At 41.7% G+C, this 144179-nt stretch overlaps 5 protein-coding genes across 6 annotated transcripts; 2 read left to right on the top strand and 3 right to left on the bottom strand.

The window, feature by feature from the left end:
* Positions 1 to 10121: 10121 nt before the first annotated feature.
* Positions 10122 to 41963, top strand: LOC115157054 (junctophilin-1-like). The gene is made up of 6 exons (XM_029704940.1): positions 10122 to 10784; positions 26726 to 27488; positions 39005 to 39123; positions 40448 to 41136; positions 41321 to 41417; positions 41635 to 41963. The coding sequence occupies exons 1-5, from the start codon at positions 10406 to 10408 to the stop codon at positions 41399 to 41401; spliced, it is 2031 nt and encodes a 676-aa protein (XP_029560800.1). The 5' UTR covers positions 10122 to 10405; the 3' UTR covers positions 41402 to 41417; positions 41635 to 41963.
* An 8592-nt stretch (positions 41964 to 50555) lies between these two features.
* On the bottom strand, positions 50556 to 53166 carry LOC115157053 (transmembrane protein 70, mitochondrial). Its single transcript, XM_029704939.1, has 3 exons — positions 52884 to 53166; positions 51354 to 51462; positions 50556 to 51236 (listed from the first exon to the last, which is right to left on the bottom strand). Exons 1-3 carry the CDS (start codon positions 53064 to 53066, stop codon positions 50788 to 50790), a joined length of 741 nt encoding a protein of 246 aa, XP_029560799.1. The 5' UTR covers positions 53067 to 53166; the 3' UTR covers positions 50556 to 50787.
* A 6937-nt stretch (positions 53167 to 60103) lies between these two features.
* On the bottom strand, positions 60104 to 87034 carry LOC115157052 (potassium voltage-gated channel subfamily B member 2). 2 transcript variants are annotated; one of them, XM_029704937.1, is made up of 4 exons: positions 86984 to 87034; positions 86709 to 86826; positions 84934 to 85643; positions 60104 to 64254 (listed from the first exon to the last, which is right to left on the bottom strand). In XM_029704937.1, exons 3-4 carry the CDS (start codon positions 85510 to 85512, stop codon positions 62371 to 62373), a joined length of 2463 nt encoding a protein of 820 aa, XP_029560797.1. In that variant the 5' UTR covers positions 85513 to 85643; positions 86709 to 86826; positions 86984 to 87034; the 3' UTR covers positions 60104 to 62370. The 2 variants fall into 2 exon arrangements, with proteins under 2 accessions (XP_029560797.1, XP_029560796.1); XM_029704936.1 differs by having other exon boundaries at positions 86691 to 87021.
* A 14665-nt stretch (positions 87035 to 101699) lies between these two features.
* LOC115157049 (transient receptor potential cation channel subfamily A member 1-like) lies at positions 101700 to 127136 on the top strand. Its single transcript, XM_029704934.1, has 28 exons — positions 101700 to 101836; positions 102040 to 102230; positions 104684 to 104834; positions 105008 to 105183; positions 110905 to 111012; positions 111167 to 111275; positions 111386 to 111531; positions 112029 to 112165; positions 112265 to 112313; positions 112402 to 112501; positions 112592 to 112692; positions 113110 to 113279; positions 113690 to 113854; positions 114611 to 114725; positions 115729 to 115895; positions 116046 to 116136; positions 116255 to 116314; positions 116444 to 116542; positions 118983 to 119053; positions 121586 to 121754; positions 121863 to 121952; positions 122225 to 122394; positions 122545 to 122674; positions 125549 to 125740; positions 125840 to 125908; positions 126027 to 126131; positions 126473 to 126582; positions 126788 to 127136. The coding sequence occupies exons 2-28, from the start codon at positions 102156 to 102158 to the stop codon at positions 126978 to 126980; spliced, it is 3318 nt and encodes a 1105-aa protein (XP_029560794.1). The 5' UTR covers positions 101700 to 101836; positions 102040 to 102155; the 3' UTR covers positions 126981 to 127136.
* Positions 126236 to 135734, bottom strand: LOC115157051 (dnaJ homolog subfamily B member 6). Its single transcript, XM_029704935.1, has 10 exons — positions 135573 to 135734; positions 134558 to 134646; positions 134279 to 134388; positions 133785 to 133850; positions 133514 to 133624; positions 132423 to 132566; positions 130797 to 131016; positions 130520 to 130590; positions 127808 to 127990; positions 126236 to 127450 (listed from the first exon to the last, which is right to left on the bottom strand). The coding sequence occupies exons 2-10, from the start codon at positions 134620 to 134622 to the stop codon at positions 127380 to 127382; spliced, it is 1041 nt and encodes a 346-aa protein (XP_029560795.1). The 5' UTR covers positions 134623 to 134646; positions 135573 to 135734; the 3' UTR covers positions 126236 to 127379.
* Between the last annotated feature and the right edge of the window lie 8445 nt (positions 135735 to 144179).

The raw sequence follows: 144179 nt of genomic DNA, 5'->3' as shown, positions 1-144179 counted from the left end.
TTGATTAGAGTTGAAAAATAAATGCTGCGCTCATGGAATGGTATGCATTGAGCACTACTGAAAAGTGCTATTTACATGGGAAAAATGCCATATGCTGCATTTGCTATTTGCCTATTGTTTCCCTTTTTGTTGGTGACACTTTGATATCTTGATAATATGCAGCTGTTTAAAGGGCAAATCCACAGATAAATCAAATTGTATTTGTCCCATGAGAATACAACAGGTGTAGACCTTACAGTGAAATGCTTACTTACAAGCTCTTAACCAACAATGCAGTTAAGAAAATCTTTATTTTTAAATATAACAAATAATTAAGGAGCAACAATAAAATAACAGTAGCGAGGCTAATATACAGGGGGTTCCGGTAGAGTCTTTGTGCGGGGGAACCGGTTAGTCAAGGTAATTGAGGTAATACGTATATGTAGGTAGAGGTAAAGTGACTATGCATGGATAATAAACAGAGAGTAGCAGTGGCATAAAAATGGGGGGTGGGGTGGGGACAATGCAAATAGTCCGGGTAGACATTTGATTAACTGTTCAAGAGTCTTATGGCTTGGCGGTAGAAGCTGTTAAGCCTTTTTGACCTAGACTTGGCGCTCCGGTACCGCTTGCCATGCGGTAGCAGAGAGAACAGTCTATGACTAGGGTGGCTGGAGTCCTTGGCAATGTTTTGGGCCTTCCTCTGACACCGCCTGGTATAGAGGTCTTGGATGGCAGGAAGCTTGGCCCCAGTGTTGTACTGGGCCATACACACTACCCTCTGTAGTGCCTTGCGGTCAGAGGCAGAGCAGTTGCCATACCAGGCGGTGATGCAACCAGTCAGGATGCTCTCGATGGTGAAGTTGTAGAACTTTTTGAGGATCTGAGGACCATGTCAAATCTTTTCAGTCTCCTGAGGGGGAAGGCGTTGTCGTGTCCTCTTCACGACTGTCTTGGTGTGCTTGGACCATGTTAGTTTGTTGGTGATGTGGACACCTGTCACGATTTCCACCGAAGTCGGCTCCTCTCCTTGTTCGGGCAGCGTTCGGCGGTCGACGCCACCGGCTTTCTAGCCATCGCCGCTCCATTTTTCATTGTTCCATTTGTTTTGTCTTGTTCCCTGCACACCTGGTTTACATTCCCATCACACTGCATGTATTTATTCCCCATGTCTTTGTGTGAAATTGGTTTTTGTTACGTGTTTCGTGTGTACACGCCAGGCTGGGTTTTTCGCCGTTGTTCCCGTGGGTTTTCGGCGAAGGATGTTTATTGTAAAACATTTGACAATTTTTGTGACTGTTTCGCGCCTTGCACTTTTACCTTTGGGCTGGAGGAACAAGGAACTTGAAGCTCTCAACCTGCTCCACTACAACCCTGTCGATGAGAATGGGGGCGTGCTCGGTCCTCCTTTTTCTGTAGTCCACAATCATCTCCTTTGTCTTGATCACGTTGTGGGAGAGGTTGTTATCCTGGCACCACTCTGCCAGGTCTCTGATCTCCTCCCTATAGGCTGTCTCATTGTTGTCAGTTATCAGGCCTACCACTGTTGTGTCGTCTGCAAACTTAATGATGGTGTTGGAGTCGTACTTGGCCATGCAGTCATGGGTGAACAGGGAGTACAGGAGGGGACTGAGCATACACCCGAGGGGCCCCTGTACTAAGGATCAGCGTGGCAGATGTGTTGTTACCTACCCTTACCACCTGAGGGCGGCCCATCAGGAAGTCCAGGATCCAGTTGCAGAGGGGGGTATTTAGCCCCAGGGTCCTTAGCTTAGTGATGAGCTTTGAGGGCACTATGGTGTTGGACGCTGAGCTGTAGTCAATGAATAGCACTATCACGTAGGTGTTCCTTGTGTCCAGGTGAGAAAGGGCAGTGTGGAGTGCAACAGAGATAGCACCATCTGTGGATCTGTTTGGGCAGTAAGCAAATTGGAGTGGGTCTAGGGTTTCTGGGAGGGCACTATGGTGTTGGACCATTCACCCAGAGGCGGCGCTCCTAATGGCCGGAGACTTTAATGCAGGGAAACAAATCAGTTCTACCAAATTTCTAGCAACATGTTAAATGTGCAACCAGAGGGAAAAAAATTCTAGATCACCTGTACTCCACACACAGAGATGCGTACAAAGCTCTCCCTTGCCCTCCATTTGGTAAATCCGATCACAACTCTATCCTCCTGATTCCTGCTTACAAGCAAAAATTTAAGTAGGAAGCACCAGTGATTCGGTCTATAAAAAAGTGGTCAGATGAAGCAGATTCTAAACTACAGGACTGTTTTGCTATCACAGACTGGATCATGTTCCGGGATTCTTCCGATGGCATTGAGGAGTACACCACATCAGTCACTGGCTTTATCAATAAGTGCATAGAGGACGTCTCCCCACAGTGACTGTACGTACATACCCCAACCAGAAGCCATGGATTACAGGCAACATTCACACTGAGATAAAGGGTAGAGCTGCCGCTTTCAAGGTGCGGGACTCTAACCCGGAAGATTACAAGAAATCCTGCTATTCCCTGCGACGAACCATCAAACAGGCAAAGCGTCAATACAGGGCTAAAATTGATCATACTACACCGGCTCCAATGCTCGTCTTATGTGGCAGGGCTTGCAAACTATTACAGACTACAAAGGGAAGCACAGCCGCGAGCTGCCCAGTGACACGAGCCTAGCAGACGAGTTAAATTACTTCTATGCTCGCTTCGAGGCAAGCAACACTGGGGGATGCATGAGCGCATCAGCTGTTCCAGACGACTGTGTGATCACACTCTCCATAGCCGATGTGAGTGAGAGCATTAAACAGGTCAACATACACAAGGCTGCGGGGTCAGACGGATTACCAGGACGTGTGCTCTGGGCATGTGCTGACCAACTTGCAGGTGTCTTCACTGACATTTTCAACATGTCCCTGATTGAGTCTGTAATACCAACATGTTTCAAGCAGACCACCATAGTCCCTGTGCCCATGAACACAAAGGCAACCTGCCTAAATGACTACAGACTCGTAGCACTCACGTCCGTAGCCATGAAGTGCTTTGAAAGGTTGGTAATGGCTAACATCAACACCATTATCCCAGAAACCCTAGACCCACTCCAATTTGCATACCGCCCCAACAGATCCACAGATGATGCAATCTCTATTGCACTCCACACTGCCCTTTCCCACCTGGACAAAAGGAACACTTATGTGAGAATGCTATTCATTGACTACAGCTCAGCCCTCAACACCATAGTACCCTCAAAGCTCATCACTAATCTAAGGATCCTGGAACTAAACACCTCCCTCTGCAACTGGATCCTGGACTTCCTGACGGGCCGCCCCCATGTGGTGAGGGTAGGTAGCAACACATCTGCCACGCTGATCCTCAACACTGGAGCTCCCCAGGGGTGCGTGCTCAGTCCCCTCCTGTACTCCCTGTTCACCCACGATTGCATGGCCAGGCACGACTCCAACACCATTATTAAGTTTGCAGACGAGAAAACAGTGGTAGGCTTGATCACCAACAACGACGAGACAGCCTATAGGGAGGAGGTCAGAGACCTGGCCAGGTGGTGCCAGAATAACAACCTATCCCTCAATGTAACCCCTCTTTTTATGCTGCTGCTACTCTCTGTTTATCATATATGCATAGTCACTTTAACTATACATTCATGTACATACCACCTCAATTGGGCCAACCAACCAGTGCTCCCGCACATTGGCTAACCGGGTTATCTGCATTGTGTCCCGCCACCCACCACCCACCAACCCCTCTTTTATGCTACTGCTACTCTCTGTTCATCATATATACATAGTCACTTTAACCATATCTACATGTACATACTACCTTAAATCAGCCTGACTAACCGGTGTCTGTATGTAGCCTCACTACTTTTATAGCCTCGCTACTGTATATAGCCTGTCTTTTTACTGTTGTTTTATTTCTTTACTTACCTATTGTTCACCTAATACCTTTTTTGCACTATTGGTTAGAGCCTGTAAGTAAGCATTTCACTGTAAGGTCTACACCTGTTGTATTCAGCGCACGTGACAAATAAACTTTGATTTGATTTGAATGCATTTGAATTAACAGGTGTGCCTGGTTAAAAGTTAATTTGTGGAATTTCTTTACTTCTTAATGCGTTTCAGCCAATCAGTTGTGTTGTGACAAGGTAGGGGGGTATACAGAAGATTGCCCTATTTGGTAAAAGACCAAGTCCATATTATGGCAAGAACAGCTCAAATAAGCAAAGAGAAACGACAGTCCATCATAACTTTAAGACACGAAGGTCAGTCAATACGGGAAATTTCAATAACTTTTAAAGTTTCTTCAAGTGCAGTCGCAAAAACCATCAAGCGCTATGATGAAACTGGCTCTCATGAGGACCGCCACAGGAATGGAAGACCCAGAGTTACCTCTGCAGAGGATAAGTTCATTAGAGTTACCAGCCTCAGAAATTGCAGCCCAAATAAATGCTTCAGAGTTCAAGTAACAGACACATCTCAACATCAACTGTTCAGAGGAGACTGCATGAATCAGGCCTTCATGGTCGAATTGCTGCAAATAAACCACTACTAAAGGACACCAATAATAAGAAGAGACTTGCTTGGACCAAGAAACACAAGCAATCAACATTAGACCAGTGGAAATCTGTTCTTTGGACTGTAGAGTCCAAATTTGAGATTTTTGGTTCCAACCGCCGTGTCTTTGTGAGACGCAGAATAGGTGAATGGTTGATCTCCGCCTGTGTGGTTCCCACCATGAAGCATGGAGGAGGAGGTGTGATGGTGTGAGGGTGCTTTGCTGGTGACACCGTCGGTTGTTTATTTAGAATTCAAGGCACAGTTAAGCAGCATGGCTACCACAGCATTCTGCAGCAATACGCCATCCCATCTGGTTTGCGCTTAGTGGGACTATCATTTGTTTTCCAACAGGACAATGACCCAACACACCTCCAGGCTGTGTAAGGGCTATTGGACCAAGGAGAGTGATGCATCAGATGACCTGACCTCCACAATCACCTGACCTCAACATAATTGAGATGGTTTGGGATCAGTTAGACCACAGAGTGAAGGAAAAGCAGTCAACAAGTGCTCAGCATATGTAGGAACTGTTGGAAAAGCATTCCAGGTGAAGCTGATTGAGAGAATGCCAAAAGTGTGCAAAGCTGTCATCAAGGCAAAGGATGGCTACTTTGAAGAAACTAAAATATAAAATATATTTTGATTTGTTTAACACTTTTTTGGTTACTACATGAGTCCATATGTGTTATTTCATAGTTTTGATGTCTTCACTATTTTTCTACAATGTTGAAAATAGTACAAATAAATAAAAACCCTTGAATGAGTAGGTGTGTCCTAACTTTTGACTGGTACTGTATATATAGAATTTATACATCCAAAAATGAATGTAGCAACTACTGGTTGCCCCTTTAAGTCTATCAAAAGTGTACAAGTTTGAGCATGTGTCCATTAGGCCTATGGATTGTTTTTTATCAGCATGAATTAGATTGAGCAATAAAATCCCCACTTTTATTCCATAGGCTGGGATCCGCACTATGCAGATGCTGAAAGATTGCATTTTTCACTGGCTGTCCATTGGTTTTAAAAACTGATTGATAGTCAGCTTAAACTTCTTGAATTCAACCATTATTGGGTTCAAACATTTAGATTTGTGAACAGCCATCCACAACAACCACAATCTGTAAGGCTCAAATAGCTAAATGGGAGAGCAGCAGTGTGATTCACATCAATGCGCTATGTAGATATCAATAATAAGTGGTATTCGTATCGTTGTAGACTACACCACTTCTGACATCCTTATCTCCAAGCGTGTATTTAAGTTGGATAATGTTTGGATGCCGACAGCAGTTGCATCATTGGAAGACATAGCTTGGACTGTAGCCTACAAAAGCCTATTCCTGCTCTTTTCCCGCGATCCATTAAAACCCATTTGGTGTGTCATCATAGTGGTCTCTGACTTGGGGTCAGACTCGCTCAGGTGGAACAAACTTAAAGTTTTTTCAATACTGATTTGAATGTCATTGAGAAAACCGGAGTGTCAAATTTGTCGCAAACATCCTTTCTGAATTTCAAAGTAATCCTCGAAGTAATCATCTAGTTTTTCAAAAGTGTGACGAGTGCACTGAGAGTTGGGAAGCAAGTTCAGGGAGTGAGTGTTTTAATAAATATAAGAAACAATGAGGAAAGAACCAAGGGGAGTGACAGATATAGGGAAGATAATCAAGGAGGTGATGGAGTCCAGGTGAGTGTCATGAGGCGCATGTGCGCGAGACGATGGTGACAGGTGTGCGGGATAATCAGCAGCCTGATGACCTAGAGGCCGGAGAGGGAGTATCTGTCACGTCCTGACCCTAGTAAGATGTCATTTTCTATAGTAGAGTAGGGCAGGGCGTGACAGGGGGTGTTTTGGGTTGTTCTATGTTTTCTATTTCTATGTTTAAGTTCTAGTTTTTCTATTTCTATGTTGGGATTTTTTGGGGTTGATCTTTACTTGGAGACAGCTGATCCTCATTGCCTCTGATTAGAGATCATATTTAAGTAGGGGTTTTTCCCTCTTCCTGTTTGTGGGTTATTATCTTTTGAGTAGTGTGTTGTCCGCTCTGCGTCACGGTTTGTTGTTTTTGTGGTTTTAAGTGTATTGCCTTCAGTTTACGTTTAATAAATTATGTGGAACTACGAACATGCTGCATTTTGGTCCGATCCTTCGAACAGCTGTGACAGTATCATGACAAAAAGTATCTGTAATCTGATTTCAATGTTTTTTCTGGTAACATAACAGATTACAGTTACCGTTTTTGTAATCCCTTACATGTACTCCCCAACCCTGCCTAGCTGTATCTATCCATGTAACTTTGAGTCGCGTTCATACAATCAGTTGTTTAAAACCTTGAATCGTAGTGTTTATAAATATGTTCATAACAATCACCAAGGAGTTGAGGCTACAAATCTGTCGTTGTGCTCAAATGTTTAAATCTCATGCCATATATCATTGCTCAAGATCTTGGAAGAACATGACTAGTACTGTGTCTCAGAGGAGAGAAATAATTTTATCACCATATATAGAGATATGTAAAAATAGTAGTCCTCTGCACTGCAGGTGTTTCACATAGTTATGCAGTATATTTGTTCAGTTGTGTTTTGTTAGTAAAAGTAACTTCAGTAGTTCTTACCAACTGGGCACACACTGGTTGACTCAATGTTGTTTCCACGTCATTTCAATTAAATAATGTTGAACCACCGTGGAATAAATGTTGAATCGACGTCTGTGCCCAGTGGGTACTGATTTAAGGCCTGCATTGGGCAAAAAATGTAGTATGCTATCTTGTTAGGCCAATACATCTTTATAGAAAATAGTACTTATGCCATTGCTTCAGCTGACAAGGGTTAATAACAACAGGTAAATGAGTTACCAAAGTCTTCTAATACAATCCAAATATACTTAACCTACTGAAAGTTACAGCAACTAATAGGCCATTGCTGTTGTACTGTATGCTGAAAAAGGCATGAGATTAGATGAAGTACACCGAGTTCAGCTTTAACAATAACAGCCTGAACAATAACATCTGACATAATAGCAAGAACTTACGTTCCCCCTGCTGAAATCATTGTTTCTATAAATGTTAATGATGTAATTCACCCATGTTTACACAAGCTGATACACCAGGGGCGATAAGAAACAAATGTCAGAGTTACCCCTGCAACTCTCGACTGTACATAAATATGAATACAGAGACTATTATTGACTTCTTTGCCATGTTAACTTATTATGATATAGTATTTTCCTATCAAATTCAGTACAGGTCCACAAAAGACCACAGAGTGACTGCAAATGGTATTAGTTTCCTCACAACATTAAAGCTGCCATATATTGCCCTATATACAAGCTATTATCACATAAACTACTACACACACAGTGCATATACATTTCAAAGAATAATGAACCAATTTTCCCTGTAAGGATATGTGTTCCTTCGCACCATGTTTTCCCTGTTATCTAGAAACCAAATCCTGTTGCTGGTGGGAACTCAGGCTCCCGTTGTGGACTGTTAGGTAACTCATGCAATATAGGGCTTTAAAGTCAGTGGCAGACTTTTATACGAGGGGTTATATGTAATAACAATGAATCACCAAAGAGAAACAGAGTGAGACTTATTACCTGCTCAGTCTGTCTTTACATTCAATCACATGCAAACCTATGTCATTTATGGTAATAATAACAGTGTGAAATGTTGACCTGGTATCAGCTGAAACTAATCTATATGATGAGTGTCAGATAACATATTGTATAGGTCACACTTTATGCTGATATAAGGAGTTCATTTGTATAGTTTCTCTGACCATTAATCCAACCCTGATTGAGGTAATAATAATAACATGGTTCTGAAGCGAATTGCTTGCCAAGCTCATATCAGTTACACTTAGTTTGTAATTTTGTCATAATTGCTTAGCTGGTGTTATTGTTGGCCAGCATATCTTCACCTACTGATGTAGACAGCTATACTCTGTAGTATTACAGTCTGTAGGGATCTGTAGACCCTACAAAGAAGCATGGATTCAGTTCTAGGGATGTAACTAAAGCCAATACCTTCACTGAAAAAGGTGAAGAGGGACTGTTTTGCCAAAATGGACACCACAGTAAATGCTTTGATAATGAAATCCATTTGTATGTATATTATTTGACATGGTACTGTACATCATGCCAAAGAGTCTACTTCATGATTTATTCCACAGATTCATATTCGATCAACATACTATTGTTGTAACATGTGCAAACATTTTCCTTTTACACTTTAGTCATTTAGCAGATGCTCTTATCCAGAGTGACTTACAGTAGTGAGTGCATACATTTTTCATACTTGTCCCCTGTGGGAATCAAACCCACAACTCTGGCATTGCAAGCGCCATGCTCTTCCAATTGAGCCACACTGATTGTATAAATAAAGCTTGGGTCACATTTATTGTAGACAGTGGCATGGGGAAAAAATGGGACATGGTTGACATGCAAAGCGATATTAAATGTAAGGGTTAGGGTTAACCTGTCAATGGGATGCTGGTAAGAAAAGTCCCCTTAGTTTCTCCCCAGTGGCATAAGTAAGATCCAAAAAGGCAATTGGGGATGAGGCATTATATTGAAGATCTACTGTTTGCAATGCAGATTAACAATGTGCACACTGACACCCAGTGGTGAGACCTGCCTGTTGCCATGTCCTTCCTATATAGGCTACAAACTCCAAACTCCCAACACTTTTAGAGCCAACATGATCAAAAAGTATAGCAAGTTTTGTAACCTATTCATTGTTTATTTGAGATTTTCAAAAATAATGACTTCTTCTGACCAAAAAACATTAGTCAAACACCCATCAATGTCCTGATTCATGTACAACGCTGCAGGATTAGCAGTGCTCAGTAGATGTCACTGTTGCCTTATAATCAGTCAGTAAATTAGTTTTATCATAATTTGATCACTGTTGTCAAAGAGAATTTGTAGAGAAATGCAAATTGTAGTTTATTCAAAACAGCTTCTAAATGTCAGACTTGACTTGCCCTAACTAAAAATGTATTAACTACTACAAAAATGTTCATTAATTATAATCCACATAATAATTCACATTTACTGTTCCCTTCTGTGAGAAGCAGGGTCAAATTAAGATGTAGCTACTAATTTATGTTTGCTACCACCACCACTGGCCAGTTCAACATCTTTTATCTGACTGTTGAGATTCATATAATCATCTTGTCATTTATCAACAGTCAATTAACACTGATTTCACACGTAAACTGAATTCTTAGGGGGTCTATAACCACAGAACTAGAATGAGGGATTCTACTTCTATGGGTACCTAATGACACCAATACTAGAAGCAATAAGGAAATATCAAGTAGGGTTAGTCTATAGTTTTCATCGATGTAACTTCGAAACCTTTTTGAATGTCATAAAGTCATGACATTTTCAGGTCATTATCTCCCAAATCTAACAGCTACATTTTCAGAAAGGCTCAATTCAAATCAGGGGTGATTTTGAGTATTTTTACAATGAATTATAATTAATCAATCAATGAATGGATGAACAGGTTGATCTCGAATGGATGATCTATAACTACAGATCAACTCTCCCTCTCAGAGAGAGAGAGAGAGAGAGAGAGAGAGAGAGAATCATAAAATAAACCAGGAGCTATTCTGGCAGCGGTTGTGGAGCTCTCTCTCTCTCTCTCTCCCTCCCACGTACCGCTTTAGCCGACAACAAATTCACACAGTAACAATCATTCATCTCTGCTTGGAACAACAACACCTCAGTGCGACCACAGAAACCACCGGACTCTCACTTCAGCGCTCCTACTTTTCTTTGAAAATCCGCGGTGGACTCGCAAGCGACAGCACAATATTGGGCAGCTACCGCGACTCGTTCTTCTCCCTCATCATCTGAATGACGGGCGGACGGTTCGACTTTGACGATGGTGGCACATACTGCGGTGGCTGGGAGGATGGGAAAGCCCATGGACATGGCGTCTGTACCGGGCCCAAGGGCCAAGGCGAATACTCCGGGTCCTGGAACAATGGTTTCGAGGTAGTGGGGGTTTACACCTGGCCCAGTGGAAACGTGTATCAGGGCTACTGGGCACAGGGGAAACGACACGGACTCGGTGTGGAATCGAAGGGAAGATGGATTTATCGTGGCGAATGGACTCATGGATTGAAAGGTAGATACGGGGTCCGGCAAAGTCTCCACACGCCTGCCAGATACGATGGGACGTGGAGTAATGGTCTGCAAGATGGATATGGAGTTGAAACGTATGGTGATGGAGGTAAGACTGCCAGTAACAGTTTGTGGTTAGTAGATGTAATGTCGTTTGAAAGAGCAGTCTCGCTTTTTACAGTGTAGCAGGTAAAATGTTGTTGAGCAATTCAGTTGTATCAAAGTTTGACAAGAGTGCCACACCACTGAGCTCTACTGATATAAACTGGACTGGTCACTCAGCACTGAGCTCTACTGATATAAACTGGACTGGTCACTCACCACTGAGCTCTACTGATATAAACTGGACTGGTCACTCAGCACTGAGCTCTACTGATATAAACTGGACTGGTCACTCAGCACTGAGCTCTACTGATATAAACTGTACTGGTCACTCAGCACTGAGCTCTACTGATATAAACTGGACTGGTCACTCAGCACCGAGCTCTACTGATATAAACTGGACTGGTCACTCAGCACTGAGCTCTACTGATATAAACTGGACTGGTCACTCAGCACCGAGCTCTACTGATATAAACTGGACTGGTCACTCAGCACTGAGCTCTACTGATATAAACTGGACTGGTCACTCAGCACTGAGCTCTACTGATATAAACTGGACTGGTCACTCAGCACTGAGCTCTACTGATATAAACTGGACTGGTCACTCAGCACTGAGCTCTACTGATATAAACTGGACTGGTCACTCAGCACTGAGCTCTACTGATATAAACTGGACTGGTCACTCAGCACTGAGCTCTACTGATATAAACTGGACTGGTCACTCAGCACCGAGCTCTACTGATATAAACTGGACTGGTCACTCAGCACTGAGCTCTACTAATATAAACTGGACTGGTCACTCACCACTGAGCTCTACTGATATAAACTGGACTGGTCACTCAGCTCTACTGATATAAACTGGACTGGTCACTCAGCACTGAGCTCTACTGATATAAACTGGACTGGTCACTCACCACTGAGCTCTACTGATATAAACTGGACTGGTCACTTAGCTCTACTGATATAAACTGGACTGGTCACTCAGCACTGAGCTCTACTGATATAAACTGGACTGGTCACTTAGCTCTACTGATATAAACTGGACTGGTCACTCACCACTGAGCTCTACTGATATAAACTGGACTGGTGACTTAGCTCTACTGATATAAACTGGACTGGTCACTCACCACTGAGCTCTCCCATAGCGGTCATCCCTAAAAATAGAAACATCACTCAGCCACACTTGAAAATCAAAGTGCTTTTTAACCAGCACATACCTATTGTATTGATCTTTGTTCATTTGTTGCAATATGGTAATTGAGTGTACAGTAGTTTCAATAGAAAGTCGTTTTAGAGTATATAAAAAAAAAGATTCAAGGATTGTGTTTGAGACAGAAGTGGTGATGAGGTCGTAATGTCAGGGCACACAACCAGTCATACACACACAGTTGCATATAACTTGTAGGTTATATCTATTCCAGAGAGAAAAATCTACGTTTTGGTGACTCAGCATTGATTGATAGGGTTTTATATATTGATTAATACAGGGGAAAGCAAGAATGGATTGTAGGAAATTCAATAGATCAGTAATAAACACACCACCATATCTTACTTCACATGAAGTGTGATAATCAATAGATTCTGTGGCATAATAAACACATATCATAATCATTAGATTTGCCAAAGATAATGTGGACATTGATTGCAGTCTGAGGGCTGGATTTGCAGAAGATAAAGTGAACATTTGTTTCAGTCTGAGGGCAAGAGCCAACAAAATCTGAGCAAACTTCATTAGCCGGTTCCCCCTGGGCAAGCTTGGCTTCTAGTGCTTTCTTTTGTGCTTGGGGTCTAGTACTCTCATGTCACTCACTGGTTCAATTTGTAAAGAGAAAAATTCACAGTTCCTGACAGTCTGAAGCAGCAAGAGCTACCTGCAGGGGCATCATTTCAGCTAAACCTTACTACATTTCTACACAATTTAAAAACTTTAAAATGCAATTTGGAGAACAGCAAAAACAACAAAACTTGTCTTCAGCCATTATCACCTGGTTGTTGTAGCTTCATTCATCTCAGTCAATGGGGGACTTAACATTCTACAAATACATCTTATACAAGAATTAGCTGCTACGCACTAGCTCAGCACCAGGATTAAAACTCTAGTTTAGTTTCATGTCAAGTCAAACAACAGTTGCCCAGCCAAAGCCATCTACTATAGCTATCTTTGCCTCTGCACCAGTGGCGGTCGGTGCCTTTTAAGATGAGGGAGGACACTTTTTTTCTTCATGAGCATGGCCTTATTTCTATTAGAGAATTCCATTCACCCAGTTCATTGTAACAGTGATAGGTTTAGGCTACTACGATACTAGAATTGTCCCTATACCCATTATGAGGTTGCTACAGCCTAGCCTATGAATTATTTATTTTTTTCTTCTAAGGGGTGGATCAGCTTAATATTGCGGAACGATTGTTGCTTCCATCAATGTAATTGTCTGCATAATTTCCAATCCCCCATATATTTTTTTAATAAATATATCCATATACATACACATATGCATACATATACACATATATACATACACATACCTATATAGATATACATACTTTTTTAAGAATATACCTTTATTATTCCCGCAAACCCTACCACCCTTCCCCCAATTGGAGTAAACTAATAAACAATAACACTTAGGCTTCTACCTTCAGTTTAAATATCTTATACACATTTTACAGACACAATCTATTTTACAATAGTTATATTTTGTTTGTTTTTAGTCCTTCCTCTATTTCTGATGTCCATCCAGTTTGATTTCTATTTGTAACTGTGCTATTTCACAAAATTTCTGAACCTATATACATTTTACAGACCCCGTATGTTTTACATTGGTTATCTTGTTGTTAGTCCCACCCTTCAGCTCCATTCAACCCCTCCCATCTATCTCTCAACATCATCCATTTTGGATTTCTATTTGCCATATATTTTTTAACTGTGCTGTGATGCTTCACAAAAGTACTGAACATTTCTATTCTCATAGCTTCGACAGATTGTAAATTAGAAATAAACATTTTTGCTAAAATAATTATATTATTGATTGATTATGGCTTTTCAAATCACCCAGTATTGCTATCTGCAGCATTAGTTCTAGGCAAATGTTGCAATTCTTCAGCTGTTTCTGGACCTGTGATCAAAAATGAGCTACATATGGACAATACCAAAATAAATGATCTAATGACTCTGCCTCCTCACAGCAAAATCTGCAGAGCTGGGAAGATTGTATCCCCCATATATATAACATTCTATTGGTTGCAAGAATTTTGTATAATCATTTAAATTGAAAAATTCGAAGTTTTGAATCCGGGGTTGTTTTGCGTATCAATTCATAAACCATGTGCCATGGAATGGGTACATCGAAAATCTCTTCCCAACTATTTTGCAATTCATATGGCACAGCTGTCAGTTTTTGGTCCTTAAATGAAATTGTTACATGTTTTTATTTATCACACTTTTCTTTAACCATTTATGTTCTTTAATACAGGGCCGACATACAAGTTCCTTACTTTTTTCCCCTTCTACTTGCCTCTTCCATTTTTGTGGTAATGCTGCAATTAAGCCACAGATTTCTAATCCCTTAATATTATTGGTTGCAATTTGGGTAGACCAGACATTTCCATATGTCTGTGTTAGCTGCATGTGTGACATAACTCTACCAGTCCTATTTATGATATCATTCACTAAAATGATACATTTTTTTAAAAATTCTTCAAAAAATAAGTATTTTTTGTCAATCAGTATATTTGCGTTTAACCATAACATTTGTTGTATTATTTGTTCTGTCTTTTCAGGTGGATTACACTGAAATTGCAACCAACTTTCTAAGGCTTGTTTAAAAAATAACGATATTTTGGAGATTATTTCCTTTTCAAACAACCGAAAGTGAGCAGGTGTAATCTGAATAAAGGGGAAAAGGCCATTCTTGAACATAGGATGAGACATTCCTACCAATTTACTAGAGAACCAGTTTCGATTTAAGTATAACTTTTGTATGACTGATGCCTTTAGTGAGAGGTCTAATGCTTTAATATTTAATCATTTCTGCCCTCCGAATTCATATTCGTTATATAAATAGGCCCTTTTAATTTTGTCTGGCTTGCTGTTCCAAATAGAATTGAATATTTTTTGTTCATATCATTTAAAAAGCAGGTCACTAGGTGTAGGCAAAACCATAAACAAATAGGTAAACTGTGATATGACTAAAGAGTTAATCAGGGTGATTTTTCCACAAATAGACAGGTATTTTCCTTTCCATGGTAGCAAGATCTTATCTATTTTTGCTAAATTTCTATAAAAATGTATTGGCGTGAGATCATTTCTTTCTTTTGGGATTTGTATACCGAGTATGTCCACATCTCCATCAGACCATTTAATTGGTAAACTACACGGTAATGTAAAATGTGCATTTTTTTGTGATCCAATATGTAATATAGTACACTTATCATAATTTGGTTTTAATCCAGAGAGGATAGCAAAAGTATCTAGATCCTCTATGAGGCCGTGGAGAGATTCTAATTGTGGTTTTAAAAGAAAACATGAATCATCAGCGTACAATGACACCTTAGTTTTTAAGCCATGGATTTCTAATCCCTTAATATTATTGTTCGATCTAATTTTAACAGCTAACATTTCGATGGCAATAATAAATAGATATGCCGATAATAGACAACCTTGTTTTTCTCCTCTAGATAGTTTTAAACTTTCAGAGATGTAGCCATTATTTACTATTTTACACCTAGGATTACTATACATAACTTTAACCCATTTTATAAGAGATTCCCCAAAATCGAAATATTCTAGGCATTTATATATAAACTCCAGTCGTACTTTATCAAAAGCCTTTTCAAAATCAGCTATGAAAACCAGGCCTGGTGTCCCCGATAGTTCATAGTATTATATTGTTTCCAGTACTTGTCTTATATTATCTACAATTTATCATCCATGTAAAAAAAACTCTCTGATTAGGATGAATAATATCTGACAATACTTTTTTAATTCTATGCACCAAGCATTTTGCTAGTATTTTTGCATCACAACACTGAAGTATAAGAGGTCTCCAATTTTTTAAATGGACTGGATCTTTATATATACCACTTGGGTCCTGTTTCAGTAATAATGATATCAGACCTTCTTGTTGCGTGTCTGATAATCTACCATTTATATAGGAGTGGTTAAAACATGCTAATTAAGGTCCTCTGTGTATATCAGAAAAAGTTTTGTATACTTCCACTGGTATGCCATCCAGCCCTGGAGTTTTCCAAGCCTTTAAGGCCCCAATTGCATCAAGAAGTTCCTCCTCTGAAATTTGGCCTTCACATGAGTCTTTCTGTACAGATGTTAATTTGCCATTATTATTATGAAAAAAATCTATACAATTAGTTTCAGTTAGCGGAGATGGAGGAGACTGAAACGAAAACATATTCTTAAAGTACTTTACTTCCTCTTTCAAAATATCATTCGGTGAGTCATGCGTGACTCCATCATTTGTAACAAGTTTCATAGCCTATGAATTAAAGTTTACAACTTACTGTCGGTGCACACAGTTCGAGAGAAAAATTTGAGATGACAGACAGTGACACATTCAATACCACCTTGCACACTCTTGCCTGCAACTAGCTGATCTTGGGTGTAATCATTAGTCCAACAGTTTCTATTGGACAAATTCAGGAATGTTTATCCCCGTTTCGTTTGCTTCTGTTTAAGAAATGTTTTCAACAGAATCGGCGGAATGAATACACCCCTGATCACTCGTAAACACAGTTCACTTTCACAGCAGCCACATTGTATTCCTTCTCGCATCTATGCGCTCTCCTCCTCTCACCTTTTCCCTTCGCTTGTGGACTTCAATGCACAACACATCAGTTATATGTGACCAGGTAAAAAAAACTTTCCAAGCCAAACCATATCACAACTGCTACATCGTTGCTAAAATAACGTCATAGTCAACATAGCCGTCTATTTACCACCACAGACGGATGTTGGCACTAAGACCGCACTCAACCAACTCTATAAGGCCATAAGCAAACAAGAAAATGCCCATCCAGAAGCGGCGGTCCTTGTGGCCGGGGACTTTAATGCAGTCAAACTTAAATCCGTTTTACCTAATTTCTACCAGCATGTCATATCTGCAACCAGAGGGGAAAAAAACGATAGACCACCTTTACTCCACACACAGAGATGCATACAAAGCTCTCCCCCGCCCTCCATTTGGCAAATATGACCATAATTCTATCCTCCTGATTCCTGCTTACAAGCAAAAACTTGTAAAAGCAGGAAGTACCAGTGACTCGCTCAATACAGAAGTGGTCAGATGAAGGGGATGCTACGCTACAGGACTGTTTTGCTAGCACAGACTGGAATATGTTCCGGGATTCATCCAATGGCATTGAGGAGTATACCACCTCAGTCATCGGCTTCATCAATAAGTGCATCAACGACATCATCCCCACATTGACCGTACGTACATATCCCAACCAGAAGCCATGGATTACAGGCAACATCCGCATGGAGCTAAAGGTTAGAGCTGCCACTTTCAAGGAGTGGGACTCTAATCCAGACGCTTATAAGAAATCCTGCTATGCCCTCAGACAAACCATCAAACAAGCAAAGAGTCAATACAGGATTAAGATTGAATCCTACTACACCGGCTCTGATGCTCGTCGGATGTGGCAGGGCTTGAAAACTATTACAGACTACAAAGGGAAACCCAGATGCGAGCTGCCCAGTAACGCGAGCCTACCAGATGAGCTAAATGCCTTTTATGCTTGCTTAGAGGCAAGCAACACTGAAGCATGCACTAGAGCACTAGTTGTTCTGGACGACTGTGTGATAACGTTCTCGGTAGCCGATGTGAGCAAGACCTTTAAACAGGTCAACATTCACAAAGCCGCGGAGCCAGACGGATTACCAGGACCAGGACGTGTACTCAAAGCATGTGCGGACCAACTAGCAAGTGTCTACACTGACATGTTCAACTTCTCTCTGACCAAGTCTGTAATACTTACATGTTTCAAGCAGACCACCATAGTCCCTGTGCCCAAGGAAGCAAAGGTTACCTGCCTAAATGATTACCGCCCTGTAGCACTCACGTCGGTAGCCATGAAGTGCTTTGAAAGGCTGGTCATGGCTCACATCAAAAGCATCTTCCCAGATACCCTAGACCCACTCCAATTCGCATACTGCCCCAACAGATCCACAGATGATGCAATCTCAATCGTACTCCACACTGCCCTTTCCCACCTGGACAAAAGGAACACCTATGTCAGAATACTGTTCATTGACTACAGCTCAGCGTTCAACACCATAGTGCCAACGAAGCTCATCACTAAGCTATGGACCCTGGGACAAAACACCTCCCTCTGCAACTGGATCCTGGACTTCCTGACGGGCCATCCCCAGGTAGTAAGGGTAGGCAACAACACGTCTGCCACACTGATCCTCAACGCTGGGGCCCCTCAGGTGTGTGTACTTAGTCCCCTCCTGTACTCCCTGTTCACCCACGTCTGCGTGGCCAAACACGACTCCAACATCATCATTAAGTTTGCTGACGACACAACAGTGGTAGTCCTGATCACCGACAACGATGAGACAGCCTATAGGGAGGAGGTCAGAGACCTGGCAGTGTCGTGCCAGGACAACAACCTCTCCTTCAATGTGAGCAAGACAAAGGAGCTGATCGTGGACTACAGGAAAAGGCGGCCTGTACAGGCCCCCATTAACATCGATGGGGTTGTAGTGGAGCGGGTCGAGAGTTTCAAGGTCCAAACACACCAAGACAGTCATGAAGAGGACACGACAACACCTTGTCCCCTTCAGGAGACATGGCATGGGTCTCCAGATCCTCAAAAAGTTATACAGCTGCACTATTGAGAGCATCCTGACCGGTTGCATCACTGCCTGGTATGGCAACTCCTCGGCATCTGACCGTAAGGCGCTACAGAGGGTAGTGCGTACAGCCCAGTACATCACTGAGGCCAAGCTTCCTGCCATCCAGGACCTATATAATAGGTGGTAGCAGAGGAAAGCCAAAACATTTGGCAGAGACTCCAGTCACCCAAGTCATAAACTGTTCTCTCTGCTACCGCACGGCAAGCGGTACCGGAGCGCCAAGTCTAGGACCAAAAGGTTCCATACCAACTTCTACCCCCAAGCCATAAAACTGCTGAACAATTAATAAAACGGCCACCCGGACTATTTACATTGACACACCCCCCTCCATTTGTTTTGTACACTGCTGCTACTCGCTGTTTATTATCTATGCAGTCACTTCATCCCTACCTACATGTACAAATTACCTCGACCAACCTGTACCCCTGCACATTGACTCGGTACCGGTACGCCCTGTATATAGCCTCGTTATTGTTATTTTATTGTGTTACTCTTTATTATGTTTTACTTTAGTTTATTTGGTAAATATTTTCTTAACTCTTCTTGAACTGCACTGTTGGTTCAGGGCTTCTAAGTAAGCATTTCACGGTAAGGTCTACACTTGTTGTATTCGGCGCATGTGACAAATAAAGTTCGATTTTATTTGATTTAACGCATTAGTAAACCCGCTACAATCAAATCAAATCAAATCAAATTGATTTATATAGCCCTTCGTACATCAGCTGAAATCTCAAAGTGCTGTACAGAAACCCAGCCTAAAACCCCAAACAGCAAGCAATGCATGTGAAAGAAGCACGGTGGCTAGGAAAAACTCCCTAGGAAAAACTCCCTAGAAAGGCCAAAAACCTAGGAAGAAACCTAGAGAGGAACCAGGCTATGAGGGGTGGCCAGTCCTCTTCTGGCTGTGCCGGGTGGATATTATAACAGAACATGGTCAAGATGTCAAAATGTTCATAAATGACCAGCATGGTCAAATAATAATAATCATAGTAGTTGTCGAGGGTGCAACAAGCACGTCCGGTGAACAGGTCAGGGTTCCATAGCCGCAGGCAGAACAGTTGAAACTGGAGCAGCAGCATGGCCAGGTGGACTGGGGACAGCAAGGAGTCATCATGCCAGGTAGTCCTGAGGCATGGTCCTAGGGCTCAGGTCCTCCGAGAGAAAGAAAGAAAGAGAGAAAGAGAGAATTAGAGAGAGCATATTTAAATTCACACAGGACACCGGATAAGACAAGAGAAATACTCCAGATGTAACAGACTGACCCTAGCCCCCCGACACATAAACTACTGCAGCATAAATACTGGAGGCTGAGACAGGAGGGATCAGAAGACACTGTGGCCCCATCCGATGATACCCCCGGACAGGGCCAAACAGGCAGGATATAACCCCACCCACTTTGCCAAAGCACAGCCCCCACACCACTAGAGGGATGTCTACAACCACCAATTTACCGTCCGAAGACAAGGCCGAGTATAGCCCACAAAAATCTCCGCCATGGCACAACCCAAGGGGGGGGGGGCGCCAACCCAGACAGGAAGACCACGTCAGTGACTCAACCCACTCAAGTGACGCACCCCTCCCATGGACGGCATGGAAGACCACCAGTAAGCCAGTGACTCAGCCCCTGTAATAGGGTTAGAGGCAGAGAATCCCAGTGGAAAGAGGGGAACCGGCAAGGCAGAGACAGCAAGGGCGGTTCGTTGCTCCAGCCTTTCCATTCACCTTCACACTCCTGGGCCAGACTATACTTAATCATAGGACCTACTGAAGAGATAAGTCTTCAGTAAAGACTTAAAGGTTGAGACTGAGTCTGCGTCTCTCACATGGGTAGGCAGACCATTCCATAAAAATGGAGCTCTATAGGAGAAAGCCCTACCTCCAGCCGTTTGCTTAGAAATTCTAGGGACAATTAGGAGGCCTGCGTCTTGTGACCGTAGCGTACGTGTAGGTATGTACGGCAGGACCAAATCGGAAAGATAGGTAGGAGCAAGCCCATGTAATGCTTTGTAGGTTAGCAGTAAAACCTTGAAATCAGCCCTTGCCTTAACAGGAAGCCAGTGTAGGGAGGCTAGCACTGGAGTAATATGATAACATTTTTTGGTTCTAGTCAGGATTCTAGCAGCCGTATTTAGCACTAACTGAAGTTTGTTTAGTGCTTTATCCGGGTAGCCGGAAAGTAGAGCATTGCAGTAGTCCAGCCTAGAAGTTAAAAAAGCATGGATTAATTTTTCTGCGTCATTTTTGGACAGAAAGTTTCTGATTTTTGCAATGTTACGTAGATGGAAAAAAGCTGTCCTTGAAACAGTCTTGATATGTTCTTCAAAAGAGAGATCAGGGTCCAGAGTAACGCCGAGGTCCTTCACAGTTTTATTTGAGACGACTGTACAACCATCCAGATTAATTGTCAGATTCAACAGAAGATCTCTTTGTTTCTTGGGACCTAGAACAAGCATCTCTGTTTTGTCCAAGTTTAAAAGTAGAAAGTTTGCAGCTATCCACTTCCTTATGTCTGAAACACAGGCTTCTAGCGAGGGAAATTTTGGGGCTTCACCATGTTTCATTGAAATGTACAGCTGTGTGTCGTCCGCATAGCAGTGAAATTTAACATTATGTTTTCGAATGACATCCCCAAGAGGTAAAATGTATAGTGAAAACAATAGTGGTCCTAAAACGGAACCTTGAGGAACACCGAAATTTACAATTGATTTGTCAGAGGACAAACCATTCACAGAGACAAACTGATATCTTTCCGACAGATAAGATCTAAACCAGGCCAGAACTTGTCCATGTAGACCAATTTGGGTTTCCAATCTCTCCAAAAGAATGTGGTGATCGATGGTATCAAAAGCAGCACTAAGATCTAGGAGCACGAGGACAGATGCAGAGCCTCGGTCTGACGTCATTAAAAGGTCATTTACCACCTTCACAAGTGCAGTCTCAGTGCTATGATGGTGTCTAAAACCAGACTGAAGCGTTTCGTATACATTGTTTGTCTTCAGGAAGGCAGTGAGTTGCTGTGCAACAGCTTTTTCTAACATTTTTGAGAGGAATGGAAGATTCGATATAGGCCGATAGTTTTTTAAATAATTTCTGGGTCAAGATTCGGCTTTTTCAAGAGAGGCTTTATTACTGCCACTTTTAGTGAGCTTGGTACACATCTGGTGGATAGAGAGCCGTTTATTATGTTCAACATAGGAGGGCCAAGCACAGGAAGCAGCTCTTTCAGTAGTTTAGTTGGAATAGGGTCCAGTATGCAGCTTGAGGGTTTGGAGGCCATGATTATTTTCATCATTGTGTCAAGAGATATAGTACTAAAACACTTTAGTATCTCCCTTGATCCTAGGTCCTGGCAGAGTTGTGCAGACTCAGGACAATGGAGCTTTGGAGGAATACCCAGATTTAAAGAGGAGTCCGTAATTTGCTTTCTAATGATCATGATCTTTTCCTCAAAGAAGTTCATAAATGTATTACTGCTGAAGTGAAAGCCATCCTCCATTTGCGAATGCTGCTTTTTAGTTAGCTTTGCGACAGTATCAAAAAGAAATTTCGGATTGTTCTTATTTTCCTCAATTAAGTTGGAAAAATAGGATGATTGAGCAGCAGTGAGGGCTCTTCGATACTGCACGGTACTGTCTTTCCAAGCTAGTCGGAAGACTTCCAGTTTGGTGTGGCTCCATTTCCGTTCCAATTTTCGAAGCTTGCTTCAGAGCTCGTGTATTTTCTGTATACCAGGGAGCTAGTTTCTTATGACAGATGTTTTTAATTTTTAGGGGTGCAACTGCATCTAGGGTATTGCGCAAGGTTAAATTGAGTTCCTCGGTTAGGTGGTTAACTGATTTTTGTCCTCTGACGTCCTTGGGTAGGCAGAGGGAGTCTGGAAGGGCATCAAGGAATCTTTGGGTTGTCTGAGAATTTATAGCACGACTTTTAATGCTCCTTGGTTGGGGTCTGAGCAAATTATTTGTTGCAATTGCAAACGCAATAAAATGGTGGTCCGATAATCCAGGATAATGAGGAAAAACATTAAGATCCACAACATTTATTCCATTGGACAAAACTAGGTCCAGAGTATGACTGTGGCAGTGAGTAGGTCCAGAGACATGTTGGACAAAACCCACTGAGTCGATGATGGCTCCGAAAGCCTTTTGGAGTGGGTCTGTGGACTTTTCCATGTGAATGTTAAAGTCAACAAAAATTAGAATATTATCTGCTATGACTACAAGATCCGATAGGAATTCAAGATCCGATAGGAATTTTTTTTTTGTAAATTGAAATTTGCTATCGTAAATGTTAGCAACACCTCCGCCTTTGCCGGATGCACGGGGGGTATGGTCACTAGTGTAACCAGGGGGTGAGGCCTCATTTAACACAGTAAATTCATCAGGCTTAAGCCATGTTTCAGTCAGGCCAATCACATCAAGATTATGATCAGTGATTAGTTCATTGACTATAACTGCCTTGGAAGTGAGGGATCTAACATTAAGTAACCCAATTTTGAGATGTGAAGTATCACAATCTCTTTCAATAATGGCAGGAATGGAGGAGGTCTTTATACTAGTAAGATTACTGAAGCGAACACCGCCATTTTTAATTTTGCCCAACCTAGATCGAGGCACAGACACGGTCTCAATGGGGAAAGCTGAGCTGACTACGCTGACTGTGCTAGTGGCAGACTCCACTAAGCTGGCAGGCTGGCTAACAGCCTGCTGCCTGGCCTGCACCCTATTTCATTGTGGAGCTAGAGGAGTTAGAGCCCTGTCTATGTTCGTAGATAAGATGAGAGCACCCCTCAGGCTAGGATGGAGTCCGTCACTCCTCAACAGGCCAGGCTTGGTCCTGTTTGTGGGTGAGTCCCAGAAAGAGGGCCAATTATCTACAAATTCTATCTTTTGGGAGGGGCAGAACACAGTTTTCAACCAGCGATTGAGTTGTGAGACTCTGCTGTAGACCTCATCACTCTCCCCAATCATGCAGTAACGTTACAGTGTACAGTCAGTAAGCACTTTAGCACTTACACTGGCGGGCCCCAGTGGCAATAAATGTATCAAACCAAAAGCTTACCTTGACATGGAGGAGTTCCAGTGTTGTGTTGGATAGTCATAGCCAGCTAGCTAACATAGCATCCCTCTGTTTGAGCAGGGTGTTTGAGTAAGCTAAACTAATAAGTGATACTGAAAGTGAAATGACGAAATCTCTCTCTCTCTTGCCTCTACTTCATCTTGGAAGAAATGAATTTGTTAAAAACTGTTCCAACTATTTTCTTTCTCTCTGAGTCAAATCAAATTGTATTTGTCACATACACGTGTTTAGCAGATGTTATTGCGGGTGTCACCACATTTTATGCACTGTAGTCTAGCTAGCTGTAGCTTATGCTTTCAGTACTATATTCATTCTCTGATCCTTTGATTGGGTGGACAACATGTCAGTTCATGCTGCAAGCGCTCTGATAGATTGTTGGACGTCCTCCGGAAGTTGTCATAATTACTGTGTAAGTCTATGGAAGGGGGTGAGAACCATGAGACTCCTAGGTTTTGTATTTTTAGTCAATGTACCCAGAGGAGGATGGAATCTAGCTGTCCTCCAGCTACACCATGGTGCTAGCCTACGGAGTGCTGTTGAGGCTACCAAAGACCATTGTAAAACAGTGTGTTTTAATCAATTAAAAAGGATCATTTTTTTAATGTTTTACCATTTTTATGAAATTCATTGAGGAGGTTGGGCCTCCATCTCTTCTGCTCTGCACTGTTTTAAGAAAAAGTTGCGCTGTTCACTGCAGCTGCATTGATGCGCTTTCCATAAAGATAGCCAGCCTTCCCTCCAGCTCCCAGGCGTATGCATGGTCCTAAAGTCAGCTCGCTAATACTGCTAAACTGCATTAGCCTTTTAATCGGGATTGGAATGATTTTATTAGCCTATTTTAAATGGTTGGTGTTGAGCTAGAGTATGACTGCCATACCCAATTGACGCCCCTGGGTACCTGAGTCAGCATATGATCAGTCAGCTTAGGAATCTGTGGGACAGTGGGAGTGTCACTCAACGAAATATAAACACTAGTCACTGACAAAAAGTGTCGTAATCTATCCTCCTAATGTGTTCAGACTGATTCATTTCACATAGCAAGACAGATGGAGTTAAGTTTAGCATGACCAACAAACTTCCCAATGTCTCAAGTTACTTCCATCTTTTAAAATAGTACATTATTCTCTGTGGAAGCTATGATGGACAGAGTGGCATATCGCCTTGAGTGCACACCAGAATGCAGTATGCATTTAGTCGCTGAAACGGTGGGAAGGCTTGAGATATCACAATTATGGTGGAAAGTCTATTTTGCACTTCCACCTTCAAACAAATATCTGAATGCCAAGAAAACAGTTGGAGTGTCAACTGAGGTTGTGAGGATGTCAAGTCAGTTAGTGTTATGGTGGTGGGTTCAACGTTACTGTTAGTGTGACAGCGTTGTTTTACTTCCACCTGAGCCATGTTTGAAATGAGTGACTTCTGCCGAACTGCAGTTCTTCCAATGCATCCTGTGTGCAGGAGGCATAAGGAATGCCAAATCAACCCCTAGATCCCTATGCATTTGTGGAGATTGCAGAGGATTTGACAGGTGTAAGCAATATGCTAATAGCTCAAACTTGCCCTCTGATAGGCTAGGTGGAAGTTTCACTACATCGCTTCAATACCAACAAAATGGTATTAGATCTCCACAAGTACATAGGGCATAGGGCCTAGTGGTTGATTTGGGATTGGGGTGTAGAATAAGTAGCCTACACTTCCCAGTCCCTCCTGACCTCCATGCCACGACCTGTTGCAGACAGGTTGTTACCATGGGTGGGAGCTCATCTTACAAAATATTTTAAGGCTAACATATCTGGACAACTGCACTTGTTGTAACCTCAATAGGCCCCATCTAATCATGGATAAGGGCACTACATAGTAATGGCTTCATTCTTGCCACCTTTCCATAACCTAAACATACAGTGCAACACACCAGTGGTACATAACTTAAATGATGTACCAGTGGTGTCCTATGCTTGTCTAGTATGTCTACTGCCATAAAGGCCATGTCTAGACTTGACAGTTCATGCAGCTTTAGTATTCAGATCATGGAATTCCAAATGTGTCATGCATCTATCTACACCACAGTGTGTCTGGATTCCCTTTTCCTGCTCTATATTCAAATGCCAGTATGCATTCTACAAACGGTGGAATAGGCAAAATATGATAATAACACATCAACAACCTCTGTAGCTAGCTAGCAAGCTAGCAAGCAATGCTAAAGGGATTGCAAATGGGTTAGCATAACTCTAGCCAAACTATTTTTTTCTTCCAAATATTAGCTCGCTGGCTAGATGGTAGACCACTCTGGTAGGCCTACATTATGATCAAATAACCACAGTAGCCTACTTTGCCACTGTTAAAACTGTAACTTAAAGCAGGTACAGCCTCAGTGTTCACTGTAAACACCCGCACCGGAAGTTGGACAAATTTTCACAACATTCAAAAAGTTTGCGCTCAGCAGACATTAAATTTGGTCAGTGCCGAAGAAAATTAGAGGGAAAATTGGTCTGGACCCATCTTTTCAATGCGATCTTCGTATTTTGATAGCAGAAATCGCATGTAAATGTCAAGTGTAGACACGACTAAAGACTGCCTGGCTTGGCATAACGCCAAGAGTATATTAATAGCAAATGATGAAGTGATAGTAAATCATGATACCAACAAAGACTGAAATATGAATCTCATCATGGACATGGTATCTTGTATGTGGTTTGGAAACATACAGCTCTGACTGACAGGAGAATCACAGTACCTGGGTAAAATTAGGTATTGGATGTGATTTTAATCCGTTCAATGGAAAGTTCCCAGTGTAACAGGGATATTATGGACATGTAGATATGTTTTCCACTTCAATTCCTTGAATTGACATTGGGCCAGTGTAAATAGATTTTCTAATCAACTCTAATATTAAAATGTTGTACGCCAAGTGATTATTCTGTGATCATGACAAAAATGTAGTTCATGATTTTCTTAATGTTTGTATTCATTCTTGACATTTTTTGTTCTCCTAACAGGTACATACCAGGGACAATGGATAGGAGGAATGCGACATGGATACGGTGTGAGACAAAGTGTGCCTTACGGGATGGCTACGGTTATTCGTTCGCCCCTCCGAACCTCGCTGGCCTCGCTCCGCAGCGAACAGAGCAATGGCACCGTCCTCCATGCCAACCTCGACCTGTCAGACAGCCCTGCCGGCATCAGAGGAGGCTTTGTTCTCAACTTCCACAGTGAAGGCGAAGGTGAGAAGAAAAAGGGCCTGTTTCGTAGAGGGTCCCTGTTCGGAAGCCTCAGAAACCTCCGAAAGTCAGACTCCAGGTCGTCCATATCGAGCAAACGCAGCTCTGCCCCCAGTGATGCCGCCAGCTCCATCAGCCGAATCAGCTCCAGTGATGCCAACTCCACCATCAGCTTTGGAGATGGAGTTGATGAGTACATGCCCCTGGAGGACAATGTAGATGCCACCACCACAGAGTCCTACATGGGGGAGTGGAAGAATGACAAGCGGAACGGCTTTGGTGTCAGCGAGCGCACCAACGGGATGAAGTATGAGGGTGAGTGGATGAACAACAAACGCCACGGCTACGGATGCACAATGTTCCCAGACGGCATCAAAGAAGAGGGGAAGTATAAAAACAATGTGTTGGCGCGAGGCATCAAGAAGCAGCTCATTCCTCTCAAAAACACCAAAACTAAACAGAAAGTGGATCGGGCTGTGGAAGGAGCCATACGGGCAGCAGCTATTGCCAGAACAAAAGTAGAAATAGCCACTTCAAGGTAATCACTTTCTCAATGTGTATGGTTGCATCTGAATTGACACCCTATTTCCTATACTACCCTACCAAGCAAAAAAACAGTAAATGCTCATTTGGTCGAAAATTAGTTAGTCATTTTTGCTACATTAAATACATGCTTAAACATGTGGAAAAGTATCCTGCCTCTATTGTATTGTGTTTTGGATTAAATGGGGGTAATGTTAGCAGTAACTGCATAAAGTTACTGTGAAACCAAGGTAAATAGAAGCCATTTTTCTCAGTTCCACGCTATGAGCAGTTACTGCCTTTTTGCTTGGTAGGGCAGTATACAGTGGACAACTTTTGACTAGAGCCTTATTGGCCCTGGTCGAAAGTAGTGCACTATATGGGGAAGGTTATCTTGGATTCTTGGGACATACTTACCCTAAACATAACCCTTCCCTAACCTTAATCCTTACCTTAACCGTTTTAAATGTCAACTTCAATGGGATGACGTCAGAGTTGGGACATCCCAAGGATCCCTTTAAGACTTTTCCATATGGGGAATAGGGTGCCATTTTGGACACAGCCAATGTTGTGGTGTTGTTGGTGGTAAATAATCCTACTGCTGCATGGGTTTCCAGGTTAGGACTGCTGATTGGGTGAAGTTGAATGCCTGACAGGTTGGGATTCTCAATGAGGGGTCAGGTTTTTATTGGTGTCACCTCATCCTACCTCTCCCATCTCTCTCCAACATTCTCCAACTCTTTCTCTCACTCACTCTCTCTCTCTCTCTCTCTCTCTCTCTCTCACACACACACACACACACAGTAACCTAATTGTGTTTAGACTGATTAATTTCACATAGCAAGACAGATGGAGTTGTGTTTGGCTTGACCAACAAACTTCCAGATCAGATCTGCTGATTGGGTTCAATTTAACCCGATCAGCCAAATAATACACAAAATAATACAATCGGTCAGGAGCCCGTTAAATGGCCGCCATTCCCTCCAGCGCCATTGTTTGCCCAATTACGCGCTGGTGGGGATATTTAAGACAACCCGAAAGCTGGTCTTTGCGATAACGTGGCTGGTTATGGCATAGATTATGACAAAGGAAGCGCAGCCTATCCAGCTGTGAGGCACAGTGCCCATATGCACACAGAACAAGAGATATGTGATTTTTGTGCCTGGAAACCACGTATTTAGAAACATTAAAAAAAAGTTTTTTCCCCCCATTTCGTTTTATTTGATTAAAAACCAAGCATAGCCTATCCTAGTTGTTTTGTCATCCCCAATGCATTCGCCAAGTTGTCAAGACTATCGATAAATGGTTTGGCTTATGAGACCAGTGAAAATAATTTTAATCACAAAAGCTGTATAAAAAGTTTGGCAGCAGCAAAACAGTAAGCAACAAACCCCTTTTTATCCATGTAGACTATTACATTTTTTTGAATGTATGTAAAAAATAAAAAAATCCATGTAGGCTATATGCCTATCATGGAACGAGAGATGAGATAATCTGTTGACACACTTATTTAGAAACATTGAAATTATTTTCCTGTAACAATTCCTTGTTTTCCATTTCGTTTGATAAAAAAACGAAGCCCTTAGTAGGAAACCCTTACGCTACTATAACAAAAGCTTGTTCAACACCAATGCGTCTGGTATCTTTCTTATCTTGGCCATGCGTTAGCCAAGTAGCCTATCTATGAAAGGTTACTAAATGCTCTACTCTTGAGGCTTTTGACGATATGCTTTTGCATTATTCACATAGGCCTACCTGCAGTGCATACTCCATTCGGCTTGTAGTCATCCCCATTTCTAAAGACACGCTCCTCCAAACATAAGAACATACATTTTGTCAGTCCTATAACACCATATAAACAGTAGGCCTAGGCTCGATCTTGCTTATTGAGAATGTGCCTCACACATACAATTGAATTTACGGGAGCCTAGTATTTTTTTATTTGAGAAGTGCGATGTGTAAAGGCCCATACTGGTTGGAGCCAATTACAACAATGTTGACTGTTAACTAGGGCTGACCCCAATTAGTTGACTGGTCGATTGTTTGGTCGTTAGGCTGTTGGTTGACCTTGAGTGTTTTCGTTGAGCACTAACAAATATATATATACAATAATCAGGTCACTTACACATATATGCTCCTATCTCAGTGAACTAATTGATTGCGGAGGCCTAGACTAAAGTCAAATTTATCCTTGATTCGAAAATGTGGTCGAAGGCTTTGCATGAAGGCATGCAGAGGCCAAATAGAGCTCTGTACCGCATCTCCATGCTGCCTCCCAAATGTCGTCACAATGCAGAGGGCTCTGAATAGCTCCGCATTGATATGATTGGTTGACGGTAGGTGGGGGCGCTACATCCTGTATAAACATAAACTCACTTCCTTGACAACAGCGCTGCACGTTCTGCGAAGCGCAAGAAGTATGAATGCCCTGACTTCTGCTGAGGCCATTCTTGCCCTGACTTCTGCTATTCTTGCCCTGACTTCTGCTGAGGCCATTCTTGCCCTGACTTCTGCTGAGGCCATTCTTGCTCTGACTTCTGCTGAGGCCATTCTTGCCCTGACTTCTGCTGAGGCCATTCTTGCCCTGACTTCTGCTGAGGCCATTCTTGCCCTGACGTCTGCTGAGGCCATTCTTGCTCTGACGTCTGCTGAGGCCATTCTTGCCCTGACTTCTGCTGAGGCCATTCTTGCCCTGACTTCTGCTGAGGCCATTCTTGCCCTGACTTCTGCTGAGGCCATTCTTGCCCTGACTTCTGCTGAGGCCATTCTTGCCCTGACTTCTGCTGAGGCCATTCTTGCCCTGACTTCTGCTGAGGCCATTCTTGCCCTGACTTCTGCTGAGGCCATTCTTGCCCTGACGTCTGCTGAGGCCATTCTTGCCCTGACGTCTGCTGAGGCCATTCTTGCCCTGACTTCTGCTGAGGCCATTCTTGCCCTGACGTCTGCTGAGGCCATTCTTGCCCTGACTTCTGCTGAGGCCAAATCACCGTAAATGTTGCATGGCCAATGCAGACGTCGGATTGACCATTCGCCCAGATGCAAAATGCACTTCTCTCTCCAGAATGCACTCTTTCCTGCCAATTTGTGCACATTCATTGTTTCATAACTTCATTGTGTGAATTGTTTGCGTTTGATTGTTACTGTATATCAATTTTCCATTACATATATCACCAGTAGTACATTTACCGTTAATTCCTATCATTTTTAATCTACAATGTTTGTTACTTTGGTTACGGTCATTTATTTTAATACATTCAATATTATTATTCCAATCTTCCTGTTCTCATTGTCGGAGTGGGCACATTGTTTGCAGAGTGCACAAACTATGCTACACTTGTGAGAAACAAGTTTTGGTTTATTTAATTCCATTTACGAGTTCTATCAATTTAGTCATTGTCTTTTGCTTGGAGCTCTCCTGTCAATGTTGAGTAAGGACGCGCACGCATAGAAGTAGGCCTATAGGCTGCCTGGCCTGCACGCAAATAGAGGCATATAAATGTGCCCATTTGGAGATCTGATAGTATTTCTGATTGGCTTAACGCACCACCACTAATGAGCTGTGGAGCTTCTCAAAGTAATGTTTTCTTCACCTCAAATAGCATGCAAACAAAGTCTGTTTTTACATCCATTGAGAATTACAAAAGTTCATCAATGTATTTAAAAATCTTTCCAGCTCTCTCCCTTTCGATAACCACTCAGCATGAACGTTAAAAATGTCAAGCTCTGATCCAGTGGAAATAGAATAGGCTTCTTATCAGTGCTTGACTTGGACTAAAATAGGTTCTGGGACTCATTTTGGGTGCTGGTACTGTTTATATTTATTTAGGTGCAGGAGCTCCACAATACTTTTGAGCTAATATTCTATAAGAGGGAAAGGCCGAATTGGAGTTGATGACAACGCAAAAATCGTCAATAACCTACAGAACTTGAGGAAAACCACATGCCGTATTTAGCCATGGAACACCTTGAGTGGCCAAGCCCTAAACCTACAACTTGTTTATTCATCAAAACCCAGCCCCTTAGAGCTACCGCTAACTTTCGCGCTCATTATAATGGCTGTGAACATAGCAAAAATATTTCTGACACCCACCCGGACCTTTAGCACTACTGCCAGCGCTTACATTTACCATTGCATTAGGTTTGTTAAAATAGAGCCCATGGTCTAAGTCGTCATGACGTGCCGTGGACTTGGAATTATTCCAAATTAAATTAAAGTTGAATTAGAAATAAAGACTCACTTAGAGATAAAACAATCACATGGTTAGTAGCCTATGTTGTCTATCATTTGGACAACGCTACATTAAACACCAACATTGATTAACTGCTTTATTGTCCTTTTATAGCATGGTGGTTGTTAAACACTAGTTTCTGAAGGGCATTCTAGAGCCTGCATTATTTTTCCTATAACGCACGGTATAATTGCATGGTATAATTCAATGGCTACAAAGTGCATTCTTACATGTTCTATTTTTGAGCTGCTTTTGAAAGCAAAGGTCGAATTAAAAACATTGGCATTGTTGAATTCGATTTTCATAATAGCAAGCTAGGATGATGGTTTGGTTAGCTAAGCTAGCAAGTCTGGTTGGTTACCAAGGCAACTACTGTAGCTATCTAGCTGGATAGTAAACTTAATTGCTACTTCAGTGGATGTTGTCACATTTATACTGGCAAATGAATACATTTCTAGAGGCAAATATGTTAATTCATAGCCATGGTATAAAAGGGATAGTCAACTCAGGGCTCCATGCATTCTCTGGAAAATAATGCAACTTCGTGGAAGGTCAATTACACTCCACTAATGTGTGGTGGAACACACCTTCCACATTGTGCATTATTTTCCAGAGAACACATAGCCCCTCGTTGATTATCCCTCACTGAATGCAATGCACAGAGATTAAATGATATACTACCATGTAAAACACCCACCCATATCTGTTTAAAGTATCACAATAGAGACTTTATTGCCATATCATGCCCACCCATCCCCCTTTCCTCATAATCTTCTTCTCTGATGAGAACCACTCATTAGCATGTTCTTTATCCTGATTTTCTGGCATCTGTATGAATTTTAATGAGGGCTCTCATATGTCACCACCACAACAACTCCTCCCGTCATGAAATATAAATGTGTCAGAGGCAGAATGTCTAAAATGAAGGTTTTGGTCTTTGAAGACTTGTGTGTCTGAGTTGATAAGCGTGGTAAGAGCTTTGGAAAGTGCAGAGTGGGTTCGGTTTGCGTCGCTTTCCCCATCATCTGGGTGGAAGCCCAGGGGAGCAAAGAAGGGAGGGAGTAGAGAGAGAGATGGAGAGAGAGAGGGGGGAGAGATGAAGGAGGGCAAGCCGTTCCAAGACCAGACCGGACGGTGTGTACTAACTGTGCCCTGCTCACATGTGAGGCCAGCAGCCACTAGTGTGTCAGTCAGCACTGAGCTCTGACTAAATAAGGCAAGGCAGGACTTGGCTTATCAACAGTTTACAGGAATACAGCAGCAGCTGAGCTGATACATTAGCCCATCTCTGTCCCACCATCGACTATCATCTGGTGGATTACTCAGTCTATCTGGTTGGGACTAGGTGTTGGAGTTTATCACTCACCTTTCCTCAGAACTCTCCTTAGACTTGCTAACAAGCTTCCAGTAAAGTTTCTTAAACTTGTTTTAAGTCGCCTTTTTTCAATTTGCCCTCGCTCGCTATATTTTCTCCCCAAGCCACGTGATGTAGTATAGCCTATGCTCACAGGCTTCAAAGCTTTAAAGAAGCCCACATTAAATCGCATCATGACTCCATGATGATAATGATATGAGTATGGGATAGTGGGGTAAGTTAAGCCTATTTTAACATTCAGGGGGGAAATTGCTTTGGACTTTTCCCATGTGGTTTCTTCCTTCACAGACTATGAAATGATGACAGCTTCCTAAATATTTGGTCAAATTATACATTTTGTGTATGATTTCCTAGAAACAAGGGTCGGCTCAATTCACCCCACTCTCCCTTACAACTTGTTGTACTCCTCATTGTAACTATGTAAGTATCGGTACAATTCTCTCTATAACAGAGTTCTACCATGATTCATTCAACAGCACAACGACTCTATATGCATATGAAGTTCTCATTATTCACAATGATTCACTGTCTGCGAGACTGTCAGCTGTTTACAGGTAGCAAAGCCAATTGCACATAATAAAGACTCCTCAATGCACACTAAGGTTCTGTAGTCATGTGCCCCCTAAAGTTGGTGAAATGCACTTTCATAGTCAGTACTTGAAAAAGAGAAGGTCCACAATCTTGAAGGTTGAAAAAGCAAATGTTTCGTCTTTGTGAGCTTCATCGGTGTCAAACATGTCTGAAGTAAAACTTTAATTTATATCCACCTTAATTCAAAAAGTGAACACCTCAAAGATGCTGAAAGGATACATTCAGTTCAAGAGACACAGTGTGAGTCCTCCTGCGCTCTGTATTCAGAGGCCCTGAAGGACACTTATACAAACAGATGTAAAACCAACTACCTCTTATTGAGCTGTTTATAAAGAAACACCATTGAACTAACCTTGAAGGTCTTGTATCACTGTACCATTGAAATAAATCATGATAAATATAAAGAAGTCTTTTATGGTATTCCGTATGTCATCACATGAGAATGGTTTGTTTTGAAAAACAATTTTACTTGAAAGAAAGTGAATGCAACACATACACTACATGACCAAAAGTATGTAGACACCTGCTCTCGAACATCTTATTCCAAAATCATGGGCATTAATATGGAGTTGGTCCCCCCTTGCTGCAATAACAGCCTCCACACTTCTGGGAAGGCTTTCCACTAGTTGTTGGAACATTGCTGTGGGGACTTGCTTCCATTCAGCCACAAGAGCATTAGTGAGGTCGGACACTAATGTTGGGCGATTAGGCCTGGCTCGCAGTCGGCGTTCAAATTAATCCTAAAGGTGTTCGATGGGGTTGAGGTCAGGGCTCTGTGCAGGCCAGTCAAATTCTTCCACACCGATCTCGACAAACCATTTCTGTATGGACCAAAGCTTTGTGCACAGGGGCATTGTCATGCTGAAACAGGAAAGGGCCTTCCGCAAACTGTTGCAATAAAATGGAAGCATAGAATCGTCTAGAATGTCATTGTATGGTGCAGCGTTAAGATTTCCTTTCACTGGAACTAAGAGGCCTGAACAATGAAAAACAGCCCCAGACCATTATTCCTCCTCCACCAAACTTTACAGTTGGCACTATGCATTCGGGCAGGTAGCATTCTCCTGGCATCCGCCAAACCCAGATTCATCTGTCAGACGGTGAAGCGTGATTCATCACTCCAGAGAGCACGTTTCCACTGCTCCAGAGTCCAATGGCGGTGAGCTTTACACCACTCCAGCCGACACTTGGCATTGTGCATGGTGATCTTAGGCTTGTGTGCGGCTGCTCAGCCATGGAAACCCATTTCATGAAGCTCCCGACGAACAGTTCTTGTGCTGACGTTGCTTCCAGAGGCAGTTTGGAACTCGGTAGTGAGTGTTGCAAACGAGGACGGACGATATTTACGCGCTATGCACTTCAGCACTCTGCGGTCCCATTCTGTGAGCTTGTGAGGCCTACCACTTCACGGCCGAGCCGTTGTTGCTCCTAGACGTTTCCACTTCACAAAAACAGCACTTGCAGTTCACCGGGACAGCTCTAGAGGGCAGAAATTTGACAAACTGACTTGGCATCCTATGACTGTGCCACATTGAAAGTCACTTAGCTTTTCAGTACGGGCTACTCTACTGCCAATGTTTGTCTAAGGAGAATGCATGGCTGTGTGCTCAATTTTATACACATGTCAGCAATGGTTATGGCTGAAATAGCCGAATCCCCTAATTTGAAGGGATGGTCACATACTTTTGTATATATAGTGTATACAGTGCATTCGGAAAGTATTCAACCCCCATTACTTTTTCAACATTTTGTTATGTTACAGTCTTATTCTAAAATGGATTAAATTGTTTGTATTCCCTCATCAATCTACACACAATACCCAAATTGACAAAGCAAAAACAGGTTTTTAGAAATTGTAGTAAATGTATTAAAAATAAAAAACTTAAATATGACATTTGCATAATTATTCAGACCTTTTAGTCAGTACAGTCGTGGCCAAAAGTTTTGAGAATTACACAAATATTAATTTTCAAAGTCTGCTGCCTCAGTTTGTATAATGGCAATTTGCATATACACCAGAATGTTATGAAGTGTGATCAGATGAATTGCAATTAATTGCAAAGTCCCTCTTTGCCATGCAAATGAACTGAATCCCCAAAAAACATTTCATCTGCATTTCAGCCCTGCCACAAAAGGACCAGCTGACATCATGTCAGTGATTCTCTCGTTAACACAGGTGTGAGTGTTGACGAGGACACGGCTGGAGATCACTCTGTCATGCTGATTGAGTTCGAATAACAGACTGGAAGCTTCAAAAGGAGGATGGTGCTTGGAATCATTGTTCTTCCTCTGTCAACCATGGTTACCCTCAAGGAAACACGTGCAGTCATCATTGCTTTGCACAAAAAGGGCTTCGCTGGCAAAGATATTGCTGCCAGTAAGATTGCAAGAACTTCAAGGAGAGCGGTTCAATTGTTGTGAAGAAGGCTTCAGGGCACCCAAGAAAGTCCAGCAAACGCCAGGGCCATCTCCTAAAGTTGATTCAGCTGCGGGATCGGGGCACCACCAGTACAGAGCTTGCTCAGGAATGGCAGCAGGCAGGTGTGAGTGCATCTGCACGCACAATGAGGCGAATACTTTTGGAGGATGGCCTGGTGTCAAAAAGGGCAGCAAAGAAGCCACTTCTCTCCAGGAAAAACATCAGGGAGAGACTGATATTCTGCAAAAGGTACAGGGATTGGACTGCTGAGGACTGAGGTAAAGTCATTTTCTCTGATGAATCCCCTTTCCGATTGATTGGGGCATCCGGAAAAAAGCTTGTCCGGAGAAGACAAGGTGAGCGCTACCATCAGTCCTGTGTCATGCCAACAGTAAAGCATCCTGAGACCATTCATGTGTGGGGTTGCTTCTCAGCCAAGGGCGTGGGCTCACTCACAATTTTGCCAAAGAACACAGCCATGAATAAAGAATGGTACCAACACATCCTCCGAGAGCAACTTCTCCCAACCACCCAGGAACCGTTTGGTGACGAACAATGCCTTTTCCAGCATGATGGAGCACCTTGCCATAAGGCAAAAGTGATAACTAAGTGGCTCGGGGAACAAAACATCGATATTTTGGGTCCATGGCCAGGGAACTCCCCAGACCTTAATCCCATTGAGAACTTGTGGTCAATCCTCAAGAGGCGGGTAGAAAAACAAAACCATACAAATTCTGAAAAACTCCAAGCATTGATTAAGCAAGAATGGGCTGCCATCAGTCAGGATGTGGCCCAGAAGTTAATTGACAGCATGCCAGGGCGGATTGCAGAGGTCTTGAAAAAGAAGGGTCAACACTGCAAATAATGACTCTTTGCATTAACTTCATGTAATTGTCAATAAAAGCCTTTGACACTTATGAAATGCTTGTAATTATACTTCAGTTTTCCATAGTAACATCTGACAAAAATATCTAAAGACACTGAGGCAGCAGACTTTGTGAAAATGTATATTTGTGTCATTCTCAAAACTTTGGCAGCGATTACAGCCTAGAGCCTTTTGGGTATGACGCTACAAGCTTGGCACACCTGTATTTGGGGAGTTTCTCCTATTCGTCTCTGCAGGCCCTCTCAAGCTCTGTCATATTGGATGTGGAGTGTTGCTGCACAGATATTTTCAGATCTATCCAGAGATGTTTGATCGGGTTCAAGTCCGGGCTCTGGCTGGGCCACTGAAGGACATTCAGAGTCTTGTCCCGAAGCCACTCCTGCATTGTCTTGGCTGTGTGCTTAGGGTCATTGTCCTGTTGGAAGGTGAACCTTTGCCCCAGTCTGAGTTCCTGAGCACTCTGGAGCAGGTTTTCATCAAGGATCTCTCTGTACTTTGCTCTGTTCATCTTTCCCTCGATCCTGACTAGTCTCCCAGTCCCTGCCACTGAAAAACATCCCCACAGCATGATGCTGCCACCACCATGCTTCACCGTAGGGATGCTTGGCATTCACGCCAAAGATAACCTTGTTTCTCATGCTTTGAGAGTCCTTTAGGTGCCTTTTGGCAAACTCCAATTGGGCTGTCATGTGCCTTTTACTGAGAAATGGCTTCTGTCTGGCCACTCTACCATAAAGGCATGATTGGTTTGAGTGCTGCAGAGACGGTTGTCCTTCTGGAAGGTTCTCCCATCTCCACAGAGAAACTCTAGAGCTCTGTCAGTGACCATTGGGTTCTGGGTCACCTCCCTGACCAAGGCCCTTCTCCCGCTATTTCTCAGTTTGGCCGGACGGCCAGTTCTAGGAAGAGTCTTGGTGGTTCTAAACTTCTTCCATTTAAGAATGATGGAGGCCACTGTGTTCTTGTGGACCTTCAATGCTGCAGATTTTTTTTGGTGCCCTTCCGCAGGTCTGTGCGTTGACACAATCCTGTCTCGGAACTCTACGGACAATTCCTTCAACCTCATGGCTTGGTCTTTGCTCAGACATGCATCGTCAACTGTGGGACCTTATATAGACAGGTGTGTGCCTTTCCAAATCATGTCCAATCAATTGAATTTATCACAGGTGGACTCCAATAAAGTTGAAGAAACATCAAGGATGATCAATGGAACAAGATGCACCTGAGCTAATTTTTGAGTCTCATAGCAAAGGGTCTGAATACTTTTATAAATAAGGTATCTGTTTTACATTTTTAATAGATTTGCAAAAAAATCGAGAAACCTGTTTTCGCTTTGTCATAATGAGATGTTGTAGATTGAAGATTAAAAAAAACAATTTTAGAATTAGGCTGTAATGTAACAAAATGTGGAAGTCACTGGGTCTTAATACTTTCCGAATGCACTGTATCGAAGTTGGAAAAAAAAGTTTAATCAGAAATGACAAAAATAATGGTTTTGATGAATGACAATGCTTTCTATAGAATATCACACAACGGATATGGCATGTCAAACTATTTAGTGTTTTCAATATTCGTTTTAATGCTAAGAGTGTGAGGCTGTATGATAATTAAATTATACAAGTGAATGGTTATCCGACTACTTCTAATATGATTTAATGTTGGAAAAAGCTGCTGCTCCAACAGCATTTATTGGGAACACTGGAGGATCACTGAGCTCTCCACCCTATAAGCCACTTAAGACAGTGTCTGTCTGGATGGCCCAGAGGCATGCAGTGCTTCTTCACCCTCTTAGACCTGGCTTCAAGTAGTATTTGAAATGTTTGTTATAGTTTAGCTGTGTCTGATTGGGCTTGTCTGGAGCAATGAACCCAATAGAATAGTCCCATAAATACAAACCCTGCAGATCTTACACTCTCAAACAACATGCTCAAACAAACACTTATAGTATGTAAAAGTAAACAAATACTATTTCAACCTTGGTATGTACCCTTCCCAGTCTAACCAGCTCTTATTCTGCTTTGCATTCATCCAGAACAGCTCACGCCAGGACTAAAGGTGACGCTGCTGACCAGGCTGGTCAGTCAGCCAGTCAGGACTCTGACATCGCCAGGGCAGTGGCTAGGGATCTGTCCCCCAACTTCCATCAGCCAGGTAACCCAACATACTGTACCCAACTAGGCCCCAGCATCTATCTATCTCACAGCCCCTTGTTATAATCCCCTTTGTCCAATTTCCTTTGTGTCTGGGTTGTGGGTTTCTCTTTATCTTCTGTCTGGGGCAGATGTATATGCAAATTTTAAAATGCTAATCTATTTAGGGAGGAACATATAATTAGTATAATTTACCTTGGGGTCTTTTTTATCCTCAGAAAAAAAATGTCATTTTTGGGGGGGACACCAAGTGTCACAGATTTATGAGTACAATATTTTGTATTAGAGTGAACATGGTTCTGTGGCATTGATGTATGTATACGTACATACTGTACAGCATATTCTTCTACTAAGGAATATCTTTTTTTCGGCAAGATAATTATTTAAATATATAGATCGGTACTTTTGTCAGCCTGCTTAGTTTTATGAGAGGGTGGTTCTTCAGTGTTCGTGTTACATTCTAATGCATGTTCAGCTCCTGTATGCATGAAGGTCAGTGGGCTTATATCATTATGCTTTTTGAGCATTCCTCTTTTTACCACATGGTCTTGCTCAGGTCTGGCCCATATAGCCTTGCTAAATCTGTGACACTTGACCTGACATCAGGATAGTGTAGATCACTGACTCCTAACAACCAGGTTCAATAGCCAGCCTGCTTGTGATCTGTAATCTATTTCATTTGAATGATTCCTTAACTTTTTCTTAATGCCCCATACATGTCTTAATTATTTACCGTTGTGCTTTGATGAGCTTTTTATGAACAACTGCTGAGCTTGTAGAGATGTAGTAAGTGATCTTAGCACTTGCTATTAATAGTAGAACAAATGTAATATTATGAACCATGATTCCATTTGATTACACTGCTTGCGTCAGAAAGGTGTTAACTTCGTTGGCTTGCGGGCTCATGTCAGCTGTGTTACAGCGTCGGCCTCATCAGTGGTCAGGAGAATGTCGAGAATGCTTGGAACCTTTAATCGGAATCATAAACCAACTGGGACAGCTTTGAAACTCCATTAAGGAACAAATACTCGATATGTGAAATCATGGACGCAGAAAAGGCATCCTAACCATGAGCTAACTGACAGTGAATAAATGTGAATTTATCATTCACCAAAAGCAACACATACATAATATGTAGGTGTGTGTATCTCTGTATTTCAAATTAGGATTCAGCACTAAATACTTGAGTGTTTGTTGATAGTGATATAAACACACAGTATTCATTCAAACGTTGTGATATTAGATCACTGTGTATATGCTACAAATTGACTAAGTATAGATAAAAGGACTGTATATCATGATAATAACGTCCTTCCATTTTCTAGGCCCTGATTATATAAAGCAGAGGTTCAACGAACCGATTGAACCTATTGTTCAAGAGGAGAAGAAAGAAAAGACCCCTTCAAGTAGTCCTCATTTCTACCGTAAAGGCACAACCCCAGACAACTCTCCCACCGCGAGTCCACAGTCCTCTCCCCCACCAACACCCCCGTCAACACATACCCCGGAGCCCAAGAAGAGCTTCTTCAGCAAGCTCGCCCCCAAGCCAGGGAAAGAGAACAAGACCCCCGCAGCAGAGAGCCAGCTCCCGGTCATCACAAAGGCAGTGTCTAAGACATCGTTGAAACAGGAAGTAAGACAGGAATTGCCTCAACCGAAACCGTTCAAAATGGAGGAGTCAGTCCCCACCAGCCCTGGCAATGGACAGCTGCACACTGACACTGAGTACCATGGCTACTATGTGAAGGCAGACGTGAAGATCCCTCAAGACGAACCTGAGGATGTAGATGAGCATGTTACCCTGTCCGCCCTCACCCGGATGCCACCGCCAGCAAAACCTATGGCGCAGTACAGGACACCCACCCCAAAACCTATAGCGCCAAAGTCGGTATCCAAAGAAAGCAAACCTGAATCAAGACTTAAGAAACTCGATTCGTATAAGCCAAGAAGTCTAGCAGAAACTAGGAAACAAGCCAGCTTGGAGATCACCACGGATTTCGTAGAGGAAGAGTCAGTAAGTAACTAAATACTGTATGATGATGAAAATGGGAAAACTGAAGCAAAGAGAAATAAATGTGTCATTTCAGAACAACGTGTGAAACATCAAAGGTAGTCTAATATTTTCAGTGATAATGCCTAGCTAACTTTAAAAATGCCATTTTTTAAATGTTCTCCTGAATCTCTTTTCTACTTCACAGGGTCCAAACTCAATACTGGTTGCCCTTGTAATGCTGTTGAATATTGGTCTAGCAATTATTTTTGTCCATTTTTTAACCTGACGAAATCTGAACTGAGGTAAGAATCAACTCAATAACATCTATTCAGATGTTATAAATTGTAGAGCATTGTGATACAGTAATTTATGTTCCATGACATTTTTAAATGTAACATAAAGTAAAAGAAAAGTTTACCTAAAGAGTAAATTGCAAGTTTTACATTAAATATTAAGATACAGTAAGCCTGAATGTGATTCAACATAACTATTGACCCTCCTACTGTTTTCAATCTTCAGTGAACTCATCCAAACTAGTGGCGCAGGCCCCTATCTCTGCAGTTGCGTCAATGGCCTTTAAAAATGGCGCCGGTCAGGCACAGACACAGGCAAAGAAGGACTGGAAATAGAGTGAAACACGGGAGAAAGATGAGAACAGGACCATTCGGCCCCGACGCTGCCCCGTTTTGCTGGCGATGATTTGTGACACGCTTAGGTTCTGTGAAAGCTGAAGCAAGCAGTCATTGCGAAAGCAAGAAGAAATATCTGCTGATCCAAGCTGTTACCAGTCAAGTGCGTTGCCACTCCATCTGCCCTGACAGGGGGAATGTGGAGAGGGAGGGGGGGGGGGGGGGGCTTGACAGGATATGTTCGGAGATGCACTTTTAGTTGACGGAAGCTAACAGCTGCCTTACTATTTTGCCATCTGACGTTTTAGTGGGTAGAGGCAGTGCACAAGGCTGCCAGAGGAATGTGTTTCGGCAGACTTTGCTGCCGTGGGAGTGTTTCTCTGTGTTTGCTATAATATTCACTTGGTACATAAGAAATCATATTTTTTTTAAAGTCGCACTCACCAGTCTTATTCCATTCCCCAGCCTTATCTAACTTCTCCTGTTGAGACATGCTTGTGCGTGGGCCGTTTCAAGTGCATTTGTTTTGTGTATTTGTTAGTAACTGTTCGTTTTTTCATGTTTTTTCCTTTGTTTATCCTTAGGTATTACAAATTATTAAGAGAGCGTTTTATTTATTTAAGTCTAGTCCATGCATTTCTCAAACTTTTTTAAGATCCTTCAAATCCAAAAGGAATTTCCCTAACGCCTATGCTACACAAAGCACTTCTCATTTGAAATAAATTGAAATGTTTAATTCCAGTTATTTCTACATTGTCAAATTTGAGAGTAATGTATATGAAATTGAAGCATCTTAGCAGTATACAAACACAGATTGTGCGTTAACTTTTGACGAACCAGCTTGTTTTTTACTAACCAGCTATTGGCTGGCTACATGTAACACAAATGTATGAGATTACATAGTTAATCAACACTGATTTGTGATTGAAAAAAAATTGACATTTATTTTCTGATTAAGGGCTAACTGGTGATATTGAATAACTTTCCTCCTGATTCAAGTTGTATCTATCTTTAACCAGGCACTGATACGGTTTGTTAACGTAGCTAGTCATTGACACTGTTATTTCTGCACACTGACCCTATATTGCATCAAATGAGTTGTTTGTAATTTGATTGATTTTAACATAAAAACAAAAGGGCTGTAGTTTTGGAAGTGGGTTGCACTTCGTTAGATATTTTTCTTTTTTCATTGTGCAATCAAGGATCAATGTCCCCCAAAAATAGTGGTCTAAATTGTTTTGTGAGATAAAGGCTTAATGGTTAATTTTGCAATTGTACATTGTCAAATGGAGGCATAATGACTTGCCAACTTGATTTTTTCTTCCTTTGTTCAAATTTGTATTGATTTATTGCCACATGAATATGACATATACAGTAGACTGGCGCATGAAGAGAATACATTAGAATACCGTGAATAGTTTGGTTTGATTTTAATATGAAAATATGCAATTGTGTCTTGTAGAATATCGTTGAGGAGGTGTTTGATTTAGTCATATATGAGTAAACTATTTGTGCATGGGTTGGTTGATGAAAGTCACATTTGTTGCTTAATAGTTGAGTCTTTAATTTGGCCCGAGCCAACACCCCACCAACATTGGACCTCATCCTAACTTGCACCGTTGTGAAAGAAGTCCAATGTTCAGAGCCCCTTTCTGCAATTACACCTTGTTATGTGTGTTGAATACATTCAGATAGAGTAAATGGTTGGCTAAATGTTTAGATGAGTATCTGTCAGGACTGTTAGAACATTAGAATGTTCCAGTTTACTTAGGGGAAGACAGAGGAGAGGGAGTGCATTGGTCTTAAATATGAAAGTCTAATTACTGTATTTTGTCATCAATGTATTATTAATATTATTTTGTGCCTAGTTAGCTAAGCATGAAGATGTATTTTTATTTTTGGAATAATAAATGTTATTTTTTCTCAGTTAAAGTTGAATAAATAGTATGAAATGTATCATATTTATAAAAGCGTACATTTTAGTTAACTGTTGACAGGTGTAGGAGATGCATTTTCACTGGTTATGGTAACATGTTCATCGCAACATTGCTAAGAGTATGGTATGAGGAGTTGAAGAATGTGTTAGTTGGATTTCAGGGCAGTAACATTGCGATGTTTTACAGAGGTTTGGTCATAGACTGCCACAGAGAGTATGTGAGATGGGAAGAAGTATCAGAAGGGAAAATGCCTCCAGATATATTTATTACTACTTCTCTGAATGTAAAGTAATAAAGAACACTTAGAGCACAGCGTTAAAGAGCACAAGCAACGTTCAAAGTTGAAAGTACAACGATGAATGATCAATAAATGTATTTTTCTTGTCTAAACTGTATTTGCACACAGCTATGTATAAGGCTATTTTCTACTAATTGTACCTGATGCTCCATACATTTTTTTTGCCCAAAATGAGGAGCTGTTGTTACTTTTGAAAGGCAAAGTAATAGTCGTTTTATGTATGATTGTATTTTTCTAAAATGTGTTTTGGAAAACTAGCCTGTAAACTTTTGGAAAAATGTAACTTACCATTTGATAGATATTTTTAATTTGTGATTTTAATATCAAATCAATATTTATGAACTGTTGCCAGGCTTACGAAGAATATCACTGAATATAAAATAAACAACAAGAAGCTATATTGGACAACAAGTGTTGATATTTATGATCTTCTGACTACAATGATTTTAATGGATTTTGGGGCAGTTGTTCCCCCCATTAAGAATTAAAAGAACGTTTACATCATTTTTTATGTGTCTGTCCAATTTTGTGTGGGGGCTGCTTTCTTTTGTCTTTCATCAGAAGTTGGATCAGTGAAGGTAAGGAGGCTATCTGAAAAGAGACATCATTTGACCATAGATCTACATGTGTTAGTGATATCCCACTCGGTTTCATGTTAATGTTGTATGTTTTATGGTTCTCATTCCAAAACCCTGGATGTAGCACTTTGAATTACGGTCCATTGTTTTTACTCAAGCATACTGATGTAATACTTCAAATGATTAAACTTCATTTTAACGTTGGTGGTGAGAGGATGGGGGGAATTCCCCTTTGCCCTATGGCTGGCCTGCCATAGCAGAAGGGGTACTATTTTATTAGGAGCAGTCTAACCCCCCCCCTCCCCCCAGAGTGAAAATTGGCCCTGGTCTCAGGGATTGCTGCGGTTATCCTGAGACTAAAATAGTGTACAACAGCTGCTGCTGGGAGAGTGTCACATTTGAAGGCAATGGAAGAGGTTGCGGATTTCTCTCTGTATGTACTCTGCTCACATCGCAGTGTGTATCAGCGAATGGAAGGAAGGTCACTGACAAACTGTTTTTGATCCATTCTCTTTGTGTTTCCAGACAACCACTGTGAGTGACAGCGGTTCAGTGGAAACAGGCCCATATAATGAATGTATTGCAGCCATGGCAACTCCTTATACTGTTCCTCTAGGAGAGAAAGCCTCCTGAGAGTCCATAAGCTTTGAAGCACTAAAACATTTCACACTGAGTATTCTATTTTTCTGTCCCCACTGTCCACAATTTTCTCAACAGTCATTACTCCACGCATAAGCCTGATTGACCATACTGAAATCACAACAGGAGTACGATTGACATGTCTTTAACAAATCCTGCATGCATGTACTCTCCATCCCCTTGCTACACAAGGAACACGTGATGTGAAAGCATACATGGCAACTGGAAAGAAGCAGCAGGATTCTAGATGATTCTGGCATTGCATCTAGTAACTTATGCCAGAAACTTAATTGCACTTACACTGTCGGGAGACCTGTTTCAGACAATCCTACGCAGGTGTTATTCTATTTCCAAAAGCCCTCCCATCCAACAATCCCTTAACTAATCTACTGTTCTCATCTGATCTTTGGTCGTGGCTGAAGTCTCGAACAAAAAGAAAGGGTTCGTAAACATAGACTGTGTGCAATTTCAGAGATATTTTTTTTGTGGGAATAGCCAAGGTCAAACAGCGTAAGTTACAGGCGTATTGCTGGCATGTGAACGGGAGACAGTGACAAACCCCAAACATCTCCAACTACACACACACACACTCATATTTCATCACTTCTTGTGTGGGATAACAGACACATTTACTTTTCACCAAGTCAACTGTGTCAATTCTCATTGTGCTCAAAGTTTAAAGCATTTGTTTATTTATTCAAGGTAATATATACATTAAAATCATATTAAAAGTATATAAAATAATAACACACATTTCACATGTATTCATTAGTTGAAGGTGTTGAAAGTCTCATCACATTTAAAACTTAACTTCATAAAAAACATGCTCGGAAAAAGTTGCTTCTCCGCCCTGGTCAAAATGGCAGCCGTTACAGCTGGTAATACATTCTGGGGGCCTGAGGAGGCTCCTTAATTAACCCTGCCCACTCCAGCCCATTCACCCCCCAACTCGCATGCTTGTTCTGCTCCATTAAACTTCAACCCCCCCTTTTCCCCAATAGAGCGAGATTGATAGGCCCTGGGGGTCAAAACTCTGAGGTCGTCCCGTCTGCACGGTGGCACCTGCTCTTCCCTGTCAGGAGCGCAACATTGCCCCCACCCGCCGGCTGCCTGCGGGGCTGCTAGCTACCACTTCAAGCCCACTGTCAAGTTCCTCACAGCCAAGGCACGCTTTATATATAGTACCAGTCAAAAGATTGGACACACTCATTCAAGGGTTTTAATTTTTTACATTGTAGAATAATAGTGAAGACATCAAAACTATGAAATAACACATATGGAATCATATAGTAATCAAAAGTGTTAAAAAGATTTGAGATTCTTCAAAGTAGCCACCCTTTGCCTTGATGACAGCTTTGCACACTCTTGGCATTCTCCCAACCAGCTTCATCTTGAATGCTTTTCCAACAGTCTTGAAGGAGTTCCCACATATGCTGAGCACTTGTTGGCTGCTTTTCCTTCACTCTGCAGTCCAACTCATCCCAAACCACCTCAATTGGGTTGAGGTCGGGTGATTGTGGAGGCCAGGTTATCTGACGCAGCACTCCATCACTCTCCTTCTTGGTCAACTAGCCCTTACACAGCCTGTAGGTGTGGTATTGGGCATTGTCCTGTTAAAAAATAAATGATAGTCCCACAAAGCAAAAAAACAGACGGGATGGTGTATCGCTGCAGAATGCTGTGGTGGCCATGCTGGTTAAGTGTGCGTTGAATTCTAAATGAATCACCAACAGTGTCACCAGCAAAGCACACCCACACCATCACATCTCCTCCTCCATGCTTCAAGGTGGGAACTACACAAGTGGAGATCCTCCGTTCACCTACTCTGCATCTCACAAAGACATGGAGGTTGGAACCAAAAATCTCAGATTTGGACTCATCAGACCAAAGGACAGATTTCCACCGGTCTAATGTCCATTGCTCATGTTTCTTGGCCCAAGCAAGTCTCTTCTTATTGGTGTCATTTTGTAGGGGTTTCTTTGCAGCAATTCGACCACAAAGGCCTGATTCACGCAGTCTCCTCTGAACAGTTGATGTTGAGATGTGTCTGGTACTTGAACTCTGAAGCATTTATTTGGGCAATTTCTGAGGCTGGTAACTCTAATGAACTTATCCTCTGCAGCAGAGGTAACTGTAGGTCTTCCTTTCCTGTGGCGGTCCTCATGAGAGGCAGTTTCATCATAGTGCTTGATGGTTTTAGCGACTGCACTTGAAGAAACATTCAAAGTTCTTGACATTTTCCGTAATTGACTGACCTTCATGTCTTAAAGTAATGATGGACTGTTGTTTCTCTTTCCTTATTTGAGCTGTTCTTGCCATAATATGGATTTGGTCTCAAACACATTAAGAAGGAAAGCAATTCCTTCCAATTAACTTTTAACAAGGCACACCTGTTAATTTAAATACATTCCAGGTGACTACCTCATGAAGCTGGTTGAGAGAACGCCAAGAGTGTGCATCGCTGTCATCTGGTGGCTATTTTGAAGAATCTGAACATTTAAATTGATTTTTTTTAACACTTTTTTGGTTACTACATGATTCCATGTGTGGTATTTCATAGTTTTGATGTCAATATTATTCTACAATGTACAAAATAGTAAAATAAAGAAAATTATTTGAATGAGTAGGTGTCCAAACTTTTGACTGGTACTGTATATATAGACCACATTGTTGGGTTGCCCCAACCAAGTTTAACATTCAGTTACATATGTATTCACCTTCCAGGCCAAGGCTCTAGCCCTCCAAAGTAAACTAAACACAGGTTGAATATCATTATAATTTGTACTAACGAAGGAGCTGTAGCTACTGCTTAGTAAATCATGTCATAACACAAGAGCAGAGATATGTTAGCTCTTAAAACAGATTTCAAGAACATTGTTGCATTAAATAAATGACTCACATTTGTGGCAAGGCTCCCTAGCAATCACACACACACACAGTATAACATACCAAACATTGCAGCAACATATGAACATCAAATTTAACTGATTACAATTGATTTGTTTATCAAAAAGGTCACAAACAGTGTGTGCTGGAGTTTTATATCTAAGTATTGCTCCTCCTTTGTTTGGTCAGAGCAGTGCATACAGAAATCAAATCTGTATCAGATCAGTTCCTCAATGAATGACAATACTCAGCAGCTGATAATGTGCATCCCCATGAGTCACAGTGGAGGACCAAAATGGCCGGCTGACGGGCTGGGAGTCAGGGAGGGGATAGTGGCTTTGCTTTCTGGCTGATCCTCACAGGCTGAAAATATTTCCACGTGTTCCTGCCAGTGCCTTCAACTGGCATCATGAAAAGTCCCTTTTGTGGTATTTATTGATTTGTCCAAATAGCTAAGTATTTTTTTTTAAGAAATAAGATAACATTTTCTGAATTACTTATTCCATAGCTACATACAATATATGTTGTGTTTCATGATTGTGGAACACCACACTTGCTCGTTTCTCTTTTTCCTTGACTTACAGTGCACCCTAGTGGATGTAGTCATCACATCCTTCATTAGTGACTCAATATCCTGACTTGAATGTAGCGTTTGTTGGCATGAAAGAGCTTTCAGAGCTTGAGTTACTTAGTTGTCTTGCATTTGTATTTATTATGGATCCCCATTAGCCAAGGCAGCAGCTACTCTCCTGGTGTCCAGCAACATAAGACAATAACATAGTTTAAAATACAAGACATTACGTCACATAACAACTTACCTGACACTTTCAGTGTGTTCCCTTAGGCCACCACTCCACCAACACATATTTACAATACAACATCCATGTGTGTGTAGTGTGTCTTATCTTGTTGTCTCTGGCACATCAGGATTAGCATTGCATACATTGCAATAAACTAGTACTTGAACAACTTTGCTGGAAGCAAACTATACCTCTTTTACATTACTCTACAGTTTGTAACAGTAACACCAATACATGCAAATCATGAGAATGTCCTGCTCCACTCACATGCGTTTCCCCCTATTTCAATTCAGTCGTAATGTTGACATTACATTTTTCCACAGTTTGGCTGCCGTCTGAATTCCACAGTTTGGCTGCCGTCTGAATTCCACAGTTTGGCTGCCGTCTGAATTCCACAGTTTGGCTGTCGTCTGAATTCCACAGTTTGGCTGTCGTCTGAATTCCAGTTTGGCTGTCGTCTGAATTCCAGTTTCAATGAAGCCCTCATAATTCCCCTGTAATAAGGCAAATAAAATGTACAACACATTAAAACTCACATTCTTAAGAATAACATGTGTCAAAGCCCTTCACATGGAGGTGTACAATGTGAGGGTAAACTAACCATGGAGGCAAAGCTATGAGTCTTTAAAATTTTTAGAAGACATAGAATCGGGTTTTCAACAGTAAGACTTGTACTCACTTTTGGCAACACATCATGTAGAGATTCTGCAAAGAGGATGACCATCTGTTAGTCACACCACCCACCAGAAGTGAAATTAAACAGCATATCATTTCTGACAGTTGGAATGGTGGGTAGATATTAGCATTTCTGATCATTTCCTCCTTTGAGAATGTTACATATTTTCAGATCTGTGCAAAAGCAATCTTTCTTGGATAACTTGTTCCATTTACTTCCAATTGTTCATACCTCGAACCCATTGTGGCTCTATTGAAACACTGAAAGTTAAAATAAAGCATATTGTGTGTTAGCTATGGTTTTGGTCCTAAATCATTTTAACTGTCAAGAATGCAACATGACTAAAGAGAGGTGTTTAGCAAGAAACATTAAAAAAAAATGAAATAGCAACTGAAATTCTCACTTATCACTGTAAATACTGTCATTCCATTGTTTCAGGGTGACATTGACAGACATATCCTGCTAAAAGAGTATCAGAGGAAATATAAGCACATTCCCAGACATCTAGTAGTTATGGTACTTCATATGTAGTCACAGCGATATACTAGACAGTTATGTAAAACGTTCTGATTAAATTCTGTATAAAAGTTTTACATTCTTCTCTATATGATCACCAGATAAGTAAATAGAAAGGTCTTACCATGCCAAGTATACCAGGTTTCAACACTCTCTGAACAGCAAAGTTATCTTTTCGGTCCAGAAGCAGACAAAACACAACAAAATAGTACCCAGACTTTGAAACATCATGGTAAAGTTGATACTCTGCAATGGTTTGACTTACTGCCGGTCTCCTGTTTTCATGCAATTAACACTGATAGTGCCCAAGCTTTCTCAAAACATCAGAAGTAGCAACTTCTCATTTTGCCCACAGAATACTGGTAGTGTTTTTCTGAAGAGGCATTGTTTGAAGCAGAAGGAAGGTAAGTTACAATTAAAATCAGTCATGATGTCAAAGGTGAATTTAGTTTATATTTAGTGATGAAACTAATCCATAAGCTTTGTTTAAACAAATTTTATTTTAAACCAACATCTCTCAAAGGTTCTCTTTGATATCATATAATTGATACCCTACATTAACTACTAAGATGTACATACAGGTTGGGATTCTCAATGAGGGGGGTCAGGTTTTTATTGGTGTCACCTCATCCTACCTCTCCCATCTCTCTCTCTCTCACACACACAACCATTCAACAGTTCAGACTGCCATTGGCATTATCTGTAGAAATCCGTTAACTCTTATTAGGTTTACTATTCAAGTCTTCCGTATCAAATGAAAAGGGCTGGTCGTAACCCATGAGGTGGTTATAGTCATGAGGAAGTGGGAACAGCATTGGATTCACAAGCATTGACTTCTTGTCGGCATAGAACGTGGTGAACATTTTGCTGACACCCGGTATCTTGACCTCACTCTGACGGAACACAGTCTTCTTCTCCATCAGAAGGATGTTGTAGGTGACAGCTGTGTAAGTGTCAGTGTCATGGTTGTGGTACAGGCGAACCACATAGCCTTTGGTGATGATATGGAGGAGGATGGGAGTCAGGAATGTGAAGAAACCAATGACACCACAGAAGGCCCCCTTCAGGACAAGACTTTGAACGCTGATGCCAGTCTTCAGAAGAATGTAGGGCATCATACACAGGCTGGCCCCGCTACTGGTGTAAGAGAACATCTTCACACCTGCAACAGACAAAAAATACAATTCATGTTTAGGCCTAGTTATTCAATGATGATAACAATGTTGATGATGAGAAGATGATGATCATGAGAAATTGTTTATGGTGATTAAAGTAATACCTCGGACAGCATTGCCGAGGCTCCCTGAATAGATGAGTGTTCCCTCAGAGTGGTTCGTGGAAGATGTAGAGAAGCAGCAGACCATCCGTAGTACAGAGGCTGGCTGTACCTGGGCAGAGACAGACAAATGAGAAACTAGGCCATTTCTTTCTATACAATGCCTTTAACTGCTACAATTAGACCAGAACAAATAATATATCAGTTTAAAAAGAACTTGATCCAATTCTTAATTACCTTTCAAATGAGATCTTACAGAGTCTGATCAAAACGCAATTTGCATGGGAGTTGTAGAGATTAACTGAATCTAACGCACTTTCCAAAGTTAATGCAGTTGCACAACCAGGCCAGTGCAGATCATGCCTGACCACACCGCTCGCATGTTGATTTTGTCCACCCACACCTGACACGGTCAGGACACACAGGTTGAAATATCAAGATGAACTCTGAACCAAATATATTAATTTGGGGACAGGTTGAAAAGCATTAAACATGTATGGCAATTTAGCTAGCAATTTAGCTAGCTAGCTTGCTGTTGCTAACTGATTTGTCCTGGGATAGAAACATTGGGTTGTTATTTTACCTGAAATGCACAAGGTCCTCTACTCCAACAATTAATCCACAACTAAAAGGGTAAACTTAGTTCATTTCTAGGAATCTCTCCTCCTTCAGGCTTTTCTTCTGACTTTATATGGCAGTTGGCAACCAACAAGGTGCATTATCACCACCAACTGGCCTGGAGTGTGGACCTCAGTTCATCTTTCAATCACCCACGTGGATATATGCTCCTAAAAACCAATGAGGAGATGGGAGAGGCCGGATTTGCAGTGCATCACAAATAGAACCAATGATTGAATAACATGCTGACCACACCGCTTGCATCACGTGCACAAGCGTTGAAAAATAAAATGTACACATACATGCTATTCAATCATTGCTTGCACACGACAGAGAGCATCTGCATGGCCAGGTGCTAAAATAGAAATAGGTTCTATTTGTGAAGCTAAACTGCAAGTCCGGCCTCCCCCATCTCCAGTCAGTTGTTGTAATGCACCTTAAAGTTGGTTGCCAACTGCCATATAAAGTCCAAAGTAAAAATAGAACCCTGAGGAAGGAGGAATTCGGTTTACTGTTTTACCTGTGGAATAATTGTCAGAGTAGATTACCTTGTGCATTTCAGGAAAAACAACAACCCAAAGTTTCTATCCCAGGACAAATTAGCTAGCAAGCTAAATTACCATCAAAGTTGAATGCTTTTCGACCTGTCCCCAAATTAATATATTGGTTTTATATTTCAACATGCATGTCCTGACTGTGTCTGGTGTGGGTGTACAAAACCAACATGCGCGCGTCCGGTTTGGTCAGGGGCATGTAAATCATACATAGCTAATGTATCGAACGCAGAGCCGCTAGTTAACATAGCTTCTTTCAACCAAAAAAAAAACCTACGTAACTAGCATAATAGGGCATATATCCCAGGATTGGAAGTAGAACTATCTACCAGACAAGTGAATACAAAATAAAGTCAAATACCTTTTTGGCCGCATCATTGAGAAACGACCTTTTGGCAGCGTGATACAAATACTCTTCGGTCTTCATTGGCAGCCTTCTACACGCGTGAGTAGCAGGCCTCCCATTTCGGAGGGCAGCAAATTGTATACTAAACGTTTGCGAAATAGCAGTACGGAATCCACGTGCAAAGTAATGCTGAAACATTATACAATCATGAAGTTAAGCCACTTTAGTAGCTTCTTTGCTAACTGCATGCACAACAGCACTGTTATTAACCCCCGCCCCTTTCTTCTTCTGTGGCAGTGGTACGCACAGGGTTCTTCTTCTTTGAGGTTTATTGGCATACTGCACTCATACGGTGTATTGCTGCCACCTACTGTACGGGTTAGAAAAAATACTCCAAAAACAAAATATGTTTTGGATGAACAAATTCATGCTAATTACCCCCCCCCCCCAAACCTAAACAAATTCACAACACTACCTTGAATTACAAAAAAAAACAGTACTATTCAGATCCCTACACAGACTCAACAGCCTGGGAGGGGGAACCTCTTCATTCAGTACTCCCTGTTACATTTCACCTGTAAAGTCCTGGAGATCCAGAAATCGATTTGTTGCCTTCACAATGATGTCTAGCTTCTTTTATGTTTTCTAAGTTTAACTAGTGCAATTTATCACTAACGCTATAAACGCAACAAAGTCCACCTTCTTCACCATTAGTGTGTCGGGATCCTTCTCCTGCATGGCATTCACTGCAGACTGTGGGACATCCACTACCATCTCCTCTCTACTCACTCCTTCAGCTATTTTCACTGCCTCCACATAGGAGACCTGCTGGTTGGCCCTGATCCTAGCTACTGCGACCTCCTTCACCCGTACAGGGAACTCTGGGAACTCGGGAATGTGATTCCCACCACAATTACAACATGCTTCATCTGACTCTTCAACTACTATATATTTTTTCCTTGGACAAACACTTGCCACGTGTCCAAACTTTTACAATTGTAACACTGCAGCGGCTTCTGTACATTCGGTCTCACCACATTAATCAAATCAAATCAAATTGTATTTGCGCCAAATTCAACAGGTGTAGTAGACCTTACAGTGAAATGCTTACTTACAAGCCCTTAACCAACAATGCAGCTTTAAGAAAAATACCTTTAAAAAATAATAAATAAAAGTAACAAATAATTGAAGAGCAGCAGTAAAATATCAACATCGAGGCTAAATGCAGAGTCAATGTGTGGGGGCACCGGTTAGTCGAGGTAATTGAGGTAATATGTACATGTAGGTAGAGTTATTAAAGTGACTATGCATAGATAATAACAGAGAGTAGCAGCAGCGTAAAAGAGGGGGGTGGGGGCAATACAAATAATCTGGGTAGCTATTTTATTAGATGTTCAGGAGTCTTATGGCTTGGGGGTAGAAGCTGTTTAGAAGCCTCTTGGACCTAGACTTGGCACTCTGGTATCGCTTGCCGTGCGGTAGCAGAGAGAACAGTCTATGACTGGGGTGGCTGGAGTCTTTGACAATTATTAAGGCCTTCCTCTGACACCGCCTGGTATAGAGGTCCTGGATGGAAGGAAGCTTGGCCCCAGTGATGTACTGGGCCGTACGCACTACTCTCTGTAGTGCCTTGCGGTCGGAGGCAGAGCAGTTGCCATACCAGGCAGTGATGTAACCCGTCAGGATGCTCTCGATGTTGCAGCTGTAGAACCGTTTGAGGATCTGAGGACCCATGCCAAATCTTTTCAGTCTCCTGAGGGGAATAAGATTTGTCGTGCCCTCTTCACGACTATCTTGGTGTGCTTGGACCATGTTAGTTTGTTAATGATGTGGACGCCAAGGAACTTGAAGCTCCCAACCTGCTCCACTGCAGCCCCGTCAAAGAGAATGGGGGTATGCTCTGTCCTCCTTTTCCTGTAGTTCACCATCATCTCCTTTGTCTTGATCACGTTGAGGGAGAGGTTGTTGTTCTTGCACCACACGGTCAGGTCTCTGACCTCCTCCCTATAGGCTGTCTTATCGTTGTCGGTGATCAGGCCTACCACTGTTTGTGTCATCGGCAAACTTAATGATGGTGTTGGAGTCGTGCCTGGCCATGCAGTCATGAGTGAACAGGGAGTACAGGAAGGGACTGAGAACGCACCCCTGAGGGGCCCCTGTGTTGAGGATTGTTTTCACAATATATTTTACCTCTTGGGGATGTCATTCGAAAACATAATGTTAAATTTCACTGCTATGCGGACGACACACAGCTGTACATTTCAATGAAACATGGTGAAGCTCCAAAATTGCCCTCGCTAGAAGCCTGTGTTTCAGACATAAGGAAGTGGATGGCTGCAAACTTTCTACTTTTAAACTCGGACAAAACAGAGATGCTTGTTCTAGGTCCCAAGAAACAAAGAGATCTTCTGTTCAATCTGACAATTAATCTGGATGGTTGTACAGTCGTCTCAAATAAAACTGTGAAGGACCTCGGTGTTACTCTGGACCCTGATCTCTCTTTTGAAGAACATATCAAGACTGTTTCAAGGACAGCTTTTTTCCTTCTACGTAACATTGCAAAAATCAGAAAATGTCTGTCCAAAAATGACGCAGAAAAATTAATCCATGCTTTTGTTACTTCTAGGCTGGACTACTGCAATGCTCTACTTTCCGGCTACCCGGATAAAGCACTAAACAAACTTCAGTTAGTGCTAAATACGGCTGCTAGAATCCTGACAAGAACCAAAAAATGTGATCATATTACTCCAGTGCTAGCCTCCCTACACTGGCTTCCTGTTAAGGCAAGGGCTGATTTCAAGGTTTTACTGCTAACCTACAAAGCATTACATGGGCTTGCTCCTACCTATCTTTCCGATTTGGTCCTGCCGTACATACCTACACGTACGCTACGGTCACAAGACGCAGGCCTCCTAATTGTCCCTAGAATTTCTAAGCAAATGGCTGGAGGTAGGGCTTTCTCCTATAGAGCTCCATTTTTATGGAATGGTCTGCCTACCCATGTGAGAGACGCAGACTCAGTCTCAACCTTTAAGTCTTTACTGAAGACTTATCTCTTCAGTAGGTCCTATGATTAAGTGTAGTGTGGAGTGTGGAGGAGTGTGAAGGTGAACGGAAAGGCTGGAGCAACGAACCGCCCTTGCTGTCTCTGCCTTGCCGGTTCCCCTCTTTCCACTGGGATTCTCTGCCTCTAACCCTATTACAGGGGCTGAGTCACTGACTTACTGGTGTTCTTCCATGCCGTCCACGGGAGGGGTGCGTCACTTGAGTGGGTTGAGTCACTGACGTGGTCTTCCTGTCTGGGTTGGCGCCCCCCCCCTTGGGTTGTGCCATGGCGGAGATTTTTGTGGGCTATACTCGGCCTTGTCTTCGGACGGTAAATTGGTGGTTGTAGACATCCCTCTAGTGGTGTGGGCTGTGCTTTGGCAAAGTGGGTGGGGTTATATCCTGCCTGTTTGGCCCTGTCCGGGGGTGTCATCGGATGGGGCCACAGTGTCTTCTGATCCCTCCTGTTTCAGCCTCCAGTATTTATGCTGCAGTAGTTTATGTGCCGGGGGGCTAGGGTCAGTCTGTTACATCTGGAGTATTCTCTTGTCTTATCCGGTGTCCTGTGTGAATTTAAATATGCTCTCTCTAATTCTCTCTTTCTCTCTTTCTTTCTCTCGGAGGACCTGAGCCCTAGGACCATGCCTCAGGACTACCTGGCATGATGACTCCTTGCTGTCCCCAGTCCACCTGGCCATGCTGCTGCTCCAGTTTCAACTGTTCTGCCTGCGGCTACGGAACCCTGACCTGTTCACCGGACGTGCTTGTTGCACCCTCGACAACTACAATGATTATTATTATTTGACCATGCTGGTCATTTATGAACATTTTAACATCTTGACCATGTTCTGTTATAATATCCACCCGGCACACCCAGAAGAGGACTGGCCACCCCTCATAGCCTGGTTCCTCTCTAGGTTTCTTCTTAGGTTTTTGGCCTTTCTAGGGAGTTTTTCCTAGGGAGTTTTTCCTAGCCACCGTGCTTCTTTCACATGCATTGCTTGCTGTTTGGGGTTTTAGGCTGGGTTTCTGTACAGCACTTTGAGATTGCAGCTGATATACGAAGGGCTATATAAATACATTTGATTTTGATTTGATTTGATCAGCGTGGAGAATGTGTTGTTACCTACCCTTACCACCTGGGGGCGGCCCGTCACGAAGTCCAGGATCCAGTTGCAGAGGGAGGTGTTTAGTCCCAGGGTCCTTAGCTTAGTGATGAGCTTTGAGGGCACTATGGTGTTGAGTGCTGAGCTGTGGTCAATGAATAGCATTCTCACGTAGGTGTTCCTATTGTCCATGTGTGAAAGGGCAGTGTGGAGTGCAATAGAGATAGCATCATCTGTTGGGGCGGTATGCAAATTGGAGTGGGTCTAGGGTTTCTGGGATAATGGTGTTGATGTGAGCCATGACCAGCCTTTCAAAGCACTTCATGGCCACAGACGTGAGTGCTACGGTGCGGTAGTCATTTAGGCAGGTTACCTTCGCTTCCTTGGGCACAGGGACTGTGGTGGTCTGCTTGAAACATGTTGGTATTACAGACTCAGACAGGGAGAGGTTGAAAATGTCAGTGAAAACACTTGCCAGTTGGTCAGCACATCCATTATCTTTCGTCTCTCTGTGTTTTATACATTTCCTTCAATTCGCTAGAATTGCCAAAGACACGACAACTGGTACTGTATAGTAGTAAAGGCCAAATTCAATATTTTATCCCCAAAAAATCTGTATTTATTTTTTTATACCTAAAGGGTTGTAAAATTCATCATGAAATAGCTAAATTATCCATGGTATGACAATCCATATGTTAGCATAGTACCATTTATGCAGCATGACAATGATCCAAAACACACAATCAAGTCTAATGTGCATGAAAATGGTTAAAAAGCAACACATTTTAAGTTTTGGAATGGCCTAGTCAAAGTCCAGACCTAATCCCATTTGAGATGTCGCAGAACTTGAAACGAGCAGTTAATGCTCAAAAACCCACAAATGTTGCTGAGTTAAAGCAGTTCTGCGTGCAAGAGTGGTAACATTCAGTATCAAAAATAGAGAAAATCTGAAAGTGGGCAAATACTTTATTACGGCACTGTATGTCACCAGTTACTATTCAAAAATTCTTTATTCATAATTTTTTTTAAATAATCATATCTTTCACCTAATGGTGGTGCTCAAAACATGCGCAAATTCCCATAGGAACCCAGCCCTAAAAGCGCAGGGCTTGTGCAACCTGCCGTGCCTTTTATTTTTTTCTTACAGGAATGATATACATATGAGGAGAAAGCTAAAGTAACTTTTTCACTGATATAATCAGATCTCATGTCTGATTCCCAGCTTGTCCACTAGGTAGAACCTCACTGTGCGAAAATGGCTAAACTGATTTTTAATTACTGAAATCTTAACTCGAGCGCTAGGGTGATTTTATCACTTTTTTTGTTTGCGGGGGCATTCTTATGACATCGCCAGCATTAAGATTTGAGCTCGATTTCCATGATATGTCACTTTCTATTTTCTGACTGAAATTGACGGAGTGGGTACTGTTTAAGCTCTGCGGGCCTGGGCCCAAAACAACCGATCAGAGTTTAACATAAACATAGTCATATTTCATAGAAATTTGGAAACACTGGACAATTACTTTAAAGGCTGACTTTGGGCAAAATGCTAAAATAATGGCTTTAAACTGATAAATGCAACATCATACCAGGTAGTTGGTAGTTTAACTTTGTAGTGTTTTCAGTAGTTAAAAACGTTTTACCGTGTCGCGGTGTAACTAACTACTAGAACTACACACTACTTTTCTTTGCGTAAATAAAATATGGGTGAAGTAGGCCTTTTCAGATCTGCCCAACTCTCACTTGAAACATTGTTTTTGTGTTTAAAGGTGCTACATGTAGAATGTTTCACCCATGTGGAAGCTAGGTGAATTGCAACAACACTTAAAGCCGATTTATGGTCATTCTGGCGTCTGCATTGTCCGTACAGCTTTTAGATGCGGCCTCTGAAGTAGTCAGGGCATTCATACTTGCGCTTCGCAGAGCTGTTGTGAATGAAGTTGTCAAGGAAGTGAGTTTGTGCTTGTACAGGACGTACAGCCCCCACCTACCATCAACCAATCATGTAAATGCGGAGCTATACGGAGGTATAAAGAGACCCTCTGCATTGTTACAACATTTATGAGGTACACGGCGATGCGGTACAGAGTTCAATTTAGCCTCTGAAGGCTCCGCTATTGCATTACACCCTCCGCATTTCCAGAAACACTGTGGAGAGGTTAGTGCTATTCGACGTCCCAAGGTTTCCAAATGGCATGGACCAATGGTGGTTACGTCCCAAGGATCCCGGAAATCATGGTGGAGACTATTTTACTTTCAGTTTCATCCACCAACCTCAAACAGCTGTAAAAATGATATTTTTTCACAGTAATTTAGATGGTACAATGATACCTTACATTATTCACCGGTCTGGCTTTTGTTGTCAAACAGGAAGTCTGCATTTTAGACTGCGGTTTTGTATTGGCCCAAAATACATTTTCTGTGAAAAAATATTGTGAACCAATATCATTCCATTACTACTGCAGATATGTTATTGACATTTTCTGAAAATACAGTGCGCAATTTCTAAATGTAGCTCCTTTAATAAGCTAAATTAGACATTCTTGTAACATATGACGCCAAATTGATCTGTTTTTGCAAATTGTTGTCTAGGACATTTCAGATTTACATATGATAATTTTTCACAAAGTAGTTTGGATGTAGTGAACTACTTTTCAAAGTAACTTTTGCAAACTATATTTTTCTTAAGGGTAGTTTAGCCTAACTTCTCCCAATGTGAAGTAATTGGTAGCTTGGTAAACTATATTTTCTGTTCACTGTTCAATCATCACCAAAGGATCTCCCCTTAAACATATCCTTGGTTCAATGCTGTTTAATTGAAGTGAATTTGATAACAGCCAGTTATTGATTGATTATCACTGAATTAAGCGCTCCCCATGATGCACTTGGTTGTACAGTTCCTAGATAGAGCCTACTACACAGTATCATTCGATAGGGAATGTAACACATTTCCCCCCCCAAATTTCTTTTTCTGTCCTCTCATACTGTATATGTCTAGTCTATTCACCTTATTATTGAAAATGTCCATGACATGTAAAGAGAGAATCTTGAGGACCACTCTGCAAGCAGACACGTTACAAAGGGTCACATGAACAAATTTTATTTGTCTTGAATATGGTAATAAACTTATTGTAAAACAATAAGTTACTAGTCATTCACTATCAAGTTATGTTGACTAACAATTAAGATGACTATGGTCACATACCGTTAAAACAACCAAAGTATATTGGGATGGAGGGAACATCAAAAAAAGCAGGCAGAAGAAAAATAACTGAGGAATTGACCCTAGAGTTACCTACTGTATATTGTGGTTGTAAGTATTGATGTGAGTATGATCAAGCTAACTGTACAAAAGAATGTAAGATAATTACAACAAAAATACAACTTGTTTTACAGATGACTTGGTGGATAAGAGGTGGTGTCAGACCAGGGTGTGTCAGTGCAGTAACTTTTCCTGTTTTCCCTGACATCTCAATTATGATCTAACATAAGCGTACTGCACCGTACTGTATTGTACTGTACTGTACATTACTGACAGCAAATGGTACTTTGAAAGGAGGAAGTAAGCCATGATATGACAAAGCTTTCAAGTTATACAAAACCCGAGAACTTGGTACAATAGCTATTTGCTTATCATCACCTCATATGTATCCCTACTAGAAATACATTATTTATAGATCTCTATGAACCAGCCAAATTATGTAGGTTTTCGCCTTCTCATAAATGTCTATTTATGAAAAGGCACACAATTCAAAAATGTACCAGGAAAATTACAATTCTGATCTATTTTATCTTAGAAAAATAGAATCAATCATACGAGTGAACCAACAAAACATAATATGGTAGCATAATCTACTTTAAATAGAATATAAGCACAGTACTTTATATAGTTAATACGCTGTAGTATTACAATTGTCCGCAGTAACCCTCCTGATTCAGTTCAGACTTGTCAGCATCATTTTTCTTAAGCTGCAACAGTTGAGATGTCTACCATTTACTGAGTTGGTCAGCCATGCAAAACTTAAAATGCACAATGAATCAATAAAGATGTTACTTTGTTCAATATTAAGAGGAATTCCAACTAGAGATAAGCATGAATTCTTGGATTAGTGCCTTAAAATCCTCCGTCTGTAGAGGGCAGTGCTATACTTTCTACCTGAGTACTGTACTGTATTGGACCTAGCAATCATCCCCATACAATATAAATTCAACTTGACTCATCAAACATCACATACACAGTATTTGTTCCAACTAGCATACATACATACCCAACACATTTTCTGCACTTCTCTAAGGCAGCATTATAACAACATAAATACAGTGAGGAATGTAACAACAGATTTCCTTTGATCAGAATGGATCTGGTACTCAGCATGTCCATTTTAGTGAAGAACTTTAATAACCATTCAGTTGATATGATCTGTATCTAAGTCAATGAAGTGCTGCTGTATGATACTTTCCCCCCTTAAGTATAATGGTTGTCATTATCTAATCACTTTTGCCATAGTGTAAATCCTTGAGGTTGCCATGCAATACTTATATGGCTTGTCCATTTCCCATTGCATGGATGAAAGGTTGCACAACATCAGAGCTAAACACAGAAATTAGGGACGTAAGCTCATTCACGAACAGAATATAAAATAGTAGAATATAAAGTATTAGAAAGCAATCATAGATAGCCATGTATAGGCTATTATTAAAACTGTCTTATTGGTCTATTCCCATATAGAATTTCTATATAATATGCTGCACTTTCTTTTTGCTTCCCTGAACTAAGAGACTGTTGCTTGTTCCATATACAGTATATCTCTTGGTTGACTTGATTGAGAACAATGCAAAATCTAAACAGACACAATAACATGAGAAGTAAATTAAACTTAGCAAATGAATGCAAGTCATATCAAGTAACAGAATATGATATGACATTGATACTGTTCTACAAATGATGAGCCCTTATATAAAAATTCCAAAGCCTTTCCTCATTTCTCTCCTCAGATGATGTCCTTGTCCCAACACACTAGCAAGCTAAAACAAAGAAACTTGCAATGGATAACTTGCTACGTAAAAAGTCCTGGACCATAATGTACAATTTGTTCATAAATGTCCTCATTCATACTAGGTTGTTTTTTTGCTCACATTGGAGCCTTATAGTAAAATCCACTGTTATAAGTTCCACGTCTGCACCAAACAGCAGTTCTCATAGGTCTTCAGAAACAGTGATGTTATCAGAAATAATACTTGTCAAGCCATGCAGACAACTTATTATTCAATACATTAGTGTGCTTCTTTTTCTTCTTCATACACAAACAGAGAGTCTGTTTCCTCTTTCCTTGACCTTCCACCTATACTAGTCACATGCTTGTTTCACAAGGTGGAGATAGACTTCCATCCAGAACTATGTGGTTTTCCTTTTGGCTGTTGCCTGTCTCTCTTTCCCCGTTGCCGGCGATGACCACTTCCTGAGTAGTGCAGTTGAGGGATTTAGGTGACAAAGGGCTGAAGACGGCGGCCCTGTCCATGTGATTTCCGCTATGGCTTAAAATGGAAGGCAGACCTTCTCCCTCTAAGCCCTGGGCTCCATCCTCTCCTTGGCCTGACTGTCCTGGAGACCATGGGCTGGTCACCGGGCCCTGGCCTGGGGGTGGGGAGGGCTGGTATCCTGGTGGAGACAGAGTTGCACTGAGAGACTGAGGGGACTTAGTGCTGGGAGGTGTTAATGGCACCTCTCCCTGAGATTCATTGAAATTGACTTTGAGAGATTTTGTCTTCTGTGGGTTGTTGCCTCTGAGAGAACTGCGGATGCTTTCGACGCTCATGTCAAAGCTTTGATTATCCTCCCCCTGTGACGCCCCCTCTGGATTGCTTGAGACAAACTCATAAAGACCCTCCTTGATGATGGTGGCCGGCTGAACTTTGCCTGTGGTTTTTGGTTCCATAGAGGTGATCTGGCTGAGGTCGAGAGGAGGAGGAGCCCTCCGTCCTGCTACGTTGGGGAGGAGGGAACTGCTTTCTGCCACACTGAACTCCGTAGTGCAGCTGGCGAAGCTGTCCACACTGGAAGGGCTCCTGAGGTCACCCATGGCTCGTTCCTTGATTGGGGGGGGCTTTAGTCCGGAAGACACTACCTTCATTTCCATTACTTCCTCAAGCTTCTGTCCTTGTTCAAGTGGAGCTCCAGAGCCAATCTTGGCAGTGGTCGTCATCTTGTTGTACATCTCCTCCAATATCTGGGCGTTCAGGTGCTGTGGGCTGGTTCTTGGTGGATTGACCCTATCTGGAGATCCCAGTTGAGCAACCTCTTTATACCTCGCCTGGGATTTTGGACTAACCTCAGAGTTGCCGTGCCTACTGCTCCACCTATTAGGCGAGAGATGGTTATCCATCGGCCGTTTCTCGTCACCTTTCTCCACCATAACGTCTGTCAGCTCCATACTGCGAGCAAACGCATCCTTCAGATTCATAGAAACAATACTGCCATTCCTCTTGGCCCGCTCCAAGGCCTCTCTCCTCTTGATGGCTTTCTCCTGTCTCTTCTGCTCCCTGTAAAACTCTGAGAAGTTGTTCACAATGATGGGGATGGGCAATGCAATGACCAATACACCTGCAATACAGCAGAGCCCGCCGACTATTTTACCAAGAAGAGTTTGTGGATATATGTCCCCATAACCTACAGTTGTCATGGTAATGGTAGCCCACCAGAATGAAGCAGGAATACTAGTGAATTTTGTGGCATCTTCGTCTTTTTCGGCAAAGAATACCAGGCTGGAGAAAATCATGATACCCATAGCCAGAAACAATATCAACAGACCCAATTCATTGTAACTGCGCCGAAGGGTGAACCCAAGGGACTGCAGTCCAGTGGAATGTCTGGCCAGTTTTAGAATTCTTAAGATTCTCATGATACGAAATATCTGGACCACTCGTCTGACATTCTGGAACTGCAGAACACTCTTGTTGGATTCGGTCAGGAAGAGAGTTACATAGTAGGGCAGGATAGCTAGTAAATCAATGACGTTTAGTGGGCCTTTGCTGAACTGCCACTTGTCAGGAGAAGAGAGGAAGCGGAGGAGGTACTCCATCGTGAACCAGGCGATGCACACAGCTTCAACATGCGCTAGGCTGGGATTGTCATTGAACTGTCCAAACTCATCAACGACTTGTAGCTCCGGCAAGGTATTGAGTGATAATGAGATTGTTGATAGAACGATGAAGAATACGGAGACAAAGGCCAGGAACTGAAAGACAAAGAAACAATTTAATATTAGTCATGATGAGAGAGTTGAAACAACTCCTTTTATGTGTGTGCGTGTGTGTGTGTGGTGCACATGTATCTGTCATGCGACTAGAAAATGCCATAGTATGTGGTTGGATTGATTTCATCATCTCTTGTGTTTCATCCACTAAACAAAGGTCCACTGAACATAGAAGAGATGAATGTTAACATCTGGAATAAGTATTTGAAATAAACAAGGTTCATATCAGCATGTCACATTAGCATTGCTTGATATAAAGGATTACCAACTTTGGGAGATAAAGCTACAATAACAATAAAATGATGTCTTCTAAATACATAGACAATCCACAAAGTGATGTCATATTTGTCTGAGGTTAACAGTTTTGATTAAGTAAACAAATAACTTAAGCATTTTGCAAGTGGTTCTTTCATGTTTCAATGTGTTCTCTTGATGAAAGAAAATATCTTCCATTCATTGAAAACAAATCATTGTGAAATTTCAAGGACCATGAATCAAACTGATTACAGATTTCCTGTCTCTAAATCTCTGAAGACTTGATTTGGTATCAACATATATACAAATGCCTTATTTCCCCCTGACATCGTCTTGCAAGCCTAAAATAACATACTGGTTACTAATTCTAGTTATCTTGGTTTCTCAGGACTAAGCCTTCCTTACTGAGGTACCAGGAAAAACTTCATTATGCCTTCAGGTGAACAGATAGTGAGTGACATCAATATTTGTTCACATTTAGCATTGCCAGGAGGATCAATAAGAGTAGGTATAAGCAGCTGACTTTGCTTAAGGTCTAGTGATTTTCTATAAGTAAATCAACTACCACACCTCAGCTATCACTGTCTTCACAGGGTCTAGGGTTATTCTCCCCATGCAACCCCTTAACCCTACAGTGGGGTGGTCATATCGGTCTGACAGAGGCAGAGCAGCCTCGTAAGGTGCCCTGACCTCAAGGGAGAGATTTGTTAGTTGTCACGACTTCCGCCGAAGTTGGTGCCTCTCCTTGTTCGGGCGGTGTTCGTCGGTCATCGTCACTGGCTTTCTAGCTACCACCGATCCATGTTTCTTTGTCCATTTGTTATGTCTTGATTGTTCACACCTGGTTCCCATTTGGTTATGATTACTTCCCTATTTAAACCCTCTGGTCATCATGATGTTTTGTGCATTATTGTTTTACTGTTGGTATTGTTCGTTGTGTTTGTAGTTCTTGTTTTCCCTGCGTGGATTTTGTATACTGAATTTTTATTTGAGTAAAAATTAAGTAATTTTTACTCAGTTCGGTGTCCTGCGATTGACTCCTTTCCTCATCACCTATACACGGACACTGACATTAGTGCATCCATCTAACTATAAAGTCATTTTTAGTTTTACTATGATATTACTGGTACGTTACTTAGTGACAGTATAGCGACCTAATTTTTCTTATTTATTACACAACATCCTTTGATTAGCTGGAGCTGCAACTTAAACTTGTATATACTATATAACCCAATGGGTATGATGATGTGAGCAATACCAGAAATGGTTGTGTAAGGCACAGATGACAGAGCAGAAGGCAATATTTCCTCCCATCCAGCTAAATGTGGCCTGTAGCAGAGGCTCGCTTATGATTGTTAATCAATGCTCAAAGCAGATATCCTGTCAACTCTCTGCAGCACATTGGCCACTCTTCCCTTACCCCAAGAAACACTTAAATCAGGGATATCTGAATGATGGAGGAAACAAACAAATCACCACATCAGTTAACGCTAATTAACAGTATATCGATTTTTGTCTGCCCTTTATTGTATGTCACGGTTCTAAGAAGACTTTGTCAACGGCCATCTTGCTCAGATTAAATAAGCACTAACATAAGCACATACCAAAGGTTGACAAAGGTCAAACCTGTGAGGTGTGTGTATGTTCACTTTGTCATCAAGACAAGGGCACAGGTTTAGTGCCCTGTGGAAATAGACGCTTATTATATCCCTCTTAGCTATACCTGGTCGGTCCAGCCTCCCTCCCTCCTTCCCTCCCCCTTGGCTTGGGTTCCCAAGGCCTGTGACACTGTCATCACATGGGCTTTACCTCCCTGAAACACTCTCTTAATCATGGCTTTAGAGGAGAATTAACCCCAGGTTACAAAGGACTCCGACACCAAAATAGATCTGCATCTCCAACGCCTCTGTAGAAAAAAAGTCAATTGTGATTAGCAGACAGAGACAAAAAAAAAACTATGGCATGAGAGTATGGTTAGGGTTGCAAAGGGAGGGGATATTACTTGAAACTTTCAAAGTGTACCAGTAAACTACCAGAATGTTGGTATCTTTCAAGGATTTTATGTAATCTATGACAAGACATTTAGTGGCCCTTTTGGGTATTTCAGATTATCACATGTGTCTGTAATTATCTCTAGCCCTCTGGGGATTTATCAAATGTAAAATATATGAAATAATTAAATAAGATGATATTAAATTAAATAAAAAATGGAATGTCAAAGCTCTAAAATATTATCCTAAATATAAGCCATCAAATTAGTGAATACCAGGGTTTGAGCATGAAATATCCTTTTAACACACCTTTACAGTGCCTTCAGAAAGTATTTATAACCCTTGACTTATTATACATTTACAGCCTGAATTCAAAATTGATTAAATATATTTTTTCTCACCCATCTACACACAATACTTCTTAATGATTTGTTTTATTTACTGAAAATGAAAAACAGAAATATCTCATTTACACATGTATTCACATCCCTCAGTCAATACTTTGTAAAATTACAGCTGTGAGTCTTTTTGGGTAAGTCTTTAAGAGTTTGCACACCTGGATTGCACAATATTTGCCCATTATTCTTGTGGTAAAACTTTTTTCAAGCTCATTGGTTGTTGACCATTGCTATTCATCCATTTTCAAGTCTTACCATAGATTTTCAGGCCGATTTAAGTCAAAACTGTTACTAGGCCATTCAGGAGCATTCAATGTTTTCTTGGTAAGCAACTCCAGTGTAGATTTGGCCTTGTGTTTTAGGTTATTGTCCTGCTGAAAGGTGACTTCGTCTCCCAGTGTCTGTTTTAAAGCCGACTGAAGCAGGTTCTCCTCTAGGATTTTGCCTGTGCTTACAGCTGTATTCAGTTTATTTTTTATCCCCCCCAAAAACTCCCTAGTCCTTGCCGATGACAAGCATACCCATAACATGATGCAGCCACCAGCATGCTTGAAATATGAAGAGTGGTACTAATATGTTGTGTTGGATTTAGCCCAAACATAACGCTTTGTGTTCAGGACACATTTTGTGCAGTAATACTTAAGTGCCTTCATGCAAACAGCATGCATGTTTTGGAGTATTTGTATTCTGTAGAGGCTTCCTTCTTTTCATTTAGGTTAGTATTGTGGAGTGACTGGGTGTATTGATACACCATCCAAAGCCAAATGAATAACTTCACCATGTTCAAAGGGATATTCTGTGTCTGCTTTTTTATTTTTACACATCTACCAATCGCTGCCCTTCTTTGCAAGGCATTGAAAAACCTTCCTGGTCTTTGTGGTTCAATCTCTGCTTGAAATTCACTAGTCGATTGAGGGACCTTACAGATAATTGTATGTGTGGGGTAAAGATATGGGGTAGTCATTCAAAAATTATTTTAACCACTATTATTTAACATGGAATGAGACCATGCAACTTATGGGATGTATTAAGCACATTTTTACTCCTGAATGTATTTAGGCATGACATAACAAAGGGGTTGAATACTTATTGACTCAAGACATTTCAGCTTTTAATGTTTTATTGATTCCTTGTTCTACAAACAAAATGATACTTTGACATTATGGGGTATTGTGTGTAGATCAGTGACACAAAATCTCAATTTAATCAATTTTAAATTCAGGCTGTAACACAACAAAATGTGGAAAAGGTTAAGGGTGTGACTACTTTCACAATGGCACTGTATATATTTCACAATGTCAATATGTATTTGTTCTCAATGTTTTGGTGTCAAACTGGTGGCAGTTGAGAAGAAAAGTCAATAGTTGCAGAGTTAATAGAAAATAATACCATTATTGATTAGATGCTATTTTCTCTTAAACCATATGGTCTATCTACTAGAAACTCATGGACACAGACATATTTTTTTATACTATATATGAATACATCTTTTTACAAGTTATTCAAGTATAAATTGCCAAAATTACGATAGATTGCCATAGATTTTCAGTTAATTACCAAAATTACTGAAGATTCCAGTAACTTTGGTAAATTACCGGAGCTTTGCAACCCTAAATACAGTATTGTCTGTTGGAGATTCAGTCACACAGACAGTTGCCAATTTAATTTCAACTCATCTAAAAGATGCACAGGTGTTTGAATGGGAGAACTAATGTCGTAAAAAGACAGATCCCTCATTGCAGATAATGCAGTTAGGAGTTAGCAGTAACATTTCCTAGCAGAACACCCCCCCCCCTTTCCCCTCAAGGTGTCAAAATAATTCTACAGGGATACTGGCCCATGTTGACTCCAATGCTTCCCACAGTTGTGTCAAGTTTGCTGAATGTCCTTTGGGTGGTGGACCATTGTTGGTGCACACGGGAAACTGTTGAACGTGAAAAACCCAGCAGCATTGCAGTTCTTGACACAAACCGGTGCACCTGGGCCTGGCACCTACTACCATACCCTGTTCAAAGGCAATCTTTTGTCTTGCCCAGTCACCCTTTGAATGGCACACATACACAATCCATGTCTCAATTGTCTCAAGGCTTAAAAATGTATTTTGAACCTGTCTCCTCCCCTTCTACTATACTGATTGAAGTGGATTTAACAAGAGCCATCAATAAGGGATCATAGCTTTCACCTGGATTCACCTGGTCAGCCTATGTAATGGAAAGAGCTTAATGTTCTTAATGTTTTGTATAGTCAGTGTATATTGGTATATCCCAAACAGGCCAGGCCATACTGTCGTATTTTACACAGAAAGATTTTCACTCGACAACCTTTCTGTAGTGCTGCAGGACATAACGTGACTAACTGTCATAACTGTGACCGCCCTCTGCTCATCTTCAAGTGCTTTATGCGAACAAATTGTCAAATGAGCAATACTGTACGTGTGCAACAAAGATGTGAGAGCATGAGCTTGAGTCTCGAAATTGGCACAGCAGTGTTATTAGTCCTTTAAAATATGAGTGCAATGAAAGTGAAGGGCAGTCTTGCCAGGGACAAATGGGGGAGAGCTATTGACTGGGTTGGAGAGCTAATGATGGGACTCTTGGCCTGATGGTTACACAGAAAAATCCCTTTCTGGAGGGGTTTCCCTCATCCCATGAAGCAAATGCAATTATACTTTATTCTTTGTTATTTGAAACATAAATATTATATGTATAGGCTAATACATGCTAACTTTGAGTCTCTAATCATAGCCCATAGCCATATAACCATACTGTATGGATCGCAATGAGTTTCATTAATCAATTATCATACACCATCAGCTTTCTATACACAATATACTGTCTGGCTGGCATTTTTCAATGAAAGTTTCCATGGGGGTGTTTAGAATTACAATGTTACAATGTTGACTGAAGAAGAAATATCAGATTATTGGTTGATTCTTCCTGTTGAGGAAAGAATGAGTAACCACTTCTAACCTTTCTCTATCCTTACTATAGATAGCCTCCAAATCCTATTATAATTATCCTGAAATGTCCTCCTCACAGAGACAAGACAACGCAAGCACATGCAGAAGCTCCTATACTTATGGCCCTCTGGAGGACAGGGGGTGGGGGGTTATATTGACTTATTATACCTGCATCTACATATAAAGTGATAAAAAAAAAATTATAATAATAAAAAATGGAGAGTGGCCATAGCTGTGACAGCCTGTCGATGCCACGTGAGTTGCTGACAAACGCCTGCATCTGCTGCCAGCTACTTCTGAGAAAGCCTCCTGCCAAGACGAGGCAAAAAAGAAATGAGCCACAACTGGTGGTAAAACATAATATATAAGTTGGTTCCACTTATAAAGTACCATGATCCATACAAGTATTGGTAATGTTTTTTTAATTTTACAGTGCTGTTTTAGATGGTATTTGACAGATTCTTACTACGAAATTATGTGGTAAGTAGAAATGGGTTGGCCTACTGTACTTCCAGGTGTTTACCTGTTATTTACTTAATGAAAATAATGTATAATTCAACACAATCAGTAGCTTCCTACAATTAGTATCAATGATAATTGTACTTGGTTTTAATATTAATAAGGTGGAAAAAGTTAATATGCCAGAACTATGTAACAACTATGTTACTACATAAGTAAATCCCAAATAACCCAAATCATTGGAAAGATATCAGATGTAAGAACATTTCAAAATAAAAAAAAAGAAATACAAATGTTCAACTGAGAACACATTAAAGAAAGGTGGCTTGCTATAGCGCTTTACAGAGAGAGACGTAGAGAGTCTGTCATTATGTGATGCAGAGGTACACTCTTAGAATAAGGGTTCTTCGGCTGTCCCCATAGAAGAACCCTTTTTGGTTCCAGGTAGAACCCTTCTGGGTTCCATGTAGAACCCTCTGGGGAAACGGTTCTAAATGGAACCCTGCAATCAAAACCTGTAACCAAAAAGGGTTCTTCAAGGGGTTCTCCTATGGGGACAGGCAAATAACCCTTCAATTTTACTGCAGTGGGCTAAATCAGGGTCACACAGAGTGTTTATTGGTAGTCGTAAACAAATCTATGTTGAAACTAAAGTATACACCTCACACACATGGTTCTGGGTTTAAAAAAAGAAGGCACCTGTACCATGTCAGATATAGAGTTGAAATGTATTACATTTTGAGTTTGCATTCCAATATTACACTTTATATACATCACAGAAGACTGAAAAATAACAAAACTGTTTGACATAGAAACATTGCATTTTCAGCGTTTATAAAAAAAGTGTATTAATTACGAATTTATGACAAATACTATATTAAACTTTTCACGCGTGAATTCCAAATATCTCTAACATGCTGACGACTCCGACAGTGTTGCATGCGTGAGCATTGAAAAATAAATGTACACATACATGTTATTCAATAAATTCAACCAAACTGCTCGCGAGCATCTGCATAGCCAAGCGCTAAAATAGATCTTGGTTCTATTTTATATGCTTGACACGCTGGAAGTCCCACCTCTCCCATCTCCTCATTGGTTTTTAGGAGCATATACCCACATGGGTGATTGAAAGATGAAGGAGGTCCACACTCCAGTCCAGTTGGTTGCAGTAATTTATCTTAAAGTTGGTTGCCAACACCATATAAAATCCACAGAAGAAGAATGAACTAGGACAGATTACCAGATTTAATTGTGGATTAATTGTCGGAGTAGAGCTAAATGTCCATGAATGTTTCATGTGTTTCGACCTGTCCCCAAATTAATCAGTTGGCTCAGAGTTCTTTTTGATATTTCAACCTGCGTGTCCTGATCGCATCTGGTGTGGTTGGACAAAATCATGCGTGCGTGCCCGGTGTAGTCAACATGTAATGGTCGCCCTGGCATGAGTTTTTCTTTAATGCAGGTGATGTCAGAATCCACTCACTGTTTCAAAATGTGATTGTTAAGCAACAGGACAGTTAACCCGCGCTGCCCTCAAACCAAGGCACGCTGCCTGCTAGTTATCTATAGGCTGTTTCAAATTGTCAATTTCAAATTATTTTCTAACAAGTTTGATTTTGCAACAATAGTTTGAATTGAGGTGTGTTCGGCCTCCTCATTAATTCACATAAGAATTAATGAGGAGTCACCCATGTCACTGTTGCAGACAATTTATGTTTGAGGCTTTACTGAGCCGGACAAACTTCTCTCTTCAAAGAGTGCCCAAGTACTTCTCTCGTGTTTCCCCAGATCAAGTATGCAGACATATGCGCATCTCTAGTCAGAACAGGCCTTGCACAAACTTTTTCCCCCTGGCACATTTTCTGTCTGGTGCCCGCATTGCCTTCATTCTTGTTTTCCTTACAAATATTAACTTTGGACATGCGTGCGTGTGCGTTCCTATCAAAGTAAGTGCCTTATTTTCTGTAAATTGTTTTGTCGTTTCTACTGCAGCATACCACATGTATGTATGGAGCATAATGTATTTACTGTTTTATTCATGTTTTCAAGTACTGGTGACAAATCATGCATTCCAATTCTTGCATAGATTGTAATGGTGTGTGTAAAATACTTTTATGAAAGTTGTACTGATTATGATGAGCTACTGCTAAGCTATTTGCCAGCTCAAATCAAATGAAATTTTATTGGTCACATACACATGGTTAGCAGATGTTATTGCGAGTGTAGCGAAATGCTTACTCTTCTAGATCTGACAGTGTAGCAGTATCTAACAGGTAATATCTAACAATTCCACAACAAAACCTAATATCTATCAAATTCCACAACAAAACCTAATACACACAATATAGTAAAGGAATGGAATGAGACTATTTAAGTATAACATATATGGATGAGCAGTGACAGAACGGCTAAGATGCAATAGATAGTAAAGAATAGATAGTGAAGGATACAATATACAGTATATACATATAAGATGACTAATGCGAGCTATGTAAACATTATTAAAGTGGCATTATTTAAAGTGACTAGTGATCCATTTTTAAAGTGGCCAATGATTTGAGTCTGTATGTAGGCAGCAGACTCTCTGTGTTAGTGATGGCTGTTTAACAATCTGATGGCTTGAAATAGAAGCTGTTTTTGTATCTCTCTGTCCCAGCTTTGATGCACTTGTACTGACCTCACCTTCTGGATGGAAGCGGGGTGAACCGGTAGTGGCTTGGGTGGTTATTGTCCTTGATGATCTTTTTTGCCTTCCTGTGACATCGGGTGTTGTAGGAGTCCTGGAGGGCAGGTAGTTTGCCCCCGATGATGCGTTGTACAGACCGCACCACCCTCTGGAGAGCCCTGCGGTTGTGGGCGGTGCAGTTGCCGTACCAGGCGGTGATACAGGATGCTCTCAATTGTGCACCTGTAAAAGTTAGTGAGGGTTTTCGGTGACAAGCCAACGTTTTTTAACCTCCTGAGATTGAAGAGGCGCTGTTGCACCTTATTCACTTAAAAAAGGTATTCATAGAAAGTGTTGGTGCTACATACTGTGTCGGCTGATGAAATAACATTGACCATCTTCCGGGTAATGCCCTCAAAACAAAAAAGAGGTGCTGTTGCACCTTCTTCACCACACTGTTTGTGTGCATGGACCACTTCAGTTTGTCTGTGATATGTACACCGAGGAACTTAAAACTTTCCACATTTTCCACTACTGTCCCGTCGATGTGGATAGGGTGCAACAGCTCCCTTTGCTGTTTCCTAAAGTCTACAATCATTTATTTTGTTTTGCTGACATTGAGTGAGCGGTTATTTTCCTGACACCACACTCCGAGAGCCCTCTCTTCCTCCCTGTAGGCTGTCTCGTCGTTGTTGGTAATCAAGCCTACCACTGTAGTGTCGTCTGCAAACTTGATGATTGAGTTGGAGGCGTGCATGGCCACGTAGTCGTGGGTGAACAGGGAGTACAGGAGAGGGCTGAGAACGCACCCTTGTAGGGCCCCAGTGTTGAGGATCAGCGGAGTGGAGATGTTGTTTCCTACCTTCACCACCTGGGGGCGGCCCGTCAGGAAGTCCAGGAACCAGTTGCACAGGGTGCATCGTCTGTGGACCTATTGAGGCGGTAAGCAAATTGGTAGTGGATCTAGGGTGACAGGTAGGGTGGAGGTGATATGATCCTTGACTAGTCACTCAAAGCACTTCATGATGACAGAAGTGAGTGCTACAGGGCGATAGTCATTTACGACAGTTACCTTAGCTTTCTTGGGAACAGGAACAATGGTGGCCATCTTGAAGCATGTGGGGACAGCAGACTGGGATAGGGATTGATTGAATATGTCCGTAAACACACCAGCCAGTTGGTCTGAGTACGTGGCAAGGGATGTCGTCTGGGCCGGCAGCTTTGCGAGGGTTAACACGTTGAAATGTTTTACTCATGTCGGCCACGGAGAAGGAGAGCCCACAGTCTTTGGTAGTGGGCCGTGTCGGTGGTATTGTAATGCCCTCAAAGCGCGCAAAGAAGTTGTTTTATTTGTCTGGGAGCAAGACGTCAGTGTCCGCAACGGGGCTGGTTTTCTTTTTGTAATCCATGATTGTCTGTAGACCCTGCCACATATGTCTCGTGTTTGAGCCATTGAATTGCAACTCCACTTTGTCTCCACTTTGTCTCTTGATTGCCTTACGGAGGGAATAACTACACTGTTTGTATTTGGGCATGTTTCCAGTCACCTTGGCATGATTAAATGCGGTGGTAAGTGCTTTCAGTTTTGCGCGAATGCTGTCATCCATCCACAGTTTCTGGTTAGGGAATGTTTTAATAGTCACAGTGGGTACAACATCTCCTATACACTTCCTTATAAACTCGCTCACCGAGTCAGCGTATTCTGTACGTCAATGTTATTGTCTGAGGCTACCCAAGACATAGCTATGTGTAACACCATGTTTTTGACATCATACAACGCGTCTGTCAGACCAAAGATGTTATAACACAACAAGGTGAAGAGATGGTTCAATTGACTGACTTATGGTGCTTTCAAGACAACTGGGAACTCTGAAAAATATGAGGTCAAATCATGATGTCAGTGATCTTCAGGTCAGAATGTCAGAGCTCTAGAAAGAGGCCAGAGTTCCCAAGTTGGAATTCTGAGTTGGATGACCGTTCAAAAAGTGGCCAAACTAAGTTCATATATTTCGGGCAATGGGCGAAGCCATCTTTGACTTTGACTTAGTTTATTTGCGTCTTATAGTGAATGGCATTCTGGGATTAGGGAGTTTTCACTTGTCAAACATGGCTGCCAACATAAAGAATTTAGCTGCTGTTAGCTTCGCTGATACGTGTCCCTTTTCTAAACAATATTACATTTCTCCCTTGTGCTCACCAGATATGTGGTACATTGTTAACAAGTCAAACTCTTAGGTCGCTAACTTATGTTTTGTTTTGTTGTCAATGCAACCTGTTATTTAGATTGGTTTATGGAATGAGTTTGGCTGTGGATGTGTTCCGTATGATGCTTGGATGATGTTTGAATTTATCTTTTACAATAAATGGTGAAATTGAGGAATAGAGTTGTGAAGGCACAAATATGTGACCGAACGCATCCAAGGGTAAATAACATTCCACCCATGAGGCCACTAGAGGGAGATTTGGTGATTTGACTGCAGGAAAGGGTACAGTTCTATATAGCACCTTTTATTCTAAGAGTGTAGGGAGGGATAAGACAAAGCCTCTGAAAAGCCTTGGCTGTAGGAATCGCGTGACGCAGGGATTGTCTAGGGCATGTCAGGATGAACAACCCATCAGGCTGCAGTCATGGTTGCTGAGGTCAAGTCAATGGTCATCCAGCATTATGCCTATTGGCTGTGATGGCAGAGCTGCTTGAGGTCTCATTGGTCAACTGTGACCTGAACTATCACTCACCAGGTGGATCAAAGTGCAAGTGCAACACCCACTAAAGTGGCATAATAGTTGGCAAATAGTTTGACCTTTGCATCTTTCCACTTTGGTCTAATCTAAATTCATGCTGCTTCATGTAGAAATTTCACAGGGAAATTAGTGATAGCCTTGAGTGACTTGAGTTGCTCTGTACATGAAGAAACAACACAATGGCAAAGACTACGCTGAAAAGTTGGACTATTTCACAGGCAGGACACTGAAGTCAGTATTCAACATTATACACTTAACAACTTTTCTGTGAAAACCACACTAGTGGGCCACTACCATGTGTCTTTGTCTTGTCTATGACACCATATGGCATTTACACCATTCATTGAGACCACTGTGCCTCGTTCAGCAAACACCCTATAGATTCTACCCTCACATTGCTATGTGATATACTACCCAAGCACTTAATACAGAGTAATTCACTCATGGGCCTTGTGCGCGTGTGGTGCATTTAGATATAGTCCAGGTAGACAGACATCACTGGTGAGGGTGTGGGGGTGGAATGAGCAGGATTAGCTTCCTCCTGACCTTATCTTTAGATCTGCACAAACTTAATTACATGAACAGTGATCTGGATACAGAGAAATAGCTAGCCTACGTCTTGAGATCATTCCAGGGCAGGGCATGCGTGTACACACAGGGAGGGAACGCCAAAGGATCATCAGATACTCAGCCACAAGAATGCACCTTCATGGCTAAGGTGTAAGAGTCTTCTTTGATACGCTATGTAATAGTCATAAAACACCCGTATTGTTCTTCTCCTGCAAAACATTCTGGGTGGTTTTCCTGACAGACAATATTTACCCACTAAAAGAGCACAGTCTGACAAAGCTCTCATTAATTAAATAACTGCAAATTACAGAGCTTTCTCTTTGGCCATGGAGCTCCCAGTGGAGTGGAGCAATTACCATTGAAGCACATTTGTTGTATTTTTATTGAATATGTAAAAAGGAAATAATAAGGTGAATCAATAGACAATGTACAGTATGTCACCTTCATTACTTTCTCAAGACAGATCGCTATGGGTATCTACAACAGTTATTGTAGAGTATTTCAGGATTCATCTGTAGTCTACAGGAAATATATTTTTCACAGCAATAACAATTTACTACTTTCCATATAGATCACATATTTTTCATATAAAACAACAGATTTAAAAAAATAAGTTCCCTCTCTGGGACAAAAGAGTAATTTGAATTTGAGATCAAGTACAGTGCCAGTCAAAGGTTTAGACACACCTACTCATTCCAGGGTGTTTCTTTATTTTTACAATGTTTTTACATTGTAGGATAATAGTGAAGACATCAAAACTATGAAATAACACATATGGAATCATGTAGTAAGCAAAAAAGTGTTAAACACCCTTTGCCTTGACAGCTTTGCACACTATTGGCATTCTCTCAACCAGTTTCATGAGGTAGTCACCTAGAAAGCATTTCAATTAACAGGTGTGCTTTGTTAAAAGTTAATATGTGGAATTTCTTTCCTTGATGTGTTTGAGCCAATCATTTGTGTTGGGACAAGGTAGGGGTGGTATACAGAACATAGACCTATTTGGTAAAAGACAAAGTCCATATTATGGCAAGAACAGCTCAAATAAGCAAAGAGAAATGACAGTCCATCCTTACTTTAAGACATGATGGTCAGTCAATGCGGAGAATGTCAAGAACTTTGAAAGTTTCTTCAAGTGCAGTCTGATGAGTCCAAATTTGAGATTTTTGGTTCCAACCGCTGTGTCTTTGTGAGACGGAGAGTGAACGGATTATCTCGGTTTATGTGGTTCCCACCGTGAAGTGTGATGTGTGGGGGTGCTTTGCTGGTGACACTGTCTGATTTATTTAGAATTCAAGGCACACTTAACCAGCATGGCTACCACAGCGTTTTGCAGTGATACACCATCCCATCTGGTTTATGCTTAGTGGGACTATCCTTTATTTCTCAACAGGACAATGACCCAACACTCCTTCAGGCGGTGTAAGGGCTATTTGACCAAGAAGGAGAGTGATGGAGTGTTGCATCAGATGACCTAGCCTCCACAATCACCCGACCTCAACCCAATTGAGCTGGTTTGGGATGAGTTGGACCGCGGAGTGAAGGAAAAGCAGCCAAAAAGTGCTCATATGTGGGAACTCCTTCAAGACTGTTAGAAAAGCATTCCAGGTGAAGATGGTTGAGAGAATGCCAAGAGTGTGCAAAGTTGTCATCAAGGCAAAGGGTGGCTACTTTCAAGAATCAAAAATATTTTTTGATTTGTTTAACACTTTTTTGGTTACTAAATGATTCCATATGTGTTATTTCATAGTTTTGATGTTTTCACTATTATTCTACAATGTAGAAAATAGTCAAAATAAAGAAAAACCCTTGAATGAGTAGGTGTGTCCAAACTTTTGACTGGTATTGTAGATATAGGTATGTTCTGTATTTAGAAAATGCCCTTTGGCGATTTTAAGATCCAACAAGGGAATCCATTCGGCAGACCCAGTCTAAGAGCTTTGAGTATTATACTCTGCTAATCCACATTTTCATTATAATATGCTTTGACAATAAATCCCTCAAAACACAGAAATCCCTCAAAACATAACCCTGAGTGTGATGATTGATCATGGCTCAATCTGAGCATGATGCTCTATGGTTATGAGTGGCGGAGATATCCAATACAGTACGTGAGAGGTGGGACCGCTGGACAATGGGGCTAGTACACTGGTTGAGCTGCCTCAGCTGTGTTTCTCTCTGTCCCCACCAGGCTGCATGCATGTGTGACCTGGACCGGCATGGTGCAGTCCTTGGGAACATCTGGCTACTGAGAGGTAAGCAGATTAATTGAAAGATCTGGATTTCCCTCATTAAGCCCTGGCCAGTGCCTTCCTCCCACTCAGTTACGTTTAGCTCTTGGGTTGCTGCTAAACTTCAAACAGAGGCTCCCAGGAAATGCACAAAACATTGTCCTGGGAAGATTGTTTGTAGAGGTTCAATCTGGCAGAACACAGGGATTTGTTCCAGCTATAATCTGCGACAGGAGTTTGGATTTACAACGACATCGGAGAGGAAATGAAGACATGTGGAAGGCAGAGAACTGTGGCTTAACACAGCTGTTTGATGGGACTCTTCATCAAAATAATGACTGTATCACAAGTGTTAGGGTTGTGACATAAAAGAGAAACACCACTTGTAAAATTTCATGTAAACATGATGTGCAAATAACAGTAAATCCATCAGTCAAACAGTATTACAGTTCCACATTCACCTCAAGTCCAGTAGCAATATTGTGATCATAACTGCCAAAGGCAAAATGTAATTTACTAAAATAATTAATTGAGATGAAAGTATGCCCGTAAAATGTATGCCAGTACACAGCCAGCTCTATTCTGAGCCAATAACAAAATGGCTGACATACAGAGCCTACTTCCTCTGGGGTATACTTGTCATACAGCAAAGAGCTCACAGTTTATAAATCTGATAGACAACAAGACAAAAAGGAAATACCATCTCAATGCAAAGGATGTAAGGACTGAAGGTTAGATTTCCTCTGACAAAAGTCTCGGAGGGGAAACAAACTGAGCACGGAAACTCAAGAACATCTTGATCAATGACGGGGTATTTATGGAAAAGTGACGTAGGATATATTGGATTAGCAGTGTTTTTATAGGTGAGATGTAGCTGGAGCCAACCCACCACATTTGTCACGGAGAATCTGCTGAGTAAGGGGCACAGTGGAGGAGTGGCATTTCAGGACATTGTACAACAATAGCAACTGGAAAATGGTTATATAGCCTACATAAGACCATGACTTAACCATAACCAATATCAAGCCTTGTGTGTTTGTGTATGTGTGTGTACATGTTCACTATTGATGAGGGATGTACCACTGGATTGGAAACCAAAAATATTAGTGTTTCTTAGCAATGCCATGACTCAATTATCAATATACAGTGAAAATGCATATAGACACTCAAAAATGTATCAATATAACATTGCAGTATGAAGGGAATTTGCATAGATTTCACAGTTCATTACTATGGTCAAAGACACCATGCTATTACCCCACAAAATAGGTTTTATTTAGACCATGTTGGCTCAGGCTATGGTCTTTGACTGTGATCTATGTAGACCAAAGCCCACTGGATTGTGTTCAGTTGGTTGGTGAGGGTGTGATGGTGTCTCTTTGTGTGAGGGGAGAAGGGAGAAGGCCATGATTATAGTAATTAGTCAAATACATGTGCCTGATTGGTCATCACGATATACAGGCCAACCAAAAGCTTGGTAATTTAGGTGACATGAACATGTGACATAGATTCAGACAACGTGCTGAGTGGCAACCTGTACTTCAACACAGCATGTAAACTGAACTGATATTTATATCCAAGGTATTCTGTTTTAGGGACAAACATTGGATGTTGCAATGGCCACGTGCTCACCACACAGTATTGCATTGAATGGAGAAGAGCAGACTGCCACAGCATCACAACAAAAAAACAACATGCGTATGTCATCTGCTGATGCAGAGCTCATTTGCATATTACTACATATTCGATTGCTACCCACTCCATAAATAGACTACTCAACTCAGGGCAATGATTTCCAACTATAGTAGAGTGCCCAGTTCCTTTCATGTGCCATTGTGCTGTAGGTCTACAGCCTGCCAACTGCAGTCAAATAAATCATATTACACTCACCACCCACAAGCCACGCAATCAATTGTATGATTTCTCAAATAAGAATGAAAAATAAGCAAAAAAAAGTACATTTAAAGTACGCTTATCGATCGCATGAGCTTGACTTACAAAAGTGTTTATTGAAGAGGATCAACTGACTCATGCAATCTGTACACCTCCAAAAATGAGGAAAAACTAATTTACAGTAGGTCAAACTATAAACATTTCACCTTTAAGACTAACCTGAGAGAGAAGATACTGTTTGGCATCTGAGTAATATTGAACACTGTCACTGATGATTAAGTCTAGCTCTAAAAAGGTCCAGATGGACCCTCTGCCATAATGGAATGAAATTCTCTCAAAGTTGATATAAATCTAAGATAAAAATGGGAGTAATTCTTTGAAAGGTTTAACCAGCAGTTTGTAAAAAGTAAAGGGACGATTCATGCTTTGAATTTTAACAACAGTGGAATGTGAAGGGCATTTTAAATTAAATTACTTAGCAACACAATGCATATATGAAGTCAGGGCCGTGCAAAGATCTTTTGAGGGGCAGGTGTAACATTTGTTTAATAATGTTTAAGACTTGTTGAGCAGTTATGACTTTCATTATTAAGTTACATAAAAGCAATAGATGGCCACATCTTAATGGCTAATTAAATGTCATATATTTAACACACATATTTACGACAACTTGCAGTTAGTGGGTTCAGAACAACAGCAACAAAAGGACACTTCAGAGACAGGAAGGGAAAAGGGGCATGTGCTCTGCACAGGTAGAGTCCGATCTGTGCACGTGCCTGTATAAAGTGACACAGGATGAGAATTGATGGGCTTATTTTTTCCTGGTTATGGCTTTTAATATTGAGGTAGTTGCAGATAGAGGAGAGGGGAGGAGGGATGAGACAAGTAGTTATATAAAGGGTGGCACATTACCACACAGATGCAATTTACATTTTCCTGCGCCTCGCACTGCCATGCTTATACGAACTGAACTGCCATGCTTATATGAACTGAACTGCCATGCTTATATGAACTGAACTGCCATGCTTATATGAACTGAACTGCCATGCTTATATGAACTGAACTGCCATGCTTATATGAACTGAACTGCCATGCTTATATGAACTGAACTGACATGCTTATATGAACTGAAGGCAAAATGGATTATGCTGAGAGGAGCAGTTTACTTGCCAAGACTCAAAATCCCTCATCCCATATATCAATAACAGGATAACATCCTTGGTATAATAATGATTCAACTTTGCCTGTGTGAATATACTCCCATGGCTGCCGAATATATAAAGAGCACAGTGGGTAAATTGAGGTGGATTGAAAGACATCTCTCAAAAAAGCTAAAACGTTGGGATACAGTTTTACCATGCACAAAATTCCAATCTAGCCAAGGCTAAGATAACCCTGTACTACTATAGTGCTTGTTCCAGACCACAGCAATTGAGCCACATGAGCTAGTGAAAAACCTGGACCTGTCTTTGAGAACAATGCCCTATGACCCATATGACATTATCAGCTCCAATTGAAGGTCAATCAATGTAAATGGGTGAAAGAATTTTAAAAAGGAAACGCATCAACAACACAATTGGGAAAAACAATTCTGCTATCCAAGCATTCTGTCTAACCTGCCAAATGGACACATTTAACTAACTCAAGCTTTTTAAGCATTCTTCAAGAGTAAATTGAGTGTGATAAGGAAACAAGCTCCTGCCATCTGCACAATCTCACAGTCATTAACTCAAATTAACCAGGGGACCCTCAACCTGTATCTATTCAACAAGTACTGAAGGAACTCATCATGAAGCGAGAAGGAGACTACCTGTACTTCATTTGTTAATCTTATAGCAGCAGCAAACCCAACTCAGGTAATTGATTAACAGCTCTACCGCACACGTGACCCCTGCCCAGGCCGACCGGCATATTGCAAACCTAGCTCACTGTGAGCCAGACGGTGTGCAGCCTTCGCAACAGTCTATTTGCAGAAGCAGCCAGGGTAAAACCCCCAAAGGAGATTAAGTCTCACTTCCATGACTCCCTACAGTACTGAGCCGTACAACCAGGCCTCAGCAAAAATAGGGACACATACCATTATGTAGTAGGCCTACCGGTATGAGTTCCTGATGTCTTTTATAGCATATAAAAGTATGTTAAAACTGACAGATATTTAAGAACGGTGTGTAGAATGAAGGAGTTGATGACCAGTATGCCCAGGACACAGAAAACTGTAAGCACTCACATGGAAGTTTCACATGTTCTGTGTCAAGAAGTTACTCATATTCACAAAAGTTTATAATGTTTGGTTGTATCATTGAAAATCACACAATACATTTTTGACACCCGTTGTAAAGTTGTTTCCAATAATTTCATAATACAAATGTAGATTTGATAAATATACCAAATCAAAAACTGTACTATAAGTAATAAACTGGAATAACATTTTACAGTAATGAACATCCATTGAAGCCTCCCAAAATGATGACTTCTAGAGTAGTCCGTGAGGTAACTTGATATGGTCAATGCAAGGCCCCTTTCCATTCCTGTCAGCAGTTGTGGGTGATGTAATGGCAAGCGCTTGAGTGGACACTGTGTCATTGTGCTGACTCACAAAATATGATTGACTGGGAGCCAACCATAACATACTGCACTGTTGTGACAGGCCGGGTACAACCCATTGCCGCTCCTCCAGTATATCACACCTAGGAGGAGTTGGCGGTGCACACAGCCACTGTCCTTCCCTGTGCCTTTTGCTTTTCCATGTCTTTCTCAGATCAAAGGGGGCAGCACACCCTGGGATCAACTCTGTGCTTTAAGCACTCCCTAATCCCCATGTGCTAGCTAGTGCTACCCCCATGCTTCCTTCTGCAAGCCAAGTGTCCGTCAAGGGGGGGTAAGGGATGCTCTTTCTTACTTCACTGTTCACTCTATCATTACAAATCACCAAGCTAATTTCACAAACACATTTGGTTTGGTGCTACTATACCTATCTCTGGATAGTCAGGTTTCAATGTAAATATAGTACAGGTATGTGAAGGAGGACATGTTTCAGGGTTTGAAGCCCATCAGCTTCAATTACATGATGTTCATAGTGGCTCAAATATTGCACAGGGACAAAGTGAAATCAAAAGGATTGCCCAGTTGGCAGTCTGTTGAGTGTCCTGCCAGTTTAGTGAGGCAGGATAATGGGGACTGACCAGTACTTGTGTGAGCCAACAGTGGGTTCCCCTGACCATCTGTCCTCTTACCTCCACCACCTCCTCCTAAAACGCTTTCCTATCAGGCCTACTCCTAAAACTCCTATAAGACACTCTCTGCACCTCCTCCAGAATTAGGTGACTAAATGTTATTGAAGAAATTAAAAACTTGCACACTGCGCTTGACGGTATCACTTGTGTTTTTTAGCAAAACTAAATGTTCTGCTTATCCCTCCCCAACTACTCTCCATAAAACTCCAGCATGGTCCTTCATAAAACCGCCTGTACTGTATATACCATTTGAGGTTAGCATCTGTGTGAACCATTAGATGTTTTAGATTCTGCCCATAGAGAGGACAAATGTGCAATTGTGGGAATACAATGCATTATACTTCCCCACTCTAGAAAAAAAAGATAAAAGCATGCACATTAAAGCTGTTACTAATGGGTTGACTACTTTCCTTGGCCTGAATTCTGGGAAGCCCAGTACACATGGTATACCATTGGGATTGTGTACGCAAGACAAGAAATTAAGTTGCTGTCTGCAAAATAATATTTCACATTAGACAGATTCATATAAGAGCCTAGTCCTGGAGACATAGTTATTTGATTTAACTTGAACATGAATACAAAACCATAATACCTAACCTAACACTAGGCATTTAGTGCCCTAGTTCATATTCATCCCTTATTAAGCAACTGATCACCCTATACTAATCACCCTATACTGAAATGAACTAAATGTATTTAAGGATGCAAAATACTGTGTATCAATATGTATGATATTATTAATATATATTTTTAAGTGTATCATATCATCTGTAAAATACACAGAGCAGTATGCACTAATCACACATGCACCATAATCTTCTGGGTTCTTTCTTATCTGATTACTTCATAGGTTAAAGGAGGATTAAGCTGCTGGGGGCACAATACTCTCCTCCTGAGTTGGAAGGAAGGAGGTATCTAAAGAAAAACTCAATGTGGAACACAAGATCTGTGAATAAAACTATCTGATCAAATTCCATATATCAAATTTCTGATATATTGAGATCTACTTCATTCAGAGTTTTTCCAGCAACTGAGCTGGAGTTGAAAAGGGGTTAAGAGCATAGGCTCTATAGTACTCCACTACTTCACAGCAGCCACTTTAGGATGTTTGCCATGAGGAAAATCCAAGATCATAAATGATGTTTAAATCAATAAATTAGAGAGATTCCTGCATCAGCTATGACACCATGGGATGGGATGGATTTGGACTGACCCACAGTCAGTAGGCCTAAACTTAACTCAGGTCAATGCTTTGGTCTTACCTTAGCAGCAAGAGAAGAGCTAGGCTTCTCGAGGAGGTCCCACAGCTTCTGTCTCTTGTCTGGACAGCAACCTTCTTCCGGCTCCTCCCCATCCTTTTCTCTGAGAGACTCAGCCTCCCTCCTCAACTCCTCGTTCATTTGCTCCTTCTTCTGGTGGTACCTGGCCTGGCAGCAGGACTCCAGGTAGATCTCGTCTATACCCCAGTAGTCAAGCTCCTGGCCGAAGGACAGGGCGCACATCTCCTCCATCATGTGCAGCTTCCCTGTTCTGTAAAAGTTCAGAATGGAGGAGAACGCTCCTGGGTGCCTATCAAAGAAGTACTCATTATCAGTCAAGCTGTAATCATCGCAGATCTCCATTAAGGTTTCGTTGGTATTGCAGTCTCTGAGTTTACCCAGCCTGGTCCTGGGGAGACGGTCCAGTGTCCTCCATAGGACCTCGTGGACAAGACCCCCAACATTGATGCGGACTCTTCTGGATCGGGCTTTGGTGCGGATGATATCGATAGGCTCTGGTGGGAGTGAGCCTACAGGACGTAAGTTGCTTTTGGGGATCCCAAAGCCAGCTCTCTCCGCCATGATGGTCACAGTTCAGGTGTTCTGATAGGTCAGGAGGAGGTCAGGTCAAAACCACTGACCCCTCAGTTAGGAATGGGCACACCAACTTTGAATGTGAGATAAACTTCAAACCGGTTGCCCCATGGCCTCAACTGAGAGAAAAAAAAAGAAAAAAGAAAACAGGGACACTAATTTACCCATTAGTTGATGACAAATGTACATCTGGATGCATTATCCTGATCGTGGGGACCCACAGGGTGTGCAGACTTGTTTCAGCCCAGTAGGCCTCAACTAATCATTATGCCCTTGACTATTTCTATCAGGTCTCTTAGTATAGCAAGAAAATCCAGACTGAATTCAACTCCTTAGCTGGCTACTGGAACAAAATTCTACACACCCTGTGGTCCAAGACCAGGATTGAAGAACAATATAGCCAATCCAATTAAATAAATGGGATGTGAGCTCAAGGTATTGCAGAACTACCCTAAAAAGTTATTCTTTATAAAATAAAAAAGGTTTGAATTGCTCTATAGCATTGAAGGCAATAGGCCCAAGCGTCAATGTGATTGTGTAGGCTAAAGACAACCACAAATCCCACTGCAAGCATGCTAGCCTATTACACTTAGCTATGCTACTATACATGACTTGATAATAGCCTCCAGGCTATTTATACAGGAAGCTCTAGGGCACTCAGTTGCACTAACTTACAGTAGATGTATCACATGGAGGGTAAATGGTACCCAACTCCATCTTGATACTGTAGGTCTTGATAAGGCTGTGGTTGTGATTGATGATCATAGCCTAGGGTAAATTCTGATAGAGGTCACATAGTTGTACTTTATCACCCCAAGGTTACTTATGTAATATACTGCTTTGAAGATCAAATGGAACCAATATACGATTGGTTATATTACACAATATACCATATTAATTCAGTAAGCTTAACTTTTCAAGCATCTTATCAATAATCACATCCTGACTGATCCTGTATTTCACTGTAATCAAACAATCTATTTCACATTTAGGCTATTATTAACATGTTTTGATTTTACACAACCTATCATTAAATAATAGATCTGTAGATAGGCTAAAATATGATATATTATTTTTAAACAAGATTTCAGAAAAACGTGAATGGCGAACATTTCAGAATGTTTTTTAAACACTATAATGTAGGCTAATAACAAACCGTCTCCTACCTTTTTGTATCACTTTACCTTTCAAACCAAACTCCTCTCCCCCGAAAACAATTGAAGAGGCAGGTTATTCGTGATTAGGCTACCCTCCCATCAGACTAGTACCGCAAGCCGTCTGTAACTGGAGTCTTCCACATATCTTGATCAATTTTGGAAATAAACAGAGAAATATCGTCCTCGTAGTGAGGAAATACTACTACCAGTAGTAAAACTACAGATCACACACTCCATGGGGATATGGTAAAAGAGGTTGCCCTCGGATATTGAACATGTACAAAATAAACGGATGAGCGCACCATGGGACTATCTGCATAGCAAGACACACATGATCGACTGAAAGGGGTGAGCGTTCTTTCCACCCGCTGGCTGCAACACAGCCCAGAGGTGAAAGCTAATTGGATTGAGTTGTACATCACCAAGGACAGCTCCAGATCAACGAGAACAAGCCCTCTACGAACTCTACACAGTGCGAGACATTTGTCAACGAGGAAGACTGCATGTTGTAATGCTCTAGTCTAGTGTCTAGTCACATCTACTACTCAAGCATGCAACGTTTTTCTGAAAAGACTTCGATAAGAAAAAAGAAAAGAACTCTGTTGTGGTTAAATGAAAATATGCGTGTCTATGTTAGAAATGTCGACTTTTTTTATAGAATACAACAGAAAATAATATCTTCCCGTTCCCCGTGTAGTTAATTAAGCAATACGGGCCGAAGGGGTGTGGTATAAGGCCAATAATACAATACCAAGGCTAACGGCTGTTCTTATGCATGACGACGACGCAACTTGGGAGTGCCTGATGCTTCGTGCCCGGATACAGCCCTTAGCCTTTGTATATTGGTATATTGGCAATATACCACAACCCCCCGAGGTGCCTTATTGCTATTATAAACCAGTGGTGGAAAAAGTACCCAATTGTCATACTTCAGCAAAAGTATAGATACTTTAATAGAAAGTTACTCAAGTAAAAGTAAAAGTTACCCAGTAAAATACTACTTGAGTAAAAGTCTAAAAGTAGTTGGTTCTAAATATACTTAAGTATCAAAAGTAAAAGTATAAATCATTTAAAAGTTCTTATATTAAGCAAAGCAGACGGCACCATTTTCTTGTTTTTAAAATGTATGGATAGCCAGGGGCACACTCCAACACTTAGATCTAATTTACAAATGATGCATGTGTGTTAAGTGAGTCAGCCAGATCAGAGGCAGTAGAGATGAACACATATTCTCTTGATAAGTGCGTGAATCGAAACCATTTTCCTGTCCTGCAAAGCCTTCAAAATGTAATGAGTACTTTTGGGTGTCAAGGAAAATGTAGGGAGTAAAAAAGTACATTATTTTGTACTTTTTTTGGGGGGGGGCACACAATGCAAATAGTCCGGGTAGCTATTTGATTACCTGTTCAGGAGTCTTATGGCTTGGGGGTAAAAACTGTTGAGAAGCCTTTTTGTCCTAGACTTGGCACTCCAGGACTGCTTGCCATGCGGTAGTAGAGAGAACAGTCTATGACTGGGGTGGCTGGGGTCTGATTCTCTGATCCACCTCTACGCAGACGACACCATTCTGTATACTTCTGGCCCTTCTTTGGACACTGTGCTGACTAACCTCCAGACGAGCTTCAATGCCATACAACTCTCCTTCCGTGGCCTCCAACTGCTCTTAAATGCAAGTAAAACTAAACGCATGCTCTTCAACCGATCGCTGCCCGCACCTGCCCGCCCGTCCAGCATCACTACTCTGGACAGTTCTGACTTAGAATATGTGGACAACTACAAATACCTAGGTGTCTGGCTAGACTGTAAACTCTCCTTCCAGACCGACATTAAGCATCTCCAATCCAAAATTAAATCTAGAATCGGCTTCCTATTTCGCAACAAAGCATCCTTCACTCATGCTGCCAAATATACCCTCGTAAAACTGACTATCCTACCGATCCTCGAATTTGGCAATGTCATTTACAAAATAGCCTCCAACACTCTACTCAGCAAATTGGATGCAGTCTATCACAGTGCCATTCGTTTTGTCACCAAAGCCCCAAATATTACACACCACTGTGACCTGTATGCTCTCCTTGGCTGGCTCTCGCTTCATGTTCGTCACCAAACCCACTGGCTCCAGGTCATCTTAAAATCTTTGCTAGGTAAAGCCCCGCCTTATCTCAGTTCACTGGTCACCATAAGAGCACCCACCCGCAGCACGGGCTCCAGCAGGTATATTTCACAGGTCACCACCAAAGCCAATTCCTCCTTTGGCCGCCTTTCCTTACAGTTCTCTGCTGCCAATGACTGGAACGAAAAAATCACTGAAGCTGGAGACTCATTTCTCCCTCACTAACTTCAAGCACCAGCTGTCAGAGCAGCTCACAGATAATTGCACCTGTACATAGCCCATCTGTAAATAGCCCATCTAACTACCTCATCCCCATACTGTATTTATTTATTTTGCACCCCAGTATCTCTACTTGCACACTCATCTTCTGCACATCTATCACTCCAGTGTTTAATTGCTATATCGTAATTACCTCGCCACAATGGCCTATTTATTGCCTTAGCTCCCTTATGTTACCTCATTTGCACACACTGTATATAGACTTTTTTTCTACTGTATTATTGACTGTATGTTGTTTATTCCATGTGTAACTCTGTCTTTTTGTATGTGTCAAACTGCTTTGCTTTATCTTGGCCAGGTCGCAGTTGTAAATGAGAACTTGTTCTCAACTAGCCTACCTGGTTAAATAAAGGTGAAAAAAATTAAATAATAATAATATTGTTTTTCAATGACCCAAAACACACCTCCAGGCTGTGTAAGGGCTATTTGACCAAGGAGAGTGATGGAGTGCTACATCAGATGACCTTCCCTCCACAATCACCCGACCTCAACCCAATTGAGATGGTTTGGGATGAGTTGGACCGCAGAGTAGAGGCAAAGCAGCTAACAAATGCTCAGCATATGTGGGAACTCCTTCAAGACTATGGGGCGCAGGTAGCCTAGTGGTTAGAATATTGGGCTAGTAACTGAAAGGTTGCAAGATCAAATCCCTGAGCTGACAAGGTAAAAATCTGTCGTTCTGCCCCAGAACAAGACAGTTAACCAACTGTTCCTAGGCTGTCATTGTAAATAATAATTTGTTCTTAACTGACTTGCCTGGTTAAATAAAATAAAGACTGTTAGAAAAGCATTCCTCATGAAGCTGGTTGAGAGAATGTCAAGAGTGTGCAAAGATGTCATCAAGACAAAGGGTGGCTACTTTAAATTCTGTTTAACACTTTTTTGGTTACTACATGATTCCATATGCGTTATTTCATAGTTTCGATGTCTTCACTATTATTCTACAATGTAGAAAATAGTAAAACTAAAGAAAAACCCAAACTTTTGAATGGTGCTGTATATTTTTCATAGAATGAGCCATTCTGAGAGCAAGAACAACAGAGAAGAAGAGAACAAAACCAAAACACCACTATCAGTCAGATTTCACACATTTCGTGGGGAACAGTGCTGTTTTCATGCTAGTAGTAACCGATACTGTATGCCTATGCTGGAAAAACAGAACATTATGAACATTATTATAACACTATAACTACTATTCCCTGAAGGAGGGAAATGAGGCATAACATATTATGGGGAGGCGCACTCTCTCTCTCTTTAAGGATCTACAATCACGCCTGAGGAAATCGCCAAGGAAATCCGCGCCTTGCTGGAAGCAACGCCTTCGACATGTGATAAGCATGAGATTCGGATTCCTTCCTTTAATTTAATACCGCTTTTCACCGAGTTCTTCACCGAGCCCAGGAACGGGCGGTGCGGGGCCAAACAGGTGTTGTTCCTCGTTTCCCTCCTTCTCGGAACAGTAGTCATAATCATAATCTTATGTTCCTTTTCTGTCAGTCAACTTCGGTACAACATACTATGGGGAAATATAGTCACGCCCCAAGCCAACCCCAATGGATACTAAATGAAATGGCCCATGGCAGACCACCCAGACCTGCCCCCGCTCCAGATGCAGCTGTCTGGGTATTGCGAAAACGCTGTGCTGCCTAGTGACTTTCCCATGTCCCAGGCGTAAGCACACTGTGGGCTACACTGGGAATAGTGACATCCAATCAATAAAACCTCACAAAAGTGTGTGGTGATGCCCAACTCACCACAGCACAAATATCTCCTATAGTCAACCCTTTAAACAATGCCCAAGACACTGCTAGACCCCTGGTGGAGTGAGTGTGTACACCGCTAGGTAACCCTTGCCCCTTGCTGCTTTTTGCCAATGAGATAGCCTCCACAATCCAGTGCATCTAACCTCTGTTACTCTTCAGAATCAAAAGGAGGAGGCGAAAAGGGACCTGTAGGACATTGCCATGACTTTTGAGGTGAAAGCCGCATTTGGACGCAATATCACCTTAGAGTCGCCCTGGGCGAACTGAGTACTGGAAAGGTGTATGGATAATGCATGGAGGTCCCCAACATATTTAGGAACATGTCTTTTATTTTGGCACCAGAGCTCAAACACTTGCCACTTATACGCATACAGCCCTCTTGTGGAAGTAGGCATTGCAGACTGAATGGTAGCAGTAACATTCAGAGGTAAACCTCTAGCCATCAGATTGGCCCTCTTAGTGGCCAGATCTCTAGGAACCAAATCTCTGTCCTTGTTTGCCAATCCTGCCCATGCACCTGGGACATCAGGTCCCTGCGCAATGGGAGTTTCCACGGATCCCCGACTAAAAGGCGAATGATCTCTGCAAACCAAGGCTGCATGGGCCAATGTGGAGCCACAAGAATCAATGGTAAGCCCTCCCGGTGCACCCACTCCAAAGTAGGCTGAATCAGAACCACTGAAAAGCGTAAAGGAGTGTCCGAGGCCACTGGTGCGCCAGAGCATCCGTTCCCAATCGGTCCCTCATCGAAAAAAAAGACATCACATTTTTCCGTGATGCGTAAGATCTATGTCGGCCCTGCCGAAAATGTCTAATACCTGGAGAGCGTCCACTCCTGAGAGAGAAGGTACCACCTGGATAAAATATCTGCACCTGAGTTAAGGCATCCGGGGACAGCATGTGCGCACTGCTCCCCAGCAATAGGGAGCAAGCCAAGGTTAGGAGGGCGAGAGATAGAGTCTCTCCCCATCTGTTGATGCACGCCACCACTGACATATTGTCAGTTCTGACCAGCACAAGCCGGCCCTACAAAAACAGGGGGAAATTGACATGCTGTGCGCTCCGCACAAGGTTCCATACCCCCCGAATCAAGTTGCCTTTGTACAGCGCACCCCACCCTATTGGGGATGTGCCTGTCGTGATCACCTTGTGGGATACAACTCAGCCCATGGGAGCCCCATGACGTTCCCACCACTGGGCCATGGCCCATAGGCCTGAAAGGGACACTTGCAGCAACCGGCTTAGGCTGCGAGATGCTTCCCGTTCAATGGCTAGCACTCAGCCCTGGATTTCCATCACAGAAACCATCATCCCCAGTAGGCATAGGCACTGGCAAAAACACACTGTGACCCAGTTGAGATTTGGCTAAGCAGAGCCAGAACCCGGACAACCTCCATGGGGATACAAAAGTACAATACGCGAGTGAGCCTAGCTCGAGATCCAGAAACAGAATGCGCTGAGATGAGACAGACAGCGCTTTTTATGGTTTCTTATGAAGCCTAGAGACTGAATACAGGACAGTAGTCAGGATTTGTGTAACACTGCTTGCCCCCTCAACTCCGCCGCCACCAGCCAATCACTGCAATAGCTCGTGGCTCGTGAGCATTCTGAGTTTGTGCTTGATGAGGGCTCGTAGGTCTAGAATGGGATGCAATGTCCCATACCTTTTTGTAACCAGAAATACCGTCTGTGCCAGCAGTCCTAGATCTTCAATACAGGAAACACACGGATTGCCTGCTTCTGGAGACGGGAGGATATTTCCTCCCTCAAAATGGGCGCTGAGGCCTCGGTAACAGTCGACATGATTACGCTGCAGAAACGTGGGGGACGCACAACAAATTGGAGCCTGTACTCTGACGTCACTGTTCGCATTATCCAGGGTTGCGAAACTGCGCATGCATGCCATTGGTCGGAGCAGACAGCGAGACTCCCGTGAAGTGCCATTTGAAGGGGCGGGATCCCACCTTGTGGACTGGGAGAGATTGGTTCTTCTTCCATTTCCGCCACTCTTGACAACTATATGTCTGAACATGGAGAAGGAACACTTGTCATCAAACTCACATGCGGGAGACAACACTTTTAACACCCGTGAACACTGTGGAACTCGGTTGAAAAAACTGTGTTTATGTTCCAACATTTGCCTTAAGCCCAGCCCACTCTGGGTATACGGGCTTCGGGGTAACACCCAGCCTGTTACCGGAACGCATCTTACCACCTACCCCGATTGGCCGTGTCACTTGGGGTACTGTAGTTGTAACAACAAGCCTCACTCGGTTTAGGCGGTAAGATGCGTTCCGGCTGGACTGCAGACATACAAAAAAATGGACCCAGGGGGAAAACTTTATCGTGGAGGTTACCCTATCGACCAGTCATAGGTACTGCCGACATAGTGCATTGTAACCTAGCTGGTAATGGGACAGACAGCTCTGAAAACAGACCCATTCTGTTGTAACAGATAGGGGCAATTTGTAATTGAATCTAATTCCCAGGAATGAAAAGGATTGAGCTGGAGACAGACAGCTAATTTGGGGGCTCATATGAACCACAGAGACTGTGTGTGGGATAATAGTGTGGTCGTGTCCAACCCTGCTCATTCCTTCGACTCCACTACCAACAACTAATCACCTATAGACCCCATAACCTGTATCACTAGACACCTCATAGGGACTAGTGAGCTACAGGCAATAATCAGCAATGAATACCAGTAATGAGCCACCTATGGGGGAGGGGCAACCCCTTGTGAACAGTGACCCAACTTGTCACTCTCACCCAGGGAGATTGATATACCCCCTGTGAACACCGTGAAACGCCAGGTAACAGAGGGGGCAGCGTTAAACATAGACAAGCTTCAAACATACGTTGGGCTTCCATGAGACTGTATAGCCTGCATGAAGCCTGGCACCTTTACGGGCACAGGGGGCTCTGGCAATGGCTGACGTAGTACGTTGTTTGCTAACGTGGGGGAACTGTTGTCACAGTAAAGTTATTGTGGAGGGGCACACTGATCACTCAGACGCGTGCCAATGCCCCTTGCTTCAGGGGTTACCCCAGCCAAGTGTTTGCGGGTTTGCTTTTTCATCGGAGGTGCACGCAAACCCTGTTTCCTTCACTCCCTTCAACTGCAGGAACTGAAAATAGGAATGGGGTTGCCATAACGCCGGGGGAAAGCTAGTAAATTTCACTCGTTGGAAGTTCAAGCATGCTAGCCGATGTTAGCCAGGAGGCTTTTTGCATAAGCTAGGCTAGCTAGGCTATTTGACCGCAGCATGGTCCGTTTAGAATAACCAAGCGACTGTACGCTACGTATACTAAACCAGAGAGCAACCCAAGAAACTCCTCTGTGGTGAGGCAGGGAAAGCAGCTAGTTATAGTAGCTTGCCTCGGCGATGTAGCCAACCTGGCTAGCACAATATGCAGCGTTAGTTTAGCTAGTACGGTCTCCAAAGTCGACGTAGTCCCTTCATCAACAAGTCTGGGAAGAGAGGCAAGCGGTGCTTGACCAAGGCAGTCACAGGCAGCTGGCGTGGGGCCCACCGAACCTGGCTACACTCTCTCTTTGAGTAGCCTCCCATAACCGGTGACAGAGCGCACAGGAGCCGTGTTGGGTGCGGGCAGCCACCGCATACCCCATGCCCACCGCATACCCCATGCCCACCGCATACCCCATGCCCGGGCAGACAAAATTTTCTCCGATCACCCAATCCATCTCCGCTTCTACACCTTGGACCCAGCCGAGGTGCCGGCAAGAACAGCTTCCTCAAGAATGTTACACGTCCTTCCAGGGAGTTTGTACGCAGTATGTGGCAATGCATACACAGATTGTTTCGAGCGAAGACCGCCTGCGAGTGCTCCAAGCTGAGACAAACTACACATAGATCTTGAGTATCTTTCAGAGAAATGCTATAACCTCATGACTGGGGGCAGGATCTTGACCCCGAACCCAGCTTAGCTATCATCATCTTGGTCGTTTTCTTAGCCACCTTACTCATTGCACCAGCAAATTGAAGAATAACTAATTGTTTGTGATGCTAAAACTTATGAGAACAAGTACAAATTTCAGCACACAACAACCAGGGGGTGAGTACGCTCTACCGCTATTGGACAGTTTAGTTGGTGCAATGTAAGACAGTCTCGTTTTCTAACATTTTATTTTAGTATCGAGAATCGATCCTGTTCACACCGAGGTGAAGCCTCATGCTTGCATGTCACTTATCTCAAATCATAGTGAGGCGCGGATTTCATTGGCCTTGTCAGGCGTGATTGTAGATCCTTCAACTGAAGTCGCGAGAGTGCGACTCCCCATAGTATGTCATACTGACGTTGACTGACTGAAAGGGAACTGTTGCTTCATGGGTGCTGTGTCATCTGAAGCGGATCCATTGTTCAGACCACCACCCAAGACATTTGATCTAATCCTAGAGGCCGACCCAAAGCAACGTCGCCGCAGAAGAATAGACGGAGCGGCCTCGCAAGGCTGCTGGCCCAGACGGCATACCTAGCTGCGTCCTCAGAGCATGAGCAGACCAGATGGCTGGTGTGTTTACGGACATATTCAATCGCTCCCTATCCCAGTCTGCTGTCCCCACATGCTTCAAGATGGCCACCATTGTTCCTGTATCCAAGGAGGCAAAGATAACTGAACTAAATTACTATTGTCCCGTAGCACTCACTTCTGTCATCATGAAGTGCTTTGAGAGACTAGTCAAGGATCATATCACCTCCACCTCAACTGCCACCCTAGACACCCCAATAGGTCCACAGACGATGCAATCGCCATCACACTGCACACTGCCCTATCCCATCTGGACAAGAGGAATAATTATGTAAGAATGCTGTTCATTGACTACAGCTCAGCGTTCAACACCATAGTACCCTCCAAGCTCATCATTAAGCTTGAGGCCTTGGGTCTCAACCCCGCCCTTTCTGACGGGCTGCCCCCAGGTGGTAAAGGTAGGAAACAACATCTCCACTTCGCTGATCCTCAACACTGGGGCCCCACAAGGGTACGCGCTCAGCGCCCTCCTGTACTCCCTGTTCACCCATGACTGCGTGGCCATGCATGCCTCCAACTCAATCATCAAGTTTGCAGACGACACAACAGTAGTGGGCTTGACTACCAACAATGACGAGACAGCCTACAGTGAGGAGGTGAGGGCTCTGGGAGTGTGGTGTCAGGAAAATAACCTCTCACTCAACGTCAACAAAACAAAGGAGATGATCAGAAACAGCAGAGGAGAGGAGAACTTCAGGAAACAGCAGAGGGAGCCCCCCCCCTTTCCCACATCGACGGGACAGCAGTGGAGATGGTGGAAAGTTTTAAGTCTCTCGGCGTACACATCACGGACAAACTGAAATGGTCTACCCACACAGACAGGCTGAAGAAATTTGGCTTGTCATCTAAAACCCTCACAAACTTTTACAGATGCACAATTGAGAGCATCCTGTCGGGCTGTGTCACCGCCTGTTACGGCAACTGCACCGCCCTGAACCGCAAGGCTGTCCAGAGGGTGGTGCGGTCTGCACAAAGCATCACTGGGGGCAAACTACCTGCCCTCCAGGACTCCTACAGAACCCAATGTCACAGGAAGGCCAAAAAGATCATCAAGGACAACAACCTCCCGAGCCACTGCCTGTTCACATCGCTACCATCCAGAAGGCGAGGTCAGTACAGGTACATCAAAGCTGGGACCGAGAGATTGAAAAACAGCTTCTATCTCAAGGCCATCAGAAAGTTAAACAGCCATCACTAACACAGAGAGGCTGCAGCCTACATACAGACTCTAATCATTGGCCACTTTAATAAATGGATCACTAGTCACTTTAAATAATGCCACTTTAATAATGTTTACATATCTTACATTACTCATCTCATACTGTATGTATACACTGTATTTTATACCATCTATTGCATCTTGCCTATGCCGCTCGGTCATCGCTCATCCATATATTTCTATGTACATATTCTTATTCCATCCCTTTAGATGTTTGTATTAGGTAGTTGTTGTGGAATTCTTAGATTACTTGTTAGATATTACTGCACTGTCGGAACTAGATTCACAAGCATTTCGCTACACTCGCATTAATATCTGCTAACCATGTGCATGTGACCAATAAAATTGAATTTAATTTGGCTTAGGGAAGAATGACCTGTCCATATTAACTTGCCAGCAACCTGCTACAGAGTCAAGATAATACTGGATGCCTATATCCAATTTGGTAATTTAAGAAAACATAAAACAAATAAAAACAAAACAAAGAAATAATCCACACCACGAACCCTCCCTGAACACTAGGGCCCTGCCAAGTGGCAAAGAGTACATCATGGGGGCTCCTGAACTTTAGGAATAAGCACAGAAAGGACCCTCTCCCCTTGGCTGGAGTTGGCAGAAGCAGATAGCATCTGGCTGCTCACCAAGAAATAGCCTACGGAATAAACCTCTAGCATGAGATATTTAGCTGCCACTGCTGATAATGGTCATCTCTGGCAGAAAAAGTAGTTATTTCTGCTGTATTATTATTCACTACACATTCCAAGCTACAAAGGAAAAGCCTGTTTTTGGGAGCAAGCTGGGGATTTACACTTGTACATGTTAGTCATTTAGCAGACGCTCTTATCCAGAGCGACTTACAGGAGCAATTAAGGTTAGATGCCTTGCTCAAGGATACATCAGTAGATATTTCACTTAGTCGACTCAGGGATTTGAACCAGCTACCTTTCGGTTACTTGTCGTACTCTCTGGGGACATTGGAATTTTTTATTATTTGCCAAATACTTTTGTTGAGGTTCTACAATTTAAAGCACAGATGCCATGATCCCATGCTTTCCGAATGCGCTGTATGTGGGGTTTTTTAAGATCATGTTTGCCCGAGATGGGGACATATATGACTTCATCATGGGTAAAATAAATGGCTGTATCAAAAGTGACCACAAGAGGGTGTAGGTTGCTCATTCATAGTATAAAAGATGTTCCACAAAAGCATACAGTATAAACTAATACTGTTTTCTGTAAGAACATTATTTTGCAATGACAAAGTTTGACATTGAATCCAGTGGACTACTACTAAAGAAATCAGTCAGTTATCCATTGAAACAGTATTGACTCTTGCATTGCACCAGTAAAATATTAAATGAGAGAAGAACATTTCTCTCAATTAAATAGGCCCTTACATTATTTTTTCATTAAATACTGTATGTTATTATTTCATACATTTAAAAGGAATATTTCATGACAGTTATGGCTAATAGCTCTATATGTGTTGGGACATTTTATAGCTCAACTGCAGTGCATTTGGAAAGTATTCAGACCACTTGACTTTTTCCACATTTTGTTACGTAACAGCCTTTTCTAAAATGGATTAAATTGTTTACACACAATCTACACACAATACGCCATAATGACAGAGCAAAAACTGGTTTTCAGACATTTTTGCAAATGTATTACAACATTTACATAAGTATTCAGACCCTTTACTCAGTACTTTGCTGAAGCACGTTTGGCACCGATTACAGCCTTGAGTCTTCTTGGGTATGACTCTACAAGCTTGGCGCACCTGTATTTGCAGAGTTTCTCACATTCTTGTGGAGTCTTTCCCTCCAGCCTGACTAGTCTCCCAGTCCCTGCAGCTGAAAAACATCCCCACAGCAAGATGCTGCCACCACCATGTTCCACTGTAGGGATGGTGCCAGGTTTCCTCCAGACGTGAAGCTTTGCATTCAGGCCAAAGAGTTCAATCTTAGTTTCATCAGACCAGAGAATCTTGTTTCTCATGGTCGGAGAGTTCCTTAGGTGACTTTTGGCAAACTCCAAACGGGCTGTCATGTGCCTTTTACTGAGGAGTGGCTTCCATCTGGCCGCTCTACAATAAAGGCCTGATTTAAGGCCTCATTTAAGAATGATGGAGGTCACTGTGTTCTTGGGGACCTTCAATGCTGCATAAATGTTTTGATACCCTTCCCCAGATCTGTGCCTCAACACAATCCTGGTCTCGGAGCTCTACGGACAATTCCTTCGACCTCATGGCTTGGTTTTTGCTCTGACATGCTCTGTGAACTGTGGGACCTTATATAGACAGGTGTGTGCCTTTCCAAATCATGTCCAATAAATTGAATTTACCACAGGTGGACTCCAATCAAGTTGTAGAAACATCTCAAGGATGATCGATGGAAACAAGATGCTCAATTTCTAGTCTCATAGCAAAGGGTCTGAATACTTATGTAAATAAGTTATTTCTGTTTTTTATTTTTAATAAATTTGCCAATATTTCTAAAACCTCTTTTCGCTTTGTCATTACATGGTATTGTTGGTAGATTGATGAGGAAAATGGTTTATTTAATCCATTTTAGAATAAGGCTGTAACGTAACAAAATGTGGAAAAAGTCAAGGTGTCTGAATACTTTCCGAATGCACTGTATATTGTAAATCAATCAAACATAGTAGCACAGTGCCGTCAGGAGGTATTCACACCGCTTTACTTTTTTTCACATTTAAATTGTGTTACAGCCTTAATAAAAAAAAACATTAAATTGAGATTTTGTGTCTACACACAGTACCCCATAATGTCCAAGTGGAATTTTGTTTGTAGACAATATTTTTAATTAATAAAAATGTAAAAGCTGAAATAAGTCAATAAGTATTCAACTCCTTTGTAAAGACAAGCCTAAATAAGTTCAGGAGTAAAAATGTGCTTAACAAAAATCGCATGATCATTTGCATGGACTCATTCCATGTTCAATAATAGTGGTTAACAAGATCTTTGAATGACTACCCCATCTTCGTACACCATAAGTACAAATATCTGTAAGGTCCCTCAATCTAGTAGTGAATTTCAAGCACAGATTCAAGCACAGAGACCAGGGAGGTTTTTCAATGCCTAACAAAGAGGGGCACCGATTGTAAAAATACAAAAATCATACACTGAATATCCCTTTGAGCATGGTGAAGTTATTAATTACACTTTAGATGGTGTATCAATACACCCAGTCACTCCAAAGATACAGTCTTCCTTCCTATCTCAGTTGCTGGAGAGGAAGGAAACCGCTCAGGGATTTCATCATGAGGCCAATGGTGATTTTAAAACAGTTGTGGAGTTTAATGGTTGTAATATGAGAAAGCTGAGGATGAATCAACAACCTTGTAGTTACTCTACAATACTAACCCAAATAACAGTGAAAGAAGGAAGCTTATACAGAATATAAATATTCCAAAACATGAAGCCTGTTTGCAACAATACTACAAGACATTTAAGTAATACTGCAAAAAATGTCACAAAGAAATACACTTTTTGTCCTGAATACAAAACCTTATGTTTGGGGCAAATCCAACACAACACACCACTGAGTACCACTTTTCATATTTTCAAGCATGGTGATGGCTGCATGATGTTATGGGTATGCTTGTCATCGGCAAGGACTAGGGAATTTTTTTCTGATAAAAAGAAACATAATACAGCTATAAGCACAGGCAAAATCCTAGTGGAAAACTTGGTTCAGTCTGCTTTCAAACCAACACTGGAAGACTAATTCTCCTTTCAGCAGGACAATAACCCAAAACTCTGGAGTTTCTTACCAAGAAGACATTGAATGCTCCTGAGTGGCCTAGTTACAGTTTTGACTTAAATAGGCTTGAAAATCTATGGCAAAACTTGAAAATGGCTGTCTAGCAATGATCAACAATCAGCTTGACAGAGCTTGAAGAATTGTAAAAAAAAAAGATGGGCAAATATTGTACAATCCCGGTGTAAAGCGCTTAGAGACTTACCCAAAAAGACTCACAGCTATAATCACTACCAAAGGTGCTTCTACAAAGTATTGACTCAGGGGTGTGACTACATATGTAAATTATATATTCTGTATTTCATTTTCATTTTCAATAAACTAGCAGAACATTCTAAAAACATGTTTTCACTTTGTCTTTATGGGGCTTTGTGTGTAGACGGGGTAGAAAATAAATCTATGTAATCCATGTTTTATTCAGGCTGTAGCACAACGAAATGTGGAATAAGTCAAGGGGAATTAATACTTTCTGAAGGCACTATACTTTAATTCAAAATACAACAATAAACCAGATGTTTATCAGATGATGGCAAGGGAGCATTATGAAATATAACACCATGTTTGCCCCTCTGTAATGCTAACCAAACAAATATTGACTCTGGTTCGCCTCAACAATGGAAGTCCCTATCTTTATTGAAAATATTCTTGAACATATAAATGGTTCATTGCCCAGGCTCCCACAGAGCATTGTTATCAACAGAAAACCTGAATGCCTTATGAAAGTCTGCTTATAAAACAATAGAATAAAAGAGCTGAACCTGATGCTTTAGCCAATAAATGACAAACGATTTGTGCATGCAGGAGGTGTATTTCTTTTAACAGAGGAGAGTAAGCATTGTGCATGTGGTATTTTACGCTAAATGTAAAGTTTTGGAACAACTACTATCACAGAGTTTAAAATGGCAAATTTAAGACAATGCATGCAAATTGAATATCAGCCATGACAGAAATAATGTAATTTCCTGGTTTTAATAATTGTTTATTGTAATGGGATGTTTTATAAGATGATTGTTAAATATCCTCAGCTGTATGTTACATATGAAACATAAGTGAGTAGGTCCATTCCGTTGTGGTCATTACATAGTTCAGAACAAAGAGAGAATTATTGATTTTAGTTTACTACAGGAAAATCATAGAACCATAGTGCAGTAATGAGCCTGTGAATCTCATAGGTTTACTCTAAACCACAAAGTTACCCCTCAGTTTCAGCTAATGTTGTTTTTCAGGAAGGACTATTTGTCCAATTAACTTGTCTGTTCTGTGGCAATGGACCCAATGCATTTACATTAGGATAATAAGCCTCTCCACTGTCAGTCCAAAGTCTGACCAACCAAGATGCAATGTAATTCGATCTGTTTGGCAAATGGCAAATCTCTATATAACCCCCCCTCTCTCTCTAACAACAGAAGACACTAGAAAGCTCATCTCACACCCAGAAAACATTAAGGTAAAATGATGTATTACATCTTACTGGTTAGACTCATTGGTTGACATTATAATATGTTACAGCCGGTTATGCGGCCTGCTGGATGTCTTTGTTTTCAATACTGTATGTTTTTTATGTACACTTAGTGCTTATACATTGACAGCTGTTTACTATAGATATTAATGTATGTTGAAATGTAACTTCTCTGCTCTTACCTATTGTAGAACATACTACTAATCTACACATTCGGTCACAAACCAAACGACATGAAACTTTCAAGTCCTTGTGGAAATGTCGACATGAACAGAAAAGCCTGACGAGCTCTTCAAAGACCGACCTGATGCAGGACAAGACCTACCACCAGTCTATGATTCATGGAGATCATGCTACAGAGATTTCTGCCAAAATATTTGAGGTAAGTCATGTGGAAAACAGATCTTGCAGATATTCAATTCCTTTTTTAATGTTATTATTGCATGTACAGTTTTTTACTTTTCAAACCTTACACATTATTAGTTGAGTATGAGAGCCATCCTCTGCAAATATGAAAAACTATTTTAATATGATTTTGTGATTAGTAAAAAATACATTGGTCTAAATCAAAACACATTGTATTTGTCACAAGCACCGAATACAACTGGTATAGAGTTTACCGTGATATTCTTGCTTACGAGTCCTCCCAATGATGGAGAGTTTCAAAATAATAATACATGTAAAAATAGCAACACAAGAGGAATAAAATCAAATACACAAAAATTGAGCTACAGTGGCTTCAGAAAGTATTTATACCCCTCGACTTATTCCCCAATTGTTGTGTTACAGCCTGAATTCAAAATGGTTAAAATATATTTTCTTTCTCACTCATCTACACATAATACCCCATAATGACAAAATGAAAACATGTTTTTAGATTTTTTTGCAAATTTATTGAAAGTGAAATACAGAAATATTGCATTTACATAAGTATTGACACCCCTGAGTCAATACTTTGTAGAAGCACCTTTGGCAGCGATTACAGCTGTGAGTCTTTCTGGGTAAGTCTCTAAGAGCTTTCCACACCGGGATTGTGCAAGATTTGCCCATTATTCTTTTCAAAATTCTTCAAGCTCTGTCAAATTGTTTGTTGATCATTGCTAGACAGCCATTTTCAGGTCTTGCCATAGATTTTCAAGCCGTTTTAAGTCTAAACTGTGGCTTGGCCACTCAGGAACAGTCACTGTCTTCTTGGTAAGAGACTCTAGTGTAGACTTGGCCTTGTGTTTTAGGTTATTGTCCTGCTCAAAGGTTAATTCATTAAAAAAAAATGTATGTCTTGTCTTATCATCAGGTGAATGATAATAGCAAGTACAAGTAATCAACATTTGAAAATGAATAGATTTGGTAGACAGTTTTATTATATTGACCTCCCCACAGTTTATTGGAAGAGGAAATCTTAGCTCTAGCATAGTCTATTAGCTAGAAAGGTATCTTGGCGGCGTAGAGAAAATGTTGCTGTTGTAAAGCAAATTTTCTTAAATTCTACACATTTTTCCATTGAGCTGAGAGAATTTTGCAGTTTTGAAGCCAATTTCCAGCAATTGTACATGTTTTGGCATGGCTAATGTTGTCTTCCTCTGCTCAAACGTTAAAATAAAATGTATGGGCATGTGCCCTGGATGCCCATACATAGTTTAAAAAAAATGTAACTGTAACTTGGCCGCTCAGGAACAGTCACTGTGTTCTTGGTAAGCAACTCCAGTGTAGATTTGGCCTTGTGTTTTTGGTTATTGTCCTGCTCAAAGGTGAATTCATCTCCCAGTGTCTGGTGGAAAGCAGACTGAACCAGGTTTTCCTCTAGGATTTTGCCTGTGCTTAGCTCCATCCCGTTTCTTTTAATCTTGAAAAACTCCCCAGTACTTAACAATTAGAAGCATACACATAACATGATGCAGCCACCACTACAACTTGAAAATATAGAGAGTGGTACTCAGTAATGTGTTGTATTGCATTTGCACCAAACATAACACTGTATTCAGGACAAAAATGTATAATTGCTTTGACACATTTTTTGACACACTTTAGTGCCTTTTTGCAAACAGGATTCATGTTTGGCAAATGTTTACTCATGAACTTATTTAGGCTTGCCATAACAAAGTGGTTGAATACATTTCAGCTTTTCATTTTTAATTAGTTTGTAAAAAATGTGAAAAACATAAGTCCGCTTTGACATTATGGGGTATTGTGTGTAGGCCAGTGACAAAAAAAATCTCAATGAAGGCAGGTAAAGTGACTGGGCATCAGAATAGATAATAATAAGTAAAATAAAGAACTGAGTAGCAGCAGCAAATAATGAGTGTAAAAGTGTGTGTGTATGTGTGCTTGTGTGTGTAATGGGTATGTATGTGTGTTTGCGTGGTGTCGATATGCGTGTGTGTGTTATGTGTGTGTGTGCCTATGTAGTGTATGTGAATGTATGAGAGTTAAGTGTTGGAGTGTCAATGTAGGGTGTATATGGTGTGTATACATGTAATAGTCCAGTGAGGGTGCGTAGGGTCGGTGCAAATAGTTTGAGTACCATTAATTTACTATTTAGCAGTCTGGCTATTTAACAGTCTTATGGCTTGGGGGTAGAAGCTTTATCAGAGCCTGTAGGTCCGAGAGCTGATGCTCCGGTACCATGTGCCGGACGGTAGCAGAGTGAACAGTCTATGACTTGGGTGGCTGGAGTCTTTGGCAATTTTTTCTCTGGTTTCAGTTAAGATGTATTACTTAACTGTCAACTGAACAGTAACAGAATCCAGTGTGTACAATAGTCTTTTGAACAGATGTGTTACTGTAAACCAGATCATAATACAGGATTGATATGGTCTTTCCACACTATGATAATAGTGGGCTCTGCAAGGTGACTCTGTAGCGTTGGGTAAGCACTCAGCCCTGCTGGGAGTCCGTGACCAAGCCAATGCCAGCCCTCTGCATTACGCCACATCACACGGGCACATCAGCACCATACAGCTCATTGTGCAGTTGACTGGTCCAGATGGTAAGACGTATTTACTTAGGTATTTATTTACTGTATGCAGTGGTATATATCTTCCTTGAAACATTATTATTGTTTGCCATTTTATATTGTCACCAAAATCGTATTTATGATATTGATGTATATATTTAAATGTATTGAGAAAAGCAAAATCTCTATCTGTGACCTTTGTGAAGAACTGAATGCCAGTGATGAGGAGGGCAACACTCCATTGCATTGGGCTGTGAAGGGGACCCAGAGAGAGAGCTGTGCTTGCCTGCTGGACCTGGGGGCAGACTCGAACATCCTCAACCTCCGCCTCATGTCTCCCCTACACCTGGCTGTCAGCCTCGGACACAACCCTCTCGTTGAGGTCCGTCCTCTACCTGACCCCATTCAGCTCTACTCTAGTATAGGGGTTTTCACATGTTTCTTGCTCAAGGACCCCCGCCCCATCAAAGGTTAACAAACAAAAAAAGTAACGTCTTGTCTTATCATCAGGTGAATGATAATAGCAAGTACAAGAAATCAACATTTGAAATGTAATAGATTTGGTGGACAGTTTCATTATATAGACCTACCAACAGTTCATTGGAAGAGGAAGTGTACACTCTAACATAGTCTATTAGCTAGAAAAGTATCTTGGCGGCGTAGAGAAAATGTTGCTGTTGTAAAGCAAGTATTCTGTCATTTTTCCATTGAGCTGAGAGAGTTCTAAAGTTTTGAAGTTCATTTCCAGCAATTGTACATATTTTGTCATGGAGCTGAGAGCCAATTTTGCAGTTTTCAAGCTAATTTCCTGCAATTCTATGCATTTTGCAGTTGTAATGCTCTGTTTCTCTGCTCAAACATTTTAATAATATCAATGGGCATGTGCCCTGAATGTCCATATTCTAGAATTTACCACAATCATTTTCTATACAGAAAAAAACTGTAAATAGCTCCAATGACTGTAATTTCCTCCATCTAAGTATAGACATTTTAGCAATGAAGTTATTTATCTACTTCCCCAGAGTCGGATAAACAGGAACAGCTAGCATGGTAATTGTTCCTGTAGACTTCGAGTCATTGTGCTAACGCTAGCGAGCTTTGGCCCGTGAAACTACCTCTAACTTCATACTGCATGCAGACATAATAATGGTATCCATGATGGTATTCTGTTGCAACTAGAGGTTTTCACTGATCCACCTGTGGCCTGGGGGTCGGCAGGGCCTTAAGTCCTATGGGGCTCCGCTCCCCTCATAGAACTGGAGTTACAACCCTGGTAACTATATCGTGGAGCTCCACCCCATAGGGGAGCTCTGCTCCTAGTGGTTTAAGGCCGAGCGAAACGCTTCAAAATGTACTCCCTGCCGAGCCTAACACATCCCACTTAATGAAAAGGTCAGGCTCAGCAATGGCTGCAACCAAATCCTGCAGTACTGTAACACACTGTCACAATATACTACGTGCTCGGTCCAATCCGCCCTATTCAGTCTAGAGGCATCGCCAATGACTAGTAGGCAGATAAAACAGAATATGAGCCATACTAATCTATACAACCAGATAGATTATACTTCAATATTCTGTCAATATTAAAATATTGGTCTAATAGTACTGTAATACCAGTTACAGAAGCTATATCCCTCATCCTTCCACCCAAACACAGTCATAGACATGTGGGCAGGTTAGAATACATGACTCTAATGGACCACACCCCACCCTGTAGTCATTCTAAAAAGAAAAAGCGGACCTGATGGGACCCTGTCCACTGGTCCTGCATTTCTCCCCTTAGTTCTAGTCCTCCCATCAGCAATGCTGAGTACAGGCTGAACCAATTTGGAAGACATACTCACTGATTCCTCAGCGTAACCCGCAACACTCAATCCATAGGCCAAAGCCAATGATTCATGGGCAGTTAACAGAATATTGGTCATACTAATCTGGCTCAGCAGATAGATGATACCTCAATATTCTATTAAAATTTGTGACCGGTCCAATAGTAAAGTAATACTAGTTACAGTACTATTTCCCTCATCACTCCGCCCAACACTCTGAGAGCAGGAGAGCGCGAATCTGTGGTGCACTCAGTAGGAAGGACCTGTATTTCTCTATGGCCCAGGGCCGCCGCTGTCCCCCGATATTGAAGTGGTGGCACAGCCCAGGGTGGGCCCCCCTTGAAGGGGGAGGAAATATTAGCATGTTCTGTGAGAAACGGGAGCGACGACACATTGGTTATACTCGCAACCTTGTGGTTCCAGCCCTCTGAAAACGCAGCACGGGTCTGAACTGCACTAACCGAGGCGCTTGCCTGAGTTAGTGCGCCATCTCCCAACAGCGATTGCGTCATCGTCCCAACATGGGGTTGTGTACGCAGGCTGTTCTTTAAACCCTGAGCCACATTACTCCTAGGAGTCTGTGGTGTTGGGTTTTTATGAGGTATAGCATGGCGGCTCATCAAGAGCGTCCGCTTTGCTGCCCTCATGTCATTCCCACTCACATCGTCCTCATGTGTGTGCTCAGCTACACACCCGTGGTGGGCTGGGCTACACTCAGAGTGGTGAGAGGGAGAGAGAGGGAACCTGAACGGTCTCGGATTTGTTATGGAAAAGAGGTTCTCTTGTGACAAAGTCAACTGGAACACATTCCTTTAGTCAACAAACAACACGTTGGCTCCTCCATCCATCCCTTTGCAAGGGTGGGAACAGTGGGCGCCGCTGCACAAGGCGCTGCGCTCTCTCCCGTCCTCTCCCCCTCGCCCCGTCATGGTCGCCGTCTCTTCTGGCCGCCCCTAGGGTGTCGCCAGGGTGACGTCACGACCACCTCTCTCGCTGGTGGAGTGGACCCCGGTCTACTAGAGACGGTGAAGCTGGGAGGCTCTCTGGAAGATGCTCTAGCCCCTCCTGCTAAAGGCAGTTGCCTAGATAGCTGCATCCTCCCCTCCTCCAGCTTCCCAAAACGCTCCGTCGCATCTTTGACGGCGGCTCCAAAGAGACCACTGTCAGAGATGTGTGGCTTTATAGGTCTCCTTATTAGCCATCAAAGACAGCCAGAGGTGTCGATCCGCAATCACCGAAGTGGCCATGGACCTCCCCACTCACACAGCCGACGCCTGTGTGAGATGGAGTATGGCGCCGGAAATCCTCGACACCGCCTCTATCTCCTCTCCCGACAGCTCAGTCCTACCCGTGGTGAGACGGGAAGAGAGGCTGCTAGGAGAGCAATATTATTTGCTGCTGCTACAGCCTGGACACCCAAAGCAAAGGACTTCTCTATCAGCTGAGCTGTAAGCCTGTCCTTGGTCGTAGGTAGAGTGGGTTTTCTGGAAGACGGCCAGGAGCTCAAACCCGGGACAAGGTATGCAGCCAAGGCATCCGCGAGCCTGGGGATCTCCTGGGGCCGTCTGTCGTCCACTCTGCTGAATGGGGTGTACGCCTTTGCGTACACCCCATTCACCCTCCACATTCACCCTCCACATACTTACTGAGCGAGGGCATGGCTGGTGCCAACGGCAGAGCCGCCCTTCTTGGTCTAGAGTATGGGTCGTCCACCATCATATCCACTTCCGGGTTGGAGGGAATGGGGGGCTGCGTGATATACAGCCGGCTCGCAGCCTGCTCAATGAGCCCTGGAAAATCAGAGGCCAGAGAGGCCGTTGCGTAGGAGGGGGCTGCTGAGAACTCAGAGCCTGTCTCTTCCTCGTCCAAGGATGTGAAAAACCTCTCACTCTCCATAGGGAGGGGGGTTTTTCAACCTCAGTCAGTGGAGTGGAATGTTTCGGAGAAAGATCCACAAACTTCCCAATATCCTTGTCTTCTCTAGAAGCGGCATTGTCATATGACGCCTCAGAACCTGAGCTAGCACAGACATGGCGTCTTCTAGAGGGATATCCTCCCTGAAAAATGCCCACCGCTGCTTCCTCGCCTTTAATGAAAGGAGGGCGCAGCTAGGGCATTCCGGGGGATCTGTGAGGCCGCCCCTAGCGTGCTGTGATCCTAAGCACACGAAACATAGGTCGTGTGAGTCCATGCCATGGTGGAGCAGCGACACTGAGCTCTTAAAAGAGCTTTTGGATTGGGTGGAAAAAACGTGCTCAATTTATAAGGACGACGTTGAGACTTGGAGAACGAGGGCGGGTTCGTCCTGAGACTTATCTTCTCTCTTCTCTACTTGGCCAGTCAGTCCAGTCCAGTCGCTGAAGATAATGGGAGGCTGATTGAGGGGAAACATCCCCTTCTATAGGGACACCTGTACTCCCATTGGCTGCAGGTGTGTGCATATTTTTCTCTCAGGCTATTCGCTGCCTAGGCAGCGGGGTAAGCCACTAGGAGCAGAGCTCCCCTATGGGGCGGAGCTCCACGATATAGAACCAGGCTATGGCAGCTATTAGTTTGCTATAGCGCGAGTCGGCTTGGTTGGTTGGGGTCTCTCGTCTCTCTCTCGCAAAACGTGCACCCAGGACTAAATTTGATAATCCCTGTTCTAATACACCTCAATTATACTTCAACACTTCTAGCTAGTGCACCTCCATGTACTATTATTCATTCAGTCTAATAACATAAACTCAGCAAAAAAAGAAACGTCCTCACTGTCAACTGCATTTATTTTCAGCAAACTTAACATGCGTAAATATTTGAATGAACATAACAAGATTCAACAACTGAGACATAAACTGAACAAGTTCCACAGACATGTGACTAACATAAATGGAATAATGTCCCTGAACAAAGGGGGGGGGTCAAAATCCAAAGTAACAGTCAGTATCTGGTACGCCAGTGCATCTCCTCCTCATGGACTGCACCAGATTTGCCAGTTCTTGCTGAGAGATGTTACCCCACTTTTTCACCAAGGCACCTGCAATATCCCGGACATTTCTGGGGGGAATGGCCCTAGCCCTCACTCTCCGATACGACAGGTCCCAGACGTGCTCAATGGGATTGAGATCCGGGCTCTTCGCTGGCCATGGCAGAAAAATGACATTCCTGTCTTGCAGGAAATCACGCACAGAACGAGCAGTATGGCTGGTGGCATTGTCATACTGGAGGGTCATGTCAGGGTGAGCCTGCAGGAAGGGTACCACATGAGGGAGGAGGATGTCTTCTTTATAACGCACAGTGTTGAGATTGCCTGCAATGACAACAAGCTCAGTCCGATGACGCTGTGACACACCGCTCCAGACCATGACAGACCCTCCACCTCCAAATCGATCCCGTTCCAGAGTACAGACCTCGGTGTAACGCTCATTCCTTCGACGATAAACACGAATCCGACCATTACCCCTGGTGAGACAAAACTGCGATTCGTCAGTGAAGAGCACTTTTTGCCGGTCCAGCGACGGTGGGTTTGTGCCCATAGTCAACATTGTTGCCGGTGATGTCTGGTGAGGACCTGCCTTACAACAGGCCTACAAGCCCTCAGCCCAGCCTCTCTCAGCCTATTGCGGACAGTCTGAGCACTGATGGAGGGATTGTGCGTTCCTGGTGTGACTCGGGCAGTTGTTGTTGCCATCCTGTACCTGTCCCGCAGGTGTGATGTTCGGATGTGCCGATCCTGTGCAGGTGTTGTTACACGTGGTCTGCCACTGCGAGGACAGTCAGCTGTCCTTCCTGTCTCCCTGTAGCGCTGTCTTAGGCATCTCACAGTATGGACATTGCAATTTATTGCCCTGGCACATCTGCAGTCCTCATGCCTCCTTGCAGCATGCCTAAGGCACGTTCACGCAGATGAGCAGGGACCCTGGGCATCTTTTTTTGTGTGTTTTTCAGAGTCAGTAGAAAGGCCTCTTTAGTGTCCTAAGTTTTCATAACTGTGACCTTAATTGCATACCGTCTGTAAGCTGTTAGTGTCTTAACGACCGTTCCACAGGTGCATGTTCAATAACTGTTTATGGTTCAATGAACAAGCATGGGAAACACTTTACAATGTGTGTGAATCTGTGAAGTTATTTGGATTTTTTACAAATTTTCGTTGAAAGACCGGGTCCTGAAAAAGGGCTGTTTCTTTTTTTTTGCTGAGTTTATATTATATGATATACTACGATATTATACGATGATATAATAAGATATGATATCATTCAGTATGATATGATATTATAAATAATGATGTTTTTCCACAGCTGTTACTGTCTCACAGCAACACAGATGCCAACCTGATGGGAGACCAGGGGAACACACCTGTAATGTTGGCCTGCTCGGTTGATAACCATGAAGCTGTTCGTCTACTTGTGTGTGAATATTAATTATACGGCCGCTGTATAAATGTCAAATTGTGTGTTCTTGTATGTTTGAATAAGGAGACGTGTGTGATTCATTGATCATTAGTGATGTCCTATGAGGTTTTTGTAATGTAACTACATTAATTTCATCTGCTGTTCTCAGTTTAAATATGGAGCCAGACTATGTCAACAGAACAAGCCGGGGCATTATCCCATTCACGCAGCAGCGTTTGCAGGGGCTAAAAAATCAATGCTGGTGGTTCTTCAGAAAGGTAAGTAAATAAGAAACATTTGCTTTCCTATTACAGTAATCAAATACTCATTTTGGTACTCAAACGATATCCAGCAGATAATTCTTACTCAGTAATTTTCTCTGCTGAAGGTGAGGAGATGGGTTTATCAACTAAAACGCACATCAACTACGTGGACAAATCATTCAGCACTCCTCTTCATCTGGCCATCCATGGAGGAAACCTGGAGGCGATCAAACTCTGCATAGAACAGGGAGCAAAAATCGACCAACAACAGGTATGTCAGCTGGTGATGATGACGCTAAGAAGCTTTTTCTGTGGATATGGAAATAATCATTCAAACTGCACCTAAAAGTATATTCACGTATATGGATTTCAAAATCTAACACAAAAATAACTTTGGTTCTTTCTCAGAACCATAGACAAAAGCACATATATTTAGAAGGCTTCTGAGTAATGGGAAAGACCAATTATGAACCTTAATTATCCTTTTCTTCTAATATAAAACAGTTCCTGTTACAGGCATTCATTTGAAAGGTTCTTAGAACTGAGGTTTTTACAATGTGTTACAGTAAGCAACAATGAGCTATTATGCATCCACCCATAATGGGTACATTGTCAGTTCATGTTACACCCACGAGACATTGGAAGATAACCAAATCCACTCTAAATCTAATCAAGGGGAACGGACCAGTGTCTGTAATATCCTGACATCATTTCAAACTGGTCTGAGTCATTGTGACCTCTGTCATGTCTTTGTGCTTCTCTTTACAGTGTGACAATTCCACAGCCCTCCACTTTGCCTGCATCCAGGGAGCATCCGAGGCCGTCAAACTCATGCTATCGGCATATGATAGAGTCTGTGATGTCATCAATATCCCAGATGGAGCTAGCCAAACTCCACTGCATAAGTAGTACACTGTATACTGTATGCATTTTCATTGGACAAGACGTTGAGGTAAAAATGATATCCTACTCTCTTACTCTTTTATCATATTTTTCACCAACAGGGCAACAATATTTGACCATGTTGGATTGGCTGAATACCTAATTTCAAAGGTAAACACAAAACATGAAAAGAACCAAGAGAAAAATATGAATATTTCCAGTGTTTCATCTTATCATATTAATATGAATTCTTTGACAGGGTGCAGACATTAATTCCATTGACTGTAAGGGTCATACGCCACTGCTTCTGGCAACAAGCTGTAGTGCATGGAAAACAGTGGGCCTTCTTCTCACACACGGTATGTTTCTCAAAGAGAAGCATATGTCTCACATTTAGTTTACACTATTGTACGGTTTGTCATGATCCTGTTCATCCTCTCCTATTTTAGGGGCTAATTTGAAAATAAAAGACAAATATGACTGCAATTTCCTTCACCTTGCCATCTTGCAGCCTAAAGGTCTGAAAAACCTTCCTCCAGAAGTCTTACAGGTAATATTCTAGAATGAACGCACCTGCTAGAAGTTTCAATAGAAAGGATGAAGCTTCCAAAATGACGCTGAGATCCATGTTCAAATTTTAAGGCAACGTCATAAGTTCTAAATATTGCAATGAGCTCATAGAGTATGTTTTAATGAGCGCTAGTGGGGGATCTTGTAAGAACGAACACGTAGTGCGTTACTGCCACCTAGCGTAGAGAACTTGAAGCAAATCCAACACACGAAGAAGGATCACAGGATCATAAGTGTTAGCCTTTGTATTAAACGAGGTTCATTATTAAAACCATATATCTTCTTGTGACTGTCTCAGTAGGATTGACATGTACAATCATTTTGAATAAAGTTGGCAGTAAACACTTAGTTTGACTCTTGAGACCCCAATGGTATCATATTGTCTCTTGCCACACAGTGCAGCAATGTGAGAGAGCTCCTGGGTGCGGAGGACAATGAGGGTTGTACTCCCCTGCATTACGCCTGCAGACTGGGAATCCCAGAGTCAGTGACGAACATGCTCAGACTCAACGTCTCAGTAGACCAGAAGTCTAAGCAGAAGAAATCTGCACTGCATTTCGCAGCCGAGTGAGTTACTTAACCAATAAGACGTGGTATATGGCCAATATTCTTAGGCACGACGCAATGCGGACACAGCCCTTAGCCATGGTATATTGGCCATATATCACAAACCCCAGAGGTGCCTTATTGCTATTATAAACTGCTTACCAACGTAATTAGTGCAGTAAATGTTTTGTCATACCCGGTGTATAAGGTCTGATATACCACGGCTGTCAGCCAATCAGCATTCAGGGCTCGACCCACCCAGTTTATAATTCTGAATAAATCTCTACATTATTGACTCATTGAGTTGTCAATAGACTCATTATACCCCAAAAACATGAACAATTTCACTGTTTGCTATTTTAGCTGGTTTTCAGTTTAGCATTAGTTGTATTTGATAACTTACTTTTTATGATCAATCTTTTCTATTCCAGGTATGGGAGGATAAACACCTGCCACAGACTCCTGGAGTGGATGACCTGCACCAGGCTGCTGAATGAGGGAGATGAGAGGGGGATGACTCCCCTCCACCTGGCATCCCGAGGCGGCCATATTAAAGTGCTGGAGCTACTGCTGCGGAAAGGAGCTCTGTTCCACAGGTACAGTACTCAGTGGTGGAAAAAGTACCCACATTTTCATACTTGAGTAAAAGTCAAGATACCTTAATAGAAAATGACTCAAGTAAAAGTGAAAGTCGCCCAGTAAAATACGACTTGAGTAAAAGTCCAAAAGTATTTGGTTTTAAATATACTTAAGTATCAAAAGAAAATGTAATTGCTAAAATATACTTAAGTATCAAAAGTAAAAGTATAAATCATTTTTTATTCCTTATATAAAGCAAATCAGACGGCATCATTTTCTTTTTTTCTTTTTTACGAACAGCCAGGGGCATGCTCCAACACTCAGACATAATTTACAAACAAAGCATGTGTTTAGTGAGTCTGCCAGATCAGAGGCAGTAGGGATGTTCTCTTGATAAGTGTGTGAATTAGACAATTTTCCTGTCCTGCTAAGTATTCAAAATGTAACGAGTACTTTTGAGTGTCAGGGAAAATGTATGAAGTAAAAAGTACATAATTTTCTTTAGGAATGTACTGAAGTAAAAGTAAAGTGGTAAAGTACAGATACCCAAAAACACTACTTAAGTAGTACTTTCAAGTATCTTTACTTTATTACTTTACACCACTGACAGTATTTCAGACCTGCTACGCACACACTCACTCAAACTCAATGTTAATCTGAGTGAGGTGAACCATTACTGCCCAAACCAGTGGAAACCAATGTATATCGTTTACTAGATTTTCCATTTTGAATCAGCTACAGTAGTAATGAATGTTTACTGTATGCCATTGCAGTGATTCTAAAGGTTGGACCTGTCTACATCATGCTGCAGCAGAGGGATATACCCAGACCATGATCATACTCCTGGAATCAAATATCAAACTGCTGGACAAAACAGATGAAGACAGGGTTTGGGTCCTCTCTTTTTCCACATTCCCTTACCCTGAGGTGGGCTCATCTTCACATTCCCTTACCCTTGAGGTGGGCTCATCTTCACATTCCCTTACCCTGAGGTGGGCTCATCTTCACATTCCCTTACCCTTGAGGTGGGCTCATCTTCACATTCCCTTACCCTGAGGTGGGCTCATCTTCACATTCCCTTACCCTGAGGTGGGCTCATCTTCACATTCCCTTACCCTGAGGTGGGCTCATCTTCACATTCCCTTACCCTTGAGGTGGGCTCATCTTCACATTCCCTTACCCTGAGGTGGGCTCATCTTCACATTCCCTTACCCTGAGGTGGGCTCATCTTCACATTCCCTTACCCTGAGGTGGGCTCATCTTCACATTCCCTTACCCTGAGGTGGGCTCATCTTCACATTCCCTTACCCTGAGGTGGGCTCATCTTCACATTCCCTTACCCTGAGGTGGGCTCATCTTCACATTCCCTTACCCTTGAGGTGGGCTCATCTTCACATTCCCTTACCCTGAGGTGGGCTCATCTTCACATTCCCTTACCCTGAGGTGGGCTCATCTTCACATTCCCTTACCCTGAGGTGGGCTCATCTTCACATTCCCTTACCCTTGAGGTGGGCTCATCTTCACATTCCCTTACCCTGAGGTGGGCTCATCTTCACATTCCCTTACCCTGAGGTGGGCTCATCTTCACATTCCCTTACCCTGAGGTGGGCTCATCTTCACATTCCCTTACCCTGAGGTGGGCTCATCTTCACATTCCCTTACCCTGAGGTGGGCTCATCTTCACATTCCCTTACCCTGAGGTGGGCTCATCTTATCTGTTTCCTTTCTGTTTAGCTTGAGGGAGTAAGATGTCTATGTTGAAATACAGAGAAAGTCTTCCACAAATAGATATCATTCCTCTTTCTGAAAAAAGAAATCCAAAGGTTATTGTTGCCATTATATACAATCCTCTGTTCTAATTTCGAAGTGCTATGTTTTACTTTTGGTGCAGAACACAGCGTTACATCTGGCTGCCAGGGAGGGCCATGCGGCTGCAGTGACACTGCTCCTGGGCAGAGGGGCCCAGATGATGCTCAACAAGAGTGATGCCTCCTTCCTCCACGAAGCTGTTCTCAACGGCAGGAAAGACGTTGCCTTCGCTGTCATCGACAATGAGAGGTTGGGCCACTGTTGTACGATACAGTGGATACTTTATCTATGTGCTGTTACGATGCTTTGACAGTACAGTGATGTGTTTGATTATTGGTATTCAGCTGGATTGTATGACAATACCATATTGACATGTACAATATAACCTGTCTGTTTCAGATGTGCTGAGGCTATGCTATTGTTCGAAGTGAAGTCAACTAAGCGATGTGTTGTCATGGACATGATAGAGTTCCTGCCAGAGTCATTCAAAGTTAGTTTTATAAAATAAACTATGCATAAAGGAAACTATGATAAAGGAAATGGATACAAATCTCCCATTTCTCAGTCAGCATATTAGAAAACATTAATGGTACAGTGTTTCTCCACAGCATCTTTTGGACACGTGTGTGAAGGAGTCAGATGATGATGTAAATAGCTACAACTACTCTGTACGTCTGTTCTCTCTATTCTGTATTTGGTATTACCTTCTTAAAACGCAGATTCATTATTGCTTAATCAAATTCACAAAAACATTCCAGTTAGGGTGTGTTGTAAACTAATATGTCTTTTATCAACAGATCGAGTACACTTTCAAATGGCTCCAAGCTCCCATTCATATCATTAAGCTTGCAAAAAGAGACAAAAGCTACTACTTCCAGCCTCTCACTGCTCTGAACGTTAGTAGCCACTGCAATACTGTAGACCAGTGTTTCCTAGCTCTGGTCCTCCAGTACCCTCAACAGTACATATTTTTATTGTAACCCTGGACAAGCACACCTGATTCAACTTGTCAACTAATCATCAAGCCCTCAATGAGTTGAATGAGGTGTGTTTGTCCAGTGCTACAACAACAATGTGTTCTGTTGGGGGTATTCCAGGACCAGGGTTGGGAAACACTGCTGTAAACTGAACTGCACTGTTTTCAAACATGGTATTTTGCTCTAGGGTTAAGGGCCATGAAGTTTCCCCAACTAACACTTTAAAGCAAAACAGTGCAATATCAGGAACAGGTCATATACAGTGACTTCGGAAAGTAATTTGACCCCTTGTCTTTTCCCACATTTTGTTACATTACAACCTTATTCTTAAATGGATTTTTAAAAAGTCCAGCAATCTACACACAATAACCCATAATGACAAATCGAAAACAGATTTTTAGACATTTTTGCAAATGTATTAAAAATAAAAACAGAAATACCAAATGTACATAAGTATTCAGACCCTTTGCCTATGAGAATTGTGAGCAGTTGATGTTATTCTTCAATAACACAGACCCCAAAGCAAATCAGGGGGAAAAAAATATATTTCTTCAAAGAGAACAAATCATAGTTGTTATGCTGGAAAGTAGATGACAGATGTTCATTCTTCCCTGTCCTCAATGTTTTCTCCACTGAACAAAGAGACAGGATGTAGTTTATACCCCAACCCTAGCCTGTGGTTGACCAATTAGAATTCCTTGCAGCAAAATTGGGCCAATGGCCAAATAACAAGTATCCCGTTTCAGGCTCAATGTATAGACAATTTGGACCAATGAGAACTGGACACATGTAGCTATGAGTCCTGGACTGAAATTCCTCTCATGTCCCTGAACCATTCATCTTCAGTTCCCCTCTTGACCTTTAGTCCTCTGCGTTGTGTATTTACCTTTGAATATTCTTACATGATCAAAATTGAGCTCAGGTGTATCCTGTTTCCATTGATAATCCTTGAGATGTTTCTACAACTTGATTGGAGTCCACCTGTGGTAAATTCAATTGATTGGACATGATTGGAAAGGCACACACCTGTGTATATAAGGTCCCACAGTTGACAGTGCATGTCAGAGCAAAAACCAAGCCATGAGGTCGAAGGAATTGTCCGTAGAGCTCCGAGACAAGATTGTGTCGAGGCACAGATCTGGGGAAGGGTACCAAAAAATGTCTGCAGCATTGAAGGTCCCCAAGAACACAGTGGCCTCCATCATTCTTAAATGGAAGAAGTTTGGAACCACCAAGACTCTTCCTAGAGCTGGCTGCCTGGCCAAACTGAGCAATCTGAGCAATCACTCTGACAGAGCTTCAGAGTTCCTCTGTGGAGATGGGAGAACCTTCCAAAATAACAACCATCTTTGCAGCACTCCACCAATAAGGCCTTTATGGTAGAGTGGCCAGACGGAAGCCACTCCTCAGTAAAAGGCACATGACAGCCTGCTTGGAGTTTGCCAAAAGGCACCTAAAGACTCTCAAACTATGAGAAATAAGATTCTCTGGTCTGATGAAACCAAGATTGAACTCTTTGGCCTGAATGCCAAGCGTCACGTCTGGAGGAAACCTGGCACCATCCCTACGGTGAAGCATGGTGGTGGCAGCATCATGCTGTGGGGATGTTTTTCAGAGGCAGGGACTGGGAGACTAGTCAGGATCGAGGGAAAGATGAACGGAGCAAAGTATAGAGGGATCCTTGATGAAAACCTGCTCCAGAGTGCTCAGGACCTCAGACTGGGGCGAAGGTTCACCTTCCAACAGGACAACGACCCTAAACACACAGCCAAGACAACACAGGAGTGGCTTCCGGACAAGTCTCTGAATGTCCTTGAGAGGCCCAGCCAGAGCCCGGACTTGAACCCGATCGAACATCTCTGGAGAGACCTGAAAATAGCTATGCAGCGACGCTCCCCATCCAACCTGACAGAGCTTGAGGGGATCTGCAGAGAAGAATGGGAGAAACTCCCCAAATACAGGTGTGCCAAGCTTGTAGCGTCATACCCAAGAAGACTCAAGGCTGTAATCGCTGCCAAAGGTGCTTCAACAGTGTATTGCTTAAAGGGTCTGAATAATTATGCAAATGTGATATAAAACATTTAAAAATATTTGTAAATTAGCAAACATTTCTAAAAACCGGTTTTTGCTTTGTAATTATGGGGTATTTTGTGTACGTTGATGAGGGAAAAAAAATATTTAATTCATTTTAGAATGAAGCTGTAACGTAACAAAATGTGGAAAAAATCAGGTCGGAACACTTTCTGAAGGCACTGTATGTATTTGTCATTCCCACAACACAACATTGTTGGATAGTGGAAAGGAAAACGTTATTATCTAATATGTTTTCAAAGTGTTTATATTGTTATTTTTTTACTAGTCCATGGTGCAATTTAACCGCATAGAGCTTCTGACCCATCCTGTCTGCAAGAAGTATCTAGAAATGAAATGGTGAGTGACACTGCATGACCTTTATCATAATACGTTATCGTCATACTACCGTCTCCAACACTGTAAATATTAACATCATACTACCGTCTCCAACACTGTAAATATTAACATCATACTACCGTCTCCAACACTGTAAATATTAACATCATACTACCGTCTCCAACACTGTAAATATTAACATCATACTACCGTCTCCAACACTGTAAATATTAACATCATACTACCGTCTCCAACACTGTAAATATTAACATCATACTACCGTCTCCAACACTGTAAATATTAACATCATACTACCGTCTCCAACACTGTAAATATTAACATCATACTACCGTCTCCAACACTGTAAATATTAACATCATACTACCGTCTCCAACACTGTAAATATTAACATCATACTACCGTCTCCAACACTGTAAATATTAACATCATACTACCGTCTCCAACACTGTAAATATTAACATCATACTACCGTCTCCAACACTGTAAATATTAACATCATACTACCGTCTCCAACACTGTAAATATTAACATCATACTACCGTCTCCAACACTGTAAATATTAACATCATACTACCGTCTCCAACACTGTAAATATTAACATCATACTACCGTCTCCAACACTGTAAATATTAACATCATACTACCGTCTCCAACACTGTAAATATTAACATCATACTACCGTCTCCAACACTGTAAATATTAACATCATACTACCGTCTCCAACACTGTAAATATTAACATCATACTACCGTCTCCAACACTGTAAATATTAACATCATACTACCGTCTCCAACACTGTAAATATTAACATCATACTACCGTCTCCAACACTGTAAATATTAACATCATACTACCGTCTCCAACACTGTAAATATTAACATCATACTACCGTCTCCAACACTGTAAATATTAACATCATACTACCGTCTCCAACACTGTAAATATTAACATCATACTACCGTCTCCAACACTGTAAATATTAACATCATACTACCGTCTCCAACACTGTAAATATTAACATCATACTACCGTCTCCAACACTGTAAATATTAACATCATACTACCGTCTCCAACACTGTAAATATTAACATCATACTACCGTCTCCAACACTGTAAATATTAACATCATACTACCGTCTCCAACACTGTAAATATTAACATCATACTACTTTCTCCAACACTGTAAATATTAACATCATACTACCGTCTCCAACACTGTAAATATTAACATCATACTACCGTCTCCAACACTGTAAATATTAACATCATACTACCGTCTCCAACACTGTAAATATTAACATCATACTACCGTCTCCAACACTGTAAATATTAACATCATACTACCGTCTCCAACACTGTAAATATTAACATCATACTACCGTCTCCAACACTGTAAATATTAACATCATACTACCGTCTCCAACACTGTAAATATTAACATCATACTACCGTCTCCAACACTGTAAATATTAACATCATACTACCGTCTCCAACACTGTAAATATTAACATCATACTACCGTCTCCAACACTGTAAATATTAACATCATACTACCGTCTCCAACACTGTAAATATTAACATCATACTACCGTCTCCAACACTGTAAATATTAACATCATACTACCGTCTCCAACACTGTAAATATTAACATCATACTACCGTCTCCAACACTGTAAATATTAACATCATACTACCGTCTCCAACACTGTAAATATTAACATCATACTACCGTCTCCAACACTGTAAATATTAACATCATACTACTGTCTCCAACACTGTAAATATTAACATCATACTACCGTCTCCAACACTGTAAATATTAACATCATACTACCGTCTCCAACACTGTAAATATTAACATCATACTACCGTCTCCAACACTGTAAATATTAACATCATACTACCGTCCCCAACACTGTAAATATTAACATCATACTACCGTCTCCAACACTGTAAATATTAACATCATACTACCGTCTCCAACACTGTAAATATTAACATCATACTACCGTCTCCAACACTGTAAATATTAACATCATACTACCGTCTCCAACACTGTAAATATTAACATCATACTACCGTCTCCAACACTGTAAATATTAACATCATACTACCGTCTCCAACACTGTAAATATTAACATCATACTACCGTCTCCAACACTGTAAATATTAACATCATACTACCGTCTCCAACACTGTAAATATTAACACCATACTACCGTCTCCAACACTGTAAATATTAACATCATACTACTGTCTCCAACACTGTAAATATTAACATCATACTACTGTCTCCAACACTGTAAATATTAACATCACACTACCGTCTCCAACACTGTAAATATTAACATCATACTACCGTCTCCAACACTGTAAATATTAACATCATACTACTGTCCCCAACACTGTAAATATTAACAACATCAGATTAAAAGTCATGCCAAGCTACAGTATATAGTAAGCTATATACAAAATGTATTAGTGCACAGTCACCTGCAAATACTCACCAAAGGATTTCTTATATCTACATAGGAACGCCTATGGTATCAAAGTGCATCTGCTCAATCTGGCTGTCTACTCACTTGGTCTGGGGCCTCTGACACACATCATTCATACTCTGAAGCCCATCCTCAACACCAATGTCACCCATACTACATCACCATCATCATCAGTAAGCATGGTGACCACCTCCCTTGACAAGGTGCCGTATGAGATCCGATTACATCCACAGCAAGACATTAGACTTCTTTCCTAATGTATTTGTTTGTCTCAGAAACCCAATTCAATAACAACTCCTCCATCTTCACAGCAAAGCTATTTTATCACCACCTGCATGTTCCTGATTCTTGCCATGAATCTGTACACAGTTGGCAAGGAGCTGGTGCAGATAGTTCAGCAGGTAATCATGGAAATATAAATCTGTTCTAAATACTGTAGCCTCAATCCATGGTATGTGATTCATCTGGTAGTGTGATTTGATCATTTTCAATATATTGTAGCGAAGTTAACCCAACATCTAGCAACCTTGTCAAAGAGCTTGGATAACTTGGTATAACGTTTAAGGTGTTGGGTTGACAGTCGCTGAACCCGGGTTCGAGTCCCATTCGGGGCTACCTCCCGAATTCATTGCAATATTGAAATAGACGTTCATTTGATGTGTTTATATTCAAGGGTTCAAAGTACTTCCGTGATGTGACCAATGCATTGGACTGGGGTGCTGCTGTCACTTCTCTGTTGTTTGTGACCCCTTTACTGATGGACTTCAAGGACACATGGCATTGGGAGGCTGGGGTAGTGGCAGTTCTTCTATCCTGGATCAACTTTCTCCTCTATTTCCAACGGTATGGAGACTAAATGTTGTTTTTACATAAAATAGTATAGGTTTACTGAGATTCATCTTTGAAGAAACATTTATTTATATAAACTGATCAAATATATTTTTCTGATCAACAACAGCAATTTTAACAAATAAAATCACTATTGGTCCACAGGTTTGAACGTGTTGGGATCTACGTGGTGATGTTTTTAGAGATTGCAAAAACTCTTTTAAGCATCATCGTACTGTTCTTCTTCTTGCTGCTGGCATTTGCATTGGCTTTCTATGCCCTGATACAAGACCAGGTATGTTTACAGGACCACAGAGATTTAACAATGTGTATGAAGAACATTGTACTGTATGGTATTGTGTAATGTATGTAGCTGAGTGTTTTTGTCTGTGAACATCTGTTTAAAATGACCAATAACTGGTACCTGTATTTGTATAATGCATTTCCACAGTTACAGTGAGCTCCAAAAGTATTGGGAGAGTGACACATTTGTTGTTGTTTTGGCTTTGTACTCCAGCACTTTAGATTTTAAATTATGCAATGACTATGGGGTTAAAGTGCAGACTGTCAGATTTAATCTGAGAGTATTTTCATTCATATGGGGTGAACCATTTAGAAATTACAGCACTTTTTGTACATACTGTAGTCCCCCCATTTTAGGGGACCAAAAGTATTGGGACAAATTAAGTTATGTATTTTAAAGTAGTCAAAAGTTAAGTATTTGGTCCCATATTCATAGCACGCAATGACTACACCAAGCTTGTGACTCTACAAATGTGTTGGATGCATTTTTGGTTGTTTCAGATTATTTTGTGCTCAATAGAAAATAATGGTAAAAAATGCATTGTGTCATTTTGGAGTCTCTTTTATTGCAAATAAGAATATAATATCTTTCTAACACTTTTACATTAATGTGGATGCTACCATGATTACGGATAATCCTGAATGAATCGTGAATAATGATTAGTGAGAAAGTTACAAAATACACAAATATCATACCCCCAAGACATGCTAACCTCTCCCTATTACAATAATAGGACAGGTTAGCATTTTTGGGGGTGTGTGATATTTGTGTGTCTGTAACTTTCTCACTCATCATAATTCACAATTTATTCAGGATTATCCATAATCATGGTAGAAACAGTGACTCCAAAACGACACAACACATTATTTACCATTCATTTCTATTGGCCACAAAATAATCTGAAACATAACCAAAACAAACAGCAAATGCATCCAGCACATTTGTAGAGTCACAAGTTAGATGTAATCATTGCGTGCCAGGAATATGGGACCAAATACTTTGACTTCTTTAATACACATATACAGTTGGAGTGGGAAGTTCACATACACTTAGGTTGGAGTCATTAAAACTCGTTTTTCAACCACTCCACTAATTTCTTGTTAACAAACTATAGTTTTGGCAAGTTGGTTAGGACATCTACTTTGTGCATGACACAAGTCATTTTTCCAACAGTTGTTTACAGACAGATTATTTCACTTATAATTCACTGTATCACAATTCCAGTGGGTCAGAAGTTTACATACACTAAGTTGACTGTGCCTTTAAACAGCTTGGAAAATTCCACAAAATGATATCATGGCTGTAGAAGCTTCTGATAGACTAATTGACATAATTTGAGTCAATTGGAGGTGTACCTGTGGATGTATTTCAAGGCCTACCTTCAAACTCAGTGCCTCTTTGCTTGAAGTCATGGGAAAATCAAAAGAAATCAGCCAAGACCTCAGAAAAGAATTGTAGACCTCCACAAGTCTGGTTCATCCTTGGGAGCAATTTCCAAACGCTTGAAGGTACCACATTCATCTGTTCAAACAATAGTACGCAAGAATAAACACCATGGGACCACGCAGCCGTCATACCGCTCAGGAAAGAGACGCGTTCTGTCTCCTAGAGATGAACGCACTTTTGTGCGAAAAGTGCAAATCAATCCCAGAACAACAGCAAAGGACTATGTGAAGATGCTGGAGGAAACAGGTACAAAATTATCTATATCCACAGTAAAACGAGTCCTATATCAACATAACCTGAAAGGACGCTCAGAAAGGAAGAAGCCACTGCTCCAAAACCGCCATAAAAAAGCCAGACTATGGTTTGCAACTGCACATGGGGACAAAGATCATACTTTTTGGAGAAATGTCCTCTGGTCAGATGAAACAAAAATAGAACTGTTTGGCCATAATGACCATCGTTATGTTTGGAGGAAAAAGGGGGAGGCTTGTAAGTCGAGGAACACCATCCCAACCGTGAAGCACGGGGGTGGCAGCATCATGTTGTGGGGGTGCTTTGCTGCAGGAGGGACTGGTGCACTTCACAAAATAAATGGCATCATGAGGCAGGAAAATTATGTGGATATATTGAAGCAACATCTCAAGATATCACTCAGGAAGTTAAAGCTTGGTCGCAAATGGGTCTTCCAATTGGACAATGACCCCAAGCATACTTCCAAAGTTGTGGAAAAATGGCTTAAGGACAACAAAGTCAAGGTATTGGAGTGCCCATCACAAAGCCCTGACCTCAATCCTATAGAAAATTTGTGGGCAGAACTGATAAAGCATGTGCGAGCAAGTTACACCAGCTCTGTCAGGAGGAATGGGCCAAAATTTACCCAACTTATTGTGGGAAGCTTGTGGAAGGCCACCCGAAACGTTTGACCCAAGTTAACCAATTTAAAGGCAATGCTACCAAATACTAATTGAGTGTATGTAAACTTCTGACCCACTGGGAATGTGATGAAATAAATAAAAGCTGAAATAAATAATTCTCTCTATTATTCTGACATTTCACATTCTTAAAATAAAGTGGTGATCCTAACTGACCTAAGACAGGGAATTTTTACAAGGATTAAATGTCAGGAATTGTCAAAAACTGAGTTTAAATGTATTTTGCTAAGTTGTATGTAAACCTCCGACTTCAATTGTAAGTGAACTTGTCCCAATACTTTTGGATCCCTAAAATGGGTGACTATGCGCAATGAATATGCAGAAAAAGTGCTGTAATTACTTAACGGTTCACCCAATATGGATGAAAATACCCTGAAATTAAAGCTGACAGTCTGCACTTCAAATCCAAAGCGCTGGACTACAGAGCCAAAACAACAACAAACTAATGGAGTTCACTGTATATGACTTTATGCATCTTTGTTACCAGAACTTTGTTGACAGTGGATCTAGCATGCTGCTAGCAATCATGCAAGTATTTGTCATGATGGTTGGAGAACTCAACTACCAAGAAAATATCCTGAAGCCATTTCTGGAAGGGATTCTGCCATTCCCTTCTTTGACCTACGCCATTTTTGTTATCTTCACCTTCGCTGTGCCCATTCTCCTCATGAACCTAATGGTAAGTCCTAAAATCTTACAGGAATCAATTTACTTATACTCCCATTATCAACTAAGGATGCTTCATTGCATCTACGTGACTACCTTTTGTGTGACATAGATTGGCTTGGCTGTTGGTGACATAGCAGAGGTACAGGCGAATGCTGTGCTGAAGCAAATGGGAATGCAGGTGTGTTTTGATTTCTTTGTAATTTTTTTAAAACTCATAAAGAATTTTTAAACTCTTTACTAGTGTTTGACAGCCAGGATAAAAAAAATGCCATGTATTATAAACCATTATTCTACAGATTGAGCTTCACACTAGTCTAGAGGAGAAGATGCCGTACTGGTTAATGAAGAGGGTTGACCAGGCCTCTCTCACTGAGTACCCTAACAGAGCCTGCGGCAGAAAGGTGTGTCCTTTCTACAAGTGGTCGTATTTAAAAGAATATGTTAACTGCCCTTTGAATGTTTGTGTAAAATGGAAGGGCTTTCAAATTGAAAAACAGAACAAACATTTTGAGATCCTTTCGAAGGCGTTTAATAAAGGACTTTCTTCAGTTTATCTATTGATCTATACAAATTGTGAATCAGTTAGTTTAAAGGATTGTTTAATCAACTAATACTCTGCATGGAAATACTTCTGGAGAGACATGGAGTTTGTCCAAGCCCACCATAGGACACTGTTAGTTTTTGGTATAGATGTTTGGTAAACAACATAGTAATAATGAATAGTCTGAATCTCCTTTAACAGAGAGAAATGTTCTTTGCAATGCTGGGTATGGGGCATGAGAGAACCCGTCTCAACCCCACTTCCCATCCATCTACACCTATGGAACAGGAAATCAGTAAACAGAAGTACAGGTGAGGACTTAGTTCACACCAGTGGTTAGTTTGACCTTATTCAAATACAACAGCAGAGCAACATGATATTGTTTATCAGTATTTAGTTAATCAGTATTTAGAAATCTATCAGTATTTAAAGTGCATTCTATCCATTTTGTATTAAGCGCTTCAATACTACAGACATTTTTAGACTATTAAAATAGATAATCTATTATTTACCCAGGCTGAAGGAGATGTCTAATGTTATTGAGAAGCAGCACAACCTGCTGAAGCTGATCGTTCAGAAGATGGAGATCAGTTCGGAGGCTGAGGAGGAGCATGACGGTCCTCAGCTGTTCCAGGGCTACAGGGACAAGCCCCTCCCCTCCCAGAACAAATGGAACCCTCTGCTGAGGGCACTGGCAGCTAGGAAGTAACATCCATCACATATATTATAATGGACTGACAAGTCAACCCCTGCACATCACCCATTCAATATTTCAGCTAAACTAATCGACAGTCTTCCTTTAGTAATGTATATTACTGGATGTAAGGGAAGACAAGTGTCATGATTTAAACTCATTTCAATTGTATTTTGCATGGTTTTCTGAATCATTTAGTCAGATGCACCCCACATTTTCATATGGGCGTAAGATAGGATATATAATAGAAAACTAGTCAGGATTATACATTTACAGTATCTGTGCATTCTTGCTAAAGCGCTTTGAGGACCCCATATTTAAGTGTCCTTTAAAACAATATTCATTGTTAAGGGTGTATCAATAACATATTGTTTCCGTAGCTGACTAGGAGGACAAGGATCTGTGTGTACTGGATCATGTTTTTCTCTTTTTGGCATCCTCTGTGGGCTCAGGCATGGGTTTCTTCCTCTTGTTTTCACTGTGTACTGGAGAGAGATGCATAAGAAAAAGACAGCTTATTTGATTGTGGATCCAGTGAGTCCAGGGCCCATATTCACATTGCGTCTCAGAGCAGGAAACCTGATCCAGGACGTGATCTCTCCTTGTCTTATTCATAATGATTTAAAAGGCTAAATTGATACTAGATCACAACTCTTACTCTTTCTTTTGATAGGCCCAAAACTACAGTATGAAAACAAAAAAGCCATTATTCCACTTTGATTGAGAATTGAATCCCTGCACACCTTCTCCATGTTTCCAAGTAACTTATAAAAGTAAAAGAAATATTGCCCACTATACAATTATGGGAATGTTAGGGATCATGTATTGAAAGTGGTTCTAACCTGAAGCTGGGCTCCTTCCCTCCTCTCTGTCTGGAGTGGGCCTGTGGGAGGAAGTCTTTACATGATGATGAGGAGGACGGGGAACAGGGGACCGGGAGGCATGTGCACTGGAGGAGTGTGCAGTAACAGTTTGTCTGCACTCCTCCTGTTGGACTGCTTGAACTGTGGCAATAGGCTTTGCCCCTGGGGAGAGGAATGGGGTGTTGTAAGAAGAGAGGGGTGACACCAGTTACCCCCTACAATACATACGGTCTTCAATAGGAAACGCTCCATTGGATTTCCATGCATGGATAAGAACGGACGTACAGTATGTAAATGACTGAACCTAAACAGGTGCAACCATCAGATGGATCATGTTGAAATGAACAGTTAATTGCTAAATACATAAAAGGGACAAAGGCAAAATGCTGTGAAATCTCAAAAATGCCATATTCTGAGTGAAAGTTGTGGCTTTTTCAATAGGGTGTATTATTTTGGGTCATATAAACAGTGTGTGTGAGAGAGAGAACACAGTCTGTTCTATATTGCATATTTCTATGTGCAATAACTCTAAACATTTTCCAGTAAAGAGGAGGTGTGGAGTGAAACATAGAAAATGAGGACTTAATAATCTCACATACAGTGCATTCGGAAAGTATTCAAGCCCCTTGACTTTTTCCACATTTTGATATACAACCTTACTCTAAAATAATATATTAAATGATTTTCTTCCCTCATCCATCAGAAATACCATATTTACATTAGTATTCAGACCCATTGCCATGAGACTTCGAAATTGAGCTTAGGTGCATCCTGTTTCCATTGATCATCCTTGAGATGTTTCTATAAGATTCTTTGGTCTGATGAAACCAAGATTTAACTCCTTGACCTGAATGCCAAGCGTAACGTCTGGAGGAAACCTGGCACCATTCCTACGGTGATGGATTGTGGTGGCAGCATCATGCTGTGGGGATGTTTTTCAGGGACTGGGAGACTAGTCAGGATCGAGGGAAAGAGGAACGGAGCAAAGTACAGAGAGATCCTTGATGAAAACCTGCTCCAGAGCACTCAGGACCTGACTGGGGTGAAGGTTAAACTTCCAACAGGACAACGACCTTAAACAGACAGTGGCTTCGGGACAAGTCTCTGAATGTCCTAGAGTGTCCAAGCCAGAGCCCGGACTTGAACCCAATCGAACATCTCTGCAGCGGCGCTCCCCATCCAACCTGACAGAGCTTGAGAAGATCTGCATAGAAGAATGGGAGAAACTGCCCAAATACAGGTGTGCCAAGCTTGTAGCGTCATACCCAAGAAGACTCAAGGCTGTAATCGCTGCCAAAGGTGCTTCAACAAAGTACTGAGTAAAGGGTCTGAATATTTATGTAAATGTGATGTTTTAAAAAAAATTTAATACACTTGCAAAAAATTCTACTTTTTTGGGGGGGTTTGTCATTATGGGGTATTGTGTGTAGATTGATGGGGGGAAACAATTTAATACATTTTAGAACAAGGCTCTAACGTAACAAAATGTGGGGAAAAAATCAAGGGGTCTGAATATTTTTCAAATACACTGTAGATGAGCAGAGATAAATGTGAATGAGGCTAATCAAGTTGCATGCAACTTTGTCAAGTCAACTATAGCTAAACTACAATAAATTGATTCTTATGGTAAAAGTAGCGCCCATGCTACTTTATTATGGACTCAGCTGACCAATTGACATCATGTACATGGCAAGAATATCCTCCATTGATTATGCTTTCACACCATGAAAACATAGTAAATGACAAGACAGAAATGTCATGCAAAATAGGAAAACTAGAATGCAGGTAGAAAGATATGTAGAAGATAGAAAGCCTGTTCGTGCAGTTAGTACAGTAGCACTCACACAAAGGGATCAATCCTCTGTAAGCAAAGCAGCAGTTTAGGATGATGAACTGCTTGTTCTATTAGAAGAAACAGCACACCACGCCACTCAAGACTGTCCGTCCAATCCCCAAAAAAGGATGAAATTCATATTTATTGATTTTAAATTGTTTTACAAAGTACACAAAATTCCTTGTATATTCATGTATCATTTATATAATGAATCGTTAATTTGTGCATGGTTATGCAATCATAACATTAAGACTGAACAACATTTATTGGCATACATGCTGAAATGAACAAAACAACTAAAAACACCTGTATTAGAACAAATAAAATAGCATATTAACACTTTCTACCAGCATTTATAAAAGAAATGTTACTAACAAAGGTTAGATAAGCAATCAGGTCGTAAACAGGGTTTTAAAGCAAGGGTTACGTTTTCCAGTTAACACTCATATTAATATACAGATGAAAAAGCAAAGTCATGCTTTATCCAAATGCACAAAGCGTTCCTTGTCCAAAACACTATCAGAGAGACTGCAATAGAGCGAAGAAGTGCATACGGAAAGACAGTACAAACAGAAGTTCTCTGATCCTAACTTACTTACACCATGGTCCCAAACGCAAGTAAAACACTCCATCCTGAGCCAAATTGTTGACAGCTCGAATTCATAAATACATTAACAAAATGCATAGAAAATTGAATTTACTCAATGGACACTGACCTACAAACTCTAACAAGGGAAAACCAAACAAAAGTACAAACATCCAAACAATGACATAACATTGTTTTTTTTGAGCTCAAGTTTGTGCTGGTAATGCTCCAGTAGATTACTTGTTATCCAGTCGCAGTAGTTGTTCCTTACCATTGACGGTTAGTGATCTTAACTGTCCGTCTTCTTCCACCTCTACGCGTTCCTGTCCATTCTCCACAATTCTAAAGTATGGAGGGGGATTAAAATACTTTTCTAAATCAATGCACTTCAATAAGAACCCATGTTAAAGGATACACTATCATCAGAGGCTATCTGGCCTAATAGAAAAGTAGATAACTAGTTGCATTTTCCCTTTGAAAACATAACAATTAAAGACTAAACAAAACAATATCAGCTTCACCGTGTGGTTAGAGAGCTACTAATCTACCTTTTTGTTGTGATTTTCCTGCCGTTGATGAATTTGGTGGAGGTTGATACAGAGCGGAAGTTGCCCATCCCGCCGCCTCCACCCCCGCCGCCAAAGGAGGTGGAGGAGAAGGCAGTGAAGCCCCCATGGCCTCCTCCTCCTCCCAGATGACCCATGTGACTCATATGGCCCATAGGACCCATATGACCCATGTGACCCATGTGTCCGAAAGAGGTAAAGCCTGTCAGGGAACAGAGAGATGACATTCACTTATAGATCCATAACAATCACATCTCTAAACGCAACAAGAAATACATCCTCTAACTGCTTTAAGGAAAATAAGTTCTGGATTGATAGCTTTACACTTTATTTGACGGTAGAGACAGGACCAGGTATTTCCTAAGAAATTAGAAGGTGAACTGATAAATAACATACGTTTGTTTCTTTGGGATCATTTTTTGTTTAAACATGTACAGTACAAGTGAAAAGTTTGGACACACCTACTCATTCAAGGTTACTTTAAGACATGAAGGTCAGTCAATGCGGAACATTTCAAGAACTTTGAAAGTTTATTCAAGTGCAGTTGCAAAAACCATCAAGTGCTATGATGAAACTGTCTCTCATGAGTACCACCACAGGAAAGGAAGACCCATAGTTACCTATGCTGCAGAGGACAAGGTCATTAAAGTTAACTGCACCTCAGATTGCAGCCCAAATGAATGCTTCACAGAGTTCAAGTAACAGACATCTCAACATCAACTGTTCAGAGGAGACTGCGTGAATCAGGCCTTCATGGTTGAATTGCTGCAGAGAAACCACTACTAAAAGGACACCAATAAGAAGAAGACACTTGCTTGGGCCAAGAAACACGACAAATGGACATTAGACTGGTGGAAATCTGTTCTTTGGTCTGATGAGTCCAAATTTTAGATTTTTGGTTCCAACCGCCGTGTCTTTGTGAGACACAGATTAGGTGAACGGATGATCTCTGTGGTTCTCACCGTGAAGCATGAAGGAGGAGTGATGGTGCTTTGCTGGTGACACTGTAGGTGGTTTATTTAGAATTCAAGGCACACTTAAACAAAATAGGCTACCACAGCAATCTGCAGCGATACACCATCCCATCTGGTTTGCGCTTAGTGGGACTATCACTTGTTTTCAACAGGACAATGACCCAAAACACACCTCCAGGCCATGTAAGGGCTATTTGACCAAGGAGAGTGATGCAGTGCTGCATCAGATGACCTGGCCAACAACAATCACCCGACCTCAACCCAATTGAGATGGTTTGGGATGAGATGGACCGCAGAGTGAAGGAAAAGCAGCCAACAAGTGCTCAGCATATGCGGGAACTCCTTCAAGACTGTTGGAAAAGCATTCCAGGTGAAGATGGTTGAGAGAATGCCAAGAGTGTGCAAACCTGCCACTAAGGCAAAGGGTGGCTATGTTGAAGAATATAAATTATAAAATCTTGTTTAACACTTTTTTGGTTACTACATGATTCCATATGTATTATTTAATCGTTTTGATGTATTCACTATTATTCTACAATGTAGAAAATAGTAAAAATAAAGAAAAACCCTTGAATGAGTAGGTGTGTCCTAACTTTTGACTGGTACTGTATATCCGGGACCTGTGTTTCCTGACCTGGGTCAAACGCTGTGAAGCCTGCACCAAACGGTGGGAAGCCACCGAATCCCCCGAAGAAGGGTCCCCCCGTTCGACTCCTGCTCACTCCCCTGTGGTGCCTCCTCCCTCCACCGAAGAACTCATCCCCAAACGGATCCCCTCCTGCAGGAGAAGAGAAGAAAGAGTGTGAAGAGAAGAGAGACTGTGTTCAGTTTCTGGGTGACAGCTAAAGTTATAAACAACGAGAAATAGCCTGCATGCTTTTAGATAAATAGACCTACACCACCTATGCACAGAAAGTGAATGTAATGCAATTTACTAACTGTAAATGAACTAAATTATTTATATTATTAGTTTCTGGGATAAGCATACTGAGTCTATTGTAACCAACCCAACATGATCCTCATAAAGGACGACTGGGCCCCCTCTTTCATCTCTGACTTTCCTTCTCTGGTTGCCTATTTCATCTCTGCCTGCCTCTCATCTCTGTCCTTCCTTCTCTGTGCTCTCCTATCTCCTACTGATTGTCCCCCTCTTCCGTCTGCAGCGCTCTCTGTAAAAGCTTTAAAAGATATATATTGTTGACAATGTATTACCAATACTCAAAAAACAATACTCAAAAATGCTCGTAGAAAGAGGAGGAAAGGAAGCGCTGCTAAGGTACACAATAGTACATTTTCGTAGACAGAAGGTGCCCTTTGGTAAACGGGGTGAATTGGTCATCAAAAAAGAAAGGAGGACCAAGGCACTCTTCATATAATTCATTAAAATGCCTTTATTTGTATGGCATGTTCAATAGAAACAAAGTTTTTTTTTAAACTGACACGTTTCGGCTGCATGGCCTTCGTCAGGGGGTACAAAGAAATAATACAATGTCCTCTTTGAAAACAGCTTTTCCACTTAGCCTGAATTTGAAGAGGGAGTGGTTACAAAATTGATTGGACAAACCTAGTAAGCAATACTATACACATTAAAAAGTGAAATACTGTAGCTATGAGAAGCGTCAAGAATAAGAAAGCAATATATTCCATAGTACACTAGAACACAGCAAACACGAACAACAACAAGTCTAAACCTAGCTGAGGGCAATTGAGCTCAAAAATGCTCACCAAAGAAATCCGCAAAAGGATCTCGACCGCCAAAGAACTCTCTGAAGACATCTTCAGGATTGCGGAACGTGAACCCTTCGTTGAAGTGATCACCATTGTGGTAATGTCCAACTAAATTAAAACAAAAAGGATGAATATGGTCAGTGGAAATAATAATAAGTGTTATGATTGTTTATTACAGATGAATAGAGTAACTAACAATTAAACCGTCCACAAAATAATTGTATACATTTCAGAGATCCGCCAAGAGCATAATAAAGAAAGGACTTACCACCTCCTCCACTGTTTGTTGTTAGGCCTGCTTTACCATAGCGATCATACATGTTCCTCTTGTTGGCTACAATAGAATATAAAAACGTAAACTCCCATCAAAACAAACAGTAAAATGATAAACAGGATGATAACAAGTGAGATACACTGGATGCTTGCCAAGGGTTCAGAGGGACATGACACTGGGTAAGTACCTGCAGATCAGCATATACAGCCTTTATGGGATTATTAAGAGGAATTTCAGAAGGAATCAAATATAATCTTTCGCAACCTCAACTACTCACATCGCATTAACACACAGTTTAACAATTGCATAACAGTTGTGGATGCTGCTATTGTATGTGAAAAACAGCTTCCTTGAAAAGAAAATAAGTTATTTTGGTAAAGTACATCTAACATGTCATGGATGCAGATATCAGTGCATTATTTATTGTTCATATATTATAAATACTGTGTTCTCTTGGCTTCAAATGCCTTTCAAAATGTATGACTTACCATCTGACAGAACCTCATAGGCCTCAGAAAGTTCTTTGAACTTTTTCTCTGCCTCTTCCTTATTTTCTGGGTTTTTGTCAGGATGCCATTTTAGTGCCAATTTTCTGTACCTGAAAGCAGAGAAATACATTAAACAGCAACTCAAGGGGACTTGAAATGTAAGCCTACCTTATTATCACAGTATATCAAACATTTAAAACTTCTGAAATTCCCATCATCTACACCTAGTGCCAGTCTATCTATTGGAATACATACGCTAAACTTGACAAGAATACTTACGCTTTTTTTATGTCTTCTTGAGAAGCATTTCTTAGGACTCCTAAAATGTGATAATATTCCACCATGGTTTTGTATAAACTTTTTCCAACCTGTGTGAATAGGAAACAGTAATGTAAAATTTGCAGGAGTGCACATCTTATATAAACTATGATGTAAATGGCCAATTATTTCCCAGGCCTCAGGGAACAAAAAATGCAAGTACAGCAGCACCTTGAATATGGGATAATCTATAACTTAAATTACTTTATCCTCCCCTGACTGGACTGGCAGTTGCCTGGTAACTAATTGGCATGCCTAAGTGACAGCTGGAGGATGGGGACTTACGGTCCCATAAAGGTCAACGCTTTATCGTCCAAAGAGGTCACATTCTGGCTCAGTGTAGAACATACCCCCTGGTGCAATTTGACAATAACCAGGCCTGATTGACAACCCTGGATCAACCACAGGGGCAATGCCACAATTGTCCGTATGTTGAAGCTCCTGATCTAGGTAACTAACATGTACTAGTGGGGACATTAATCGTTGTGCTGCGGCTGCGTTAGTCAGGTATACAACGTTAGCTAGCTACTGTTTAATTAACTATCGATTTAATCAGTTGGAAATAATTGTATACAATTTCGCAGAGTCTCATCTTTTTCTCTTTCCGCCATATCTCTGAAATGTCACTCTGCATTCTACTAGCTAATGCGTTTATAATGCTCACTATGTTAACGTTAGCTAGAAGATTGCTACCTCAATTGCATATCCAGTTTTGTTCTCCGTCCTGTGCCTCCTAGCATTACACATCACCTAGCAACTCAAAACTAATCACACCAAAGCTAAAGACCATACTGAGTGTTCTAGCAAACATCAACATTTTGCAGTAACTTGCGTTGCTGTCAAAATTATCATTCTGGCTAGCTAACTAATGCTAACTAACAGGCTAGCAAGCTAACTAGCTAGCTAATGTTTTTGTGATGATGCTCAGCATCAAAGGAATGTGTCACTGGTAAAACAAAAGACGTGGTCAAATTACCTAGCTCTTCAGCCGTCCCAGTTTTCTTCTATAGCCTGATAAGTTTCCAGTAGTGATTTATTATCGTTTTCCAGTTATGGTTATTCAAGAAAATGCTGCTTTGCCCCAGACAATTCAGCAGCCTTGGGTTGTTTGTAGTTTTACGTAACATCCGGTTAGCTAATTCTCTTCTTCTTTGGTGTTTTTTGACGACGACCAGACTATCAGTCGGCGCAACATCGCCCCCCTATTTTTTTAAGTAAGCTGGGGGTATAACCAATGTAAAAACGGCAAATTCTGTGAAATAACTGTGTAAAATAACAGAAGATGAAAGCGTATTTGTTCATTCTTAACTTCAATGTAAATTATTTGCACAACCTTAATTTGCCTTATTTTTATTTACATGTATTTATTTGTCTACCATGTCTGATTAACAGAAGTGAACATGAAGGTGGGAGTATTTTGCCACTAGAAAACCGTTTAGCCCAAATACACCCTTGCCCTCTGGCAAATTATCATTGCTTCTCACCAATATTTACTGTCTCTATAACTCTTCTTGTTACCCACACTCAGCATAATTTTCTTCTTGAAGACCAATAATAGATGAACCAAGCAAATGATAACCCTCTCCAACCTACACAAGTGTATCCCTTCCTTCCCTCCCTCAGCTCCTCAAGTCAGGTTCTATCTCTATTTATATCTCTAGTCATTAAATAACAGCTCACAAGTATGTAGAGTCAGAGTCAGTCTGAATAATTGTTTCTGCCATCCTCAGTCGCTCGCAGTCCTATAAATAAACCAGAGCCAGGCCTGGTGCTGCATTAGTAGGAGAGGGACTGATTGGACTGAATTTGCTGTGTGAAAAAGGTTCTTAGACCTTCTGTAAAAATAACTACTCCTGATTACCTTGGTTGGCTAAAACAGTGGGCTGCATGCAATTAACAAAGACTTACACATTACCTTTCCGATGATTACCCCTTAGAAATAGTTCACAGGAAAGAACCCCTCTATGAATCTAAAGAGATATAAGTAACTCAGCAACACACTCATCTGAAACTATTGTCTAGGCCTGTATCTTACATAGACCAAGTGAAAATGGTAGGTTTATTATAAAACAAATTATTTGTCAGTGTTTTTTCCCATTCAACAATTTGTGAATGAAGGTTTGTGTTAACTAATTCATAATTCCTTATTCATTCAGTGGTTTGGGAAGAGAGAGAGAGAGCATGAAGGAGAAGATGAGACGAGTGAGAGTCATAGGCTTTTTAAAGACAATGCCTTGAATTAATTGCATCCAATGAGCAGTGGAATCAGATTAGAGTCTTGTAACAGGACTTCCAATTAAGCCTGACAGACTGCACTGGGGAAAGCAAATGTGATTAAACTGAATTTCACATTGTGACACTGCATTGTATTATACTGCAGGCCATGTAGAAAGAGTTTAGCCCACCAGCATACATTGTTATATACCAGATATAGGATGGTAAAGCATGGTGATCATAAGCGTGAACATTGTATCAGCGACTTCATGAATAACCTGAACCAAATTGATGCACATTGTCATTCTCTCAAGCTGATGCTGGCATTGTAATTTTGTGTAAGAACTAGGTGATTCGCTTTCAACTTATTTGGGAGAGGGGAGGAGCTGCTGCTAATGCTGTTGGTGGTGGCATGGAGCTTTAGGCCTAGCTAGTATTGATTGACTTCCTTCATATTGTACCTTTGGGAGATTGCGAGAGGTGCAGATGCACTTAGGATATTAAACAAGATGCGAACTTTAGTGGGCCAAACCTTTTAGTGATGCCATTAATTAAACTGGCATTGTGTACATGGGCACTGTCTGGCAGCTGAGGCAGACAGCGTGGGCATGCAGGGTAGCCTGGCAGGTTCACTTTCAGAGAAGAACTAGTGCCAATGAATGATGCAATGGCATTAACATTATATTCCCATAGGAGCAAACTTGTCATGAGAGTTTTTCTCAAAATACTCCATTACTGTTGACCTTGACTGTATTTTCAATAGCATGAGGTCCAATTATTGAGGTCCAGCACGATTCATTGACCTGGCCAAGGCTTTCGACTCTGTCAATCACTGCATTCTTAACAGCAGACTCAACAGCCTTGGTTTCTCAAATGACTGCTTCGCCTGGTTCACCAACTACTTCTCAGATAGAGTTCAGTGTGTCAAATCGGAGGGCTCTGGCAGTCTCTATGGGGGTGCCACAGGGTTCAGTTCTTGGGTCGACTCTTTTCTCTGTATACATCAATGATGTCACTCTTGCTGCTGGTGATTCTCTGATCCACCTCTATGCAGACGACACCATTCTGTATACTTCTAGCCCTTCTTTGGATTCTGTGTTAACAAACCTCCAGACGAGCCTTAATGCCATCCAACACTCCTTCCGTGGCCTCCAACTGCTCTTAAATGTAAGCAAAACTAAATGCATGCTCTTATACCGATCGCTGCCCACACCCACTCGCCCGACTAGCATCACTACTCTTTACGGTTCTGACTTAGAATATGTGGACAACTACAAATACCTTGGTGTCTGGTTAGACAGTACACTCTCCTTCCAGACTCACATTAAGCATCTCCAATCCAAAATTAAATCTAGAATCGGCTTCCTATTTCACAACAAAGCATCCTTCACTCATGCTGCCAAACATACCCTTGTAAAACTGACTATCCTACCGATCCTTGATGTCATTTACAAAATAGCCTCCAACACTACTCAGCAAATTGGATGCATTCTATCACAGTGCCATCCGTTTTGTCACCAAAGCCCCATAGACTACCCACCATTGCGACCTGTATGGTCCTCCTTGGCTGGTCCTCGCTTCATATTCGTCGCCAAACCCACCGGCTGCAGGTCATCTATAAGTATTTTCTAGGTAAAGCCCCACCTTATCGCAGCTCACTGGTTACCATAGCAGCACCCACCCATAGCACGTGCTCCAGCAGGTATATTTCACTGGTCACCCACAGGGCCAATTCATCACTTGGCCACCTTTCCTTCCAGTTCTCTGCTGCCAATGACTGGAACGAATTGCAAAAATCACTGAAACTGGAGACATATCTCCCTCACTAACTTTAAGCATCAGCTGTCAGAGCAGCTTACCGATCTTTGCACCTGTACATAGCCCATCTGTAAATAGCCCATCTAACTACCTCATCCCCATATTGTAATTTCTTTTTTTGCTTCTTTGCACCCCAGTATCTCTACTTGCACATTCATCTTCTGCACATCTATCACTCCAGTGTTTAATTGCTACATTTTAATTATTTTGCCACTATGACTTATTCATTGCCTTACCTCCCTAATCTTACTACATTTGCACACACTGTATATATAATTTTCTATTGTGTTAGTGACTGTACGTTTGTTTATCCCATGTGTTTGCGTCGCACTGCTTTGCTCTTTCTTGGCCAGGTCGCAGTTGTAAGTGAGAACTTGTTCTCAACTGGCCTACCTGGTTAAATAAAGGTGAAATATATATATATATTTTTAAAGGAGTATTCATTCTACTGGAGTACACACAAAGTTTTCACATTTGGCCATAAACTTTCACCAGCTCATGAATACGCTGGGAAATCTATACATCACTTCCTTCCCGAAGACTTTTCCCGCCTGAGCTCCATAGCAAAAGCCACTCCGGAATCACACTAACTTACTGTATCTTACATCAAATGTAGGCATGGATATTGCCTGGGGGTATCATGTTAAAATTATAATTATCCCTATTCGGCTTGAAGGACATGAAAAAGAATGTGTCGTGTGACATTCCAACCAGAAAGGTTCCGGACCGTGGGCCGTCTCTGGAGGTTCCGGACCGTGGGCCGTCTCTGGAGGTTCCGGACCGTCTCAGGAGGTTACGGAACGTGGGCCGTCTCAGGAGGTTCCGGACCGTGGACCGTTGTTGGAGGTTCCGGACTGTGGACCGTCGGAAGCTCTGGACTGGGAATTGTCGCCGTAAGCTCTGGACTAGGAACTGTCGCCGGAAGCTCTGGACTGGGAACTGTCGCCGGAAGCTCTGGACTGGGAACTGTCGCCGGAAGCTCTGGACTGGGAACCGTCACCGGAAGCTCTGGACTGGGTACCGTCACCGGAAGCTCTGGACTGCCGACCGTCGCCGGAAGCACTGGACTGGGAACTGTCGCCGGAAGCTCTGGACTGGGAACCGTCGCCGGAAGCTCTGGACTGCCCACCGTCGCTGGAGGCTCTGGACTGCAGACCGTCGCTGGAGACTCTGGACCTTGGATCGTCTCTGGAGGCGCCAGGCCATGGATCATCACTGGAGGCTTCGAGCATAGAGCTGGCACAATGCGTCCTGGACAGATGACCACCTTCGCACGGCAAGTGCGGGGAGCTGGCACAGGACGCACTGGGCTGTGAAGGCGCACTGGGGACACAGTGCGTAGAGCCGGTGCAGGATATACTGGACCGTGGAGGCGCACTGGAGGTCTGGAGCGTAGAGCTGGCACAACGCGTCCTGGACAGATGACCACCTTCGCACAGCAAGTGCGAGGAGCTGGCACAGAACGCACCGGGCTGTGGATGCGCACTGGAGACACCGTGCGTATCACCGCAAAACATGGTGCCTGACCGGTCACACGCTCCCTACTGTGAGTACAGGGAGTTGGCACAGGACGTACTGGACTGTGAAGGCGTACTGGAGACCTGGCGCGTATAGCTGGCATCAATCGTACCGGAACGATTAACACACTTCTCAGGACGAGTACGAGGAGCTGACTCAGGTGGCCTCGGACAGCTAACACGCTCCTCAGGGCAAATGCCGTGCATACTACATCAAACCAACAGCTCTCTCTCATCACTCTCCTCAACTTTCGCCGCCCATTCCTCGCTCAATCTGTCCCAATATTCCTCCTCGGTCTCTGACTCACTCCTCGGCTCCGCCGACCACTCCATGTGCCCCCCCAAAAAACTTTTTTGGGCTGTCTCTCGGGCTTCCGTCGTGGTTGCGAATCCCGGAGTCGTCGTTGATCCTCCTTCGCTGCCTCCGCCTGCTTCCATGGCAGGGTCTTGTCTCCTGCCATAATCTCCTCCCACGTCCAAGAAGTCCTCCACTCCCTTTTCTCCCGTGCCCAGGATCCCTGCTCCTCCTGGTCACGCTGCTTGGTCCTGGTTTGATGGGATATTCTGTCACGTTCGTGTGTATAGACGGACCAAGGCGCAGCGTGAGTAGCGTTCCACATCTTTATTATAAAGTGAAATTTAGCATAATACAAAACAAACAATAAATTAAGAAACGAACCGTGACTACAGAGATGCTACGTGCACTAACTCAAAACACAATATCCCATAACCCACAGGTGGCAAACATGCTACTTAAGTATGATCCCCAATTAGAGACAACGATTACCAGCTGCCTCTAATTGGGAATCATACACAATCACCAACATAGAAAAACAAACCTAGAATCCCACATAGAAATAATAAACTAGACTAAACCCCCCAGTCACGCCCTGACCTACTCTACCATAGAAAATAAAAGCTTTCTATGGTCAGGACGTGACAATAGCTCCAAGGAACATGGTATCTGAGACATTCAATCATAGTTTCTGCCATTACGGCAGCCAACAGCTACCGTATTTGTCCAAGCCTATGAAAACATAAAGAATTTATTTGAAAACACGAAATGCTCAGAACCAAACATGTTTTATGTGCTATTAATGGCTGTTTCAAAATCTATTAACACCCATTCATGGGAGGTTAACTTGTCATAAAACCTAGATCAATATTTTACAATTAAATAAGGTTGTTTGTCACCGTATCATTTTATAATGGATTTTCCATATATTTTCCTCCATGTTAGTGAAAGATTGCCTTAGCAACATATTTCTGACATTGGAGAATGTGAGGTACTATATTCCTGATGTATGACGAATGACTAAAATCACTGTATGAACCTGAAGCATTTGTTTTTAATTCTGTACAGTGGACTCAATTACTCGGTTTACTCCAATGGCTTCATGGGCACACTTGCACACTCCTTAAATATCTTCTCACGTTGTGCCTACATTATCTTCTCATGTTGTGCCTACATTATTTTCTCACGTTGTGTCTACAGTACCACTCTGTCAGGCTTTCACACTTCACACACTTGTTGTTTGGTAGTGTGTTTCAGCTCATTGTCAATAGTAAATCAAGCAAGATAATCTGGAAAAACCTGAAAGTCTGAAAAAAGCTCCAATTGTCAAGATAAGGATTATAGCATCTCCTTTTCAACATGTCTCAATTGAATTGTACAAGTATCTTGGTGCAGTACCGAGAACATAGCCTACTGGCCCATGTCAGATTTATAGTCACTCTTAAAACGACTATTTTTCCTACGAGTTCATTTGGATTACCTGTCATATAGCAAGGTGACTGATGAGCGACCCTCTGTCTCAGACCAGCTAATTGCAGAGAGACATACACGGTTGTGTGAGTTTGATGGTCGACTATGGGTAACGTTATGAGGCACTTCAAATGAAAGATAGATCACGTCAGTTGTCTGTGATGTCCTTGAGCTGCTTATGGTGGGTAATCATTACCACCCATAAAAAGGAAATACGATGTCTTAATGGACATTCTATGTCTGGTTCTCTCTTGCAATTAAAATGAAAAAACATCAAGAACAACCATAGGTCCATTGCTACTTTAAGGTGGACCTTGCTGCTCTCTATTCCAAGTGGTCTTTTTTATAAAAAATGTCATGGTATGTATATTTAAATAATTGATGACCTTAGCTTCTTTATGGTCTACCAAGGACACCAAGGGCTCCTAAGAGAAAGAGTTTTACAATTGAGGAAAAGTGATTCACAAAACGTTATCACAATCTTGTAAGATTTTGTTGTAATACCCATGATTTAGTCTCAGTATCCTTAAAGGAAACCATATCAAAACATACATGATTATTTACCTGTAGTTGTAATAGATGGCTATTGTCTGTAGGAAAATCAATATCACATAAGAGCCCTCAGTTCTACGCTGTATTCCCTACAGGCTGTATGTAGTTATTGCTTATCACAATTTCTGTACACCTCAGCAGATTTATCATTAGTGCAGTCAGTGTATTCTAACAGAGAGACTTGGGCCTTCAGTGCCAATCACTTATTTGATTATAAAGCTGTCAAGTTGAGTCAGCTGCTTTGTTCCATTTGATGGGGTCTTATACTGTAATGGATATAAAATGATAGTATTATCCTTTGCTTTTTGTTTCACCAGTAATAAGAAGGTATATGTTTTCATACTTCTCAGATTTTCAATATTATTGTGCTCTATGTTTTATCACACACAAGTCACAGCCTCCCATGGTGCCACATTCAGTCTATTTGCAAAGTAAACAAACAAAGCAAAGCTATTGAGTGAATACCAGTAATAGATTGGATCTCGATCTTAATGTTAAACTGAATTAGATCATTTGGTTCAGTGAGAAGATCTAAAGTGCCCTTCATTAATTCTTGGAGATGATGTTTTTTATCTCAAGAGGAACATAGCTAGAGAAAAAAAACGGAATTAAATACAAATCCTACATTTAGGTTTTACTTAATTTACTAAGTGCTACGTTGTCAAACTCTCGTCTTAAAGATGGATTTTCAATAAATCTGTATGTGGTTAAGATGACAGAAAGCTCCACATATCACAATATGTGGCAGAGCTTATTACAGCCTGAGGAGTTATCGATCTGCCATTTTGTATGATATTTCACAGTGCCTTATGGCACTCATGCCCTGAAAGATGCCCAATACAAGCCTGGCTGATGCAGCCCATGTGATCACAGCACAGGGATAGCTGTGACAAACTGGTCTGGAAAGGAGGCTATTTGTTAACGCAAAATTCGCACAGAAATTGTGCAATAGGTTTGATTGGTTCTCTCAAATGTTCATTTTTTTCCTCCTCGGGGGTTGAGATTTTAAAATCCAACCTGTAATGGAAGGGGGCGGTGCTTGGGTGCTGTGTGTGGCTGTGCCTGTGGGTGTTTGAGTGAGAAAGATACAGAGGACAGCCAAAAGCAAAGCCACCATCATTATCAACGCATTGTGCCGACCACATCAAAGAGCCATCCAGACTAGTTAGGTGTTAGCCAGACTAGCCCAATACTACCTTCAAACCAAACAATCATTATGCACATGTCTAGTGAGGCATGTTTGCTGCTGAAGTGTAGCAAAGGCACCTCACACCACATATTCTTACTTGTAACAAACACAAGAATCAACTTACGATTGACAAAAGAATGTCAATCTATACAAATATGATTGAAATGTCAATTTGTTGGTAGAACTGATCGATTTTAACACTGGTTGCTGAATGTTTGTGGTAATGATGTCAACGTGAAAGGTTATGAGGTTCATAAGCTGATCCATTGAATGGTGGCTGGGAAAAAGATTAGTGGCAAGAATTATTGCTAATTCCTGTACACATTTCCCATAAAATCCTCTTTTGTTAGTTGTTCAGTGCTGACACTCCATGTTGTTCTCTCTAATGGGCCATTTAAAGGGCCCTAAATTCCCCCGATGAGAGAGTGGTATTGACCGAAACAGGATTACATATTTTATTTGAATGTTTGTAAAATTGAATTGTTTTTGTTTTTTGTAATGACATTATCTCGTAGTTGCTTGCACTGT

Source organism: Salmo trutta, chromosome 21 (genome assembly GCF_901001165.1).
Source record: "Salmo trutta chromosome 21, fSalTru1.1, whole genome shotgun sequence".
NCBI lineage: Eukaryota > Metazoa > Chordata > Actinopteri > Salmoniformes > Salmonidae > Salmo > Salmo trutta.
The sequence above is the reverse complement of the archived record's forward strand: the minus strand, read 5'-3'. Positions and strand labels throughout refer to the sequence as shown.

Bases quoted from the DNA above. Each gene is read 5' to 3' on its own strand.
- LOC115157054 (XM_029704940.1), top strand. From the start codon at position 10,406: ATGACGGGCGGACGGTTCGACTTTGACGATGGTGGCACATACTGCGGT. The intron at 27,489-39,004 runs GTAATCACTTTC...GCATTCATCCAG, and splicing joins GTAGAAATAGCCACTTCAAG to AACAGCTCACGCCAGGACTA. The intron at 41,137-41,320 runs GTAAGTAACTAA...TCTACTTCACAG, and splicing joins ATTTCGTAGAGGAAGAGTCA to GGTCCAAACTCAATACTGGT.
- LOC115157053 (XM_029704939.1), bottom strand. From the start codon at position 53,066: ATGTTTCAGCATTACTTTGCACGTGGATTCCGTACTGCTATTTCGCAA. The intron at 51,463-52,883 runs GTATTTGACTTT...GTCTCTGCCCAG, and splicing joins TCAATGATGCGGCCAAAAAG to GTACAGCCAGCCTCTGTACT. The intron at 51,237-51,353 runs GTATTACTTTAA...TGTCTGTTGCAG, and splicing joins CCTCGGCAATGCTGTCCGAG to GTGTGAAGATGTTCTCTTAC.
- LOC115157052 (XM_029704937.1), bottom strand. From the start codon at position 85,512: ATGGCGGAGAGAGCTGGCTTTGGGATCCCCAAAAGCAACTTACGTCCT. The intron at 64,255-84,933 runs GTAAGACCAAAG...TTTGTCTTTCAG, and splicing joins GCTCTTCTCTTGCTGCTAAG to TTCCTGGCCTTTGTCTCCGT.
- LOC115157049 (XM_029704934.1), top strand. From the start codon at position 102,156: ATGCAGGACAAGACCTACCACCAGTCTATGATTCATGGAGATCATGCT. The intron at 111,532-112,028 runs GTATGTCAGCTG...TTCTCTTTACAG, and splicing joins CAAAAATCGACCAACAACAG to TGTGACAATTCCACAGCCCT. The intron at 112,314-112,401 runs GTAAACACAAAA...ATTCTTTGACAG, and splicing joins CTGAATACCTAATTTCAAAG to GGTGCAGACATTAATTCCAT.
- LOC115157051 (XM_029704935.1), bottom strand. From the start codon at position 134,622: ATGGTGGAATATTATCACATTTTAGGAGTCCTAAGAAATGCTTCTCAA. The intron at 133,625-133,784 runs GTAAGTCCTTTC...GTTTTAATTTAG, and splicing joins AACAAACAGTGGAGGAGGTG to TTGGACATTACCACAATGGT. The intron at 127,991-130,519 runs GTAAGGAACAAC...TCCTCTCCCCAG, and splicing joins AAGATCACTAACCGTCAATG to GGGCAAAGCCTATTGCCACA.